The sequence below is a fragment of the Rissa tridactyla genome, chromosome 7 (assembly GCF_028500815.1).
Source record: "Rissa tridactyla isolate bRisTri1 chromosome 7, bRisTri1.patW.cur.20221130, whole genome shotgun sequence".
NCBI lineage: Eukaryota > Metazoa > Chordata > Aves > Charadriiformes > Laridae > Rissa > Rissa tridactyla.
Genome location: NC_071472.1, coordinates 54571533 through 54695168, shown reverse-complemented (window position 1 = coordinate 54695168; position 123636 = coordinate 54571533). Strand labels below are relative to the sequence as shown.

General features: G+C 45.4%; 3 protein-coding genes across 16 annotated transcripts; 2 read left to right on the top strand and 1 right to left on the bottom strand.

Moving 5' to 3' along the window:
- Window positions 1–2480: 2480 nt before the first annotated feature.
- On the top strand, window positions 2481–10498 carry RAD51D (RAD51 paralog D). Of its 3 annotated transcripts, XM_054210101.1 has the most exons (11): window positions 2481–2515; window positions 2862–2997; window positions 4061–4122; window positions 4280–4398; window positions 5127–5208; window positions 5318–5452; window positions 5881–5976; window positions 6163–6253; window positions 7120–7190; window positions 8063–8230; window positions 8918–10498. In XM_054210101.1, the coding sequence occupies exons 2-11, from the start codon at window positions 2916–2918 to the stop codon at window positions 8999–9001; spliced, it is 990 nt and encodes a 329-aa protein (XP_054066076.1). In that variant the 5' UTR covers window positions 2481–2515; window positions 2862–2915; the 3' UTR covers window positions 9002–10498. The 3 variants fall into 3 exon arrangements, with proteins under 3 accessions (XP_054066076.1, XP_054066075.1, XP_054066077.1); XM_054210100.1 differs by lacking the exon at window positions 2481–2515 and having other exon boundaries at window positions 2594–2997; XM_054210102.1 differs by lacking the exons at window positions 2481–2515; window positions 8063–8230; window positions 8918–10498 and adding an exon at window positions 7776–8047 and having other exon boundaries at window positions 2594–2997.
- A 1608-nt stretch (window positions 10499–12106) lies between these two features.
- Window positions 12107–45589, top strand: RFFL (ring finger and FYVE like domain containing E3 ubiquitin protein ligase). Of its 9 annotated transcripts, none has more exons than XM_054208402.1 (8): window positions 12107–12260; window positions 16262–16338; window positions 33021–33211; window positions 38406–38810; window positions 40707–40790; window positions 41172–41379; window positions 42582–42605; window positions 42884–45589. In XM_054208402.1, exons 3-8 carry the CDS (start codon window positions 33026–33028, stop codon window positions 43063–43065), a joined length of 1089 nt encoding a protein of 362 aa, XP_054064377.1. In that variant the 5' UTR covers window positions 12107–12260; window positions 16262–16338; window positions 33021–33025; the 3' UTR covers window positions 43066–45589. The 9 variants fall into 9 exon arrangements, with proteins under 9 accessions (XP_054064377.1, XP_054064381.1, XP_054064384.1 ...); XM_054208406.1 differs by having other exon boundaries at window positions 16262–16386; XM_054208405.1 differs by having other exon boundaries at window positions 12119–12256.
- Window positions 45590–46416: 827 nt separating this feature from the next.
- Window positions 46417–62124, bottom strand: LIG3 (DNA ligase 3). Of its 4 annotated transcripts, XM_054208398.1 has the most exons (21): window positions 61971–62123; window positions 61185–61284; window positions 60707–61088; window positions 60110–60247; window positions 58953–59150; window positions 58363–58514; window positions 57456–57622; window positions 56711–56788; window positions 56426–56594; window positions 55602–55757; window positions 55001–55132; window positions 54150–54229; window positions 53604–53691; window positions 52556–52633; window positions 52158–52281; window positions 51717–51859; window positions 50802–50876; window positions 50051–50197; window positions 48798–48972; window positions 47797–47888; window positions 46417–46971 (listed from the first exon to the last, which is right to left on the bottom strand). In XM_054208398.1, exons 2-21 carry the CDS (start codon window positions 61263–61265, stop codon window positions 46735–46737), a joined length of 2892 nt encoding a protein of 963 aa, XP_054064373.1. In that variant the 5' UTR covers window positions 61266–61284; window positions 61971–62123; the 3' UTR covers window positions 46417–46734. The 4 variants fall into 4 exon arrangements, with proteins under 4 accessions (XP_054064373.1, XP_054064374.1, XP_054064372.1 ...); XM_054208399.1 differs by lacking the exon at window positions 61185–61284 and having other exon boundaries at window positions 61971–62124; XM_054208397.1 differs by having other exon boundaries at window positions 60707–61284.
- Window positions 62125–123636: the final 61512 nt, after the last annotated feature.

The following is a 123636-nucleotide window of genomic DNA, read 5'->3' as shown; positions in this document are numbered from 1 at the left end:
ACTGCCACCTCCCCTCGCTTGTCAGCTCACCAGCACGGATGTCCGTACCGGAGCATGCTGGCCCACTGCTGTGATGAGTGTCTCGGGTCTCAATTTGAGTGACACCAGTAGACAGAGCAGCACTGAGCTCCAGAAGAGCTGAGCCTTTCAAACGCCCCTGTTTTCCAGGTGTTACAGTCAATAGGGAATTCTGCTTTGCAACTTGTCTCCCTCAAAATGCAGGCCTTGCCTTCCCGAGCGTACCTATGAGCATCCCAGCTAAAAAGCAAATGGGGGAACTGGCAGCAGGGATGGGGAAATGACCGAGGGGAGCACAGGCTGACCATTATCAGCTCACTTGCTTCGATCAGGCTTACGGCGCAGAACTGAGCTATAGAAAACAACACACTGAAGCTCTGCTGGGAAAAAAATAAAGTCTATTATCTTTAACGTTGGTGATCTGTGTTGGGGCTTGTGGATCTTATGCAGCAAGAATTGGCACAAGGCTGCACTGTTCAGGGCTCCTGTTTTATTCACCCTGCACCGACAGCAGCGCCTGGTCCCCAGGCAGGAGGTGACTGCAGAGCAGTCTGGAGGTCCCTGTGCAGCACACCACCCGCAGAGCAGTCGCAGGGAGCTCACGCACCTTCAGCTGCTCAGGGGTAGGTTCCAGGCACAAGGGCCACATCTGTGGAGGGTGTAAGAGACCATCCCTGCCTTGGATAGGCTCCGTACGGTCGCTTTTCTAGGACTCGCGGGGACTAACACACCAGAAACCCCTTAACCACATTGCTTTAAGTATAAGAGAAGGGTCTGCTTGCTTCATTTCAGCACTCACAGTATCAGCGCAGCCTTTCTCAGGTTATCCAGAACAAAGGCTTCACTTTCACAAGCAGCAGCACTGGAGGTACTTCAGGTAAATTAAGTTACGAAGTAAAATTGCGTTTGCTGCTGCTAACGTTCAAGGCAGAGCTAAGGGTGGCCTGAGCTCCCCTTGGTCTGTATTTTGGGGATCACACCGCAGGGGCAGGGAAGGGCAGCGGCTGCCCAGGACGGGCTCCTGCCCCTTTCCCTGTGCCCGCTGCAGCTGGGGCAGGGGCGCTGCGGTGGCCCCCGGCAGGGCTGGCGCTCTCAGCAGCGGGCGTGGGGGGCCCTCTTCAGGCCTCGGCTGAGAAAGCAAAGAGACCCTTTTCTTGGGGAAATTCAAGTCCCCGGCAGCCAGGGATGGGGACAGCCCTCGGCCTCCCCTGCAGCAAGCCCCCATCGGGGACAGAGCTCTCCTCGCCTGGGGGGCAGCAAAGATTTCCCCCCTTTCGCCTTCGTTTTCCACCCTGCAACCACTGGCTGATGAGTCCAGCCAAACCCAGCCCTGGGATCCCACCTTACCTCCTGGCTCCAAGCCACCTTCTAACCCAGGCCCTTCCAGAGAACCAGCAAGGACCACGGTGAAATTGCCCTCCAGAAAATTCCAGGATGAGCTCCAGCATCTCTAGAGCCACAGCAAGGCTGCAGGAGTAGCTGTGCTCAGCACCCAGTGCTTGAGCTTTTCCCCAACGCAGCATTAGAGACCTTCTCCTGGGGGTAAAGCTGCACGCGACCCCTTTTAGAGCTGCCCCCAAACCCCTAATGGAAGTTTAGGGCAGTTGAAGTGTTTGCATATAGCTCAGGCTGACCTCTGAAATAACTTCAGAAGTTATAATTAAAGTGGGTTTTTTTCCCCTACTCACATCAGCTGCTCCCTCAGTGAGCACCCAGACCCTACCAGCTCTGCAGGGGACACCAGTCTGCCCAGTCACACCAGCAGCAGGGCCCAGCTCTGAACACAAGCTGTGCTTTTAAAAGTAAAACAAGGCCCACTCAGAAACACGCAGAGCTGCGTGAGATGAGACCGGAGCAGCCTCACCTCTCTGTTCTCCTTCAGGCCATCTCAACTCCTGAGCCAGCCTGCCCAGGTCACCTCAGCAGCACCATCCACCCCAAAAACCAGCCAGCCCAGGCTCTGCTTCTGTTATTTATAGAGCCTGTGGGGGGGCTGTGGATTGCTGGCACCTGTGCTGCGGGGCATTTAAACCCAGCTGGTCGGGGTGGGGAGCTGCTATAGATAAGGGATCTTCCTTATCTCTTCTGTTTTCTTTCTATTCTGTTGCGTTACTGTCTGTTTTTGCTTCCTTTCTTTAGTTTTGCTGCAGCTCCTGGGTCGGCTCTGCTCCTCCCAGCCCCCCCCCCCGGTGTCCCCGCTGGTTGTGGGGCTGCGCTGCCCGCTGAAGCCCCCAGTGCGCTGCCAGGAGCACCCTTGGGTGCCAGCAGCACCCGGGGACCCCTCTGCTTGCAGAGCCTTTGCTGGCCCCCGCGGGGGGGGGTGGGGTGGGCTGAGGATGGAAAGCCCCGTTCGGTTCCTCTCTAGGGACCGCGGTGGCCCGGAGGGGCGAGCGGTGGCCCCGGGGCTGGAGCCCGGCAGTGCCGCCGCTAGGTGGGAGGGCGAGTACGAGCCCTGGGCGGCTCTTCCGCTGCCTGCAGGAAGCAGGAAGGGCAGCAGGCAGGGGACGGGCAGGGGGTCTCGGGGCAGCGCGGCTTTGGGGTGCCTGGGGGAGCGGGGGCGCACAGGGAGCGCAGGGCGGTGAGGATGGAGGGGGGGGACGGGACACACACACTCCTCCTGCGGCTTTCCCTGCTCACACGAAGGGCTCCGCTAAAGGATGGGGATGCCCTGCCCGCTGTGCCGCGGCTGGCTGCGGGATTTGGGGCTGTTTGGCCCAAGAAGGAGAGCGAGCGCTCGCCGCGACCGCCCATCCCGACGCAGGCCGGGTACCACCTCCCAGCCCGGGCAGCTGCGGGGGCAGGCACGGTCCAGTGCCACATCCCCTCTCCCATCTCCTCCGCAGGTCTCCTCTCCCCTCCCGGCCCCGTGGGGCTCCGTCCTGGGGGTGGCCAGGGACATGGTGGTCCTGCGGGCTGGGCTCTGCCCTGGTCTCAGCGAAGAGATGATCCAGCTTCTCAGGGCGAACGGCATCAGGACGGGTAACGGGGCAGCGGCGGGGTCTCGGCTTGGGGAACATCAATCCCCTGCATGTTTGGAGTGGCACCACGCTCTCCTCCCGTGCAGGGCCCGTCTGCCAGCCTGGGTGGTCTGGGCTGTGGGGCAGCCCCTGGAAAACATCTGCTGCCTTTGTGGTTTTATCCTTCTGGTATCCCTCCCATGTCCTCCTTGCTGGGTGTCTTCTGGGTCCCCCTGGGTGGATATGGTGACTCAGGACTCCCCCATAGGAGCAGGACATGGTAGGGGTCTCTGCAGAGGCTCTTTGAGGGATGATCAATTATGGCTTTTAGAAGGTATTTTGGGAGGGTTGTGCATTTTTTCCCCTCTGAAAATGCCCAAGCTCCTGGCACACTGCACCCTGGGCAAGGCCTGCTCTTGGAGGGGGTGGAAAAGACTTCAGGTGGATTCTTTACTTGCTCTGAGCAACTGGATTTGAGCTGAGGAAAAGACCATTTTATTCTTGTTAAATGGAGTCTGTGAAATCCTGTGGGTGCTGGAGACATGGATGTTCTAATCCTTGTTTTTCCTATAAGAACTGCTTTTTAACATGTTTGTTTGGGGTTTTTTTCCAACCAATAACATACACATCTACCTGAAAAAGTGAATCTTGGAGTAGTTCTTGGGAGCAGAGATGGGGACACTATTTCTTCTAATTTCTGTGGCTTTAGCCCTTCCTCACGTGCCCAGGGCTGGCACTTTGGGTCAGTCACTAGCCCCTGAGACTGGTACACTGGCAGAAGGGGACTCTCTTAGGTGGCCACAGCTTTCAAATGGAGCTGGGCTGTTCTTGGGGAAAACGGGGAGAATTTTTACCAGTTTCTCTCCCTGATTCATTTTGCAATGGGTGGCAGGGCCATCTCAGAGGAAAATCCTCCAGTACTCCATTTTGTGGGGCATCCTTCTTCTCCCCTTGAAGAGTTGGCAGAGGGCACAGACATTTTCCCTGTTGGTGCAGGCAGGTTTTGTCTAAGCTGGTCGTCTCTTTGGTGTTTGTGGTCTGTCTGGGTTTGGCTTCTGAATTCTTGTCCCTCACGTTATTTGCAGTGGTGGACTTTGTGTCATCAGACCTGGAGGACGTTGCCCAGAAGTGTTCCCTGTCTTACAAGGTAAAGGGTGACTCCTAAGTCCTGGTACGTTAATTGGGGAGCTCAGAGCTGCTCATCTCACAACTTGGATGGGCTTGTCTGGGGGGACCTTCTGCAGCAGACGTTGTTGGCCCTGGACTTCCTCAGTCCCGTTTCCAGACATCTCTCTGCCCACCAGGCGCTGGTTGCAGTGAGACGTGTGCTCCTGGCCCAGTTCTCTGCCTTCCCCGCCAACGGAGCAGACCTCTATGAGGAGCTCAAGAGCTCCACGGCCATCCTGCCCACTGGGAGCCCGAGGTGGGTACATCATCTGGCGAGCCAGCAGATTTCCCCAGGGGCGGGCTTGCTGTAAAAGTCCGTGGTTGCCCAGCGCAGGCTTTGAATTTCAATGTGGCGATGCCCTGAGCCGGCTCAGGGGTGTCCAAACCATCCCCAACAACTGCTTTAAAAACTTCCAGCCACGGCCTGGCTCTGCCTTTTGTGAGCAAGAGACGGTTATTCTTCACGTCCTGTGGCTGCAGAGCCAGCTGGTCGGCATCCCTTGAGGGAGTGACGTTGCCGTTGTCGTTGCGCGCCTTTTGGGAGCTGGTTGTGTGTCCCACTTCTACACTGCTACACGCTGCCTTCAGCCTTTCCCTTGAGGGCTCCAGAGAGGAGGGTTGGGGATCTGGGAGGACCGTTGAGTGATGATGATCCAAACTGTCTAGATCAGGCACGGAAATGAGTTACTGTATTGCATCTCCTTACTTCTTCTTTTCCCCCGTCTCCTCGCTGGGTTGTCACAGCGACTGTGCAGAGAGACCCCGGGTACCCAAACCTTGCTCCCAGAACCACAGCTCTTCTCCAGCTCAGGACTATCCTCTCGTATCCTCCACATTGCGGAGCTGTGGTTGCCCACAGTGCGGAGAGAGCCTGGAGCACTTGTCGGCGTATGGGAAGGGGGCTCTAGGGACTGCTGCTTCCCGATGCCTCTGCCATTCTGCCGGAAGATGTGTTGATAATCCCACTTTGTGTTCAACCTGTAGCCTGGACCAGCTGCTGGACTCTGGGCTGTACACGGGGGAGATGACGGAGCTCATGGGAGCGCCGGGCAGCGGGAAGACGCAGGTGAGTGGGATAGAGGAGGGGAGAGGACGGATGGGGTGAAGATGCCTTCAGGCGTGTGAAGCGGAGGGGCCTGGGATGGCTGGCTGATGCTCGGTCCCTGCCTCTCCAGGTGTGCATGGGCATTGTGGCCAGCGTGTCTCTCGGCCTCAAGCAGCACGTCCTGTTTCTCGACTCCACGGGGGGATTTACTGCCTCTCGTCTCTACCAGATGCTTCGAGCCCAGGCGCAGGCCGAGGAAGAGCAGGCAAGTTCCCCTGGAGCTGGCCCTGCTGCTGCTCCTCCACCCATGCTAAAACTGCCTTGGCTCTTGCCTGCGGACAACCTCCAGAGGCTGCTTTTCTCTCCAGCTCCGCCTTTGTCCCCATGGGCTTTTTTGGGTCCAAACTCTTCCTCCCATGGCTGGGTGGGTGTTGCGCTCAGGGACAGACACCGCGCTTTGTTTTTTTTCCTGGGGAGAAGGGGAGGGCTTGCTCCCTGAGCTCAGTCCGCATTGCTGCTTCCATCAGTGCCGTGGGAACAACGGTGTTCACGGGACGGAGGCAAATGGGGAAGAAATAAGGGTCCCTGTCTCCATGGCGTGATACCAGCAAAGAGCTGGTAGCAGCCAGGCAGGAGGAATATGGTGGGTCCTGGAGGGGATGAGGCTGTTGTTGATGCCACTTTGTGCCGCAGCTGGAGGCTCTGCAGCGGATCCAGGTGGTCCGTGTCTTCAACATCTATGAAATGCTGAGCGCCTTGCAGGAGCTGCGGGATCGCCTCTCCCAGCAGGTAGGAGCAAGGCTCCAGGCTTCCTTCCCTTCCCCGGAGCTGCAAGGAAGGCAGCGAGGCTTGTCTGCCTGACAACTGACACCAGATCACCCTGTCCTGGGGACATTTGAACCTCTGTGTAGCTCACGACCTCCGAAACTGCTGGATTTGTTACTCCACCCTGCACATGGTGCCTCCTCCTTTCAGGTCGTGAGCTCCACGGGACCTCTCAAGATGGTGGTGATCGACTCTGTCTCGGCCGTGATTTACCCGCTGCTGGGCGGCAAGCAGTCGGAGGGTGAGCTGCTTCGTTAGGATGTGCAGTGAGGTTCCAGACCTCTCTGCTCCTCCTGAAGAGCATCTTCCTCCCACGTGTGCTGTGCCTGGAACTGGGGCAGGACCGATGGGGGTGCGACTGCTTCCAGCTTTTCCTTTGCAGCTGGATAAAACAGGAGTCTGTTTGCGGTGTTACCGGCAAACGTCCAAGCTGGCTGGGGCTGTGCAAGCTCATGCCGGTGGTCTGAAACCCGTCCAGGGGACAGAGAAGGCACTGAACAGTTTGCTCGCAGAGTAAAACCTCTGCCTACGGTGTCAGAGACACGTGGTGGTCACTGGCACGGTTTGCAAAGCTCCCCTGAGGCTGTTTCTGCCGGAAAGGACCATAAATCAGGAGTGAGGGAGGGGCTTTCCGCTGGCTGGGATGCCAAAGAGGCCCCTCAGACACCTTCGAGAGAGGGTCTTACATGCCTGGGTGGCAGCCAGTGCTGTCACAGGAGGTTCCCCTCACAGCCACGGGCCGTAGGAATGGTGTGAGCTGCAGAGAGGGGTCCTCTACCTGCTAAATGAACCTGGCCGGCTTTGTCTGGAGCTCCTGGTGCTTTTGTAGGGGTTTTTTGGCCTCAGGGCTTCTAAGATGGGAAAGAAGGATGTTGGGACAACTCAGGGGTTGGTCTGTCCATGCCACATCCATTCGGCCGGGGTCCCCTGGAGCGTGCAGGTGCAATGGGTACATTGGGGTGCTGGTAATGGAAATGGGTTGAAGGTGCCCACGAACACCAGCACTGGCACTAAATCTAGTGTTCATGCAAATCCAGCTGTCACTTGCCTCCAAGATGGACTTGGAGGGTCGATGCGCAAACACCCAAATGCTTTGTCCTCCTCCAGGTTTGGCCATCATGATGCAGCTGGCCAGGGAGCTGAAGACACTGGCCAGGGAGTTCAGCCTTGCTGTTGTGGTGAGTGTTGCTGCACCTTGTCCTTCAGGTGCTGGCGTGTGCCGTGGCGAGGAGCCCTGGGGAGCCTTCGGATCCCCTGGGAGGGGGGACCCCATTCCCAGCTGAGCAGGAGCCCTCTGCTCCCCGATGTAGCTCTGCTTCGATGCAGCCCATGGGTGTCTTGTTCTAGTGAGCGTAGCAAGAACAGGGCTGATCTGCTCCCTGCTTTTGTTGCTGTCCCCAGCCAACGAGGCGTTCACTTGATTGAGCAAAGTAGAGTTAAGTTCCAGGCAGATTGAAAGGTTGGTTGTGTTTTTGATGTAACACCATTCTTTTAAGGGGCTTTACTAAGTACCTTCCTATTTAGTTACCTTGGAGGAACTGCAGGGCGTTGCATCGTGCGGAAGGAGCTGGGGACTGGAAGGGGCTCCGCTCTAGTCTTCCCCAGCTCTTGGCCAAGTAATTGCCTTTGCTTCAATGCGCCCAGAGGGGTGGTTGTGACCACAGTTAATGTGTTTGAATTGGGAAGGCCACCACACAAAATGGTGGTCTGCTCAAGCTGGCACTGGAAGGTGTCGAGACAGTCCTGCCCTTTGCTTTGATTAGGGATAGAGTGACAGGGATGGGGTGCCTGGAAGGATGCTTGGAGGCTCCAAGTTAAACTTCACAAGCGGCTTCAGCACCAGGAGCCACTGCAGCTTGCAGATACGAGTGAGCTCCTACCTGAGTACGTGTCTGGGATAGAGGGGATGGCACAGGTGTGCCAGGAAGGAGAAGACAAAAAACTTCACAGAAGTGGCAGGTTGGCCATTATCTCCTGGTGGTCTCTGGTGTTTCATTACACCGAGTGGCACCGCTTTTCCTGGGCACCGATAAGCCTGTTTGTGCCGCAGGTGACTAACCAGGTGACAAGGGACAGCAGCACGGGTGCACTGAAGCCAGCCCTCGGCCGCTCCTGGAGCTTTGTGCCCAGCACCCGGGTGCTGCTGGAGATCAAAGAAGCCGCCTGGGAGAAAGCCACCATGCAGCGCGTCGCTTCCTTAGCGAAGTCACCCCGGCAGGTGAGGCTCCCCGGAGCAGTCCCTCTGGGAATGGAGAAGCGGCTGTGTGACATGGCCTTGGCTTCAGAGCTCCTCCTGGGGGTAGGGCAGGATCACTGGGTGACCCGTGGCAGTGGGAGAGGAGCAAACGCAGCCTGGTTGTGTGCTGTGGAAGAGAAGAGCATCTGTTCCCAACAGCCTGAGCTTGTATTTACGGGCACATTAAGTGAGTGGCACCACTTCCAGTTCAGGTCACTGTGTTCCTCCTGCTCGTCTCCACTCTCCTGGTTGCGTATGGGCAGCGAGGGTCCCGCAGGGCTGGCTCCGACACCTGCAGAGGTGACTTTGGCTTGAATCCTGCCTTCGTTCAGGGCAGCGCTGGCTGAGCCTCCTGGCTCCGAGCCCGCTCTGCTGCCTGATCCAAATGGGACGGTGTGCCGGGCAGTGGAACGCGTCCTGGGTGTGCTAAATAACCGTGTGTCTGGGGATATCTCGGAGCAAGATATTCCTTCTTTACTAAATTGCATTCTCTGTTTGTATCTCCGTGCTCAGCAGACCCAGTCAAAATGAGGGCACCAGCAGAAGGAAACCCTCAAGGGGATGTAACTGGGGATTTTGGGCTCTGGGGCAGGTGGTGGAGGAATGTACAGGTTTGCCTGTGGAGTCCCAGCAGTGTGAGGTTAAGCTCCGCTCTGTTTCTCCTTGCAGCCGACGGGGATACAGGTGGAGCTGGATATTGGATACGGTGATGTGCAGAAGCCAAACCCAGCGACACCCCCACAGGGGCTCTGATGCGGGCGGAAAAGCAAATGTCAAGGTCCAAGAGAGCTGAAAAAAAAAAAAAAAAAAAGCAGGCAAGCACACTGAAGGTTTTACAGACCGCCTCCGAGTCCTGCAGCCCCAGGAAGCACCAACGTGAAGAAGCTCTTGCTCTTCTGCGCTGGGGAGAAAATGAGCGTGGGGTTCCCTGGAGACACCCCCTGGAGTGGGCAGCACGACAGCCGCGTCCTCTCCTCTGCTGCAGGCTTGTCTTCAGCCAGCAGCGCCAGCCCTGTCCTAAGGTGTTGGCTTGGCACCAGGGGGCACAACCCTGCACAAACCCGTGACTCCTCGTGGTGGGATTGTTCCCCGCCCCCAGAGCTCTGGTCCCGGAGCTCTGATTGTCCTTGCGCAGCCCACAGTGGTCTCGGGTTAGAAATAACAAAGAAGATGTTGCACACTGCTGTGTTTCTTCAGAGCTGGAATTCGATAATGGCGACTGCTGTTAACTTAATTAAAAGTTTGAGGTTTAGTCCCTAGCAGGACTGGGGTGGGACAGGCTGTTGATGAGAAGGGACATAATCGGATGCTTGATCTGACCTTATCCCCAGAGTAACACCAGACCCTGTAGGGAACGGCTGGTATTTTTGGGGCACTGCTGTGTCAAGAATTGCTGTTAACTGATGAAGGTTATAATCTGGCTCAGCTGGGGCAGATGAGTCTGACTGACACCAGCTGGCTCTGCCTGATGCTCAAGGACCTACTCAATTGCATGTGTTTAAATAGTTTTAAAATAATCTCTCCTTGCTCTAGTGCTTTCCAGCTGCTCTCGCTTGCTCTGGGCAACCTCCTGGGGGCTTGTGCAGTGCCGGGGAGGAGATGGGAGGCTGGGATGGAGCATGGCCTCTCCTCGTGATCCCAGATATCTCAGACACCCTCATCTTCTGCTTAATAAGAAACCTCTTGGCAGGTGAGCTGAGTTAGAGGGTTGCACCTCCGAAGCTGCTGATGTAGATTGTGGGGGCTGGGACTCATCAGGGCGTGCTCGTTAAATTAATAACACAGCAGTGCAGCTCTTGGAGCCTTCTAAGGCTGTTGCTGGGCAAAGAGGAGTCTGATTTGGCAGAGAGGCCTCTGGTTTAGCCAGAACTTGGGAGCTAATTTCTCCAGAGTAGACATAATACCGTACAGCCCTGTAAGCCTGAGCAATAGCTGCTGGAGGGAAGGGGCAGCTGAAAAGGGGTATGTGAGCACATATTTTGGTTTCTTAAGGGATGGTGCCAGGTCCTGGTACAGACTTTTGGTTTGCACATCTGTCAGAGCCGTGCTTCCTGCGAAACTGAGCTCTGGGTGCTGCCGGGGCTGTGATTTACCTCCTCCATTGCGGCCACCCAGCCCCTGCGGCCCCGGGGCTGTGGAAGGGCTGCGCTCCCAGCGGGTCCTGCCCGAGGAGGGGAACGTGCCAAAGCAACGCGAGCTGTACCATTGAACAGTTTTCAGTGGAAATAAATGTCTTTTAAAGTTGTTGTATTTCCTTGCGTTTCTGGGCTTTCCAAGCTTGGGAAGGGGAGTTTGGCCCCAGGGATTGCAGCCCGGCTGGCTGGAGCAAGGAGGAGGATGGGTTTTGCTGTCTGCCGGAGACCCATGCTGATGTGGCTGGTCCTTACAAGCAGAAAATTGAGCTTGTTACGTCTCCTGAAGCTGTGAATAAATAGCTGGTACACACAAATTTCAACCAAAACTGTGCGCTACTATTTTATCTCTCTGCCTGAGGTTCCGTAGGCAACGCGAAGCTTTTGTGGGGGCGTAGAGCAGGGGAAAGAGAAACCTCTTTTAGGTATATTTGAATCAAGGGAGGTTTCTCAGTGTCTCCTTCCCCTGGCTAGCGGGAGGGTAAGAAGGGGAACAGCCCGCTTTGAACCCTGTACCAGCCTCGGCGTGAGACCAGCCGCGCGCCCAGTGAGCATCTTCACTGTGGCCTGCAGGCAATGACAGCAGGGACTCTGCTCTGGCACTTAGTCACTGGGGAGCAGTCATGGGACGGTGATTCAACGGGGATGGTACCAGTTGGTCGGGAAGAGACCAGGGAAAGGCGGCGACGTGGGGGCTGTGCTCCTCCAAAGCTAAATGTCCCAGGCTGTCGGGCATAGCCGTGACCTGGGGGGATTTTTTGTCTTTGGCAATCAGCTAATTGCAGCTGTGGGAGTCTGATGCCCTCTTGGGAAACAGTCGGGGAGGACAGCGTGGTACGGGGCACGGCTGAGCTTTGTGGCAGCTCCTGGCTTTGCCGCCAAGGTAGGCAGCGTGCGTGCAAGGTGACGGCGACGTCCTGAATTTCTGGCTGCGTTGCCGCAGGGAAGGAGTTGCTGTGAGTGCCGGTTATTGCCTGGTGTGGGGACAGCAGAAGGGTTCAGGCTACGGGAATCTATTACCTGATCTGGAAAAACTTGCCTTACTCAAGCTGATTTGCCCTAAATTTGCATAGTAAAATTAGGCTGAAAAGAGTTTCTGACCTAAATATCCTAATTCAGCTTTTCTCCTCCGTGCTGAGACAGGCACTTCTGTGACCCTGTGAGACAGGGCCTGGCTGTGCCGGTGCGCACAGGGACGTCCCCTCTCCCCGCTCCTTCCCATCGCCTAAATCTGCTGGAAAACTGCAGGAAAGGCCCGGAGCGGGGTGATAAAACCAATCCCAGGGCAAACAGGGCCCCCCTCGCTCCGAGCAGTGGGGATGCCTTTGGTCACTGAGAGCTTATTTGCCCTTGATGGGTATAAAATACATATATAAGCGTGTGCTTATAGGTACCGTGTGTAAACATGTCTGTATGGGGATGTGTGTACGTGACTCTGTGTATATATATATATGGGTGTACCTGTACGTGTGTCTATATATATAGGTTCACCTGCATATATACATATGCTTCCCGTACAATGCATCTAAGCCCCATGCACACAGCAGGACGCCCTCTGAAGCCCACGGGACCCCTCAGTCACACCCACTCCCCCCGCTGCCCGGCCCGGGTCTCGAACCCGCGGTCTTAGGAGCCGCCGTGCCCCGCTGCCCCCTGGGCCGGCTGAGGGCGCCAGAGAGTCCGCCGGGCCGCTGGGGGCGGGCCGCTGCCGCCCAGCTGGCCGCTCTGTGGCCGCCGCTCTGGCCGCCCTCTCTGTGGCTGGCGGCCGCGGCGGTGGGCAGTTGCCATAGCGCCGCCGCCGCGCTGAGGGCGGAGGGCTGGGGCTGACCCGGTGCCCGGCCCCGCCGTCCGCTCCGGGTCGGGGCTGCCGAAAGAGGCAGGTGAGGCGGTTGGGGGGCTGCCTGCGTTTGGCGGGGGGGGGGGGGGGCTGCTGGGGCTTTGGGGGAGTGGGGCCGGGGGTGCCGGGGTTTGGGGCCGGGGGTTGAGGCCTTCGCGGGGCTGGCGTGGTTTGGTGGGGGTCAGGCCTTCGGGGGGCTGGCAGGGTTTGGGGGCGCTGTGGGGCAGTGAGGGGGCTGGCAGGGCTTGGGGGGGTTGTGGAGTAGTGAGGGGGCTGACAGGGCTTGGGGGAGCAGTCAGGGGGCTAGCAGGGTTTGGGGGGGTTTTGGGGCGGTGAGGGTGGCTGTGGGGCAGTGAGGGGGCTGGCATGGCTTGGGGGGGTGTGGGGCAGTGAGGGGGCTGGCTGGATTTGGGGGGGTGAGGGGGCTGGAAGGGCTTGGGGGTGTATAGGACAGTGAGGGGGCTGGCAGGGTTTGGGGGGTTGCAGAGCAGTGAGGGGGCTAGAAGGGTTTGGGGGGCTGTGGGGCAGTGAGGGGGCTGGCAAGGTTTGGGGGACTGTGGGGCAGTGAGGGGGCTGGCAAGGTTTGGGGGGCAGTGAGGGGGCTGGAAAGGCTTGGGGGGGTGTGGGTTAGTGAGGGGGCTGTCTGGATTTGGGGGGGCTGTGGGGCAGTGAGGGGGCTGGAAAGGCTTGGGGGGGTGTGGGTTAGTGAGGGGGCTGTCTGGATTTGGGGGGGCTGTGGGGCACTGAGGGGGCTGGCAGGGTTTGCGGGGGGGAGGCATGGGGCAGGAGGGGGCTGCCAGGGCTTGGTGGGTGCATGGGGCAAGGAGATGGGGCTGCTCGGGCCAGGGCCGGTAGGGGACAGGGGAGGGCTGGAAGGGGCCTGCGAGCACCTGGATTTTAGTTCTGGGGGGAGCGCTCGCAGGGTTTCCCTAACAGGGCGGGTGGGACTCAGATACAGCCTCTTTTCTCTGGTTTAGAAAGTGGTGTTCATAAACTCTTTCCTTTTCTGAGTTCTGCTCCCAAAGGCGCTATGAGGTTCGGTAGGTTATTATGCTGGAAATGCTACGGGAACTGAGGAATTCTGGATAAGCGCCAGCCTTCTGTACAGCTCTTTGCTTAAATTGTTGTCTCTCTGCATTTTAGCATGTCTGAGGCACTCGTTGGCTTAGTACGGTCGCAGCGTACCTGGGGTGATGCTTCCTTAGTAGCAAGGACCCAAGTTATTTTCTTAATGAGGAAGAAAATATCTTTCTGCTCAAAATCGGGGGTGTGTGGCAAAGTGAAAGCTATGAAAGTCCTTCCTTTGCCACAGGAGGTAAAAGGAGTTAAAAAAGCACTCAACTGTTCTTCAGAACAGTTTGTTCCTGTAAACTGGGCAAGGTGTTTCCGGTGGAGAAAGTGTTGACATATTGTCAAATCGATTTCTTACCGGTGTTTCAGCGTGAGATTGCAGGTTAATAAACGTAAACTCTCATCAGTGAGAACATGCACGTGGTCCGCTCTGAGCCTTCACAGAGCAGGGACTTGGCAAAACAGCTCAGGATGAATGCGCTCAATGTTATGATGACCGTATGATAAATAAGCTATTGCACTTGATAGCTGCATGTGTTTTCAAACACTGCAAGGATGGCCGGGCTTACTTAGATACTGTAGAGGTAAGTATAATATTAAAGTGTAGATAGGAATGTTTTAGTTTTATGGTTCTCTGATTCAGATAGGTACAGGGTAATGTTTAATTTGCTGAGACATAAAACGGTTTTGTTTATGTGTTTTGTTTGAGCTCACTTCCTCCTCTCTGACACAGAACGTATCTTCCATGGGTAGCACAGGAAGTCTTGGACCTTGCTTTTGGAGAACTGTTTTATGGCAGAGTAGGAACCTGTGGCAGTTTTCTGTTCTTTCTAATGTGACTGGAATTGGTAAAGAACTTACTGCGTTTACAAAATGCTTTTTTAGTTCTCCATTTCATTCGGATGGGGAATGACAGGTGCATTATAAGCTGGCATTTTCTGTGTGTTTGCATTGTAGTGGGCTGTATTTCAAAACTTTGAAGATAAATGATGGTTAAGGCAGATATGTGATTACATAAACAAACAAACAAAAAAAGTATTTACCCTTTGTGATCATTTCCACTGCTCCCTTGTTCTTCTCGAGCTGAGAAGTGGAACACAAAGCTGTGAGCTTTAAACGTTGTTTTTTATGAATTCCAGATCCTTGCATTTACCTACCACCACCCATCAAATACTGTTATCCCCGTAACACATTTTGTGTTCACAGTGATGGGGAGGGGGGATCTTGTATTCAGTCTTTGTAAACATAGTTGCTTTTGTTAGAACAATTGGGTCTAATGAAACAAAACCATTTACTTTGGCTGTTATTCCATTATGGGCAATTCTCTCAGCTCGCCTGAAGCCCGGTGCAGTTTCCCGCTGCCGCACTCTCCGGTTTGCATGTCCCCTCGGCTGGTAGCAATTGAACTTTTAATTAAAAGCTGATTGCCTTGACATTGGTGTTCATGGGTTAAGGCTTAATTGCTCAAGATTTTGCTGTATTGGATTAGTTTTAAAGCCATCATTTAAATACTGTGTTAATACTGTGTTTAATTGTAGGGTAGAAAAAGTAGGCTGACTTTCAGTGAGGCTTAGTCTTTCTCGTTGGCAGGTACATGTGATTGGGCTCTTGGGAGTCAACTGAAAATGAGAGCTGAATGCAATGCTCTGCAATGAGAGTGCAAAGCAGTGAGATATGTGAATTATATTTTGGGGTTGGTGGTCACTAGTTGCATTTATGACTGAAATCTATCTCTTTTCTCTGGGCCTTCAGTTTTCTCTTTATTGTGGTTGACTTCAGTATGGCCTTGTGTTGGTTTTAAAATTGTGTAATTTTCAGTTGTTGTTATGCAACTTTGTACCATGATTTATTGTTTATAACAACTTAGAGAGATTGTAAACTCTTCAATCAGGCTGGAGCGCAATTTGAGCTGAATCTCCAGGGCTATATATAGAAGGGTTATTAAAACTTGTGCTTTAGACTTTGAACCAGCTTTTGCATGCTGGAAGGGTGTAAGCAGATTTTCACGCGGTCGTCGCGCGTGGTGGTGCTCTGTCTGCGTGCCTGCCTCTGACTCGCCCAGACCTGCGCTGGGGGCAGGCTATAGAGCCGTGGGTCAGACCCCGTACTGCAGCTTTGGGTCCTCACATCTAGCCAGGAAAAATGCTGTCCTTATCTAGCGCTTGTTGGTTTCACTGTAATACAGGGAGGAAAAATTGTGCTTAATTAGGTTTAGGCTTCCTTCCCCATCCTTTATAGAAAGAGTGTGTTTTCAGATAGGATATCTCAGTGTCTCTTCTCTACAGCCTTTGACCAGTCCTGAGGGTCACACAGCCTGATCCAAAGATAAGAAATTACAAAGTATCTTGAGCCAAATACTTGGTGCTTAATAAAACACTTTGCTAGTGGAAGGATAATGTGAGATGCAGATAATTGTGTGCACATGTCCTTTTTTTGGCCACAAGTGTGTGTGAACTGCTGCTGACCAGGGAAAGAGGACCTTCTGGTACTTGGTAGTAAAAACCGAGGGGACTTCTCTATAGTCTGAGCTCTGACTCCAAGCGTAGCATGGCTTTAAATTACTGGAATATTGCTAGCAGTCTGGTGTGGGCTAAATACTCGAGTATTGATCTAACTTCTTGGGGAAGCGTTACGATCTGTGCTGTGGTAAGGCCTGTGCTGCTGCGATGACACTGCTATTTATCTGCTCTGCACTTAAACGTGTTCACCTGGTGCAAATGTTTCTCCAGCCCTCCCCTCACTGCCCACTTCCATTGCGCAACCCCAGCCAGTCTCCTGCTCCCCAAAGTAATTCTAGTCATTAGTCTTGATAGAACCTATCTTTGTCTCCCCATATCAAGCTTGTTTTCCTCCGCTTCCCAGGGACGGTCATTACAAGAAGCCAGAAATTAGTACTTTGAACTTAGACCAGCTGGCATTCAGGGAGCACGGAACGCTTTGCAGGGATGAATAAGTGTAATCTGTATTTCACAGGTGGGGAGAATCGCATCACTGCTGAATTGATGTCAGAAACAGAACATCTGCATGCCAAGTCTTCTAACCACCTGATGGTACGTCCCTCCAAAGTTGATTGTTCAGTCTTCAAAGAACATCTCAAGGTTCAAAAATTACAGTTTTCTTTAAGAAACTGAGTATGACTGTCAGATCAAGAATTCAAATTTTGTATTAGTTTCTTTCTGCCTTCTCAGCCAGTTTCCTGAGAACTGAGACAGCTTACTCTAACCTCTGAAAGCCCTTTGTGGCTTTTTAAATTTAATGTTCCCATAAGGGACTTTCTTTAAAAAGATTTGTTGCTTTCTGAGACACTGTTTTTTCTTCTCAGCGTCTGTAAAATCAACGAATTCTTCACATTAATTGCTTTGAGGTTTTCACTTTACTCCGAAATATTAATTAGGCTTCTTTCTCTCACGCCCTCTGGCTTCTCTGCCAAATAGTCTTGGAATAGGAATTTCCACGTTGTATTTCAGTATAGACTAAAATATTAATTTAACATCAGGGGGTTTTTTATGCTGCCACCCTTTCATTTATATTCAGAAGGTTGTAGGATATGCCTGTAAGAATATATTTAAGCAGCATATGCTTTGAATCTTTTAGTTTAGCCTCTAGACTGATGTTAAGTGAGATTTTTAAACAGGCGAATTTTAAATGCTCTCTTTTGGGAGCAGCTTGTTGCATAGTAACCTCTACTGCAGAAGGATAGTTCCTTTGGGCATTATATATTCTATATATACACATGGATAATTTCAAATCGTGTGGTCACAAGCGGCATCATTGAATCAATACCATTTGCTGTGTGCATGAGCTTATATTGGTTTGGCTTGCTCCCCAAATGAGTCAGAAACCGTAAAATTGCGTTCCCTGGAAGTCCAGACTGAAACTGATGTGACGCTGCTTTTTGTTGATGTCCAAATACCCTGCTCCGAAAGCAATTGCTACTGGCATTGGTGAGTGACTTCCACGTTTCATTCACCCAGCTACTTTGAGTTGTTAGCATCACTCAGATGAATCACTTCTCCGATGCGACTGAGGACATACTCCACCAGGTTGCATCATGCATTGATAAGTTTTCTTCCACGAACATGTTGGTGCTTCTTAGGACTTTGCTTGAGCCACAGGAAACCTGCTGAGCCGTGGCGTTCCCGGGAAGGGAGGGTCGGTGAGCAGCAAGTTAATACTCTGCTGAATTATGGTGTTAGAATAATCACAGCTGGGCTGGAACCACAACTGGCACTGCTGCGCTGTTGCAGTGAGGAATCCCTTCTCTATAGGATTGCCTTTCAATTTGTTTTGCACACATCTTAAAATGGAGCTTTTATTCATCTGGTGGAATAGGTTTCTTTATAGATACTTGGATTTAATCATTTGGAGGACAAACAGGCCCATGGTTTCCTGAACGTGTTTTAAAAATGACAAATTAATCGCTAAAAGAAGGGAAATGTTTCTCTGTTTAGATTAACAAAATAACTTACTGAATCCTTGAACCTCTTCCTATATATACCCTGTATTCTGGGCTCGCAGCAGAGAGGGATAAAATGTCAAGCTTGATAGATTGCTGGAGCTGTTTTTTGGTAGTTAAACAATAATGAAACTGTTACATGCTGCAGGGAAACACTGCTCTCTGTGTGCAGACTACGTCCTGGAGAAAGTTTCAATTGTTCCAGAGAAAGGCGATTTCTAAAATGCAGCTTCTGTGGCTGGTGGCACAGCTGTCTAAATTACTGTCTGTCTTGGGGCCATTGCACAAGCATTACAAAATAGTTTGGAAACAGTTTATTTTTCAGATTCCAAATAAAGTGTAGATTTCAAAGTCCCTTTTGACTGTATAATCAAAAAACTAGAAATTGAAACTGGTGTTTATATAGAAAGTGGTTTATGCTCTCGGAGCTCGGAACCCAGGTTTCTTCCAGTCAGAGGCTGATACTTGCATAATTCATACCTTATGTTTCTCGGATTGAGAGGCTTGTCAGTTTTTGCATGTGATCATGTATTTCCTTGTCAGCTTAGTCAAATCCAGTCTGTCGTTGTGCATCATTTTGTGCAAAGGGCTTTTGGGTAAGAGGAGTGAGACCTGTCTTTTGTGCAGAAGAGAAGCGAGAGGGAGTTGATGCAGGAATTTAATAAAAATAAAGCCAAAAGCCTCAGCCTTCTTTTTGACAAACTCCTTGTTCTTTCTATTCCTGTTGTTATTTATACTTCTTGTTGCTTGCTCCTCTGACTCGAAGACAGATCACAGACAGATTTTGTAATGGAAATAACTAAATCATGAATGTCATTCTGAGTGAAGTAAGAAATTCCTGAAAAGAATTGAAATATGTTGTTTAGCTTGCTGCTGGAGCTTCAGAAGTGAATCGCAATGCCTACAAAATGTGCATAGAGAATGCAGCTGGAATTCAAAGCACCAGTAAATGACTGCTTGTATATAGCAAAGTAACGTGCTTAAAAACAAACTACTTGCAGCATTTCTTTTTATCTGCCGATGTCTGTCTTCAGAGACATCTTAAATCTGCAAATAGCTTTATCTGATAGTCTTGAGTGGTGCTGATACCATCTCTGAACTCTTCCATGGGTGCAAACCTATTTAAAGGTTTTCAAAATGTGTATATTTTAGAGATAATAAATAGAATGTTTAATACAGTTTTACCGTTTTAGTTTGTTCACCTTTTGTGGTGTTAAATGCTGTTTGGATAGCATTTTCAAACAATGTGTTCAGCTGCATATAATGAAGCCTTTTCATACAAGAGAATGTAGGCCAAACCCGAGCCTGATTCATGAAAGGCTTTACTTTGTCTAAGTGAAGTAAGATGATCGTTCTTGGAATGAGTCCTGTCTCCTCGTCAGTGTTTTCCCAGTGGTGTTCTGCTCAAAACCTAAGTAACTTGGTAAGATATTGTTATGGAGGCCTAAGCTTGGGGATTTTTTACTTCTGGATGTGACTCTTAATAATACAAGCTAAGGCTTTTATTGCTCTGCCTGAAATAAGAGATGCAAGCTTGAAATTAAATCTGTAATATGTGGTAGTATTTCTTAAAAATTCCCCTAATAGAAACAAATGTGAAGAAAAGGATATAAATTATTACTGTCTACTGTATACTTGACTGACCAGCATTAATCCTTGATTATGGAGGAAACAGTCTAAAAATATTTATCGAACCTTCTGATCTTTTAAATAAAAAGGAATTTTTACAACATCCACAAAAGATTTGATACCTGAAATCCTAGATGGTTTTCTAAACAGCGGTTTGGTAGCGTGCTCCCTCCTTCACATGTTACTCTTGTCTCCTGTGCCAAGAATGTCTGTGTCGTCTTTTTTTTTTTTTTTTTTTTTTGGACAAGGCCACATTTGGCAGTGACACTTCTTTTTTTTAAAGTTAAAATGTCCCCTTAAGTTAAACCAAACTTTTTGTGCAATATTTTATTCTGCATGTTACCAGAATTTTCACTGTGAACTGGTAAAGAGTTAAACAAACCCCAACAAAAAAAAGACCAAAAAACTATCTGGATAGTGCATTGTCTTTTGCACTTGTGTGAAACATAAAGTTGGCCTCAAAATTGTGTTGTCTTGTCCTTTTTTTTTTTTTTTATATTGATGTGTTTTGTTCCAATGTTAAATTGTGAGGATGCTCTGCAAAAGTGCAAGGAGGTTGTTTACTATAAGGGTTTCTTCCCAGAAGTGCCTTGCTTCTGAGAGCTGTGATAGTTCTCTGAAAGTATTTAACTCCATTATGAACACAGTACTGCTCTGAAGAAACGAAATATTCACTTGATTCCACTCCCTGATGAGGTATAATCCGCATCTTTCTTACGGAAAACTGAAGCACAGAGAAAGTGGCCCAGATGCGCAGAGCGTTGGTAGCAAAGCTAGAAAATGAAACCAAAAATCCTCTGCCCCAATTGTCCCATAGCAATTTATCCCATTACTAATCTAAAAGTAATTACCCAATGGAATTTGTTGAGCTTCGGGTCTTTTTTAAAACTGGGAATAAGTGGTATGTGATTTTGTGTGTGTAATCAAAAATGGGGCAGTTTCTGCTGAACTATTGAACTGAGAAAAGCAGAACTCAAAATGGAAGAAAGTTCATGTTGATGTTATCAGGTTATTGGTGGAAAAGATTGTGTTGCAGGGAGCTTCTGAGCTGCAGGAATCATGTCTGCTTGTGCTGAAATGCCAGATAAGTTAGTTTTTGTTTGGGATCTGAGAACAGAAGTGAGGAAGTTTTGAGGTTTTATTTAAAAAATAAGTGTTCTTTGTTGTTGAAGGGCTGTGTGAAAGTACAAAACAAGGCAGCATCTGTTCCCAACTTCCATGATAGTTGGTATGTTGTTTTTTTCTTAATGCTGCAATGCCAGGATTTAGTCTAATACAAAAATCTTGTCTGTCATTTTACAAAGCAAACAAACCCAGAATGGAAAAAAAGTGCTCCTCCCAGTTATAGAGAAGCAAAATCAAAATGTGATGATGCCTCTGTACTGCAAAGATTGAGAAAAAAAGCCCAACAAACCCAAGGCAAATTAAAAAACCCCCACTAAATGAAATAGATTTATTGGTTTATAAAACCCAATGATTTCTGGAGCACTGACTCATGATGTCTGAATGCTGGGGCTTGCCAAATGCCGTGAACTGCAACGTGACCTTAGTCTGCTTGTCGGCTTGGGCCATATATGGGAAATTTCCTCTTTGTGACAAAGGTAGGGAATCCAGAAGATGCAGGTCCTTAAAGGCCATTTGAAGCTTTCATTACCTGGTATCTTCTCAGTCTTTTTTTTAAAGATGCTTTGTACAGGTATGATCCAACAATGACTTCATGTTCAGCAATCCTGACTTTCTGCTTTGATTGACATAAATTGCGGTGGGTTGAGGTGAGCCATGCCCTCAACGATGCCCTGTTATAGATATGTACAGAGACGTGACAATAGAGGAAATTTACCTTTTTTTTTTTTTGGGGGGGGGGGGTGGGGTGAGGGTGGGGTGCGTTATGGCTTTAGTTCCAAGAGACAAATGTTTACTTGTATGGTTTGTACTGATAATGTAGGTAAACTCCTGTGTGAGGTCTTGCAGAATCTCCTAGGGAGACTCAGTAACCCAAAATATGGAAGAGGGAGCTGTTGGGTTTGTTGACGTTTCAGTTCAAATAAAGCCCGGATTTCAGTTGGCATTGGTTTGGGGTTACTCGTCTGACTAAGGCTGGAAGAAGAGAGATGTGGCAATTGAACAAGGGCAGTGGTAAAGGAACCAATTTACAGTCTTTCAGCCCCGAAAACAAGTAGTGTAGAGATGGCTGGAAATGGACTTCTTCACAACATCTGTCCCATGACTGTTACAGGTAGCTCACGCTGGTCCTGGTGACAGGCACTGCATGGTAAGCCTTGAACTTTCCCTCGGTTTTCAAGCTCTTATCCAGGGCTGCATGTAAGCAATTTTTAATTTCAACCCCTTCAGTGCTAAATGGAGATTGGCACAAAAAATGGTAGTTAATATTTATGGAAATGCTTTAAGAGTGCAACTTCAAAGTCTCTCTCAAACTTTCACCTGTACTAACTTTTCAAATGAGGGTGGGGTATTTTTCCTCGTCCACAAATGAGGTGACTAAGCCATAAATAAACTGACTATTTTATTCAATATCTTTTCCTGTTGCAGTAACAAAACTAGTATTCAGGTTGGTTGCTTTTTGGTGCTGTATTAAATATCCTGGACCTTTAACTGCTGACAAACTCAGAAGTATTTCTGCAGTCTGGGAGAACAGAGCTTTCCACACATGTGATGTATGTGCTGGTCTTTGTACATGTCTGCCGAAGGAGATGATACGCAGTTGCATTTTATTCTATTTCGGCACCTAGTTTGGCTTTGAATTCAGATTAATTTGGAATAGGCATAGCTGTGAAATGAGTCTGCAGTGTTTGTACTTGTTATGATGTGCCTCAATTATATACATTCTGATCTTTTTCAGGCTAGCCAAATAAAAACGATCTTTTTTTCAGGCTACAGTTAAATAGGTTAGAGGTTGCCTACCAGTCTGCACAGAGCTTTCTTGCGTGCGGTTTTACTGCATGTGCACTTTTCCACATGTATGAATTCCATGGGGTTTAGGTTGATTTTTCTACTAACAGCTTCTGAAATAAGGGGGTGAAGATTAGGCTTTGTGTGTAGGGAATTTTGAGGCTATCTTTTGATTTCTTGGGGGACCACGGAGGAGAGAGAAAAAAATAAAATTCAGAAGTTTACTGTTTAAAAATAAACTTGAAGCTTGGCATGAAAAGTAATTTATGGGATTTCCAACTGCTGGTGTTGCTTATCAGCAAACACTCTCGATTCTGGGTGTCTGAGAGACAGCGATAGCAACGGAGTCTTTAGAGCATTAGTGCCAACTGCAATCCCAATTTCAGACAAACTTACTGTAATTCTGACTGCTGATGCTGCACCACCTCCAGCCCAAGCTCAGCTCTTGGATAAGTAACACTGCAAGACTTAAGACTGTACTTATAACTGTCTCTACTGTGGGTACAGCTGCTTTAGAGTACTTCGTCTCTCTGAATCCTTGTATACCAGGTGGGATGGGGAGTTCCTGTGCACGTCGCTGCAATTTGGGGTGAGACGCCTCCTGTTTTCCGTGTCCCTACCCTGCCTCTGTGGGTTGGGCGTAAGGGTTTTTCTAAGTTTGAGGAGCTGTGGCTGGGATAATGCTGCTATTTCTCCTCCGTTCAACTGCCCCCGTGTGCTTGTGCTTCATTCCAAAGATGAACTGTTGATGAACATGTAACTTATCCAGTTGGAGAAAAACCTGTCATAATGAAACAAGATGTGCAGCTGTCATCACAGGCCTCTTGGGCCAAGGATTTCAACAGAAATAGCTTGATCTCTTTTTATCTGAAGTGGAAACTCTAGTGATACGATGAAAATACAAACTGGCATCCTTTCTCCTCCACTTTTTGTTCCAGCTGCCTGCCTTCCCCCCGTTTAGGACAAGAGTATTGTTAAGCTATCCAGCAGTGGTTACCTTCTTCCATGGTGAAAGCTGAGGCGATTCAGAGCTGTTCCCCTCGTGTCTCTGATTACATTGTGGAGCTGCTCCTGCTTGTACTATCTGCATGCTGAAGTCATTTAGTTCATAGCAGTCTTGCAGCACAGCAGAAACTGAGTTTGAGCAACTTTCTGTTCTGGGCAATGTAAAATTTGCAAAGAGAGTGAGGCATATGTAGCGTTACGAGGAGGAAGACTCCCTGAAAAACTTATGTTGTGCCTTTGGAGACTGTTTCTGGGTTTTAGGTGGGCACAGATCCAGGTAACCTCCCCCAGGCATTGCCGCGGGGCTGTCGCAGAAGAATGGTTGAGGTGGGTTTTGAGATGAAGTCTGGAGAGCATGGGATGACAACTTTTCTTGAATAGAGCTGGTTAAGGAGGCCACACAGTTATTTAAATTTTCAGGTTGTCATTTAGCAATTTATTGCTACATATTGCAATTACAATTCTAGCAGCTACCCCCTGCTTGAAAAAAACGGCTGGCCGAAACTAAATCCAAGGTAGGCTTGTGATGATGGGAATGAACAGAGGGAAAAATTCAGAGCGTGAGCCAGCATTGACCTTTTTCCCTGTAATGAAAAGGACTGATTGAAAACGGTATGTTATAGTCTAGGATTCCTGGACTGCTCGTTGCTGAAGTTTTGACAGAGAACGTCCACTTTCGCTGCCACTTTTGTGTGTGGGACAAAGGAGAGAGAGACACCTACACCCAGGCAGGATGCTAGGAGGGTGGGAATGGTAATAAAAGAGTACTCCGGAGTCTTACTTCTCCAGACTTTTCTTTCTTCTCTTTCTGACTTGGTTCATGCCATATATTGCAGCTGACTTAATTTTGTCTTGCTGATGGATAGCGTACCAGTGTGAAAGAGTGCACTGGATTTTTTAATTGTTTTTTAGCATAGCAGGAGAGTGGAAGGGAGATATTCTATCTAGGGTCACAGCATATTACTCGGGAAGAGGTATGGGACTAAGGAATTAAGACAGACTGGGTAAGATAAATAATTTTCTAAAACTAGTCACATGATTTCATTAATCATTTTTTTTTGTTGTTTTGTGTTAACTTGCTGGAAGAACGTCACTGACTTGCAAAGGAAACAGCTGTTGTTGAATTTCCATCTTGGCAGATCTTAGAGACCTAAATTACAGACCATCTTAGAGACCAAAGTAAGACCATTTTAGAGACCTAATTACAGTTAATAGCAAGAAGAACTTTTTATCTAAATATTTTTCAATATATAAAGTGCAATTTTGGGTCAAAATAAACAGTTTCCATTGAAATAACACACCCCCCAGGTACCTGGTTCCTTTTAAAACAAAACTGGATTTCCAAGCTTCTCATGTTAAAATTGGGGAAAAATCATTTGGGTTTACTTGTGCTGCAGAGGAGAAAGTGGGTGGGTGAGTTTGCAGTTCAGGTGCAAGGCTGGGAGTCCAGTGAGAGGGTTCCTGTTTCTGCCGTTGCATTAGCTTCCTCTGCAATGCTGCATATAAATCACACAGCTTTCTAAAACCGTTTCCTCAATTTTAAACTGAAAATTGCAGCGCTCTAATTTCAAAGAGGTGCTTGAAGCTTAGATCCTTCGTGCTTGTAACAGTATTGGGGGGATTTGCTGATGGGCAAAGGCGCTTTCACCGAAGATCTACCTGTAAATCTGACAAACGGCATCAGCAAGTGTTGTGGAGAGTAAGCTTGCGAATTACTTGTAACATAGCGTGCCGATAAACACTGGTAAAGCTGCAGTATTCTTAGAATAGCCACTGTATTTTTTTCATGTATCTGAAAACTCTAATTCTTAATTTTTTTCTCTTTTGAAGCAAATTTGCAAATTTTCTAAGGGCTTACTTTGCAAATAATTTACTCCAGTGCAAACCAAGTTATAGCAGTATGAAAGGATCTCTGTCTGCCTGATGGTTTCCTCTGTACCATATAACTAGGAAGTTACTTTGGTGCTTCCTTCGGAACCAGCAATAATTTCAGGTGATAGCGTTTCATCAGAGCAGTGTGTGGCTGTCTCTGCCGAACTGCAGTGGCCCCGTTCCAGCTTTTTCCTGCGCTGCTTTACACCCTGCCCCAATGGGGAACGCTGTTTACTTTTTGCTCTGTGGTAAATGGATGTCACTTCCTTGATTAAAATGCTGGTGCGCAGCCAAATTCTCTTCCTTTGGGCTCGCATGCTGGGAGCGTGCAGCGCACCTAGTAAGCGCTCCCGTTGGTGAATCCAGTTGTGTGCCACGCTCCTTGATCTGGCTCCTGGCTGGACGCCTTGGGATGTGCTGCGTCTCCTGACTTCTGAGATGCTCAGCGCTCAGACGTAGAGGCTTTTGAAGGCATCCCCGCGGTGGAGAAGTACAGATGCGGCTGTGTCGTGCTGTATTGAAGCGGGTCTGAAGATGGATCACCAGGACACGTGAACTGATCTACCAGCCGCATACTGTCCACATGCAATGGGGAAGGTCTAGACAGCGTTCGGGCATGGAGTGCCGGTATCAGCCTGCTCTGTCCATTGAAAGCAGCCGGTGGATGTGAGTCTCGAGACAGTGTTCAGGTGCAGCTGGTAGCCCTGACGTGCCTTGTGACAGCGCAGGCACTCGAGGACACGCAGAAGCCTCACCAAGATGCCATAGAAACCAACCTGGACATGGGGTTCTGACTCCGCTCGGTGCAGATTGACCGGAATACTCTGTCCTCTGCCTTCATAGCTGGCCACTTCCTCACCTGAAACACTGTAGACTGACATCAAAGTTGCTGATCAGACTGGTGAGCAATCATGTATTTGTCTGTCTAAAGATTATTGGTATTGCATACTTAGATGGTTAGAGCTGTGAAACGTCTCCAGATGTTCTGAAGGCACAGAACAAAATGGAAAAATGTCTCCTCCCTCCAAACAAAATTTCAGTTTCTCTTCCCCCTGGATGCTTATGTTTCCAGCTATGATACAGTGCGGGTATTTATTTACTTATTTTTTCAAGATCTGCATGCTGTCACCTCGGGCACGCGTGAACTCGTACCTTTAGTCATAAACACATTTTTTTCTATCCCTAGGTAAAAATCTTATCTGTTCAATCCAGTTGTTGTATATAGCAAATTAGATTTACGTGCTTTGTGATCAGCCAGGGCTGGTCCCCACTTTTCATTTTCTCATGCTTTGTACTGGTTAAGATGCCACCTCTGCAAATGTCACGCTTGGGCTGGCGACCTGCCGCCTTCCCTTGTGCCTCCTGCGAATGGCTAATTCGCTGTCTTTTCCACCTGTCCCAACATATGGCTGCTCCCATTTATCATAATTCAGGTCTGTGTGCCTGCGACACAGGCTGATAAAAATAGTACTTCAGGCAGAAATGTCATTTGAGCAGATTATTTGATAGCTCTGTTACCAAGTAAATACTAATTTTTGACCAAGCAAGCTGTGAATTCAGTTTGTAAGTGGTAGGTTATTAGTGAAATTAAATTTTAGCAAGGCATTTCTTATCAGTGCAGGTTTACTAAAAAAAAAGTAGTACATTGTAACAATGAGCAATTGTACAATGCTATTAATGAGGAACCAAGATCGTTAACTCATTAAATATTTAAATCATTGCAAAACAGCATTCATGGAAGTGGAATCTGATGAATTTTGCAGGGGATACAGCATGGAATAATAATGCAAAAATAATAATTTTAAACGTACTTTACCAAGACATACATATTTTAAAGCCATACTGCTCTGTTCTGGCTTTCTGAATAGATTTCGGTGATCTTCAAGCTTCTAGAAATGGCAGAACCTACTACTTTTGTGCATAGCATTAATCCCAGCCTTTGTGTGTTGCCTTGAAAGTTGTGTCTTACCGATTAATGCGGTTTTGCTGTTGTGGAGGCCACACGGTGGATAACAGGTTGGATACGCGTTGGTGTATAGCATCTGTACTTGAGGCACACAGACCTTGCTGGATTCTGCAGTGTGGCAGTTACCTGGGGTTTGGCAAAGAGTGTGGGGAAAGTGGAGAGAGAAGACTGAGAGACTCTGCATTAACCTCCTGGAAACTGCTGAGAAACGGGAGAAGACGGTTCGGCGTCATAGGGTGGTTCTGAAAGGTAGGAAGCAGGTAGTCAAAAGAGCATGGCCTCTCAATGAATGAGATGGAAAGGGGAGCTTCATGGTTTAGGGAGCTGATAGAAAAGCAGCTCATTGTGGTGAACGGTTGTCTCCTAAATTAGGAGGTGTGAGGGCAGCTGATAGAGCTAATGAGCAAATTTTATTGCAGGAAAGCATGCCCTAGCAAAGCTGCTGTTTGTCTTGCATCTCCCTCCCTTTTTGGCACCCTTCTCCATTCGCAGTAGCCTCAAGGGTCATCAGCCCTGGTGTTCCAGTAGTTGAAGGTCTGTCAGGAGGAGGAGGAGGGTACTTGTTGCTGTGGCTTCTCCTCTCGTGGGAGCAAAATCAGCTGCCTGTGGGAGCTCAGTTCCTTTTGATCCCTTAACTCAAGTCTCTCATTGGTGCTACTGCATTCCAGCCTCCAAATTCCTGAGCAGTCACGAAAAGAAGCCAGACACAGTCATCAAGAGCTTTATTACACAGAGCCAAAAGCTCAATGATTCTGAGATGTTCCTTTTGCTTGTTCTAGTCCCTTACTGTTTGTACTCTTACGAAATTAAAGGGAAATTTTATACTCAAACATAAACCACTGTTTTCCTATACAGCCAAAGCCTACCCTGCGACAGAAATCCACAAAGCATGTGTAATAAATCCTCTGTGTAGGCAGTGATCTCTGATACTCCAGACAGCAAGTTTATGGCATTAATACTGCATATATAGTGAGAACCTGAGTTCAAACACGTTTTTTTAATGAAGATGGAAGGTATAAAAATCCAGGCTTGCATTATGAATGCTGTCTTCAACAGTGTATGGGAGGAAAACTTCGACATCGCTGGTGCTTCCTCCAGAATTAAATCATGCTTGCAAATTTATACAAAACTCATGGTGACGTATAGAACATGTTAATGAACAGGTGGTGAAATGAATTTCACTCTTCTGTTTTAAAATCAGTGAAGAGAGTCAGAGTTCACAGCTTCATACTGAAAAAAATCCCAGCTGTCTGTCAGAGCACGGCAGTGTGCTCGCATTGCTTTGCCCATCAACCATGGCAAGAAGATAAAACAATCCCCCCCTTCCCAAGAACGAGCCCAGCGTGATGATTGCCATGTGGGTGGATGTGTTTGCAGGTCCAAGACGGTGTGTTTAATCTTGCATCTCCACCCTTGGTGAAGCTTCTTCTCCCTTTGCTCTTGCAGATGCTCTAAGCACAACATGCAGTTAGGGTTTAGGGCAGGTACTTTTTGGCTGCCTGAAGTCATCTGTTGAGCGCCTGCCATATAGATTTTCAGTTTCCCAAAAACACGCTTGGCTGCATAGTTAAAACGGTTATTTTCTGTGGCTCCCACTGGCCAATATGAGGATCATGTCCAAGAATAACGAAGATTGCTGATAGTAGTCATGACTGTAACTTTCGTCACGCCAGTAAGTCAACATCTTTTATTCAAGAAGCTGCTTGAGAACTCCTGAAATCTACGGTGTCGCTAACTTTTCCAAACCTACATGTTAATACTAGTCAGGTTACTGTAAGTGTTTACCAAGCCCTGGAGCAGAAGCGATAAGTAGCTCTTTCTGCTGGTTAATGTTGTGGCTGGGCATTCGTTTGTCACTTCAGTGTAATTGGGGAGCTCCTTGCATGTAAAACTGCCCTTCATCTCAAAGGATTGACAGGCTTTACCCAGGGCAGTGCTTTCCAGCTGTGATGCTCAAACTCTGTCCCATCTGTACCAACAGCCCATCCATCAAAGCATTGCTTACGGAAATTATCAGTTTCTGGATGGTGCTGACGATATTCCTCTGAATGAGTAATAAAATAAACAAGGGGATAATTGCGCTGTAGAGCGCCACAGCATTGTGGAGATATCTAGGAAATTGCCACCCTGAAATTTCACCGTGAAATTCTGCTTGCTACTACCAGTCCTCACCCACCGGCAGTGCATATTTCCTCGGGTCTAAAACTGACACCGTATAGAACAAGGGAAAAATCCCTCTTGAAGCACCTGCTGAATCTTCCCTGCGTTCCTTGTTGTCTTCTTAGTGCGGCTGTAGGCAGATCCAGAGATGTTTTAGCATCTGAAGCCTCAGTCAAACCTGCTCGGTAGTATAGCTGCCAGTTAGCAAAGTTTTGCTGAACTGGTGGCAGCATTTTAAGTTCCCATGTAGCATCCACTGCACGTTCCGGGTATCAGCAGTGTAATCGTTGCTTTTCAGCCATTGTGGTCTCCTGGGGAATCCGGAAATGGTAGCAGACAGCTACAGAATTAGTTGGGGCAATGTTCACCGAGATGCAGAGCGTGATGGCCGCTGTATGGGCAGAGGTGGAAACATTCGTGAGCTCCTTTTGTTGCACTTGGAGCAGTCCGAGCCGTGGTGTGGCATCGCCCGGGTGCTGTCCCCGACCCGTACGCCCTGTGGAGGTGGTTGCTGGCTGGCAGGTACCTCTCGGTGTGCCTGGAGGAGAATCCGGCTTTGTGTAAGAGCTGAGGGTGGCACAAGGAGCGTGGGATGCCCGCTCACAGCGCAAAGTAGGTGCTCGGCAGGAACCCCGCAGCCTCCCGAAATGCTGATAGAGAAGTGAGAGCTGTTCGTTTGTGTGTGGATACCGACTATCAGCACGAAGTGGCTTTCAGTGAAGTATCTTTGTCAATGGAAACACTGCATGTAGACAAGCCCTAACTTAAACTTACACCTATGTGTGGGGGTCCTCAAGTAATTAAAATCTGACATACGCTGGCACAGGCTGAAGTAGTGCGCCTGCGTTGTAGGAATGGCTGTCGTGTTTCCACGTGCTCCTTTCTCTTAACGAGGGGAAATGTCTTTGGGAAAGCATTACAGATCAGACGACAGTCCTGGTTATCAGCCATTTGTTTATGGACGTTTCCCTTCCCTGCTTTTGTGGATGAGCAGGATTAAGGTTCTTCTAAAGCAACATCTGAGCCTTTTGCCAATCGTTTCCTGGCAATTACACAAAACTACAGCTCCAGCTGAATGCTGAGTTCTGTCTTATTTTATCCTGGTTTGTGCACTCCCTTGTGTTTTTCTTCCCAGTGTTTGACACGTTGCAATGTTCCAGAGTGAATTAGAGGGCTGTCTTTTTTAGAAAAACAAAGTTTTTGGGGCAGGCAGTAGCGTTTGTGTATTCTGTTATCGTGGGTGGCCTTCGGTTTGCAGGGGTCCTCCAAACAGGAAGAGAACCGACTACGGACGCAGTTTTCCACTGCTGTGGAGGCCGTGAATACTTGGTTCGCTGTGCAGCTTTCGTGTTGTTTAGATTTGCAATTCCTAGGAACAAATTAAACCTCCAATCAGCACGGTTTAAAATAGAAATTCAGTGTTTTTGCAATAGAAAGGATGTGTTCACTTCTGAGTGGGACCAATACCTTGAAAATTAAGGTGCAGAAAGAGAGTCAGTTTCGTTTACGTATGATATCTAAAGTATGTGTTTTGATAGCAGTGCAGAGCTAATACAAATGGATGATACGTTATTTCTGTGCATGGGGCACTTCTCTCCATGTATTTATTAAGTGATAATTACCTCTGCTTATGCAAGATGAGTACTGTGGCATGCGAAACTAATCGTTAGGCTAAGACACTGCAGTTCAGGCTTCACATCCCTGTGTGTCAGTAAGAACTTGCACTGGTTTTCATTGATTCTTGTTTATGTTCATAAATAATAACAGCGTTTAAGCTTATGGTCTTCTGACAGCAGGTTTTGAACACAGGGATGTAACATCAATCAAAGTTCTTGGTGGCCCAAAGGATCTCGTTGTCTTGCGGTGTGATGACTCTCCCGAGTGTTTTCCGTGCAGAGCACGCATGTTCCTGCCAAGGTGGTTTGGTGTCCGGGCTCCTGGGGAAGCAGAGCAGCTTGCTTTTTGTGTCTGAGAATAGCTCCAAATGGATGGTCAAGGCACCTCCAAAATCTGCTGTCAGCACTCGGTGAGAGGACTGTAGGGCATGGAGAACTCACTGACGCCGCTTTAGTGCTGTGATTGTCGGTGTTTGATAGAAGTAGCATTTGAATTCTTTGACACCACAGGCATCTGTAGTAATAGCCTTGCGCCGTGTGTCTCTCTGCCGTGCCTTTGGTCACCCCTGTCCTTTCACCCCTGTCCTTTCGTGCAATTTACACGACAGCATTGTGCACATCCGTTACGCTAAGAATTGTTTATCATGTCGTGAATCTGTAGATTTTCACTTACACATTAAAATCTGCTGAGCCTGCAGGGTAGAGTTCATTGGTAAGCCCACCATTGTGGATTTTGAAAGGCATACGTCCACTGCAGTGACAGCAGTAACTTTGACGAGCCAAATTCAGCTGGATTTTGAAAGGATTAAAGATGCCACTAAAGCTACAGATACTGGAACCGCACCAAACTACAAAAGCTTCCCAATTCAAGTACATCAACCCAAAAGATTTAACAGGGCTTAAAACAAAACAAAACCCAACAGAACAGTATGTTAGTATATCATACCAAATAACCTTTAGGACTCATACCAGCCCCCTTCCCTCGGGAATCTGGAGTCTTACAGTGGCGCTACTTACTGAGGCGGAAGAAAGGAATTGGCTGTGTAGCTGAGAGATGTTTTATTTCCAGAAGTTTATGAAGTGGAGCAGTGGCTGAACACTTATCAGTGATGCATCTGATTTTTAAGACATTAAAGAAAACATAGTCCAGGAACTACCGTGTGAACGCAGAAATGCAGAGGAGGCAATTTGTATTCTGTTTACCAGTAAGTGATGACACATGGTATATGGTCTAGAAGCTGAATGCCCAGATGAATTCCGATTTCTTTGTAAACTCCCAAAAGCAAGTTTATAGCAGCGTGTTTCTGGCATACTGCTGCATGGGTGGTCTTAGAAGGCTCTAAAACTGTGTATTTTGCACTGGACTGTTAGGATTTTCGGTAAGTGTATATATATATATCATTATTTGGCTTGCAAAAAAAAAAAAAAAGTGATTATGTGTCTCAAATGCAATTGTTTTCCCAAGTAAGTTACCAAAAGCTAGTATTTGATTTTTCGTATGTTGCTGACATTTACTCACTGTGTGATGATTTAGCCTTGTAATGCTGCAAATTCAGTTGAGAACTGGCATATAACATAAATCAGTGGCTCCACTGTCCTCGTCTTTTATTTTATCTTTTTAGATTTGTAGCTGTAAATCTGTAAAGAGATTTAGAATGAAACTGAAGAATAGCCATCTATGATCTTGCTGCTGATTTTATTTCAATAATGGATGAGACGTAATTTGAGCTTCTGTTTGCTTTTCCTGATGCACCAAAAAAATAAGTGTATTACAGTTTATGTGGAATAGAGACAGCCTGTTACGGCAAACTTGATGATGGAGTCTCATGCAGCCATAACATAAATTTTATCTTATCTTTGCTGTAATCTCTTAACTCTAAGAAATTCCAGTAATAACTATCCTGAACTTTATTTCTTCTTGCTCACAAAAGGCATACCGTGCTGGGCTGGCTTTTGCATGTGCTTTTAAGTTAGAGGAAAGACCAAAACTGACAAACACACTGTCAAAAATGAATTGCTGGTGGGAAATTTAAATATGCATTTTAGGGTTTGTTCTCACTTCAGCTCACAGATTGTTTCCCATGTCGTTTCTAATGTGTCTCTGTTTTCCACTTTCAGTGACTATGTGGGCAAGCTGTTGTAATTGGTTTTGTCTGGATGGCTCACCTGAAGAGATGCAGCCGCAGCCGCAGCAGGGAGCCGGAGCCCAGGCGTATTCCAACCCCGGGTACAGCTCCTTCCCCTCTCCCACCGCACCTGAACAGAGCTGCAAAGCCTGTGGCGTGTGCTTCGACAGCTCCTCGAGGAAGGTGAGTCGCAAAGGGCTTCTCCTGCCCCCTGGACTTAGGGCACTGTTCATCTGACTTCCGTTTAATTAGAAAAAGCCTATTTGAAGAGCAATGGGTGCCCATTAGAGGCTTCTGATTCGAGGACGTACCATATGGGAGAAGACAGCTTGCCTTTGCTTCTGTGTCTTTAGTCATTCTTTAGCAATTAGCAGACGTAGTTAAAGATGACTGGAAATGCAGTAGTTAACCTTTAGTAGACTTGGCTTTCCCAGGCACTGAAGAAGAAAGCCAAACTACTTACAATCAGTTAAAGGAGCGTTAACTCAACCATGAGTTTTAAAGTTTGTTATTTAAAAACACTAATGTCCTTTTAAAAAAAAAAAAAAAAAAAGGTTGCAGCAAGAAGTTTTGTAATCTGTTTGTGCTTTCAGTAAAGGAGATCTGCAGATCTGCATCTCTCTCTTCCAAACTGTTGTTGCTCAAACTAAAAAGCCATGGAAGTTTATTGAGGGTGGGTGTTGAATTGCTGAGGCTCGGTGCCAAAAAGAAAAAAAAAAAGAAAGACTAAATCCATTTTATCTTCTCTGTAAACTTCATTTGTGAGCATATGGATGTCTTGTTGCCGCAAGATTTTTAATTAGACAGCAAACCCTGTCTGGGGCGTTATTTGGGCATGGCGGTTCCTATAATGCTGCTTTAAAAATGTTTTAGTGAGGAAAGTTGCTGAGAGTCCAAACTCTGTGGCTTAAGTGTCTTACGTATAGCATGTTACTAAATTTGTTAATGTGAGAACTTAAAAATTAACAGTGAATTTTGGCCACACCCCTTTTAGATTACATGGGGGAATTAATAAATTCGTCTTTCTTGCACCATTTTATTCGTGCACGCTGGCACATACCTGAGAAATGGTAAGTCTTGGCAGAGCTGTTGCTTTCTACTCATGGAACAACAGGGATGTTTTTGCATTTTTGCCCTGAGAAGTGTTATTGCTCCAGAAATCACTTCAAATTTGAATTTTGGTAATATATTTTGGCGGTTGGGTATATATGCGAATATATTTTGGGTATACAAGTATGCTTAGACTTTTTCTGACAGTAGGCAGATTCTGGGTCAGGTGGGAATGGTGCAGTCACTGCACAGGACTCCGTGTAGTGTTTTCTTCAACATTGTCCTCATTAACGTGATGTATCTTTGCAAACAACTTGTGGAAAGAATTATTCAGAATCCAGTGCTTACTCTTCTGCATAGTAGCGAATAGTTGACGTAGACAATTCAGCTTTTGAAATGAAAACAATTCATGCAGTTAAGTCTGGATTAGACAGTAGCAGCGCTAGAGCCATGGTCCCGTTTTTCCTGGTATCTTCTAAAACGTATGTTCTAATATAAGCTGTCTTTAAAGCGGTCTCTTGTGTAAGAGTCACAGTACCACTCCAGATATATGAAAACATACTGAGTGATGGGGGCTAGGTGAAGCTCTGGAGTGCACATTGCAGAGGATCTGCTGAAGCAGTTTAAGGCGTTTCTGCCACCAGCAGACTTCCCTGTTTTCCTGCTGGATTTGGCTGTCAGTGTAACTGGGGCAGCAGAGTACAATGTGTGCTTGTCTCAGCTGCTCCCATTCAGCGCAGACTATCAATGAAAATGAGTTTGAGGATTCCATTTTGCATTGTGGAGGGGGGCTCCTAAACCTTCCTTCCACCTTCCTTCTGCCACCACAACTACTGAGCAGTAATCCGTGGAACCCACTTGAGCTAGGTGGTTACAGGTGGCAAGGCTTAAACAGCTGCGGGAAGGTCTGCCAGAGCTCATCCATCAGCCCTTGGTCTCCAGAAGAGAGCTGGATACATAACTTATAAAACACAGAGAGGTTTGTAAGCCACGTTAATTCTTTAATTCTGTTGATATGGACCAAGAGGTGTATGAAATCTCACTTTGCTGCAATGAGAGCGTGGAAACCTCTGCATTCTTTCCCCCAGGAGAGGCAGTACCTTTGAACTCTAGCATCCAGTTAATGTTTATGCTGAAATACAGTGGATAAAAATTAATTCCTTCCACATTGGTGACCATAAAGATAACCTAGATTGCTTTAAAAAAAAACCAAAACCAACAAACAAAGAAAAACCCAAAAAGCTGAATGATGGTATCTTAAGTACTCAATCTTTTATCATAACTGTATTTTAATTTTCATCTAACATGGCACCAACTAAAAGGATTAGGCTAGGGGACATTTGAATGGAGCATGTACTTTAAAAATGCTTTAAAGTAACTATTGGAGCATCTTTAAAGGATGTAAAATTTAATCATGGTAGCAAAAATCTCTGAGTTTTTTTGTGTTTTCCTTCTGTTATGTGGCTTTTTGATCTTGGTTTTCTGCAGCAAACTGATTCCACAAAATCTGCTAAATTTAAAACAAGCGTTCTTCATTTCCCTCTCTGCTGATAGAAGCTATGGCGGCATTCTTGGTGGATAGGTCAGATTGTTATTCCTTCCTCCCCCATTTTCTGATGTCAGTGCCTTAAGTTGGCTGACATTTTCAGGAAGATGCTTTTCTTTGCATACTTACAGAAAAAGCTCCTGGCAAGGCTGAGTGTAAGATTAAAAAAAAGAAAAAAAGCCAACCCGAACAACAGTAGCCGTAGTGAAAGCTTGAATGTTGGCATTTCTTCATTTCATCCTGCATCCAGAGAAGAGCCAAGTGTATCAAAGGCCCATCCTGGTGTCTCTGGGAGACTAGCCGTTAGAGCAAACAACCAGAACAGGTTCCATTCTGGACAGACTTCTGATTTAAAGTATTTCACTTCTGTTTGACCATCCTGTTGCCGTGCTACCGGTTAGTTAAGCATCATTCAAAAATGGTCTGCCCTCTTAGTAACAGGTTTTAATTTACAACAACATTTGAAACTAATCGTTCGGAAGAGACCGGTGTCTTGAAGCATTGCCCTTTCAGTCAGAGTTCAATGAATATACCGAAGCTGTGAAAGCTGCTTAATACTGAGGTTTGGCAAACAGCTTCTGTGCATGTTTAAATACTTGATGCTCAGATACAGGCTGGGGGATTTTTCTTTTCCCTGAAGACAAATCCTAGTGGTGAACTGATAAGCCTGAGACATGTCTGGTTTTATTTTGACTTCTCAAATGTATCATTTGATAACTAAGGCAGACTTATGTTATTAGTTGATTGCTTGCAAAAAAAAAAACCATGTTGGATAATGCAGCCCTTGTACTGTGCTTGATGTGATATCTACACACGTCAGTGCTCAAGTGGGGGGTTTCTGGCTGGAAGGTCCTTGGCCGTTCAGCGGTTGCCTTTGGAGCCGGTTTGGCAATCTGCAGAGCACGGGGGAGGCTTCCCCCCGCCAGAGTAAAGCAGGGATGATTGTTTTTTGGTGGTTGTGTTTTGGTGGTTTTTTTTTTTTTTTTTCCCTTGGTTCTTCTGGTTGCTCCCCCGTCAGAGATGGGCAATTGAGAGAGGTGAAGTGTTGTCAAAAGGGCTCTTTTCCATTACTCTGCCTTTGTGGAGTGTTTGTTCCCCAGCTCCAGACACATGCACAACCAGTAATTCCTGTCTCTGCCCTGAAAATTTCCTGAGGAACCAGATTGCTCCTGCAATCGTAGGGTCAAAAAAAGTCAGTTACATACGAATGGTTTTTATAATGACCAAGCTAAGGAAAACTTCTCAAAACTGGATGGTATGTGGAAATTGCCCTTCCTGTCTTGCTTTGTGACTGATGAAAGTCACTCGTACTTGGCAGGCCCCCAAACAGCAATTTTGAGATGAGGTTTCAAGTTTGCATGACCAGCGATTCTCTCTGTGGTAGAAATTTTCATGTCTTAAAAGGCTTAGGCAGGAAACTGGGATTCTTTCCACTAGCTGTCATTATAAGTCTATTACAGGGACTAAATGAGAAGTCTGTCGGTTCTAATTGTGAGGGTGTACATGGGGGGCTGTAAAGGGGATCAGAAGGAGCTGATGTAAGCAAGTAGTATATTTATACCTTTTAAAACATTGAGAAACGTCTGCTTTCTTTGAACTGTGAAGTGAAAAATGTTCGTTAATCACTAGAAGCAATTAATGAAACAAATTTTTTTTTTGTCTGAGTTCTCTCCAGCTCCGCGTGTGTATTTTTCCTTGTGTAGCTCTGAAGGGTCAGGATGTCAGGATTTCATAGAGATGCTTTTCTTCTCAGAGACTTGTCAATTAGCATTTTTAACCAGCACTAAAACTAGTTCTTTCTTCCCTCAGGACTTCTTAAAAGGCGCATAATGCGGCTGTTCTGCTGCTATTCCTATTGGAAAATGTAGAATTTGACTTTCCAAAGTGTTGAACAGTCAAGTTTCTGCAGAAGCCAACATGGACTGTGAGTGCTTGGAACTTCTGAAAATCGAGCCCTCAGTGACAAGATCAGAACAGTGTAAAATATAAACATTAAACAACAGAATTTAATCTATAAAGCTTTTTTAAACATCTGGGGCCTAATATTTCCAAAACTTCCAACACTTTCTGTCTAGCACCTAACTGGCACACAGTGTGCATATTATTTTCAAAATAAACTGGCTATTTTTGTTGCATAAATAAATGTTGTATTCTTTGAAGTCTGTCAGACACTGCAAGCCTTGCTGTTTCCTTTTCCTCTTATGGTGGAAAAAAGAGATTCATTTCTTAATTGCAGAAAATTGTAGGGGGAAAAAAAACAGGGGGGGAGGCCACTCTTAGCGAGTATTAAATTTATGAAATAGATAAATGTTTTTAAGTAGTTCTCTCCAATGCTTGAGCTTTCTTAATGCACAGAGCAGTATTTCGTTGTTTTACAAAGCAATGCACAGCTGTAATTAACTTGAAAGTCTGCTGCCTCATCGGTATCTCCTGATCTCATCTGTGGCTTAAACTGGACGAACAGGTCGGGAATGTGGTGCAGAAAACTCCTGTCACTTGAGGGAATTGTTTAAAAATACTGTATTTCCTTCTGAATAAATGGAGTGTAAACAGTGATTTTTAAGAACTATGAAGAATCTAATGATCTGCTCACGGGATCAGTCCTTTTCCTCATCTAGGAACAGGAGTAACATACTTGGCACTTTTTCGTAAATTAGGTTTTGTATGCTATAACAGAGGCTATCACTCACTTTGGCTTCCAGATAGTAGGGGAGCGCTGCCTGCGGTTGTTGTGGCAGGTCATGGTGCGTGGGTTTGATTCTGTTCCCTTCTCTTTACCAGCACATCTGCTTGGATTGTAAAAAGAATTTTTGTACATCCTGCTCAAACCAGCCCGAAGGCGGTCCCCTTCTCTGCCATCTATGCCAGCGTTTCCGAGCCACAGCTTTTCAGCGGGAAGAGTTGATAAAGATGAAGGTGAAGGATCTACGAGACTATTTGGCACTCCGTGAGATTTCCACAGAGTTGTGTCGTGAAAAGGAGGACTTGGTATTTCTGATTCTTGGCCAGCAGCCCGTGACTACCCAGGAAGATCAGATAAGAACAAATCCATTTAATACTAGTGCCTCTGGACAGCAAGACTTTGTGATTCTCCCACCAACCAGCATAGCATCTTCTACCTCGCATGATGCGTCTCCCGTGTCTGCAGATCCCATCTCAAGTTCACTAGCTCAGGAACATCAACAGGTACAGTCTCGAGCCAGAAGCATCTTTTGCAAACTCATTCATCTCTGGTTTTGGATTAACTACTAAGATGTTGCATGAGATTTTGCAAGTAGATAATGCACCAAAAAAAATTACATTGAAGATGCCTGCTTAAAAAGCAAGGAGGGCTTCTGTTTAGAACAGATGACAAAATACTTCAGTTGCATTTTATACGTGCTCTTCTCAGGTTTTGGAGTAAGGACCTCACACTTTCCTACAGGATAATTAGGAAAATAAGATGAGTTGTTTTACACTGCCTTGCTGCTGCACCAACTCTGACGTGCTATTTGTTTTCTGCACTAGTGGAATTTAATTTGGTGGGCAGTGCTGGGCGTACTGAACGCTCCCTCTGAGAAAAACATAACTGTTCTGAGACGTGTTTTCTCTGGTGCTCTGCCCCACGCTTGCCATTGCCACTAGATACTCCTGTGACGGGTTCCTTTGGTACCTGATGTTTGTGTTGGGGCGCAGATTTGTCTTGTGTTAATGTCGACAACTTTCTGACAGTTCTATGTAGGTGTTAGATGAAACTGTTATTATTGTTCTCTAATTCACGTGCAAGACAGCAAGCACAATTTAAAGTAATGGTGGATTTGAGGCTGCTGGGGAAGATGATTGTGAGATGGGTGAGGTTTTTGGTATCTCCTGCACCAAGGCAAATAGTAGACAAAGCCCATGTCCATTGTTAGTCTTCAGTCCACGATGAAACCTGCGGTTCTGATGAACCTTGTCGGGGGCATTTGAGCTTAATTATTTTTTATTGACGTTGCTTTGTTTGTCTTTCTGCTATCTGGTATGGGAAGTTTACTCAGCGTTTGACATCTGCTCCTAGTTCTATTACTGAGTTATTAGGTATATTTAGTTTCCTGGGGACCAGAGCTGTGAAAGTACCTTCTGCTTCCTCAGCAGATACATCTAGCACAAAAGAAGTTTTCCTGGAAAGACATTTTTTACAAATCATTAAAGGGCATTTTCATTCTCAGGTTTTCTGGATATTGCCATCCCAGTTTTTACCAGCATGTTCAGCTCTGTCATCTTCCCTTTCTGGCACATTTCAGCTTCTTGTCTTGACTTGCATGAGATCCAGCTACAGTTCAGGCTCTTTCATCATTATTGTTATTCTTTTGCTTTGTAAATATTAACAAGTCACCGCTTAGATAAGTAGGGTGGTAACATTACAGTCCCCTTTGTCAGTAGGGAAACCCCAGGAGGGAATGATAGCTGCTGAGGCCCTGTCAGCTAGAGTTACACTCCAGTTACTTTCATTTTATTAAGTGCACAAAGCACAAAGTGCCCCTTCTCATCCTCCAGCTTTGTTGCTGCCGCTCCTTCATTTAGTATCACCTATTTGTCCAGTCCAGAACCCACCTGAGGGGGTGCTTCTGTACCGTTGCGTCAAATATGGCCTGTAGCCTTTGAGCTGTGTTACAGAGGAGTCTTACACAGAGCCTTGCACTGATACCCCACGTGCCATCAGAGCTGTGATTCCACACAATGTCACACATTGCAGCCACTGCGGTGAAGGATTGCATATACATATGTGTTTGTGCATATAAATTTGGTCTCCACATGATCCAGCCTCACAAGAACATCATGTGGCATCTGTCTGTACCAGTACTCGATCAGGGTTTAAATAAAGCAGGGCTTCAAAAGGTCGGATGCTGCACCGCAGTTTCAAAAAGTTTTACCTGTTTCAAGTTTATTTGTTTTCGTAAGTGCTGCGCAGGAAATACCTTCTGCGAGTGTGCTCACTTTTACCATGTGCTGCAGATTGTCCTTCCAGTGGGCAGGGTTTGCAGTTACGCTAATTATCGAGCTTATTTCCCTTTGGACACACAGAGATAACGCTGGTGGTGAAAGCTTTATTTCCTCTTCTAGGCAAACGGTTACGTGCCTCCAAGCCAAGTCGGTACGACAGGAGTTGAGAATGCAGCAGAAGCACCAACAGAGGAGGAGACACAGGTTTGTGTGTCCTGGAATTAGATGACAAGGATTACCAGGTTTTCTAGGCTGTGTTTGCTACCAGAGTCGTGACTGCAGAGAGGTGGGTGGCTAACCAGTAGTTCAGACTGACCACTGGCAGACCCAAGCAACCCCTTTCTTTGGCATCATCTTGTCCTCCGCATACAGAAAGAACTGGTGTCACTTGGACACTATAATAATAAAAATTATTTATTTCCATCCTAGGACTTGTGTTTCTGATAGATGGAGGAATTCACGGAGTAATGGGAGTTATATGTACATCCAAACGTGAATTCCCGCTAGTGCGCATATTGAAAGTTGATTTAAATCAAAGTGCTAAGTGCTGAGGGCAAGAACTATTCCATCTGTGTTCCCTTTCAGTCTACTGACTCAGAAGACAACCTGGTGCTGGGGAGGAAGGCTTCTCTCTCTGATCTAAGAAGCATCGGAGACATCAATGCGCTCTCTGTGCGACAGCTGAAGGAAATTCTTGCTCGCAACTTTGTCAACTACAAAGGCTGCTGTGAAAAGTGGGAGCTGCTAGAGAGAGTGACTCGTCTTTATAAAGAGAAAGACCTTCAGCATCTAGGTAAGAAACTTGGCAAACGTGTGCCTGTTTTCCAGGTTTTCCCTTCTTATGGACAGTTGCAGAAGGAAATAGAACTTCTTTCACGTTTCTGTTTCTTGCAAGTGGGGAGAATAGAGGGCGTTATGCACGTTAGGGTGAAAGCGGCTAAACATTATTCACCGCTACTTGTCGTTGTCTAAGAGGAGAGCGTTGTGGAAGCTCTGGAGAGTGACTTCCTTGTAGCAGCAACAAATGAGAACTGTGCGCCTGTCATCTCGGGGTTGGGTATAGCTGTGGCGCATCACGCTGGTCACTGCATCGCCCTCAGAACAGCTGATGCGTGACTGTAGACAGATGACTGTCAGCGCTGGGGTGAGCTCTTATCTGTTGACTCATGGCAGCTGGCAAAGTGAGCAGGAAAATGCCCTGCCCTAGCAGGAAAATGCTACCAAGAAGCAGCCGGGCAATTCAGAGCGGGCACGTGCTCAGTGACAGTGGCTGCCACGGCTGGAGAGTTGTGGTTATCTGTGGTTTGACTCTGTCCTCTTGATCCCAAGAGTGTTCCTCCTGTGTGCTACCCGCTCCTGATGAGGGGACAGTGGTGTGACAGAGGTGCAGAGAGAATGTATCTGGCTTGACTTTCAGGTGCCAGTTCGCAATTCTAGATGATTAGTTTAAAAACACATATACTTGTAAATTGTTTCCTTAAACACATCTCTCTACACCTTCTCCTCTATGAATAAGAAAAGATTTAAGACAACTGCTTTGGGTTTATAATCTTCTTTCATTGTATCTTGTGCTTTTAACAGAATTTACCCTTTTTCTCTTAATTACTGTTGCCCGTGCATGTGTCTCAGCTGTGCTCAAGAGTATCAGTGAGATTGTGTAACACCAAAGAAACTGTCACAAGGGGCTACTGAAATTGTAGTTCTAGGAAGCCAAACACCGCGTACATTCCAGGACCGTCATAGAAATTGAGAAATCGCTTCAGTTCGTTGCTTATCTTTGTGAAGCGTTGACTATTGTGGAAGCTCAGTAACGGAGAGTTTCTATCCTGACCAGAGAATCAGCCTGAACCTCTGCATGGGGATCAGCAAAAAGCAGTTTTGTTTTAGTAACCTCCCTTCAGGGCTTTCATCTCCTGCTTAATAGTACCGCTCGAGTAAAATTTTTTTCCAGCTTCTCTTATTCTCACCAAATAACTTTCTTTTCTTATGTTGCAGTTTCTGACACTGACGATCAAACTGGTAAGTGACATTCTTAATGTTCCTTCAGTCGTCTCATCGCTAAGAATCTCAGTGGTATTTCTGTTTTCATGACATAGAAAATACTGTGTAAAAGCTAAAACGTTCTGCTGTTTGCCAGATGGAACAGATCTATCCACGGTAGTGTAGACAAGAGGGGAATTTTTTTCCAGACCTCCAGCGTGCTTTGGGAAGCCCTTCGATAAAGACAACTCTCAGATTGCACAAAAAGGATGTACCTTTCTTTCTCTCATGCAAACCGTGGTCTCCTTTTTGCTCAGGTGGTGCCGGGCTCCCTGGCGCGGAGGAAAACCTCTGCAAAATCTGCATGGACGCACCCATCGACTGTGTCCTGCTGGAATGCGGGCACATGGTCACTTGCACCAAGTGTGGGAAGCGGATGAGCGAATGTCCCATATGCCGGCAGTACGTGATACGGGCTGTCCACGTCTTCAAGTCCTAAGTGTGTGTGAGGAAGACTGGTGCCTTAAAGCCTCATCTGCTGTTAGAGGAACGGTCAAAATCGCTACGAATAGTTAGGTCAGAAATTAGCATACGGACCCCATTGGAAGCTGGGGAAGGATGAAGCCTGGGGAAAATTGTTCTTACTCAAGCCATGCCTGGCCGTGCTCTTCCCACTATCGTGCTTTACACCACAGTGCCTGGACTCCTCGGAGCTTACTGCCAGCAGCAGACACAGAAATCTTTAACAACCTACTGCCTAGAAGAACTGTATCCATTGGTGTGGGGGACAGATGGATGCTTGGCTTTCCACCACAAAGACCAGATCCAGAGGCTTTGTATTTTTGCCTGAATAATAATAATAATAAAAAAGTGGACTGGGGTCTCAAAAGGTGACATTTGTTTTGCTGCTTAGGCTATATACCAGGAACAACTTTCTTTTCAAAGATCACAGTTTTACTGTGCTTGTTTTTTTTTTTTTTTTTTTTTTAATTTAATGTTAAATTCTTATGCTTGCAGGACAGGCAGACTGCCTCTGATTTCCATTTGCAGAATAAGCGTAATTCTAGGCTAGTGCAATTGTGGAAAAATGTATAATTTTATTTGGAGATGGACTTCGTATTATTGAAAAATGTAAAGGGAGTGAGACTCTGAAATACAGCGCCTTACCTTGTGTGGTGGTGGTCTTCTGTTTACACGCCAGCGAGAGGGAGATTTCTAGTCTGACAGTTGTTGATTCCTTTGACTTCAAAGGCTTCCTTACAGTATATGCCAGCATCATTTTCAAACTGAACTGACTTCACTTGATTAAGGAGCTACGAATCTAAGGCTTGAGCCTTTTAAAGGGTTTAGCGTGGAAAACGAACAGCTAAAGAGTAGTAAGGATTCCATTGCTACACAATCATATTTAAGTACAGGTGACTTTTTCTTTTTAGAGGGGAGACATGAAAGAAAGCAAACTTTGTCTCCCTTGAATCAACAAGGTGAGTGACCATCACTGCAGGTGCTTCTGTGTGCTAATCAGCTTCCCTCTTATCCTCCCCTTTGCTCAGCTTCACAGTCCTGTTACGCTCCGGCTGCTTATCAAAAGCACAAAATTTATTTTGTGCTCTTTCTATGTGAGAGAGTGGATAAGAGATTCTGTGGTCTGATACATGACAATTGCAAGCCCTTACAGCTGTCCTCATTTGGAAGCCTTGTTGGAGAAAATTGTAAGGTGTATTTTTCCCTCAGTGGCCTCCTAGAATTCAGTCCGTTGGGCTGGTCAGAATCTTGATGCCTTAAGTTTGCAGCCACTGTGGGACTGTGTACTTCATTTGTAAAGCTGAGTACCTTCTGCTGCAGGTTTTTTCCTGTCTAGCTTTCCCCTTTATCAGGGGTGATGACTTAGTGGTCAAACTGAATCTCTGCACAGCTGCCAGCAGAGGAACAGCATAAAAACCCAAGTGTTCATTTACAGCTTCAGGAGTAGTGGAAGCGCAGTTACAGAAATGGACACCAAAGTCATCTGCTTTTGCAATACATGGTAATGTATGTTAACAGCAAATTAAAATTCTGTAATCTTTGACATGGAGTAGTGCGTGAGTAGCAGCTCCTCAACTGCCATGGAGGGGGGAGGCTCGTCTCTGCAAGCTGGAATGAAAAAAGCACTTAAGATGAAGAAATCTGTCAGGCAGTAGGCAGCAGAACCTCTGCACTATTGAGGTGGTCTCTCAACTCCATAAAAATGCAACAGCTGCTGAGGTTTATTGAACTAAAACTTCTGAGTTTTACCTCTTTCCCTGTTCGGGTTGTTCTCTAACGCAGCATGAGAAGAGTGCTGGTACAATTCAGTGCACCGTGTTAAATAAAAATTGCAGGTAAGCAGTAACTGTATTTACTCTTCAAGAGGTTCCCAGGGACCTCTTTAAGAGGTACAAGAATACCCATACAAAGTGTTGAACAGCCTCATTTAGTAAATTCACTGTGAAAATTCATGTTGTCATATTTTTCAATAAACTCAGGGCTGGGGGAATTTAACAGGAAGGAGATTATTCCCCTGTGGACAGATGTACTTTTACTTGTAGAGAGTAGGCTGATTTTCTACAGCAGATAAATCAGTTGCAGATCAATGCCTGAAATGTTAGGAATGAGAAGATGTACCCACCACAGGACTCAAATGTGCTTTCTGAAAGGAAGGCTCTTTTTTTCTCTTTTTTTTTTCCTCTTGACTACAGTGTTTCCCTTGCAAAAATGGATGCTCTCCTATGGATATGATTATTTTTAAAGGAAAAAATCAAAATCTGGAGGAAACTAATTAATGATCCAAAGGAATATAGTGATCTGAACTAATAAAAGAAACAAATATTTATGTGCTTTATGTACACTGTACATAATTTAAATATTTTAAAAGTTAATATTCTACTTGAAATGGCATGTTATTCTCTATTAAATCCTCTTGGTACTATAATGGTTAAAACTTACTAGTTTTGGTACAGAAGTTTGGTTTATAATTTTATAATAAAGTTGAAATGTGATTCAGTTAACCTTGTTTTCTGACTCCGTTGCCCACAGGCTCAGAGAAAGCAGAGATCCTACAGCTACTTCTGAACTTCATCCAGGAAAGGCTTGGGGTACCCAGTGCTTAAATACCATGAGAGGGTGGGGTACAAGTACAGAAGAGGTTGAAGGGAAAAAGTTAACTGAAAACACATAACGTTTTAGCAGTACAATCTTATCATTGTGGATATTACAAATTTACAATATGACTCTGTCCCCTTGAGACTAAGGGAAGCAGTAAAGCGGTCAGCTCACTTTTCATCATGTACCCATGCAGTTATTCAGCAAAACTATCTTGCAAATGCCATGTACGTAAGTTAAAACAAAGCCCTATTTCTAAAACCTATCTATCTTCCTTATTTCATTAATACTCGAGTACTTGCAATAGTTTTGAACAGCTTCAGATAATGAGGTGTCTCAACTATCCTAAAAGCTCCAGCTGGTGGAGTTCCTTTCTCAGCTTTTACTTGTTGAAACATGAACAGCAGAACACATGAGCAACGTATCCCATAAAACAAATGCTCCAAGAGGATGCTTGGATAACGCTACAGCAGTTGCTGTAATAGAAGCTTACTTGGTGTCCGAGTTTTCATGTGAAACCTCCAGCAGAGGTGTGAACTGCTGCTGGATACAGAGCTGTGCTGTATGTTAGAAGACAGGAAAGCAAAGTCAAACAGTAGGATGCGTGTCCTTCACGTAAATTGTAGCCATGCAGCAAAATTGTCCTGAAACTACAGGCAGTAGTTTCACCTATTTGGTGGTCTGGTTTCCTGCCCAGGCAAAGAATAACCTTTGGAAAATAAGTCCTGACAGCAAAGGAGAAACTGCTTCAGTTTTATTTCTTTATCTATAAAAATACCCAAACTTTAAAAACCCAAGGAGAATAAACCAGCACCTACATAAGTGCCATGGTCTACATTATGGGCAGAAAAATGGATTCAGCACTGACATTTCTTCAGAGACTTGTTTTAATTCATTCCGCATGGTTGCTATGGATCTTTCTAACTACCTCCGATGGACTTGGGATTTTATTTCTATCCATATCTCCACAGAGGAATCTCACCATTTCTCCCACCTACCTAGTTCTCTTCAGGGAATTCTTGTGTCAAGACCGGTCAGCTGCCCCATATTCCTAGCATGGGGCCACCAGTCTCCGTTTCCGGATGCATTCCCAGATCCAGTTGGGAGAAACGCGCTTAGCACCAGGATTCTCATCAATGTCCTCCCCTATAACATGCGTTGCTGAGGCTGTGTCAAACTCTGGCACAAGATCCCCATCATATGCTATAAAGTACCGCCGGATTTTGTCAAAGTCCTTCACAGAGGGCGACAGGTACAGCTTCACACCAGTGAATATGTCCAGCAGCGTCTGCATTTTGTGAAAGAGGATGAGAAGCACAGGTTGGTTAAAGACATTAGGTTGGTCTGGAAATTACACTAAATTCTTTGAGGCATGAACGAGTCCGTTCACCGTTCCCAAGGTTATCATTCTAATCCCACGCCTAATAACTGTAAATTGCTCTTTGGACCGCCATTAAATCATACACAAGAGCAACACCCATACAGTTCCTCTGGAAGCCAGATGTTACAGCTAAGCAGTGCTTCCCTAGCTAAGGGGAATTATTACCTCATTATTCCCCTTCGTGGTGATGCTGATGAGGTCCAGTAAACATGATCTTAATGTCTCTGCCTTTACAAGCTGATGCTTCTTAGGTAAAATAGAACATAACCGCCCTGGGACAGGGCTTGCTGTTTACATCAAAATAGCGACTCCAGGCTTATCAGGAAGCTATAGCTCAGTGATTCTTAATCCACTCCTACAATTTGCTGCCTAATGGGCTAGAAAGGACAGTTCTCTCCCTTTACAGCTCCCAACTCTTCCATACGCAACAGTTGGGAAGAGGAGCTGCGCAGCAATCACAGCACTTTGTGGAGCAGGACACTGGTGGTGGGTGAACGGAGTATTGGCCTTCAGCGTGACAAACCCAGTTATGTCAGCTGTGCAGACAGGCAAGAAGAGCTGCAGCCATCTGCTTCCTTTACAAGGGGGCTTGTTGCTGCTGTTTCTGCCTTTACATTTCATTTTAATTTAGGGTGCTGCTATAGGGAGATTTCAAAGGCTCTCCAGATGGAGGGTGAATGTGAACAGACAGTTGAAACTGCCTCAGCTTCCTTCCGCCCCAGCTCTCCGTACCTTTTTTCCATTGTCCTCCATCTCAGATGCTTTTCTCTTCTCCCCTCGTTTCTCCTCTGATTTTTGAGGGGATCCAACGACTGCTTTGCTCTCTAAAAACAAAAACTTGTCTCAATTTGTGCTCTCTGTCCAGATACTGGTTGTGTATTAAATTGGGGGAAACGATTGAAGATAGTAAAAGGGGAAAGTCGTTTCCCTTACCGTTTCTAGAAAACCCATGAGTTAGTAAGACAAATTTTTCTACTGCAGATGGCCCAGAGCATCTTCCTGCCTCATCTCCAGGATGTTGCTGTTCAAATTCCCTCCTTGCCGCCACCCCACTCCCTTTTTGAGACTGCTCAGAAATTTGCTTCACGTTATTCCCCAGTGACAAAGTGCTGGTGAAGCAAACTCATTTCACAGCTTTGCAATTTACTACCTGGAAATCCCCTCCATCCAGGTGCTCTATTTATATGCATGAATTTCATCCAAGTAAAATCAAATACTGGTTCATGGCCAAAAAAAGTCTAACCAAAGGGCATGTGATCTGCAGGAATGGAAGCAGCAGGTTTGCTGTTCTGACCAGTCTTGTATGTACTGCTAAGGACCTTTATCTAATAAGATTAAAAGGGATTGTAGGCCCAGAGAAATCACTCCAAAGTAGTTTTGGTAATAACAGTAACTGAGACTCTGCTAGGTTCAAGATACTTGATCTACACAGCATAAAATCTCTGAGAGCTTTTATAGTCTAAATGCCCAAGCACCAACCTAACCAGCATCATCAGCGCTGTCTCCGTCTTTTCTCAATCCCAGCACACCTCAGAGCTGTGACTGGTCAATCCATGGCCAACATAGGCCAAACAAAGAGTCTAAACAGCTTTGCCCATTAACCCTCATGTGCACATGAAAGCTGCCACGGGACCTTCGAGCATCTGATGGAAGGCAAAGATCCAAAGCTGACCTACCCCCCAAACGCAGAGGACACACCCTAAGGCTCCTCTCCCTGGAAAGCACCATCTTACCTTCTGGCTTCTGGGCTTTTGCAGGTGACTTGCTTGGGGGAGATTTAATAGCGCTGTGTGGTGTGGAAGACCTGGAGTTTCCCTCGTTCTCTCCACTGCTGCCAGCCGTGGACTCATCTTCCTCCCCAGCAGCGACGCTGAAATCAGCCTTCTCTTTGGAGAGCTGGTACAACTCCTGTCCCACCAGAAACAAAGCATTGCCTTTAGCCACAGTGAAGCTTCCAATACTAGAATGAGCTGTAATATATGGTCTGCTCTTGTTTCTCCCCTGAAGTGTTTGCTCATATGCTTTTTCTTCCTGCACCTTTTTGTAGCCATTTTCCTGTCAACTTTGATCAAGCTCTCTGCATTACACCCAGCTGCTTGGCATTAAGGGAAGCCATACAGGGAGGAAACAAAAGCCATATTTACATGATGTACTACAGAGCACGACAGACAAACTCTTCAGAGCCTGGCTCCCTGGGCTGAAAAAACGAACAATACCCATTGCTCGCTCGTGGAATAGTCTGTCTGAAGAGGGTACTTTACCTTTCTCTCCCCTACCTGCACCGGGAGCCAGAAAGGCTGCTGGACAGCAGGTGGGCTGAATCACTCCTTGCTTCGATGCCGTAACGAGCATTTACATCTGCTGCCAGTATCCCTGTAGGCAGCGTGAAGACAGCCCAAATGACAGTAACTAGACTGAGAACAGAGCTCATCAACAGCTGACTTACTGCTGGGGATGGCAGCAAGCCAACCGCTTTCTATCACTAAAGGAGGCGTAGAAACTGTGTGGGGTGGGTGCAGCCCCAGGGGTCCTGGCTGACTGCCATTTGGCCCCCGTGTCCTGGAACCGGGACAGGCTGCGCTCAGTCACTTCCCAGATGCCTCCCCTAATCTCAGCAATTAATGGGAGACCGAATGACCATAAACATTTAAGAGAACAGAGGTCACCTCTTTCAGGAAGGAAATTCCTCACCGCGAAGGCTGTTACAAGAGCTGATACAACTAGCTGCCAGCACAGACTTTCCTGAAAGTGCACAACACAACAGCTCAAGAGACTCGAGAGGCCCCACGAAAGAATAAGATTCACATCAAAATAATCCAGCAAGCAGCCTGAGCCTAGAATAAATGGAAAATGTAACATGCCATCATAGGTACCAGTCAGCGGGTATCTTCGCTACACACCCTGCGATAAGAATTTGTCTTTTTAAATACAGACTGTTGTCAGAACTTATTCTTGAACATGCTGCAGACATACTGCGTTAATTCACCTTAAGCTGCTGGAGGTTGGTGGCTGTCTTCCAGTCTTTGTCATCTCGAATGCGGGTGCAGCGAGGGAAGCGGATGGAGATCCCATCTGCAGTGTGGGCTTCGGCTTTAGAGAATTCAGCCCCTGTGATCTCCCACACTGGGGCTTTCTAAACACAGTATTGAGGAAGACACGTCACATTCCTGTCTTGTCTCAGGAACCAACTCTAATATATTTATGTTCCTCTACTTCTGCAACACCCCCCCTCCCCAGCCCAGCACACGGAGTTCCATATACACAAACTGACCTTTCTTGGTCACATTTATTAGAAAAACATCTAATTTTTACTTCAGCAAGTCAGAGATCCTCAACTAATACATAATGCCAATTTCTAAATATCACCTTTTTCTAACATATACATGGCACAAAGATACTGATAAATTTCATAAAACGATAGCAACTTCTGGGTTACAGTTGTGCTTCAGCTGTTTTAAGTCAGATTTTTCATGCCTCAAGTTTAAAGTAAGTTCACTTCTGGAAGGGATTTAATGCACAAGAATACTTCCCAGAAGTGCTGCAGGTATGATTTCTTCATGAAGCTCTTAGCCTCAAATGCACCTGCAAGATTCAGAGATAAAAACTTGTGCTTAATTTCCTGTTCCACGTATGAAAACTAACCTTGTAACAGAGACAATCTGTACACTTAAATGAAGTATAGTAGATTGCTATACCGGGGCTGGAAAACATAGTTAAATGACGATGACAGCACTTACCTTTGGATCCGGGACAATGAAGTCTGGGTAGTAGATTTTGTTAATTTTCAGCCACCTTGGAATTTTACTAGGATCCTATTAATTAAAAGCACAAAACCAAAATGATAGCCCTTGTGATCATATATGAACCTATTTCTACAAAAGAAGTTGCAGAAAGATAATCTAGAAGTAGTTTAGCTTATAGGTATTACATTGCCTTTGTATGGAATGAAACGTGCTTTAGCCTGCAGTGCAAGGTGCGCTGATCTGCAGCAGTTTCTCTTATCTAGAGGATCACAAAAATTATCTGTAGCACAGCTCTCAATTGCTGTCATTCTACATGTAAAACAATAACATCGTTGCTCCAATTGTGATTCACATAAAACTACCCGTTTTTTAAAGATTCTATAACCTTGATGCAAATGGTCTTCAGGATGTCAAGTAAATATTAAAATTCAGCTCTCTGTTTATTTGTCAAGCCTTGAAAAGTTAAGATTCCTCACCTAAACACATCACACACAAAAGGTCTTACCTCCACTACATCATGTTATCTAGCCACAAGTAAACAGTCTGAGTTGAGCATTTCTCACCCGCAGCCCCATCTAGTGACTGTCTTCACTAATCGCAGCGTGCCAGAAAAATGGTACTTGCTCTGCTCTTCCCAATAAAACTTTTGTCTTAGCAGGAAACAGATGGTGCCTGGCTTCCCACTCAGTGTCTGAGTCCAGATCTCAGGCAGTGCCTCATCTCAGGAGCTGGCTGCACCTGTATCTCATTTGCGTCAGAGCAGTTTATCTGCTTTAACTCTAATTGAGCCTCTATTCATTCCCAGTAGAGCACTTCAATTCTGCATTTAGCCACCACCTCAGCTGTAGTTCAGCAGGAAGCAGGTTCTACCAAAGCCCTTTGCTGAGCATTCCCTTGATTGCCTCTCACCTTGCTGATCTTCACCATATCCAGCTCTGTTTGCAGACGTGCCAAGGTGGCATCATCATGGCCACCAGAACACTTGGTCACAGTGCACCACTTCTCACTCTTGGGATCATAGCAACCCATGAGGAAGATGGACATCATCCCACCTGCAGGAGGGGAGAAGCAAAGTAATGAACCAAAACCCTTTTCCACCTTCAGCAATCACAGGGCTTTGGGCTTGTGATGGCTTCACAGCATCAGCTCCCACACACAGAGGCTTGCACTGCACCCCAGGCAGCTCTACACTGCCCGAGAGCCCAGCCCAAGACCTAAAGCGGGTCACTGCTACAGCCAGTCTCATTCCGGTAGGAGAACAAATGCTACAGGAGGCCAGGAACGGGGAAAAGCTTGAGTCTTCTGAACTGACAGATCTCTGACTGAAGGCAACGCCAGAGACTTACTTACCTTTACTGCCTTGTCCATAGAAAGCTCCCAGCACCACCAGGTCTGCTGTGTCAGCCATTGCACCCTCGTTTAAGTAGTCCTTTTTCACTTTCAGCCAGTGTCGTTTTCCTGGTTCATAATTACCCTGTGCAAAACAAGGCAAGAACCCCCAGTCAGAAAGGAGATCATCTGGTGGACAGCCACCCCCTCAAAAAGCCCTTGCTTTTATCCGGCTTAGTGGTACAAGAGCACAGCAGTGCTCAGATATATAAGGAGCAGTTTGGATTGGATGTCGGCATCGACAAGAACCCAGAGATGTTTGAAGGATGCTCAGCCTCGTGTGCTTCATCCGCAGACCTCTGTCTGTTGTTATTCCCCAATTCCCAGCATGCACCAGTGAAAAGTAACTGTGAACCTGCCTTTATGTCTTTCAACACCAGTCCTTCCAGTCCCTCACGGATGACTCGGGTGATCATATCTGCCAGATCTGAAGCTTTCTGAAAAGGAAAGGAATCACGGTTAGCTCAAGACTGTCGAAGGGCTGTGGTCTTCAGACTTCTATTTGTAGCAGTGATGCACCAAACCCAAAGCGACTGCAGAGAGATGAATGGTAATTTCCTAAGATAGTTTTCCAAGGAGACTACCATATTTGTTCTCTTTGCTGCACATCCTGTGACTAAACTGGGAATATGTCCCGAGAAGAGAAGGGTTTGTTTGTTAAAAAATACTCCTCAGAGATGAGGTAGCCACTCTGATTGTGTCCTGAGTATGTCCCATACGTACAAGATCAGATTTTCCTCAGCCAGCAGCGCCTGCTTACTCCTCTGTCCAACTGCTTTGGGACCTATGCCCTTTTCTTCTTCCCAAAATGTTTTTTCCGAATGTCCAAGCATTCTCCACCAAAACCAAGCTGCTACAGAAATCAGCAGCAGTGGGGAAAAGTAACAGGACACAGGGCTTGTGCATAACAATCCAAGGAAAAAACAAGTGTGCTGCTGTCTGAATGCAGTTTTTAGCACTCAGGATGTACCTGGGGCTGCGCGGCACTTCAAGTTGCCGGTTTGGGAACTGGAAGCAGTCTAGCTCCCTTCAATCACGCTTCGGTCTCCTCTACACAGCTCAGCATTACACAGACTAAGTTACACCAGGCTTTAGGCTGCTCCTAACAACGTCAAAGTTACAATGGCTACAAAGTCATTAAGAAGCCAAAAAAAAAGGATGTGCAAGTTAAGACTCTACTAAAGTGGCTGTAGCCGAGACAAGATGGGAGCAGAGGCACAGCCCTCTTGAACAACACTAGCTCAAGAAGTCTTGCACGCAGACCAGAAGGAGAATCGTTTTGACAGGCAGGGAATTGCCAGATTTGCAGCCTCAATCATAAAAAAGGCCACGCGGTAAAGGAGCACTGAAGTCTCCGGAGTGCAATCTAGGAGATCACCACGCATGCTATTTTAACGTTGAACTCACTGTGACGTGCTTCATCTCCGAGAAGAGGATGCGGTTGGGGATTTCAACCATGTTATCATGGAGAAACTTACGACGTTCACACAGAGGCCTAAACCAGGGTACGGATAATTAAGGACAAGCAAGCAATTTGAACATGAACATTGAGAAAAGCTATTTAAATAATTAAATGATTTATCCTACAGAGTTCAAGAAAGGGCAATCAATTCTTACTTTCCTCCGGGAAATAAGTTATAAAGTAGCAATTTTACATTAAGAGTGCATTTGGTTTCAGAAGATATAAGAGGATATAAGCTGGGCACTGAACAATGCTCAGTTCAGTTGAAATGCAGTTAATCCCAATATTTTGGAACTGCAGAGCAAAATGGAGCTCCATAGTGAAACTCCTTAGCACAGCAAGGATTTTCCCCGTGCTGTCTTGATTTTACAGGGGCAAATGGCCAGTCGTAACAGCCAATGTGCACTGCTCCCTCTGCTCTGGGAGCCTATTCCAGCAAGTTCATGCTGGGAAACCAGTCAGGCTACTCTCGCATTATGCCAGACACATACCTGTCCATCAGGCTGATGTCATTGAAATAGATGCAGTCAAACACAAACAAGCAAACGTTGGCGTCTTGGAAAGCAGCTTTCTGAAAGACAATGAAGACTGATTAAAAGAAATCTGCAGTCGTAGCAACCAGCGATATGGAGTTTTAGAAAAATAAAAGAAACAAAAGGATGTACTTTTATCTCCATAATATTTTAGTTATAATAAGCTTAGGCCTCTTCTAAAAGTATTCTGAGAATTAAGATTTAGACTGAATGTGTCAAAGCACAAACTAAGAAGATATAACATGTTAACTTCCAGGGAAATAACGTCACAAATATTAATGACTTCGGCCAAAGTAACATCCGCCACTACTGCTACAGCAAGCGTTCCAGAGACTTCAGATTAATGGCTACTTTAAGTTAAAGCACTTACAGGTTAATTTTCATTTTACTGTCCTCTTCCTCACCACCACTTAGTCTAGACATAAGCACTACATAATATTCATATGGACTAAATACTCTCTGCATCATTGGGGTCTTCTAGTCCACCATACATTGCTCAAGAAATGATAAGCAATAACAGAATTGCAAAATTTTCCAAGAGTTTTTTTAATATCTATCTAGAGCTGAAGTTTTCTTACTGTCCTGCTAAGCGAGATCAGGTTAATACCAAATCTACTGCACTAGGGCAGTACCTTTTCATTAATATCAGCCTTCTCGGGCTTATTTTTTCCCCAAATGCTCTAGCGAGCACCAGATCTCTTAAATTAGCCTGTTACAACAGGTCGCACACTGGTGCTTTAAAGTCAGCAGAATAACAGCTCCTCCAAGCACAACAAAGGATTTCTTAATATTTTTTTTTCTTTTTTTACCTTGTGCACACCAAGAGTCCCAAAAGGAAGTGGCTTGCCAGTTTTGTTGTCAATCAGAAGAACTTCTGAATCCAGGATCATACTTTGCCCACCAGGGAAAGCCTGGGGGATGAAGTCCTTAAAATGGGCTACCTTGGGGGGAAAAAAAAAGAAAAAAAGAAAAATACATCTACTGTCTGAAGAGAGGGACTCACTCCAATGCAGATGCTGTCTCCAGAAGCGTGTCTGAGACATGCGTAGGCATATCTGCACTAGCTTTACTTTCTGCTGTGCTACAGACAGCACATTCTACAAATAGAAAAGCGTGCCTTGAACAAATATAACTAAGTCAGTCATGCAACTGGCATCAAGCTTCACAAAAAGCAGTGCATAAAGAGAATTCTAAGGCAGGTAGCGTAACTTCAGTTTCAAGGTCTTGATGTCCACCAAAACTAATTGTTTACAATTCTAATAAGTGTTGCATTTCTAGGTTCCAGGTACCTACATAAATTAGAAAAAAGTCTACAACAGAAGGTATCTTCCCCCTGCCTACAGAAACTGTTGTGAAATTCAGTCGTGTTTATAGAGGAGCTGGCACAACAGAGAGTTTATAGGTGCTTACTTTATGTGGAAGAACAGGTTTGAGGCTTCTGCTGAAGTAGTTAAAATGATCTCCATTTTTATGGACCTGCACCCGCTCGCCATCATATTTGATCTCTGCATACATGCCATTTGGGCACTTCTTCATGGCATACTCAATGGACTTGCAGGCTTCAGCCTTAGAAAAGTGGAGAGAGGTAAGTTCCAAACACACTCAGATGAAATATTTAAAAATAAAGCTAAGCTTACCTAAGTTCATGAATGAACTATCAATTGCTTTATAGATCTTTTTGTCCAGGGTCTCTGATACCCAGTCCAAGTTTTCCTTTTCTTAATTACTCGTTTACTTACAATCATCTGCATATGTCCACATAATTACAGCTTTTCAGTGCTTATCTCCTCCAAAAACTTAAAGGTGCAAGTACTGTGCCTTTTGCAGGAATATGCTTAGCTCAGAAGTAAATATTTAACTCTGATGAGTTCAAACAAAACCCAAAACTTATTTGAATCTCTAATCCAATGGAAAGCTTATGCCATTTACAGAGAAAGGATCAGCTTCTGGAATGACAGCAAACAAGTCACTTCTGGACTGAAAGCAAGTCAAGATTTTAGCTTCTGGAGCAGCACTGATGGTGCAAGCACTGAGTACATTCAATGCTGGCCTCTTGGTAGAAAACACTTTCTAAAATGGCACTAAACATAAAAATCAGCTCTGCACACTCTATTAGCTTATACTACATGCAGTCACTTCTCTGTCTACTGATTCTTAAAGGTGAGGGTCTCTGACGGTACATATGAGAACTCTTGCTCGGCTGAAGGTTACTGCTGCAGGGGAGCCAACATTACCAGCATGGGCTGAACGGGGGTCATCAGGGAGGCCTGCACACTGAGGGTTCGCTTCAGACCTGGCATCTTCTCGGCCTCCTGCTGGTTCTTCAGGACTCGCTCTACCACATCCTGGAGGTTGCGTGATGCTTTGAACGCCTCGTAAGCATTGGGATCCAAAGCATCCAGCCTTCAACAAATTGAGGAGAGGAAGGAAACATGGATCAACCTCAAGGTCTGCTGCTCCTGGCTTATGAGGCTAACGCCCACTTCAGGTTTTGTCTCACAATGAAAGACAAGACTTACACATGCTTTGCTCCAGCGTTCATTTTCAAGTCATGCTTAATTAGCCTGATGATGCATTTCAGGTCATTGCCCGTACACCTGAAGCGCGAGAGAAGATTCAGAAATGGTAGACATTTAACTGAACTACTTTCCAGATGAAAAAAAACTGATCCAGGCCTCCAAAAAAAGGTCCTCCCCTTCTGTACGGTTTAAACTCAAATTAGGACACGTGTTACTAGTGACATCTCAGAGGCACAAGAGAATATCCAAAAGGCTTTTTAGCATCTCTATGTTTGAATGCCAATATGAATTCTGCCTCAGTGTCGATATACCTTCCAAAATTCACTTAACGCATCAAGAGTAGATGATAGTAACATCCTCAGCCTCAGATCAACAGAAACTGAGCCAGATCAAGAGTCCTCAACATTTCCAAATGGCGCACAGACTTTTCCCACCATACCCAAGAACAGTAACTTAATTAACAGCTAAGTACCATTAAGGTACTTCTGTAAGCCACTTGCTTAGTACTGACTGAAGCGTCTTGACAGGCAGGGATGAAATTCTCAGTCATGAACAAGAGCCATACATGTTCTCCATTGCTAGTCAGCAATCAAGGTGTCTTAATCAAACCACTAATAGCGGCTTACAGATGTTAAGTTTAGTCTCTGTGGCTTATGATTAGTTTTTCACCTATTCCAGCTTGTGATATATAGATAACAACTCCTAGTTTCAGGGTAAACTTTCGGAGGCCGATTGCTTTCCTTACCTGCGAGTGATATGTTGCAGCACACTTTGCTGGTCATCTTCCTTAGTCAGCTTTGATAGCTGGATTAGGAATTCATCTACCTCTTGGATGGTCAGGAGACTTTTGGCTGCTGGAGGACAAGACTTGCTCTGTTCAAAGAAGAGGCGTATGGTCTCGGAAACATCTCCCTGTCTCCAAAAACAAAATACAGGTGTGGATCAGAGCAATGGCTAGAGAATGGGGATGCCGCTGGGGATTCAACATGGTTCCAATAAGTAGGATTAAGTACAGGAACTATGCTGGGATTGCATAAAGAAATTGGAATCAAACATAAGAAAAAAGCTGCCACAAAGAATAAAGCTTCTCAGAGGGTTCATTTGCAAAAAAAGGTAAGAGTACCAATATCATCTCATTGCTCCATTTTTCACTGCTGCAGCATCACAGACCCTTTATTTCCTCAGGATGAATCCACTTGTAAATCCAAGGATCTGAAACAGTCTAGTGACATCACTAAACAGCAGTATATACCAAGGCAATAAACAGAGGTGAAAGAATTAGCTTCGTTATCTAATTCACCTGTTTGTTCCATCTTGCTATGAATCAGAAGTGTGCACTGCCAATTATCAACTCCTATGCACAGGAATTAAATGCACACATGTGAGCACCTGCCAAGTGCACAAGTTTTGCAGGTGAATTCATATCTTGCTTTCTGTTCAAACATTGTTTTCTAAAGGTTCCAGATGGCAGGAGCGCTATAAGAACTGCTAAAGTAAAAAAGAATAAAAAAATAAAAAAAAAAATCACCAACTCCCATTCTAAAAGTCAAGCTAACATTCTTTCAAATAGGAGTAAAGAAAAACAAATTTACAGAATTTCCATACCCAGGGACTGAACAGCAGAAATTAAGACAACTGCTGTCTGTGCTCACCTGCTCCAGGTCCCGGATCATTTCTTCTTGGTTGCAGTTAAAAATCCTACTAAACAGCTTTACGATCTGCTTATCGTTCAAGTTGTAAACAATTTTAATGACGCCTGGTAAGAGCAGCTTAATGGTCAGGTATACATCACCATGAAAACCATCTGGAAAAAAAAGCACAGACCATTAGAAAGTATCACAATTTATTTTCACGTACCGGCTCTGGCTGTTTGTGCCCATTAGCGCGACCCTGGGGGAAAAAAAAAAAACCCGCAGCTGGGGCTTCCTCTTTCCACCATGCTGCTCTGCTTCACATGAAGGGAGATTTCTTAGGGCAAACACCCACAATCGTCCTCCAAATCTAATCTCAACACTAAGGCTGGTGGCACCTACAAGCATTCCCCACAATCCCAGACTAAGATATTCTTACCTGAATTTGTTATTTAAATAAACAGCTCGCTTTGCAAACATTATCTCCATAGTTCAGAAATCATCACAGCACACAGCAATCACATTTTATTTCACCCTTGCTTTTGAAATACTACTTTGATGTGTTTTTGAGAGGGCTTTCATATGATGAGAATGCGAAGCAGGAATCATACCTCCTCCAGATCCCTTCTTCAGAAAATCCTGGATGATTTGCGTTTTCACGTTATAGCTGGGCTTTTCAGCAACCATGGCACAAAGCTTCCTGAACTCTCGCAGCAAGCAGTCTTTATGTTTCGGATCACATTTTTTTGCAGATAGGCTAGACTTGTGGTCAGAGTTTGCAGAGACATCTTCTGAATTCTTTGGCTTTGCTGCATCAAGGACATAAGAAATTGCTTTTTTTAACAAGTACAATATGGTGCAGCTTTTGAAGTTGACACTACTTCTGCTTGGCAAGCTGAAAAGAACAATCCCAGTATGCTGGCAAAGCTTCAGAACTGGATAATGATGTGTGCTATGCCAAAATTTGTGACTTTAAGTTTTAATTACCATTAAAAAAATTCTAAACTATTTTTTCATTAGTTTTGCTCTTTCCAGTACGGCAGAATTTTCTGGACCTTAATTCTACCAGACAAATATGATTAAACCTTGGTGAAAAGGAATTCCTGCTGGCAGATGCTTCTGTTTTATTTCTACTTTGTAGGCCTTTGCCGTTCACAGCAAGATGTTTTCCTAAGGTCATTTTTAAGATGGGGGAAAAACATCCCCATCCCCTCTTCTCTCATAACATTAACATCCCTACACATTCTCATCTCTTTGTCTGTGCATGTGCTCTGGGTGGTTCAGAGCTACAGGTCTGTGTCAGGTCAGTCAGAGCCCGCACGCTGACTGTCCTGCTGGCGGCTCTTTCTCAGGACAAGCTGATGAGGACTAACCGTTTTCCCTTCCATGAACACTGCAACCGGGAATCCCTCACTGCCAGGTTTTTTTACAGATTTTTGACCTCCACATGGGATATCGTTACTCTATACCTTCATAGTTTGATTAAAATTGGCCAATGGACTAAGGCAGTAGTAGAGCCAGCCTGACAATGTGGGTTACTGCATAAACTTTGCTTCCTCGGGAACACTAGAAACTCAAACATCACTTCTTTCAAGACCAACAGCTTAAGACAGCACTAACAGTTTTTGGCAAACCAGATTTAAAAAAAAGCAATTAAAACTAAACCATCTTCTAAAGATAAAAAAATACTGATCTGAGCCAAGTTTTGACACCTCTGATGTTGTATTAGAAGAGAAGAGTTTGCCAGAATCAGTTTCTTTAGTCCTACCTGTGAAGCCAGAGAACTTCTTTGGTGATGGAGTGATGAGAGCTAACGGATCTTTTGTAGTTAGTTGTCCTGTGGCAGTGAGTTTAGCTTGGACTATCACTTTTTTCTTCGGTGTACTTGCAGCCTTGGAATTAGCTTCTGTAAAACAGCAAGGTTCAAACCAGCAGTGAGAAATAATCACATACATTCCTCATCATATTATGTTAAGATACACTTAACAGAACTGGGGGCGGAGGAAAAAAATTAAAGAACATTTTTCAGATATCAGAAGTTAAAAGACTACATAATTTAGTAAAGATCATGGAAAAAAAGGTGAAAATGGAAAATAACTGATGCTTCCTCCTGGGATTTATCTGCCCAGGTCTGCACGTGAATTAAATCACCTAGACCTTCTCCATAATCAGTTGTGACAAATGAATTAAGAAGTGCTATTGTAGAAGTGACTACTTCTTCTCTCTCCTATAGAGCTGAGACACAGATTTGAGCAACGCTACCCACTTTGTCACTAGCTGATACTAATACATCAGTGAGGATTTCGCAGTAAAGGCATGGCTGTGTGACAATCAGAAGGGCCCCAGGTGCTGTCTTGTGTCTCACCTGAGATGTGCTTGTTGATTAAGTCTTTCTCCGCATCTTGTAGCTCTTCCCATCCTTCCAAGTCTGTGATGTCTTCGATTTTCTTGGTGGTGGCCCTGGCCTTATCTAACTTCTCAAACATGCACTTCACATGGTACCACTCCTTCATGTCCCCACCAGACTCCGTGAAAGGATTGGGAACAATCTTTCCAATGCGCACCATTCCTTTCACGATCTTCTCCTTGCACTTCTTGCAGCCTGCTGTGCCACGCTTGGCATAGTCTACGCAGTATCTCTGTTCTGCCATGTCCTCTGCAGCTGTGCAAGCTTGGCGAAGCCAAGCGTTCAAAAGCACGGAGAAGTGGAAAATCCCAGCACCACCACCTTGGTTTCCGCCTGTGGACTGGAGAGATACACGCCGTAACAGCAGCTGGTACCAGTAATTGGGGCTGGCCCCAGGGAGGCCAAGGCAGCAAAGGTAGGGTCTTGGCAAGGAGACCTGTGTATGGGGGGAGAATAGTCCTGTGCCCCTGCTGAGTGCTCGGGCAGCTTGTGACAGTGTCCTGCTGCCTGTGGGCATCTAGCCTTCTCCGTGCATGCTGCAAGCGAGAGAAGAGACACTGAGCCACCCTGGCCGCCTGTGGGCCCTGTGCTTTATGCCTGGTGTGGGATGCGGAGCCTCTCAGAGCCCTCAATCCTCACCCCTCTCTCTCAGGCCTGCCCCACAGCTGTCTCCCCATCTGAGACCCAGTTGTCATACAATCACAGAATCATCTAAATTGGAAGGAACTTTTAAGATCATCGAGTCCAACCATTAACTGACACTGCCAAAGCCACCACTACCCCGTGTCCCTCAGCACCACGTCTGCCCGTCTGTTAAATCCCTCCAGGGATGGCAACTCCACCACTGCCCTGGGCAGCCTCTTCCAATGCTCGACAACCCTTTCAGTGAAAAAATTTTTCCTAATATCCATTCTAAACCTCCCCATGTGCAACTTGAGGCGGTTTCCTCTTGTCCTATCGCTTGTTCCTTGGGAGAAGAGACCGACTCCCCCCCTCAAGGGCCTCCATCGCCCCCTGAGCCTGCCCCACAGGCCCCGATCCTCCATACGCCCCTAGCCCAGCCCTCTCCTCGTCCTCAAGCCCCCCAGCCCCTTCTCCCCTCACACAGGAGCCCCGGCCCACCTCAGCCCGCCCTAAGGCCGCTTTCCCGCCCTGCCCCCGCCGGCCCAACCGCCGTCTCCCACCGCCCCCGCCCTGCCCACCGCCGAGGGGAAGGGCTCACCGAGATCCTCAAGGCGCCGCCATCCCGCCCTCACCCCCCTCCGGCGGGCGCCACCTCCTCCAGCCCTCGCCCTAGGCCAGAGCCGCCGCCACCGCCGTGCCTGTACCGGCGGCCCCGCGGGCTTCCGTAGGGCCCTCCGCACGCGCACCGCGACGCGCCCCGCCTCTTCCGCCCGAGAGTGGCGCCCAGTTGGCCCCGCCTCCCGCGCGGCCCTCGCCGCGCCCCTCCGCCAGCAGGCCCCGCCCCGCCGCACGCGGGCGTGCGCGAGCGTTTTCCCGCCTTGCGCGCGGCTGAGGCGATGTAGCGTCACCCGCCGTCCTGGGCCGTTGTCCGGTAGCGCTGTGCCGTGCGTATCCCGGTCTGAGGGGGTGGCCTCCTCCCCGCCTCCAAAATGGGTCCTCCGAGAGCACTGCGCCGTGTGGGTACAGGTCTGAGGCAATGCCCTGCCCCTTACTTCACCACATGGGCCCTCCAAGAGTGCTGTGTCGTGTCGGTGCAGGTCTGAGGCGCTGTTGTATTGCCCGGGCCTTCAGATTGCAGTATTCGTGCAGGGCTGAGCTACTGCCCAATCCCCAGCCTCAGGAAATTGGCCTTTAAGAGTGCCAGGTCTTGAGTTCATGTAGGTTCGAGGTGCTGTGATGTAACCTAGCCTTCAAAATGGGCCCTCCAGGAGTGCTACGCTGTACCTGCACAGGCCTGAAGCGCTGTACTATCACCTCACCTGAAATGGTCCCTCCAAGACCCCTACGCTGTGTTCGTGTGGGCCTGAGGTGCTGCCCTATACTTGGCCTCCCAGCACAGGCCATCCAAGAGCACTCTCCTGTGTTTGGCAGGCCCTGAGGTGCTGCTGTATCACCCCCAGCTCGCTGAAAACAGCCCTTCATCCCAGTACACATGGGCACATGCCTGCATTCCAGCTCTTCGGTCTCTGGTGGTAGCCCCTGTCCCTGTTTCTCTGATGAAACTGCTGTTAAGCTGTGCCAGCAGGCCACTGAGGAAGCTGGAGTGGATGCTGTACATAAAAACAACAGAGTTCCTGCCTTCATTCAGGAAAAAGATGCTGTGTAGGTTGTCATGGCCTGGCTGTCTGTGCTGTGCTATACCTCAAAGGCAGAGTAGGAGGCATAGGGTACAGAATTTGCTTCACCAGAGATGTATCCGTCTTTTGCTGGCCTCCAGCTAGTTGCAAGGTGAGCTGCAGGCAGTCTTCTCAGCACACCAAACTCCAGCTACACAAACCACACTATTTGGAGCTGTGGATGAGTATAACGGCTGCGTCTGGTCACACAACTGGGATGAAGTCCATGAGATAAGCATTTCTGATCAATAGGATCTGGCTATAAAGCAGTCGGTCTGCATTACTTCGCGATACTTTACATTGCAATACTTTGCTCTCGGACAATGTGTTCAGTCTGTGATCTCAGAATAGAAACCTTCCTGTCCCTCATGGCCCAGAAGTGGTGGAAACCCCAAAACAAACGAAAGAAACAAGCTACCCCAACCAAATCCAACTGGGGTATTGAATCGCGGAAGAGGAACTGCAGAAGGATTCAGGGGGTTCACAAAGGACTTCTCGATTGCTATTGACTTTATGTGTAAGGCAGCCAGACCAGCACTATGCTCCAGTTTTAAAATGCTGAACCAAAAGGCTGTATGCATTCAGCTCCAAGACCATGCATTTGACAGACCTGGATGAAAGGTATGTGTGCGAGTTTAATGCGGTTAAATTTTCAATCATTTAAATTGCTTTGAAAAAGATGTACAATTGACAAATTATTTACAGAACCAGCAGTGACTGGTGCAACAGTTTGCATTAATGCTGACATCTTATACGGGAGTAAAATTACAAAGCTCAGGAAAAGATATGGTGGGTACGTTGTTCAGAGAGAGCACAGTGCAGTGTTCACAGCATCCTGTTTGGTGAGATCTCTCACTCATTGTGTGTTTTACCTGGTAAAAGAGATGGAAAGATAATCTCAAGGGCTGACACTCACTGCAGTACATCGTTATTGGATTTAAATAAGGCAGCTGAGCATCCTCTCAGCGGTACGATTCGCTTCCCTAACTTTTACTGTTTAGAAGTCAGCAACACGATCTAAAGTAGGCTGTGTCTATAATCAGCAGAGGGACCTGCAGAGGGCATTTCAGAGGCTTGAGTTAGGGTGAGATGAATTGTCTTCTGGCTCTTTTCAGTCTGGAGGGTGTTCAGATGGCAGCATGGACAGGTAAGTGAAGTAGGAAGGCTCCCCTCCGGAGAGTCATGCTGAGACTGGAGACTGATGACCTGACCCGTGATGAAACGCAGTATGCACAGGCAGGTGGCAGAACACTGCCGGGAGAAAGTGCGAATTTCCGATTAATTTCTTCAGCGGGAAACAGACCAACTGATGTTTGGTTGCTGTTTTTGAAAGGCCTGGGAATAACAGCAGCAAAGCTGGGGCAGTCCTAATTCCATCTCTCTTCCTCTGGAGCAATGTAGCTGAAGACTCTTCAGCCAGCAGCATTAATTTTGCTGTTATTCCACTGTGGCCCCAAAGGAATGGGTAGAAAGTTAAAACTATGTATCTTCTGAGCTTTTTGTGGCTAACAGGTCTGAAATGACAATAGGAAGTGATAGGAAAGTTTCAACTGGCATTGGCCTTGAAGGCCCCTGATTTTGGCCACGACTCTTAAGTTTTCCACATCAGCACTTTCTTCCCCTGAAGTTGCAATGTGCATCTACTGTTCTTATTCTGAGTGGGAAAGTATGTTTGCAAGGGGAGGAATAAAAATTATTTCAGATTTTACAGTCTTATTTGAATAAACTCCTCCAACTCCCACTTTGGCCAAGATGTACCTTTAAACAGCTGTGACTAAAGCAATATATCCAGTGAGCGTTTTTCCACAAAACTACAGGACGCTGAGTTCACAGAAAGCTGAGAGAAAACTAGGAGACAAATCACTGGTGTTTCTCAAAGGATCAGGGAGGAATCACTGCTGGTGTCTCTCTTAGTAGCTAATGCTGTAATTGCTGAAGTGAGCCTCTTAACATAATGCTCTCTCTGTGTAAAAGTCATCAATGATGGACTAGCAGAGATGCCCCTAGGAAAGCAGAGCTCTGTTTTAAGTAGTTTATTCCACTAATACAGGGAAGATAATGCCCCAAAAAAGTCAGATTTAAAGGTTTAAGTCTGTTCTTGCTTAAGCAAAGTGGCCATCAGGAGTCCTGTCAGGATTTAAAATATATGTAAAAGCAAAATAATGGTCTCAGGTTGTGCTTTGTGTAGTTTTTCTCAGTGTTAAGAAGTAAAAAACAATTTTAGTTTCATCTTAAACTAGTGTTGAGAATAGTTCATAAAAAAAAAAGGTTCACCTTGTCCAGGTCTTCCGGGGATACCTTAAATTGATGGGGTTTTGAACTGAAATTAAAGTTTCAATGCAAGGCTTCTTTCAGAGTTACATTCCAATGAATCCAGTCTTCTTAGTATTGAGAAAATGTCCAGAATCTCACTAAAATCAAATAAAGGGAGGGAGATGTTTAGAATTTTAATAACTGCAATGAACAAATATATCTCCCTCTGACTGCTAAAGAAGATACTGATTCTGGACATGTGGTTTATTAAAATACAAGAGATAAGAGAAATGGAGAAGATTATAGAAAACAGACATATATACATGAAATACATTTGAAAAAAAGGGAAGTGATGTCAGTTAAATAACAGATCAAGAAGCCGTGTAAGGGAGTTCTAAAGCTCAATATTACTCAGTTATTTGCATATATATTTGTTGGTAAGACTTACTTTGTTAGGGCTTTGAAAGGGAAATGGTGAAGTCAAACACAGAGTGGTAGATGGCAGTTCAGTCTGAAAGGATTCGCAGTGCTTTTGGTTTGAGAAGTGGCTTACAAGGCTTTCTGGCTTCTAAGGGTGTGAAAAGTTGAAGCTGGATATAACATGAAATCTCTGAAATAACTGAAATGGTATGAAATGGCCTACAAGCTTCTTTCTGGCCCTCAGTTTGGTGGGGAAAGGGGAGAATATAATCTACTGTCAGTTTACAAATGAGTTTGCTTTTCCGCAGTTCACTTTTTCTTCTTACGGGACAGGAAGGGTGGGAAGGGTGTTTTCTGCAACCATAATGGGACTAAATATGCTCTAAGGTGTAACGCTAAAAATCTGCATCTCAAAAGAATAGCTGTTCCCTTCTGTGGGACATGTTATCAGGCGTACAGATGGTAGTTAACCTTTCCTTTCCCTCCAAGTCAGTGCTGGCCAGGGCGGTGCTTGTGATTCAGTGCATATGACACATGTGGCCATGTCACTCCTCTGCATCCCTGTTCCCACCGCAGTGACATGCCTGCCTAGGGCGGTGACAAAAAGATGACAATGAATGTGGTATTATCCTGAAATTGCTATATACAGCCCTCTGCAGAGGAGACAGTTTTGGAATGTGGACTTTGTCCTTTAATCCAAACACAGCAAAAGTCTGTCTCTCCTCTCTCTCTTACCACATCTCAGCTGTCTTTTGGAGGGACAGTCTTGACATTTGGTACATGGACATTATGAATATCTCAGTACAGGGAAACAAATGTGAAATTTGTCATTTCTAGTGCAGGTTGCCCAAGGAGTCATTTAACAGCCACAAAAAATGTGTCAGAGATTTCTAAAGGCGTTTAGGAGATGCTCGTGCCCATTTGCTGTTAATACTAATGAGAAGTGAGTGTCCAAATCACTTGGACAGGTTTTGGAAAGTCTCAGCTAGATTCATGTCTTCCTGGAGGAAATTACATTTGACAGGAGGGTTCTGATGCAGAGAGAATAAGGGCACCGGAGGCCACTATTGGAATTCATTGTATTTCGGTTCAGAAATCTGCCAAATGTGCAATATATACAGATGCTGATATCTACACCTCTATTCTGCTGTCAGCTAATATAATATCCTTTATTTTTCTGCTTACTGCATATGCTGTTAAATTAGATAGACGTATTTGCAAGGTGAATGACAAGTGTAATTGGCTATAAATGCTCCATTTAGAGAGATTGCAAACTATGTTTAAGTTACACTCAAGTGCACCTGTACTTGGGATGCAAAGTCATTCAGCTCCCACAGCACCTTCATTATAACCATACTTCATCCTCCCACACAAATAGATTCCGAGGAAAATAATTTCTCCCCAAATGTACATCTGCTGCAAATTATACCAGCATCATTACACATGCAAGTATAGTGAACACAAATCTCATACTATATGTTAGTGCTGATTGAAAGATGATACCTACTTTTGGAAAACAAAGGAAAGCTAAAATAAAAGCTTGACAATTTTTTTTGTTTGTTTCAAAGCATTTCCCAAATTAATTTGTCGTTTCTGCATGCTTGGATAAGATTTTTTCAAAATTTTAACTGAAAAGCTTAACTTGTAATCTTTGAGAATGGGATTGAAACCACGGCTGTATTTTTTTTAATTGACCTTGTTAGGGAATCACTGTTGCTAAAACCTAGAGATCATTTGGAGACCATTCTTTGCGACATCTAAAATTAATTTCAGAAAAACACGAATATTTTCAAGATAGGCTATAAAAGTGTAAACTCTTTTGTCTTTTTTTCTTTTGGAAAGTCTTTAAGGCTTCTGATAAAAAGGCTATTTTTGAATGCAAACAGCTTTTTACTGAAACACTTCTGTCTAGTTCTCCTGCAAAGTTACACTTGTGACCAGAAAGAAAATGGTGCAATTTAATTGCTGCCTACCTTTCATTGTCCCCGTCAGATCTGCGGCTGGTTGTGTTAAAAGCATACGCATGCAAAGCACTGCTTATTATCTTAACAGCCAGGAATCTTCCAGGTTTCAAATTCCCAATTTCTCTTCTCTGTTTCTTCATTTTACTGAGTGGCAGTTGTGTACCAATACAGAACAGACAGGGCTGAGGCAGTTTTAACTTCTTTTTGTGTCTCAGGTAATCTGTGCTCTCTGCTTTAATACAAAGTAGTCCCAAGGCTGCTGCGCACTTTCCTATGTTCTTTCAAGCCACATCTGTCAAATCTGTACTCGACAGCTGGTCTGTACGGGTGTCATACATTCAAAGCAAAGACAGTTAAATGAAAGAAACTCCTAAACAAATTCAATATAGATTGTGCCCTGCTGCCTGCAGTGTGGGACTGAGGTATACCTGATTGCAGATCTAATCTCACTCTGATACCTCAGTAGCAGTAATGACAGTCGCTCCATTTTGTTCTGCACAAGGAGGCTGTGGGATATCTTTAGCTATATAAAGTACTAGCACTCTTTAGGCTTTCCACAGTCAAGTCCATGTTTCAGAAGGCAGATGGAAATTCAGGTACAAGATGACTTCTGGAGACGCCAGCTCTTGTCTGCGTTCAGCAAGCGTACAAGTAGTTGTCTTTGGGCTTTAACAGAGCCTCGGGATGCCACCTGCTAAGGAGGCATAGACAAACCTCTGCTTGGAGGGAAAATCTGCTGTTTAATGTTATGGGGAACTTCCTTACTTTACTGCTAAACTGTGTTATTTCTCTTTGAATCTTTCCCAAAGTAGTATGTGGCATTACACATTGCTGTGCTAAAGGCTCTATGTGTATTTAGTTACTTGTGTGACTCCCAAAAGCTGCAATCTCAACTTTAATCCAGCCTTCATGTTGATCACCATGCCACGTCTTTTGAAAGCATTTATGATCAGGGGACTGCAATTTTTAGAGCCAATTCCACATTGGAGCTGACTTTTATTAAGGAGACAGGATCTTAAAAAAAATCTTAAACTAGTCCTCATTAGAAAATGGAGACATAAAAGTCTCCAGAGCCAGATTGTGACTGCCACTGCAGAGCTGTTTATGCAGCTGTTTATGCAGAGAATAGCTCTCCAGGGATGGGCTATTTGCTGTTGCTTCTGCTCCAAAGACCCTGCACCTTCCAGTGCTAGAACCAGGGGTTTTGGGTTCCTGCCTGAACAGCGTGAATGGTAATGGTCGCTAAGTGCCTCATTCTCCCCTCTGGAAAGTGCGTGGGTTGTCACAATACCTCTGTCTCACTTGCAGCGCCCTGGGGCATGGGAAATGGGATAAAACAAAGCCAAAACCTCTGACCTATCTGCAAATGTTGCTTCTGGGGTACTTGTTTCTGTGTATCCTCGTTGAGGGATGCCAGTTTATTGCTTCCTGGGATATCTTATTGCTTCGCTTTCAATGAAATGTAACTCTTTTTTTTTTTTCTTTCTGAAAGGCTGTGCAAATGACTTAAGATGAGCTACACATTGACTTTGTTTCTATTAGAACCATCAGGTCCTTCTCTGCAGGGCTGCTGCCCAGAAAATCAGGTCCCAGCCTGCACTTGTGCATGGGGACTAAGCTGTCCCAGGTAGAGCGGCTTCACTGAATTCATGAGGTTCCTGTTTGCCCCTTTCCCCAGACTGTTGAGGCCCCTCAGTAAAGTCCAGGCTTGGCCTGTCCCTCTGTCTTTTCATCCCATTCCTCCAGGCTCCCAGTTTTCCCCCTTCATCGTTCCAAATCTGAGATTTCAGTGAAAAAAACATGAGTGAGTGAAAACACCTGCACATTGAAGCACACACATTTAAAACAACACTTAAAAAAAAGCTTTTCCATCTTGGTTATCATCTGTTGTTGGTATTTTGGAGAAAGACAGTCTGCTTGCAGTTACACCAGTACGTTTACACACAAGGTCACATTAACTGTCTGAGCAGATGCCGACAGAGTTGGAAACTCCCACCTGCTGCAGATGAAACCCAATTAACCAGCCTCATGCTGTTATAAAAACCCCAAGCAGCAGCTCTGCTGGTTCTTTGCCTGGGGAGAGAAGCGTGTGGGCTGTGTGCAGGCTCAGAGCTAGTTGTTTTACTATCTCTTCTGTCTTTCTGGACTCATTTCCCTTATGATAGGAGATGTTGTGCTGAATAACACTACTTGAGAACGATGCCTGTCTGATCAGTGAGTTTTCTTTAAACCATGTCTAATTGCCTTATCTAGATCAGTGTCTTTTTCTCCTTACTTTCAGGGATATTTTTAGACTAGTCAGTAAGTCTGCGGTATGACAGAACCCCTTAAAAGCTCTGGATAGCTTGGCTTGTAGAGTCTAAAAGGAAGGGGTGTAGGATTTGCCTTGTAAGGAGGCTGACAGCTATTCTTAAGGTGTTTAGATCTAATCCATACTAATGAGATAGCTTTTTATCTAACTGAACTGCAACATTTCTTACCTGCTCTCTGTCTTCTTTTGAAAACCCATGTATTAAATTACTATGAGACAATAGTTTCTAAAAGGCATTCTCCTAACCTTAGTTTCTTCACTAAATTGAATGAATCTAGTGAAGTGTCTCTTAGAAACAAATCTTTTTTAAACCTGCACTCTATTCTTCTTAACCTCTCTGCCCTAAACAATTTCTGAGACAAGATGAATACCAGCCTGTGAAGATCATAGCTACATATATTCTACTTACGCATTCACTTGGCTGATAGCCTGGAATAAGTCACTTTTGAGGGTTAAACAAGTTGTGGGGCTATAGATGGGACCTCATTATGCAACACATGAGGAGAGTTATTACTGTAAGCTGGTTGCTGAGGTAGAGTTGCTGTGTTCACTACATAGAAAGTATAGGCACTGAGGTTACCCTGGTGTCGGAATCTCTTAGCTGAAATCTGAAACAAGCAGGTTAACCTCTCTCCCATGGGAAACTACCGCACTTGTCCCTGGTTTTGCTAATTTAGGGGTCTACTATTTTGCTGCTAGAAAACCGTAGGAAAGGAAGGCTTCCACTCCCTGTAAAGATTGTGTCCTTGCTTTGAGATGCTTTGAATTGCTAATACTAGCTTAAATGTGGCCTGGGCTATTATCACTGCTGAGAAGTAGACCCAGTCATTGACAAAACTTTGAAATCAGAGGCTTCCAATTTGAATCTCACACGTCCCCAAGGCTCTTGAGCACTGAAAGATGGTATGCCTAAACACGAGGCAAATAATCCTGCCTTTGTACTTCAATGGGATAACCAGGATGACTTTTTCTCTAGAAGTGTGTTACTTAGAGTGATCTCCACCTCCCAGTGTACTCTCCCATTACCTGTTATAGTTGAATGAGTTTTGGGAATTTCCTCCTCCTTTAGGAGTACTCTGAGCTGAAACTTTGTTTGGATTCTTCTTAACAACCAAAACCCTGTGTTAACCCTGTCCAACAACCAGGACCACACAGCTGCCTGCTCACTCCCCCTCATTGGGATGGGGAACAGAATCGGAAAAGTGCTCAAGAGACTTGGGTTCAGCCATCTCCAGGAAAGCAGAGCTCCATCATGTGTAACAGTTACTTGGGGAGGGCAAAATGCCATCACTCCAAACATACCCTCCTTCCTTCTTCTTCCCCCAGCTTTATATACTGAGCATGCTGTCACATGGTGTGGAAATAGCCCTTTGGTCAGTTGGGCTCAGCTCTCCTGGCTATGTCTTCTCCCAACTTTTTGTGCCTTCCCAGTCCTTGCTGGCAGGATGCTGTGAGGAGCAGAAAAGGCCTTGACTGTTTAGCAACAACCAAAACCATCAGTGTTTTACCAACGCTATTTTAATCCCAAATTCAAACTATAGCACTATACCAGCTCTCAGAAAGTCAATTCTGTCCCAGCTGAAACCACGACACCCTGTTGCAGTCTGTCAACAAAGGCTTATTTGAAAAGGGTTGGGAAATAAGACAACAGGAAAATGAACCAAAAGCAGTTGTTTTCTTCATTGATTAAATAATCTTACAGCTTTTTTGGCCGATAGAAAATTACCTCTTAAAGGCAGATAAAAGGGGCTTTTTATCCTCAAATGGGACTGAAAGAGAAATCTGGATTGTTGGTTTGGACTTGCATAGCAAGGGGGACTTGCTTTGTCATGTTCAAAGAACCACCAAAACATTAAAGGTTCCAAACTTTCATGCTGCAACCTTAAATGTCTGTGTCCTAGAAAAATCACTAAACCAAGTAACGACTTTTTGGACCAGTCTGAAATGGTTACGTCTACAGGCTGAATTTTGAATTCCCAGTGAAATGCATAAAGTCATCTTAGATTAAGAGTTTAACTCACTTGTACTGCATGGTTAGAGTCAGATGGGATGAATAATGACATGATTCGTATCACTTTTCCCACACAACAAATGACACATTATATGTATCTGGTTGAAATTCACAGTGGAGTAGGATACCCAGCTTTGTCCTACCCTACGCGTAGCTTTTCTAGCTGAGGTTTGGCCTCCTCTGACTTGCTGCATTTCCATGTGAGCTGTGTACCTCTTCCTGAATTAATGTGACTCCCAAGTAGATCTTCAAACTGGCAGGGTTGCTGCATCCTGGGCTCGCTTTCAAATACCCACATACTTAAAAGGAGCTCGTGTTCTAGTTAATGTGATGGGACATTCCTTCCTCCTCTGCGTGGGGAATGAACACCAAAAAGTCATTGACCAAATGCTTCCAAACAATGCCACATTCTCTTAGGATTGATATCACAAAGCAGTATGTTACTATGTGCTCAGCGCCTTGCTCATAAACATGCTTAACTGTGTGTGATGGAACGCTAATTCAGTGATGGTTTGCTCACTTTCTGCATGTAAATAGTGATCTGGAGGGTGCTGACAGGACCCCTAAAGGGGTTGTGTAATGTTAGAGATCTGTTCTCTATAAATGCTCCCCCAGTGACTCTCCTACAGATGAAGTGACTGCCAGTGCTGTTCTGTACACTAAAATTGTCAAGGCTTTCTGGTTTCCAGCCTTCAGAGTGGGATCATACTGCAAGTCCTACTTAGCCTGCCCTTCCTTCAGAGCAAAAACCTTTTTGATAAAGATACCCGTAACTGTTTCAGGACACCGTACAGAGGTTGCTAGCTGCCTTCTTATCTGCCCCTGGAGTTGCTGCATAACTTAAATCATCAAGTTATTCTTGCAAACAGTTTTCCCATTTCATTTTAATACTTCAGAGAATTACTGGACCTTGTAATATTGATCTATTCACTTTCTGTCCTTTTATAGCTGCCTATATAATTTCTGATCCTTAAATCTGACAACTGTGTCCCCAAGATGACTGTTCTTAATGTTTAAATGATTGCTACCTTCCATCAAAAAATCTAGCATTAAAACAGTAAATACAGTGCAAAAGCAATAAAATAGTATGTCTATGGATTAATTTCAGACTACCCTTTAAGTATAAACCAATGTGTGGAACATAGCTTGATTTTTAGCTAAAACTGGATCAAAGTTCTCTAAGCGCTAACAAGAAATCACCTGGAAATAGTGCCAACTGCAAGTAAAAGTGTCAAATTTTGTACATTTCATGTATATGAAACTGCATAGAAAGAGTTATTTCAGTAAGAATGAGAGGTTTATGCTTTTATGTAGATATCACAAAGACATACAGGATTACGAGAATGCTAGAAACTGCAATTAATGTACTAGGTCTTTTAGTAATGCCATTTCCTCTCTGTTGAGCAATACAGTGCTTAAACTTTATTTTTTCTTTTTTAGTGGATCTGTGTTTCCACACTAAAGCACCGCATATAATTTTGGGGTATAACTTCTATAAATGCAAAAAAATTCCCTGCTACTCTCCTTCCTGCTCTGCAGACCACCAAGGAAACTACTAATGCAATTTTAATGTATAGCTCTACCTTTTTCTCAAGCTCTGGGACAAAGATTCCCTGAAGTGCTTTAGAACAGAGGTCAGATTGCATTTTTAAAACAGCTGCGAGAAGTCTCTGATCTGTAATATAAACCCCATGATATCCAGCTCTGCAGTCTAATCAAGCTTGGAAGCTGCTGATTTGGTAGGAGGGTAACCGTGCATGCAGCAGCTGTGTAGATCACGTCACATCTTCATAAAGCAGTTAGATGCTGTAGAAGGCCAAGTTTCCAGTTTTCCCTCTATTACCAACCCTTCCTTTTCCTCCAGAGCCATCCCTCAAGCATAAGAGGTGTCTTAAACAACCAATGCCAACTGCACCTGCTTACCATGATAATTAGCTTCACTAGCGCTGTGCTCCACATTGAAACTCTTACAGCCTCTCTCTGTGGATCTATTAAGAGCTGCAGCCTTGCCGAACATGCCTTCCCACAGCTGCGGGCTTTTGGCTTGACATGTTTGTCCATTTCTTTGTTAGCACACATAGCAAAGAAGCCCTTATCCAGCTTTGTCTGTTTGCTCTGGCTTTCTGATCAAAATGTCAAGTGACTTTGAGCCATCTATCTTTTAAGGGTAAAACAGGCATGAAAATCAAACGCAGCATGTTTTGAATCTGGGCAACTTCCAGAGCATGAGCTTCTAAATTTCTGTGCTGAGACAGATATTTTTTAACAGCCTTCTTGCTTATCTGATCATCAAATCTCCAGATAGTTAAGTGATGAATATGTGCCAGTCCTACATCTATCATCCAAAATATGCTTGAATTGTTTGCTGCTTGTGCAGATGGAGTGTGTTAGGTGCTTGTGTTTGGTTGGGACTGTGTTACATGGTGGGTGTCTGATGCTTATATTCTATGCAGAGGAATGAGATTTGAACAATTTGTATTCCATGGTATTTTTTTTCCCTTTCTTTCTTTTCCTTCCAATTTTCCTTCCAAGATGCATGACCTCTATATACTCCTGTTTTCCCTGTTTTCACCCCATGCCACCAAAGGTGCACCACCTGTGCAGACAAATGTTTCAAGGATGGAAAAGTGAGGTACTGTAATTCCAAATTTTAAATGTGTTTCAATTTAATGTCTGTAGAATCACCTAGCGAGTCATCTTTCTTCAGAGTAAGATGAAGCTACTTTCTAGCAAAGAGTCTGGGATATATCTGCTCTCACCTAGTGAGGCCAGGTGTTACAGTAGGACTAATATTTTTGAAATTGATGGTAGAAGTACTGAGACAGTATTGGGAATTTTTGAACTGGCAGTCACAAAAAGTGTAACTTTGTTACCAGGTCTGTTTTTTAAAACTTTACCAAAAATCTTCTCTAAGCACTTAGTGATTTGGCACCTTAAACTTACACCATCCCTCCTCTGTCGAATTTACAATCAATCTTATGATTAACCTGCCTCTTTCAGGCAAAACACTGATACGTAAAGCTGAGAAACATGCAACAGGAATATCTCATATCTAGGACTGATACTCTAAAATCTGTTGGGGCAGGCAGCCCTGTTGCAGCATAAACAGTAATAGGGTTTTCCAGAGGAGGACTAGGTGTGAATTTCTGCGATACAAAGAAGAATGAATTTTAGAGGTTCTCCCTTACAAAGAAAGGGAGTTCACTGAGATTTATCAAATGTCAGGCAAGTAATACAGCTTGGAAACGCTGGTTCAGAAGGCTGCACCTTTGAAGCAGTGAGTCAGTCTGCACAACACAACTCTGCTGAGAGATTTCAGTGAGCCTGCCTGAAACTGCAGGTAGTGGTGGCCACTGAAGTTCTGTAGGAAGCTAACTCTGCCTCCACGAGAGCTTTGCCGAGTGGCGAGGAAAGCTGACTTCATAAAAGGCCCACCACCAGCCCACTTACTTTTCTTTTCCGCTGCTACAACTTTCCTGGAAGGGTTTTCACTAGAGCAGTGTAACAGGATTGTGCACAGAGCATCACTAGCATCACAGAGCATCGTGTCTTTTCCCAGCTGCAAGCTTCTTTTCTGCACCCCCTTGTGGCATCAGGATTCACTCCGGGAGGGCAGACATTGAACCTCAGTCACGTACCTGTCTGAACTACTGAGAGCTCCTGAAAAGTAGTTCTCATTAGGGCAGACTGGCAAAATAAAGTCCTGTTTAATCTCTCAGCTGATTTATTAAATACAAGGTGGTGTTGGGGCTGCTCTGCTGTTGTCAGTCTTTTTTGAAGCAAAGCATGAAAAATGTGCTTTGCCTTGCTGCTGACGGGGTTGCTGGATAGAAGAGGGTGATTTAGCAACTCGGCTCCCTGCCTTCCATGTGTAACCTGCCACTTGAAAAGCTGCTGGTAGTGCCAGGGTGGCACTAAGCCATAGTAGGTAATTTTTCTTCCTTGTGTTGTTGGTAGGAGAAGCTTTTGCACAGAAACTGCCTCTTCGACCTTCAATTTACAAAACCAGAAATATTAGCCTTTATATATGGAGGGAAGGGAACCTGCACTTATCTTTTGATGTGAGAAATTTGCACCTCCAGCAGGCTTGTCTGGGCTCATGTAAGAAGAAAATTATTTAAATGCTGTATCATAGTTCTGGCCACTTGCTGTCCCTTCAGATTATCTTATCTTCTCCTTCCTTTTTTATTTTTTTCCTATCACTCTTTAACATATTAGAAAAGATTTTAATTTCTTTCTCAGTATGAGAATGGGGAATGGCAAACAAGAAGTTAGTTGTAGAGAGAAAAGCATGGCTGTGGTCACATCTTCCATTGGATCAGTTGCAGGTGCTGAGCAATAACGTGGTGTTAAAATACTGAGTGAGGAAGCATTAGGATGATGCATCTCAATTTGTTGCAATTCTCTGGAACCTGAAAGGAAATCCCCTACTACCTCAGATCCTATCGTAAAATAATGGCATTCCTCCTCTTCTGCCTCCCTCCCAGCTCCCCTGGGGAGAGATCAGGCAGTTGTAGATAACCCTAGTCTTCATTCATGTGGCATAATGATATTATAAGAGAGAAGATATTTAAAAACAAGCATCAAACAGGCCTGAAATCAGAGTTGATGGGAGGGAGTATATGGTTGCATTTTTGGAGAACTGCTTCCCAGGCCATTTTTGCTGCCTTCCATACTAACATCGGTTCTGTCATGGGTCATATACCCCCTGGTTCTTGGTACCAAATGCCAGCTCGGTAAGCAATGACTTTTGAATGACTGAAAAGTGGTGGAAGAGAGAGGGAAAGACAGCATGACCAGGAGACCTAACAGGCTTCCAGACATTGCAGCTGTCTGAGAGCCCAGAGCTCTGTTTCTCATTGTGACCGTGTCTTTCTGGACTTTTCTACTTGCTCACCAACCTCACTTTTCGGCATGATGAGATTCCCTTCTATCACAGGCAGTAGGTCAGCCTGTTCTCCATCCTGCTTCCCGTAAAGAGACCTGTCATCCCGTGATGTGGCCAGGCAAGGAGAAATGCGCTCTCCCGGGTTTTTCAGGATTGCAGATGAACAGTCTGTAGCCTGTAGTGCTCTGGGCAAGAACAAGTTGTTTTTGATTAGAGCTGTGGTGTATTGGTAAACCAGCAGTGTATAAGGGACAGCTTGAAATGTTCAGATCCTCCAGGACTAGATAAGCATAATTGCATATTTGGAATTAGCAAAACTGCAAGGATCAAAGCAATCTCCTGGATGGATGACTAGATCAAAGGAGAGACTTTAAAAGGAGAAAACATGGATGTTAAGTTCTCCATCTACACTCTATAAATACAAGATGCCAGCGGTAAAGAGGATATAGGAATAAAAGGAGATTTTGCACATTTCTCAGCAGGAAATAATTTAGTGTCTGACTAGTTTGATTTTAAATTATGATAAAATAACAGGCTCAAAACTTCAGCACAAACAAGGTTCTCCTTGTAAAAACTGAGTTTGAATCCTTATTAGAATATAGGATAAAATCATAACTTCTTCCATAAATTTACATGAAAGACCAGTATTGTGTTCCTCTGCTTAAAGAACACATGATACCTGACTAAACAGCAAACTGCAACATATCCAGAACTCTATCAAGAAAAGACTGTAATTGGTCTCACTTTAAATCACTCCCTGACATTCAGATAGAATCAGAGAATACAGATCTCTCTTCGAGCACAAGGGGCCCAGCAAAGTGCATGGCAGATTGGAAACATGACAGCTGCTTGTTGTGCATGCGGCTATTAAAAGCATATGGTATTCTGGATGAAAAATAGTTATGGTAATCTGCTCAGGCTTGCCTTATCTTTTGAAGGGGGAAATGCTTGCTTTTAATATTGGTCAGTCTTATCTTGAACAGCCTGCAGATGTGGTTGTCCTGCTTGCGAACTGATCGTGATACTTTGACCAGGGCGGAGGTGGCAGCCAGTGGAACTGGGGTGAGAGAGAGCTGAGCTGCGAACTCGGAACAGAAGCATTTCTAGAGTCTGGGTGTTGCGGTATGAATTGTCTTGTCATATCCTCAGGGACTGAACTCCCACGCTGACACGTGCATCCTGCTGCAAGTAACGCTAATGAACAAATATTCCTTCGGTTAAATGAGATGTTTCAGAGGGTTATAAAAGCAGCTTTCTGGGAGTCAGAAAATAAAGTGAGCAGCAGTTTATGCAAGAAGAAAGTGCAAATTGTAAATGTCTGTACACGGAGCCTGTCGCCCTTACCTCACTCCGTGTTTGTGGATCTGGAGGTATTTAAAGGATTAGGCAGACGGCTCTGAGGATCTCAGTGTTGGACTGGATTGGAGTTTGTTCACTGAAATCTGTTTGTGAATCTGACCCCTCAGGCCTATCCCATAGCTTGGCAGGGAAAATATGGAAGCCTGGAGAAAATATCTGGGTCTTAGGGATAAGACTGACTTAGTTTTTGTGAAGGGGCATTTAGAACATGGCAGCAATAATGTTACCTCTTGATACAACTGAGTTTTCTGCCTGAGGCTTTCCTTAATTACACTTTGGATGGGAGACAGGAAAGAGAAGCATCCAAAAGAACAGCCAGCACTGCTGTGCTTGGCTCCTCTTCTTTTCTGAGCAGATAAAGCTGAGAGGAAAGAAAACATCTTTCATTGTACACTGCTGTTTTTTCCAAATTCTGAGATCAGTTAACTGCCAAGCACTTTCTAATCCAACCAAATCAATTTGCAAACTTTCATTAATACTATCAGGTAATCTGCAAGCTGTTTACCCCCTGCCTTATTGGAAGGCCCATTAATACACAGGATAATGGATACCTCAGGGAAGATAGACATTAAGTTAATAATTAATGATTACAGAGGCCTTGAGGCAACTGAACACATTTACCTCTGTGAGGATATTGAAATTGTGTTACTCTAATTTCAGCTATCTCCCTGCAGTTGGTACTCAGAGCTGGGTTGGAGCCTGGCTCCAGACTAGATATTCTCACCCTGGATTGCAATGTATAAAGTGTTCTTGAGAACTGCTGGGCTTGTCTGTGCTATCCTGTTAGCTTATGCTAGCGTTGGGGGAGACGTATGGGGCTGATTCCTCCTGACAGGCTCTTATGGTACTCTGCTTGTACTGTGGGAGCCTGCTGCATGCACGTTGTGGGTGCTGAATGCAGGGTGGGTGGAACTGATGTGATGTGAAGTGCTGATGCCTTCACTATCTTCTGAGGACACTGCAGAACTGTTGTACAACCTCAGGAGGGCTCTGTGAGTGGGAGGCATGAGGCAGGGTGGGTCCTGTGACGGACATGCAACCCAAACACCAGCCCTGGCCTTCAGCTAGCCAGGGAAGTTGTATTCACTGAAGAAGCCTCTCACAGACGTGGTGACAGAAAATCCAACACAGCCTTAATCCAAAGTTTAGAATCAGGGTCCAAATCAGGATATGAATGGATCAGGGTCCATCCATAGCCTGAGAAACTGAGATTTTATTTGGGAGGTCTTGGGGTGTGGTACACGTGTTTTACCTCCGCAGTTCAGTGCTTGCACTGTCTGCATAAATTAGTGGGGTGTGTTCATTTAAGAATCTCATCTTTTTGTAGATTCTTCTCTCACGTTTCTTTCCTTCTTTCTGCACCATGCATAGTTTGATACATTACCTCCAAAGGTCCCGGCGCTAATTTGTCCTATACCCAGTGTACATTCCCCATTCTCAGCCCACATGTCTGCTGCCTCTGAAGTTTCCTTTCTGTATGCTACACTGTGTTGATTTTGTCCCTTTTCCCTCAGAGCCTGTTCTCCTGTAGCAGTGTTGCCTGTTTCAGGGCCAAACTAAGTCTGCTTGGGGTCAGTATGCTGGGCTGTGGCTGACCCTGCCTGTGCTGGGACAGTGATGGGGCATCTGGGCAGAAAGACTTCATCACAGGCATATGCAGATGTGAGGGGAACTGAGCTGGGGGTAGGACACCTATATTTGTGGCCCTTTGTTTACTTTCGCAATGCAAGAATAATAACCAGCATCCCCACCCCCATGTTTGGATGAATTTTTGCCAAGTACTCGAATGTCTAAAATAGCATTAGACAGACCATCTCCTCGATTTATAACCCTCCAGTTCTGAAGTGTGTTTAATTGTTACACCAATTGTTTTCCACTGAGAGCTTCTTCACTTTGGATGTTGAGAACAGATACTCTGAGATCCTTGTGTTTCATCTGGTCTCCTGCAGATAGGTCTTATCTGGTTCTGAGGTGTAATTTGTTTGAAGCTGTCCTTCTACTCATCAATTTCAATGATGTTAATGTGGCGCTTAAGCTAGTTCTTTTATTAAGTTTCGGGGGTTTTGTATTCCACAATCCAATTTTGCATTATTGATAACGTCTTGAGCAGGGGATTACTTGAGACATGAGCTTTCTGGTGCATTAGTCATACCTGAGTTGTATTTTTCAGAGGAAGCTGGTCTCCTGTTTAGGCCAGTTACTTGCCTGTCTGGCTGCTTCTGTTCCTCTGTAGCGCTGGGGTTACTAACTCATGGCATAATTGCAGGCTCATGTTGTCAGGGAGCAGCAAGGGAGAATGAGCATGGAGCCAAGGGTGACAGCAGGGCAAGCAGAGGCTATGGCCTTGCTGAGAAGCAGTGCAGTCCCACAGTACCCCAGCAAGAAGAGCAGAGCAGGTTCAATGACAACAACCAGGGTCAGCCACAGCTCAGAAATCACTAGCCAAGTCCATCGTGCCAAGGCAGGTCTGAGGTCAAGCTGGGAGGCTAAGCCAGCAGGTCAGAGTCTGGATCAGGAAGGTACATGGCCAGGCACAGACACTTGCTGAAGAGTGTGTGTAATGCTGTCCTTTGGGTAATCAGGTATTATGTCGTCTCGTGGCTGGCTGTGGGTCCATCATGGCATTGGGGTCAGATGTGCTCACAGCAGTCCCTCTGGCTGTCGAGCTGCTTGTCCCAGTACAGGCAGTCTTCCTGGTCTTGCAGGCAGGGGGAGGTGCTGCCAGTTCAATGCTATGTTGGGAGCAGGACATTTGTGATTGCCTGGAGAACTTCTGCAGAGAGCTCATACCTCTTCCATGGCTAAAATGAAGTGGCTTGGAGAAGGGAAAGCAGGAGTGTGTTGCAGGGCCACGAGCTGCCTCTATAGGCTGGCCATAGTCTCTGCCAGGGTTTGGAGGTCAGTCTTGAGCTATGAGGGAGTCCTGAAGGTGTGTGGGGAAGATTGCAGAGCCTGTTGATGCACTCAAGGTGCTGACATGTGGTTCCTAAATTATGCTTGTTTCCCCATGGATGAACATGCTTTGTAGCCTTGGAACCACAATGATTTTCATGTACCACTTCTAAATCTAAGAAAATGGTAAAACAGCTTCCCCCCCCCGCCCCGATTTCAGCAAGAGGATCTGAAAGACATTGAAACTAGTGACAGCCTTCCTTAATCTGTTAGCTCCCTGGTAGATGTGCATGTGTTGGTTAAAAAACAGGCTATGTGCAGCCTTCCACCTTCACAGTGGGGCAGGGTACATCCTTCCTGAATCAGCACCACACAACACCCATCTGCCATTATAGACTTGCTCACAAAATAGCAGCAACCAGAAAATGTAACCCAATTAAAGCACTTGCTGTCTTTGTTGCAAAAGGAAGGAGACATACATTTCTGCAATAAGTTTATGTCTTGGGTTTTCCATAGCTAATTTATGTATTTTTTAAAACACTGTAGAACTGACAGAAACAAGGTATTGACAAACCCCAGTGTTCAACTCAAAATAGACTTGAAACTAGTTGTGCAACGGTTCTTTCCTCTGAGAGTTTTTTAGTGTAGTTTGCAGAACTGTGCAGTGAAGTGTGACTTGTATGCAGTCTGGTTTTGCTTTCCTTGACTTGTGTATTATCACTTGGGTAGGACAGTGATGATGGAGCGATGGTACTCAAAGGATGTACTCCTGTGGATGATGTTACACGCACATTTCAGAGTAAGTGCTCCCCATCCTGTTCAGGTCCCTTATTGCATGCTCATTGCTGCAGTATCTCATTGCCTTCCAGTTGCACCATAAAGGCTAAAATCAAAATGTCCCCTCTGTTTTCCTTCAACCTTTCTCCACTTATATGAGTGGATGGGGGAAGAAGAAATAAAAAAGCCTTAAAATTGCATTCTTCTGTGAAATGTCTTGATGGCTAGGATGAAGGCACACATGGTTTCCTTTTAGAAACCACGGGGAAGTTGTGTTGGTGAGACAGGAGACCTTCACTCTCCATTCGGGTGGGTGTCTTCTGAGTTGATCCCCCAAAGTTATGCTCTATGGACTGAGAGTGTGCCCCGCACATGTGGCTCCAGTCCCCAAGTGGGCTTTCAGAGAGCTGAGAGTGGTGCCTGGTTCCATATCAGCGCCTGCTCCAGCTGCCCAGTCTGCATCCCAGCTGCTCTTCCTGTTTCCCATGAACCTCTGCACTTGAAACTGCTGCAGATCCCCTCTGAGCTTCCTCCAGCCTCTATTAGCTGAAGATTTGACAGGCTTACATTTCTGTTACAATTCACATGCTTAAAGTCCTTTAACCACCCCCACCCTAGCCTCTATTATAGAGGGCTAGTTTTATAAGCCTTATTACAGTCTCATCTTGCAAAGCTCTTGGGGGCTATTTGGCTTGATAAAACACCATATAAATTGGAGTGGCTGTTGATTTGGAGCTTTTCTTACGAGTCAATTGTGTTTCCAATTAGGGATTTCCGTCTGTTACATGCACAACATGTTTTTTTTCTTTGCTAGATGGCTTAAAATGCCTGCCATGTGCTGATAAGCTCTGTGCTATACCTTTTGTCTTCTCCTGGTGCGTGTGTACAGGACAAAATGCACAATGGAATAGTGGATACAATTGCACAAATCCATTGCCAGTCGTATAAAGGCTGATACAAGACAGTGTTCGTTCTCCCCAGCAGCTGTGGGGATGTTCAGAAAATTCAGTAATGAAGGTAGATGCTGGTTGGACACCGCCAAATGTGTAATTATTTGGTTTACACGACAGCCTCATAAGGCTAAGAAGGTAGGTTGTTAGAGCAGGAGTACTGGCAAGTGCTGATACCAGCTGGCTGTTTGTGGGCATGGCGTCTCCTTGGTAAGAGTCCTGGCCACAGGGAGGGATGCTCACGTGGGGTCCCATAGCGCCAGGTGCTCTTTCATTTGAGGAACAGGAGGCAGGGCGAGTGAGCATGGGCCATTTCAAGGTTCACAGGCCAGTGTCACCCAGGTGAGAAATAAGTGAAGAATCACAATGATGTTTCTGTTAAACCTTTCTTTACTTCTGTTTGCCTATTCAAAAGGACTTCCATCATGAATTAGACTTGATCGTATTGGGGTTGCAGATTTCCCCCCATCCCCTCACCCCAAAAGCTTACAAGAGAAATTAGAAACCCAGGCTTATTAGAGGATACTATCTATTAGGACAATATGGGTTCTGATTTGGGGCCCAAAAGTGATCTTTTATCTTTTAAAAGTTGACTAGGTAAAAACGCTTGTGAAGCAAGCCTTACTGATGCATGCAGATTTTTAAGGGTGGGGGAGAAGTGGTAATTCTATCATACTTTTTTAAGAAGAGTAGGTGATAAAATTTACTCTGGAGTCCATAACATGCTCTAGCACACTTGTCCTCTGGTAGTGGCCTGTGCTAAAAGCATATCAATAAAATTGCTGATGCTGCTGTTAAGTAACAAGGTAATTACAAAAGATGGGGAGGGGGGCATAACTAAAAATCTGAAATAGTAGATAATGCCATTCCCATTAAGTTACCAGCCTTAAATACATGGCTTCCTGCATCTCTAACTTTAGTGCTATAAAATGGTACAAATTGCAGACTTAAGAGATCATTAGAATCATACACAATGGATTTATCTTCATGAATAAAAATGATGCTACACAGAGCTTTTTCTTTTGTGGATAAGCAGTTACAAGTCAAGACAAGAAAGACTATGTTCCCAGATAGTCTTTCTTAAGAACAGCAAATCTGATTGTACTCCAAAGGTTATGCTATATGTGTGGTTAAGGCTGTGTCTTAACCTCCTTGATGTAAATAGTTCTTAAGATAAAAGATGAAGCTCTTCCGAGAATATTTTGCCATTCCCTGGTGACAAATCAAGAAAATGTTTTGTGCTGATTAAGTCACTGTCAGAAGGTCAGCCATCTCAGTGAACTGATTTAGAAGGCTCTTAAATAAATCACCTCTTCTTCTCCCCCCTGTCCATTACTCATTGAGCTCTGTACCTGCCCTGGAGATGCGGACGGGGCATTGCGTGCTGTAACCTCAGCTGTGACTCTCCCCTCACCTCTGTGGAAGCTTGAACAACAGAAACTTCATGTGTTGGTTTCTACCAGCTCCGTCGCAGAGCAGCTTCTGTTGTGCTCTGTGCCCTACAAAATGAAAAGGGAAGGCAATGTGCTTCCATAGTGAAGGTTATGTTTTGTCTGTCCTTGAGCTGGTTGTTAATTGTGGCTATTCAGGTTTAGACTGCATCCAGCTTTAAGATGCAGTGAAACTGTGCAGGTTCTCATTCCAGCATGGTTGGAAAAGTACCCTAGTTACCCCAGAGCGTCTTGTTATCCCAAGCAAGTCTAGAGGCAATGTGCCTCCCTTCTGCGAGCATGTGCCCCACTTCTGCTTAGCTAAGTTGTCTAGAGGACAAGTCTTTCAGGTTGTAATTTCACAGAGTTACGCTGGATCTGGGTACAAATAAAGCAGTTGCACAGCCAAGTCAGCAAAGTGGTACAGTAGTGACTCTGCTGACACAAGCCTTTGGCATGCTTTGGCCTGCCCTTTCACTCTGTCTTGTATCATACTGGATACCTTTGCATAGTGGGACTTCTTGGGACAGCATCTGCTGGTCCTGCCTTTTGCTTTCCCAGTCAGTTGTGACTCCCTGCGACTGTGCTCTTGGAGCGCATTGCTCTGGTGTTGTTGGTAGACCCTGGCCCTCGTGTGAGCCCTTGTCAGGGCTTCAGCCTAGCACTCCACAAGCTCCTGGTAGTAGCAGCATGGGATGGTCTGTTCTGCTGTGGTACATCATGTCATTTGGTATTGGACTGCTGCACTGTCTGCTCTCTTTTTCCCTGGAGCTCCAGCAGGACTGTCACTTGCACCCAAATCTGCTTGCGTTTGTACTATGAACTGCAGATGGTTGTGGCTCTCAGACCTTAATTGTCTTTCTGCTATCTCATGTCAGGTAAAGCGAGCATTTTTTCAAGAGTGCTAGCGGTAAAACCCCACTGGCTCATGCCAAAGGAGGCTCAGTGCTTCAGTCTTCAGGCTGAGGGGGTCATGCAGTCACATACAGTGACCTCAAACAACATCAGGAGAGAGGAGACTGCAAAAAAGGACTGTTGCAGAGGCCTGTGGGATTTTATGAGACATTAACCAAGCATAAATTCCGTTACCATCATTAACATTTTCAATACAGAGCTGAACAGATCCAGGAGCTTTAGACCAGATCAGGGCTCTGTGTCATCTAGCCATTACAGCTTTTGGTACTGAGCCAACTTCAGCCTCTCACGAATCAGAGCTTTGGCTAGCAAGAATCTGAAAAGCTTTTGCTCTTGTTTTGTAAGTGGAAGAGATGTATCACCAGTGCTCCAGCTTCCCTTTTCTCCCATTTCCTAAAACAATAAATATTTCTCATAGATGGACCTAATGGTTTAAGCACAACCTGGCAGTTCATGAAATATTTCCTTGCTTTAATCAGAATCCTGAAGCAAACAAGGGGGGAAATAAAAAGCCAATAATATGCTTGGTTGTGTGCACAAAAGTAGAATGAAATATATGAAGCTGGTAATGGCTCTGCTGTCACATCTTAAAAACATTTGGTTTGACTTGCATAAGTGTCAATTCAGCTTACGCTTGATACATTACACCATAGATAAAGCTGCTGGCTTTTAAATCAGGTCTCTTACTCAACAAACGTAGAGATACTCTAAGTAGCTGCTCTGTATTGCTGGGTAATGATGTATAGAGCAGAGAAAGCTTTTTTCTTTAAAAGCTCAACTTTTAGGCTGCAATTTTTTCTGCCATGTCTTTGTATGAGGGAAGGAGCCCAGAAGCTCAGGCACAAAGCATGATTAAAAGCAGATCTCTTTTGCCAAGGTTACACCAAGTTCAACCACTTGGCCATTTGCTGGGGAGGTGTGTTAAGCCAGGCCTCGTGCTGCGCCAGTGCAGCTTTCCAGCTTCTGGGAAGCCTTGCTGGAAAGAGAACGGAGGAGCTGGGGGGCTCTGTGTGCAGCTACCTGGAAATATTGCAAATCTCAACCTCCATTTGTTAAACCTTCTGTTCAGTTGAACATCCTCGTGGTGGTCCTCTGTGCCTACGTGTTGGGGCTTTGAACTGGATTGTGGGAGATGAGATTTCTTTGCTGCTCTTTCTCTGGTGGAAATGCATCACCTCTCTCACACTTGTGCCTGTCACAGTTACAGCATTTAGTTGGTCTTGGAAGGACTGAGACCCCAAACTCATCTAGAGCCTCTGGTATTTGCAGGCAGCAAATGCATGACAAAAACTAGGCTGTTTGATCTTATCTCCATGTCTCAAGGTCACCCTGTTATTTCTACCTTCTTTGTGTTATTGTGACACCTGAAACGCAACACCTCTGGCACCACGGAACAATCTTTTTTTTTTAGACATGTGAATCACAGGACTCCTGACAGAAGTCCACTGGTTGCCTGCCTCCAGCCTGGCCACTGCCCTTACAGGGCTGCACGCCTTCTAGTCTTTTTGATTCCTTGGCTATACTTCTCATCTTTTATCCTCTCCACCTGAACTTTTTTTTTTCCCCCAGGTTAGATCTCCTGAAAAGCAAATTTCACTCCCTGCCCCCACCCCAAGATCATGGAAATCTGTCACACTTACCCAGGAATACCTTCTAGTTTCTCCTTTTGGATTGAAAATTGACCAGCAGCCTCCTACCACCCCGAGAACTTTCTTAATTTTATCCCCAAGAGAACATTGAATCAAACAAAGTCTCCTGTCTTCATCCTCTGTTCTCTCTGTCCTTTTTACCTACTATCTTTGACATACTCCTACCTTTGCTTCTTACTTTTGTTCCTGAACATACTGCATTTAGTTTCCGTGATCAAACCTAATGGATCAATGGATCTTTTCTCATGTTGAGGTCACATCTGTCATGGAGTTGTTCATATTTTTGTCCCAGCTCTCTCTCTGTTTATCGTGACAGAGTGTGTGGTAGGCCTAAGGTCCCTGTCTAAATGCAGCAGTGGCCTTTCTCTAGCTCTGTTGCTCGTTGCCTTCGTAATTTCACTTTATTTGCCTTCCTGTTGTAAGTTGTTCCTTTATGCCTTCCTAGAAACTTGTAGTCCTCTTCCCATTTTATTCCTGCTGTATAACAAGACCTTGTCTCTGTGCTAATGCTCTTCCTCCCTTTCTGAGCTTGCAGATTTTTGCATTGCCCCTCCACTCATCTGGAGTCCCTCCCATACAAACAGTCCTCCATCCAAAACACATCCCACCGCTTAAGCATCTCTCCAGACCTTCACTCCAGCACTCATCTTTGAGCCACCTCTGCTTTCCTTCTCTCTGGGCTGGAGAAATCCCATTAATGGGCACTCGAGCGCCCACCTGTCAGGGTAGCAGTATCCACTTTGACTTGCTTAGCTCGGTGTCTTACTGGAGTATCCTGGAGAGTTGCTAGCTCTTCTGAGTAAAAACTCCAGGCAGAGAGAAATTACTTACAAGGGGCTGCAAGTTAATGCACCTTGCACAGGGCAAGACAGTTTACCTTACAACTGCTTCTCAAGACTTTACAGTGTCTAATTTTCTTGTCATACTGCCTTTACTTTATTTACTCTGGAGACAGTGGAGGAGATGGCTTTGAGTGTTTCTCAAACACTGAACAGCAAGAGCTGGATTGGGATGTGTGAATTGCTGAGAGCCTTAAGTGACAGCTGCTGTACTTGTGACTATTGGGTGAGGAAATTAGAGGCTATGAAACCTCTAGAAAGGCTTTCTGCCACTTTATTTACTTTGCCCAAAGTCCCCTAAGGCTCACTCAGAAATGTGCTTCTGAGGACCGTTTAGTGCTCACATGTTTACAATGCAATGGAGTTAAAAGCACTGGGGATTTGCCTTGCTGCTGGAGAAGCTGGGTGGGAAGCCAGGCTGCCTTGAAGGCTTTTTAAACAGGATTAAAGCTTTCCTTACTCCGAGAATAGGAATGGGAAGGCTTTTGCTACACTGTTGTTTGATCAGTGGGAAGGGAGATTCATACCTAGGATTAGCTGTTGTCCTGCTTGAGGGGCAGCCTCATGACGTGTGGGAGGATAAGCGTATCTGGACTTTTTCAATCCCCTTTTACTTTGCAGACAGTTTTAGGATTTTCAAACTGAGCCCTCTTGATTTTTTGTCCTGTTAGAGAGGGCAGAAGTCCCTAGATAAAAAAGAGGGACCTAGTTCAGAGAGGCAGTGTGCTTTAAACAGGAATTTTGTCTTCATAGTATCAGTCCTCCTCCCTCTCCAGACTTGGGAGATTGCAGCCCTCCAGGTAACCTTTCTCACTTGCCTTGTGGATGGATGGGAAGTAGGAGTGTTGCAAAAGGCCTCCACCACATACTTTGCAGAGCAGGGAGGTCCTTCCTCCATTTCTGCTTCAATATTTGGGATCTAGCTAGCCAGATCTTTTACTTCAGAGCTGGTTTTAGAAGGGGATTCACCCTCTCTTGCCCTCAGCCTGAGGATCTCAACCTCTGGAGCAATAAGCAGCATTAATATGGATCCTTATAGCCACGTTCACTCCACTGGCTAATGTGGTTCTCATTAGATATATAGCTGAGCCCCTCCATAACTCAGGAAGTGGGCGGCAGAGCGCTACATGAGAGCAATTGAACTGTCTATGGAACGCTGCTGGATCCTGTGGTGTTTTAAGGAGTCAAGGCCATGAAGAGTGATTGCAAAGGATGTGTCATATTTCTGAATCTGCACATTCTCCCTCCCCCTGCATGCTGCTCAAGTGTGTCTAAAACTTAGTTTAAAGGCAGCTTTTTCCAACTGCTGTCTCTGAAATACAGGGAGTGCAATATCCCCTTTATCACAAGGTGAACCTGGAGATGACAGTCCTTGTAGGCTTGGAACATAGTTCCCTTCCCTATCTGAAACCATGGGGAGGTTCTTCCTTTCCTTGGTGATGAGAAATGTCTTTGCACTGCTCGTCACTGGAGGTGCTGTGGGCAGTGAAACGCTGCATTCCAGTGCCTGTGCTGGCTCCCTTGGCGAGGCGCCTTCCTCAGGGAATGTGCTTGCAACTAAATTTCAGGGTCAAAGCCCTTGAACAAAAAGAATCTGGCTGCTGCCAGACCTGTAAGGCTAAAATCTGGTAGATGGAGTCTGGTTTCCTGCCTTCCAGTGACTCTGTGACCTTGGATAAGTCCTGCTTGTGATGGGGGTGGCTGAGATGAGAACTTGATGTGTTTTTGTCAACAAAAAAGTGCTTATGCAGGCATAGGAAAAATAAATAAATAATCCAGGAAATTGTGTAATTTTTTAATCTACCAGTACCTGAAAAAAAAAATATCAAGAAAACTTGGCTGGAGTCCCTGTTCACTTAATCCTTTTCTCCTTGACAAATGCTGTGAATTCACTATGCTGAAGCATATTCTTCAAGAGAAGTCTGGCTGTTAGTACATTAAGAGGCAATTTAATGTTGAATGCACACTGAAGAAGCAGAGTTCTTGACTAGAAAGCAAACAGGACCAGAAAGGGGATACAAATAAATAAAGCAAGCACCAACCTTTTCCCAAGCCTCACCTTAAATTCCCTTTAAAAAAAAAGGCAAGGCTGATACCACCATATCACTGTATAAATGCAAAACAAGCCGAGCAATAAAACAGTCCTCTGGTCATCAGTTGTGTTGCTGACAGCCCTGTGGCTGCAGGTCCTTTGCCTCTGCATGCAAGCAGTGTTGAGGGGTTTTTTTGCTGTCCTGCAAAGCCAAATGCCTCAGGCAAGTTTTACCCCACAATTTCCTGCTGCCTATTTCATACAAATAGCACACTGATAGCTGGGTGGTGTTGTTTTACTTTAGAGCATCTGTTTTCTTTGAGATGGTTTTCAAACAGATTGGGGCGAGGGAAAGCCTTTGCAGCATGGTTTGGAAGACAAATGTTAAAGCTCCATTCTCACTGTGTCACAGCTTTAAAGATAATGGAACATCTTTGCATGTTGACATCGCTGAGCTCTGCCTGTTCCACCCTGCGCCCCTTAGTTACTTGTCATATCTGCAGGTAACAGCTGGGTAAATAAAGCTCATATGCTAATGGTAGGATTACCATCTTATTATGCTCTGCTCTCAGCAACATGAATTGAAATTATAGCTGTTCCTTTTCAAGGCTGAAGATGCACCCAATTCAACAAGTAATGGAAAGCTGGAAACTTGTGATATAAAAACTTTCAGGTTGGCTGGGAAAAATTCTACATTTCAGTGCTTGTTACAGTTCTTGGTTCAGTCCTTGCAGTTGCACTAAAGCTACCCGTAAAGTTTCCTCATCTCTGCAGCAGACAGATACTGTCCTATGGTGCCCAGCACTGATGTAGATACTGTTGATTTTAGTGGAGTCTGGTTTATATGGTGGCCCCTGTCTGAGTTGTCTGGTTTACCCAAAGATGCACTCATTCGGTGGTGAAGCACACTTCACTCTCCTAGCCTCTAGCCCAGCATCTCACACCCAAGACTTACCTTTCTATCCCTTTGCAAACAGCTTTTTGCAAAACCTCTCCATATTCAGAGGCATCCAGTGCTGTTCTGACATCCTTTCTCCGTGTCTGGAGCAACTTCCCTTAAGCAGCCCCTTCACAGAGCGGGCAATCCCCTACAAATGGTTGGAGCCATGGCTTTGCCAGAGCAGTGTCTGGCCGCCTAGATGATGTCAAAACCTCTATGATTGTAACTCTGTAAGTCATTTGGGTAAAGCGTTCTTGACAAAACAATGGGATAGAAGGAACAAATGGACCTAAAACCAGGAACCAGAAACTTTAGTGGGCTGATTGCCCAAGAAACTTGGCTATACTGTATGAATCAGCTAAAGATGTGCACTTTAGGTGAACTTAATTAATCATAATATGAAAACCCCTCTTCTAGAAGTTAGGATACCCGCCTCTGCTTGTGACCCTCCACCACTGAGCTTGTGCAGTAAAATTAAGAGACACTGTACCTTTAAATGAAGATGAGGGCATTTCACACCAATCAGCTTCAAGATAAGGAATTATAAGCACCAGTAAAAAAGTTGATAAACAATGAATTTGTTAATTATGTTCATTTACAATGTATAAATGAATGACTGTTCCAATGTTGTGTGTGTTAGCTTTGCAGAAATTCCCCCTAGCACCCGATTCTGCGCAGAACTGCTAATAAATAGCTAACACCTCGACTCTGTGTGTTATTGGCTTGCACACTAGGTAAACGATCCCATGAGTTTTGGGACAACCTAGAGATCTGAAGAGGGTTCACTCTGTTACCTTTGAGCCTCTCTGAAGCGAAAGATAATTGTTCCCTGTTCTGTCCTAGGGATGTGTTTCACCACTGCAGAGTTTGAGGCTTGAGCTAAAGCAGCAGTTAATGTTATTGAGTTAGACTACATAGAGGTTTTGGCTTCTCATCCTGAGACACAGTACGACTCTGTGTCATTGCAGCCGCCTCAAGCTTTTCCATCTGTTCCCTGTCCCCCTTTATTGTAGCCCTGTAACAGAGAAATGATTAACAAGCTTGTGGAGACTGAATCAACCTCTGCTTGTGGTGGGAACAGGTAAAGAAATGGGGCTCTCAGCCCCCTCCCCTGGGCTTAGCCAGGGCAGAATCCCTTTAGTGCCAGAAAACTCCTCTGAGGACAGGGCTTTTCCCTCCTTCTTCCTGCCTGTGAGCAGATACAAATTGTCCCACCATGCTCTGTGGGTTTAACTTCATTACAAAAAGTGTCCCTGCTGAAAGCCAATGCCCTTCACAGGTGCTAAGGGAGAAAAATGTGTCTGAAATAGCCCATCTGGTACATGTATTTTGATTACTTCCCCCCTTCCATCTCACTGCCCTCATTACTAAGAAATGCCCAAATGCTGTTAACAGTCCATTCCCCTAATAACGGTGCTGCTTCATCGCATTAGAGGAGAAAGCGAAGAAGCTTTTCTCTTCTTGTGATGGGGAAGGAGGAAATCATGTTGGGAAATGTGTTTGCACCCAGAGGAGGGCAGGGAAAGGAAGAACAGCCCTAGGGCAATAGACAGTGGAGTTGCTGTTCTGTCAGCCTGATGGGCCAGCAGGTTTAGAGCAAGCAGTGCAAAAAAGCTGAGATAACACAACTGCTGAGATAACACGACTGCCTTTGGTCATTCACATGCCATCATCGGCATGTTGCACTATGCAGTAGGGAGGCAGATCAGCCCTCAATTTCCTCTGCTCTTGCAGGACTGTAAAACTCCCCAGTTCTTTTGGGGACATGCACATGATCTCTCAGTCAGAAAAATGTAGTGCTGGCCTTAAAAAAAATACAGTTATGTTTGTATCTGGAATAGTAGATGTTTGAAAGCCAGTTAGATGGGCAAGTGATTTTGAAACAAGCAGAAGAGAAGATATGACTATGAGTTAGAGCTAGCTAAATGAGGAAATTAGTTGCTTATGTAGTCAAAGCCCTGCAAAACATGTTTCTTCCTGCTTGTTCCTCATGCTTCCAGCATGACCATATCATAACCCTTTGTCTTGGCAGTTAAAAAAAACAACCTAGGTGTAGTGACCTATCATCTCTGGCCTCTGTCTTGAAACAATAAATTGCATTGTCTGGACATCTGTGCTGAGCAATAAATTTGTCTCTTGGATTAAGCAGAACTCCAGTGTAGGGGGAAAGAAACAGTGACTTTGTGAGTCGTGGGGAGATACTTCTATTTGTCTTCTCCTGATTTGCTGCTCTTCTCTACATCTCCCTGCCTGGCTTTTGGGGAGTCACTAAGACAACTTAGCCTCTTCTTCCCTGCGTGAATTACCACTAAACCAAAAGTGACTTTTTCCGGTGTCTTGATTGTCTGGGGGAGGCTGTAGCCAGCACCTGATGCTTGGGGAGGGGAAAGATGTTATGATATTTCAGTCTCTGTTTGTACTACATTTGGTACGTACCTTCCATAACCTCATGTGTGCTTTCTTTTGGCACGGAACAACAGGCTGATCACTAATTGTGAGTTTCCCACATGAAATGTGGCCCTGCAGCCTCTGTAGAAGTTAGAGTGTTTTCTTAACTGGGCACTAAGCAGATCTTTCCATGGCCTCTTCTGTTCTTACTCCACAGCAGAAGTATGCCTCTTTCAGGAGCCTTGTTTCTTTTACAGGTAAGTTATCAGAGCTTTCAGTAACACTTGCATCTAAAGGAGCCAGCAGCATGACCAATAGCATCATATCGTTAGTTGAAAAAGCAGCTTCAACATTTGATTTAATGTCTTTATGGAGGAGGCAACAGAGACAGGAGTGGTGTGGTGTGGGACCACTGGAGTCAGATTGTATTTGTCAGGTAACATGATAAATTTCTCTCCCACTGTGTCATAATTTTTTTGGTTTATTAGAAGCACTCTGAGGTGGCTCTCTCTTGCCTGGCTAGCAGGAATCCTCATGTCACCTTCTTCCTGATCCTCCCCCTTCAGCACTTAGATCTTGCTAATTCTCCATAACCTGCTTTAGGACTGCATGCCCCCTCACACTTTGGCTTCAGCGCAGACTTTTTTTTCAGCTCTAACTGCCAGAAGTGCCACATAAAGCTTGACTTCAGGTGCTGTGCTGCCTTGGAAATAGTCCCTCCAAGGCAACAGTTGCCTCTGATGGCCCTGTCATTCTTTGTTCCCTTACAGCAAAGGGATTCTCAGTTCAGCTTGGACACCCCAAGTGTGGGTGGCCACCTCCCCACCTCAGACCTCTCACTCAATTGCAATGCAACAAACCTAAGATATGTGCTTGTTTCACTCACAAACCCAGCAGGAGGCATCTTCAAAGTGTAGCTACTGCTTTGGATGCCCAGACTTTTTTGCAAGCTACCACCATCCAACACCATCTCCATCACTGTTGCTGTTGTTTCATTCACTGGGCCTGATGACTCTTCTTGCAAAAAGGCTTTTGGAGCTACCAGATTCCCCATGCATTGCAAGGCCCAGTACGCAACATAGGCAACTTCTATATGCAGGATCAGTGCCTGTTAAACAGTGCTGGAAAAAGAGCAGCTATCCAACTCAGTAAATGTCCAGCTGAGGACACAGAGCCCAGCCCTGGCACAGGCAATACCATTCTGCAGGAGACGGCTTGGTTATTGCTGCCTGTGTGCTGCTGCCAGATAATGGTTTGCCTCTACTTTCAGCCTGTGCTGTAGATTACGTGCTCTCAGGATTCCCCCAGAACGGCAAAGGCAGGTCCAAGGAGAGGTGTTTGTTGGTGCAAATGAAGAAGGAGAAGGTTGGAGGAGGAGATGCTGTGATACACTTGATAGAAACTCTATCAGCTCTTTACCCTTTCTTTAGCCTTTACATAATGGGCAGGATAAAGGTGCAGGGCCAGGAACACCGCTGACAGGTCTCTTGATACATTTGGGGACACTTTCAAGGGGATTTCCTGCACTTCTTGCAGATGGGAAACATTTCTGGCATTCTCTTCACAGGCATTGCTGGGCTGAGCCAGATGCACAGATAGCAAGAGGAAATCTCGTATTTCGAAGTGGTGTGATATCATTACACAGTGGGCAGGTCAGCAGGAGAATAATGTCTGTGGACAGCAGCCTAGACGTGCTGGAAAGGACAGGAGAGCAAATATTTGAGAAATTTGTTCCCTAACGCAGATTCTCAGGGCCAGAGCTGGCACTTACCTGGAGTACAGTGGGGTTCATCCCCAAAGAGCTTTCTAAAGCTCACTGAAATCTTTGTCATTCTGTCTTAATAATTATGTGCGCTAGTGGCATGATGGAGTGGAGGTTATTGTACAAAACAAGAATAACAGAGTTTATTCATTATCAAGATAATACGACCAAGATGAGACTAGCTGGGCCATGTAAAAATAGAAAAATTAGCCATTATCTTCTAAAGGAGCCTGTAAACTTGTTAAATGCATAGGTGCAGACAAATCTACTTCAAAATATTCTGAGATGCTTACCAGCTAAAAACCAGCAGAGCCACCAAATATCAGAGTAGAAAACTTTATCTGACTCCTGCCTTGCTTCCCACAACTCCTGCTGTCCTGTAGCCAACTAGTGGCAAAAGCAAGGTCCCAGCCTGCCTGGTGGGCTGATCTGTCTGGTGCCAAGCCAGCTCCCACAGTGAGCAGCTGAATCCACGTAACGTGGCTTGATGCCTTGGTCACCCCAAAGCAGTGCTACTCTGTGAGGGGTCAGTGGGGATGGGGGCAAGAAAGACAGCAAGAGGTGTAGAGGCAAAGGAGCTCATCTGCTTCTTAGAGTGGTGTAACTGATAGGAACCACCAGGAAGTCCCAATTCATCCAAGTTAGCTCCTGACCAGCCTTGGAGCTCTGCTCACTGCCCCTAACACTCCTCCGTTCCCCCCTGCCCTCCCCAAGCACAGCTCGGGGGTCTCATAGCACAACCTCCCTTTTTGGCGTGCTGTCACTGTGCCACTGCAGTGAAGCTGTTTCAGTTCCCTGACCTTCACCAGCCAAATCATTTACTGTCATTTCCTACTCTCCCCTCTTCCCTACCCTGGCAATAACTGTGTGTGCACATAAAAGCTTAGTGAATGCTAATCAGGATAAATGTAATGGTGTTTCTAGCCCTGTGAACACATGCTTTATGACTACTGTGGGTTTTGTGTTTTTTGGTGGGTTTTTTGTTTTGTTAAAAAAAAAAGTCCCACAGGGTTTTTGTTAACATAATTGTGTTGAGCAAATTTGAAATATTTGAAAGCTTTTAAGTGGCTGTTGTATATATATCCAAGGTTTGTCTTGGAACATGCTAGGTTGCAATAGACATTTTCCAATTAAGTGAAACAGCAGTGAGGATAATGGGTTTATGGAAATGGAAGAGCCATGCTGGAGGGAGATGGAAAGCCAAAAAGCATTAATCTTAATAGGATCCTTTTTCTTTCTCTTTTTTTTTTTTTTTCAGCTTTGCTTATCCTTTAAACTTTTTAAAAATTTCCCTATACTTGTCCCTGGTTCTGCAGTGGCATGTTCTGTATCTAGAGAATCTCTTCCTCTTTTTTTCCTCTTTTACTTCAAATTTCTCTCTCTTTTTTTTTTTCCTTCTCCTTTCTCTCCAAGAAGTCATCTACTCTATCCTTTCTACAGTGATGGAGGCTCACACACACATACAGTCATCTGTCACTTTAACTGAGTGTGCAGCGTGGGAAATAGGGAATTCACAGCCTTCTGCTCTGGAAGTCAGAGTAACTCTCCAAAGAGCCAAACCCTTCCTCCCTCCCTCTGCCTCTGGCAGAGGAAAACCTCTGGGAGAGGTCTGGGCTCTGGTCCAGTTCTGCAGCCCAGTCACCTTGGGCCAGGCTCCTCCCATCTGTTTGGTGAGTAAATATCTTTTCCAGGAGGCTTCCCAATGAAATAAACAAGATTGAGGATGGAATCAGTGCCTAGGACTGGCATCTTTTTATGCTACTATAATTTCATGTTGTGCCTTGCTGGGTCAGTATTTGGCTGGGAAGTCCCCATGGCCTGAAGCAGCCAGGTGGATAGTGAGTCTGGCCTAGGAAGGTGGTGGTGAGCTCTGCTGTGGGGGGCATCCCCTCTTTGGGAGTAGGCTGAATCATAGAATCATAGAATCATAGCATCTTCATGGTTGGAAAGGATCTTTGAGATCATCGAGTCCAACCATACACACACACACACACACACAAAACCGAACCAAAAAACCCCCACACCCCTACAATCTCGGCCACTAGAGCATGCCCTGAAGTGCCAAATCTAGACGTTTCTTAAATACCTCTAGGGATGGTGAACTCAACCACCTCCCTGGCAGGCTGTTCCAGTGCCTGACCACTCTTTCAGTAAAGTAATTCTTCCTAATATTTAATCTAAACCTCCCCTGACGCAACTTCAGCCCATTTCCTCTGGTCCTGTCATTATTCCCCTGGGAGAAGAGGCCAACACCCACCTGTCTACAACCTCCTTTCAGGTAGTTGTAGAGGGCAATGAGGTCTCCCCTCAGCCTCCTCTTCTCCAAGCTAAACATGCCCAGCTCCCTCAGCCTCTCCTCATATGACTTGGAGGTAATATCCCACTTGAAGATGGGATCGAAGCAGAATTTGATACTTATAAACAGAAACCAGGACTCTGAGTCCCTAGCCAAATTTCCTAGGAGTAACTGGAGCTTGAAAAAAGTAGGAAACTTGGGTTGCACACAACACATTATGCAGAGGGAGCACTGTGCCATCTCCCAGGAGGGATGCTGGGCTTAACCCACCGCTTTCCTCTGCCCGTCACCTCTCCTACCATTTCTAAACTGATCTGCAAAGCATTCCCCCTCCCAACTCTCACTCCTGCTTCACCTTCATTGTGTGACTACCAGCACAGATTTCTGTGAGATGCCTAATTGGGCTCCATCTCTGTAGAAAAGATCACCTTCAGTCTGGCATGGATTTTTTTAATTTCCTCCCTATCCCTGGCTGTAAAAGTGGACTATGTTTCTTTAAATCTGCTCACTCCTTTACAATTGCTGGTTTGCAGGAAACAGTGCTTAGATTTTTAATCTGAAAACAAAAGAGCTCAGACTCTCCAACTGTATTTTTCTTTGCCCAAATCAGAAGGGTTGGAGGCTTAGACACCAGGAATGTCTCCCTAGAGGTAGGTGCATTTCAATAGTGGATGAAGGGATCTATATATAACATTCAGGTTAGATAGGCTTTTGCATGGGAAGGGCCCCAAAGGTACTACATAATTCCACTCTATTGAGGTTCTAATACTGCACCTGTCACTGCGGTGTCAGTGTGATATTAGAGTGGGTCACTGGGGAGAGCATATTGATCCCATCTGTATACAGTTTACAGCATCCTCTGCCTCCTTTATGTCCAATGCATCAGTCCTTGCCCAGTTTTCCCCCCCCTCCCCTCCTCTAACAGCAAAATCTTTCATCCATGAGCCAAAGCAAAATGGCTTCACCAGCGATGATGTCCTCAGGAAATGTGCTGGGCTTCTGCCATGAGTACAGAGACTACTTCCACACCCAGAAGCTTTCAAGCAGTAAGCAGGATTAAGACACACAGCTGTAGGCTTTTCTGTGACCTTTGGATAAACAGTCTTGGCCTGGCTTCATGAATATGAGTAGACTTCTATCTGGTTTCCAACCCAGCGCTCTCCCTGCACGGAAATACTTGAAATAGCGGGTTTGACTATGTTTTGAGATGGCTTGCTTGGAAAAGTAAAAAATAACACTGTAAGCAATAATCAGACTTTATGCCTTTATTTCCCCACAATATTATGTTTCTCTCTGCTTTCAAGCCCATTCTGTTTGTGTCTTATGCTCACCCTCTGTGCACATTTTCGGAGATCTAAAATCCTGCATTTGTGTGTGTATGTAATGATTTTAAAGGCTTTCTCCAAGCCATTCTCCCACTAGAGGGTACTCCTGCTACATCAGAATTAGACATTTAGGGCTGGACTTGGTTTGCAATGTGTCCGTCTTCCTTTTGGAGCAGTCTGTTCGTTGACAGCACAACCTGGATGTGTTCAGTTGTGCTGCGTCTCTGCTTCAGCAGCCGTGGAGCTGCCTTGTTGCTGGTTGTGCAGGGGCCCAGGATGCTGTAGTGTCATTTTGGCCTCTCCTGTTTCCACCCCGTTGGCTACACCACACGCTGCTCCTCTGTGAGCTGAGGTAGTTTGTCTGAGCGACTGGCTATCAGGCTGGGGGGATGAGGTTAGTGCCAGCTCCAGGGAGCATGAGGGGAGTCCTCTATACCACACTACCAGGTTTTGGTTTGAAAATGCTCTAATGGCTACATGGTCCTGGGGAAACAGGACCACTGCTGAGCTGAGGGGTAGAGTTTGGGTGCTCTTGTTTTTGGGGCATGCTATCGGGGTCAGGAAACAGAGAGATTTTACTGGCCACCCTTTTTCAGTCAGGAGATCAGACCATGTGGTCTATTCTGGTCTTGAACTCTGTGCGTGTGCTGGCTGTTGATGGATGGGAAGCTCCCTTAAAAGCAGATTTATTTGGCTTTCATGTTGCAAGACTGCAAAAGTAGCTTTGGGTATGGCTGAACCCCCTCCTTTCTCCTCCATGCCTGAATGCCCCTATGTATTTATGGCAGGCAGGCTGCCTGTGGGCAGGCAGGCAGGATGCGGCACATGCTGTGGTTTATGCTACTCTAGGGGCTGTTCTTTCATTGCAGCATGGTTTCACCCTCTGAAATGGCACAGCTAGCAGAGGTGATTTTAGTTTTTCATCTGTCATCCAAGCAAAAGCCCCAGGTTCCTTCCCTGTGGTCCCTGGTAGCAGAACTATATTCCAGTGTCTTCCTCCCCTGCCAGCATCTCCCCTTCACACCTCCCTGCTCTGTAGAGCCTCTGGGGTTTCCACCACTGCCTGCTGCTTTCTCTTTTGAGCATGCTCGTGGCTTCTGTCTGTTCGTGCTGATTAAATGAGTAGGCAGGAATTACAGTCAACCATCCATCATCAGAGTCAATGTTCCCTTGACCCAGTCAAGATGAAAAAGGTCAAAATCTTTCTTTCCCAGGCTGTTTCTAGCCAGCTGAGGTAGCCAGCTGTGGTTTTCTGGCAGGGCAAAGACAGAACCATGCTGGGGGTGGTTCTCTTTCCTAAAATAAGCCCAAGTGGGCTCTGTCACCAGCTACACAAAGTGATATCTTTAGAGCAATGACAGTCACAACTCAGTACTGGTAGTTGGTTGAATTCTTCTATACTCAGGAGAACAAAACATCATCTTTTGCAAGAGAGGGCCTGTAGCATATGTTGGTATTTGGAGCAATAAATCCCAAATGTGGACCACAAAAGGGAATGCCACTGCCATCAAGTCTATCTTAGCCCTCTCCAGAGCTGCTTTTATTTGTATTTGTGGCCTATAGGGTCTTCTAAGTGTGTACTGTCAAACACAGGTGAGGAGATAATCCAAGACATTAAATGCTCTACTTGAGCATTTGGTCCTCTTCGGCTGAATCCATAGGTTGTAGGATCCCGCAAGAAGCCTAGTGGCGGTTGGGATGTAGTTGTTCCTGGAAGCATCAGTAGAGCTGGCTCCTCATCAGATACCTGTGTAGCTGCCAGAGGTGGGGTAAGGAATGACATCCACGAAGCTGGAGAGTAAGTTATACTGTAAAGACCAGCAAATCCTTCTCTCTTCCCCCAGAATGACAGCACTGAGGTAGCAGAAGCCATAATGGGAGGCTAGAATAGCACTCTACTCTCCAGGAGTGGAAAGGAAGTTGGGGTGACAATCAGGAAGGGGAAGAATGGGAAACAGCCTACAAAGGGGAGTAACTCACCGCTGTGACTAACAGTTCCTCTTGGGAAACCTGAAGAAAGTAATCTAGCAGCCCAGAGTTACAGTAAATTACAGACCTGGCTTAGTCTGTCGGCTGAGTGCTCTCAGCCTCTATTGATTTCAGAACCAGGCTATGAATTGCTGCCAGGCATTGAGCTGGCCGGTGGCTGAACCCTTATGTACTCCCCTGTACCTGAACCTTCTCTTTCTCCTAGTTCCTGTCAGTGGCTGTAGATGCTATCAGTCAGCTGAGTGGTGAATCTACTCCATTTTACCCTTGTGTAAATCCAGAGGAATTTCACAGATGCTATAACAGCCCTTTCAAGCTTGCATCAGTGTAATGGAGCCCCTTTTTCTTCTGAGTACATTCGATTCTTGGTCATTATCCAATACGCTCCTGAAGGCAGCAGGACATCTTGAAGCTCTGTTGGAAGAAGGAATCTCTGTTCCCTTCTACCACCCCCAGACACGCACACCAAGGGCAGCCTGCTGAGCATCCCCATGCCGTGCGCCTCTGGTTCCTTCCCAGCTGAGAGCTGATCAATCTGGGAGGTGGAGAAGAACATCTCACTCCACCTTGCACACACAGAACTGCTGAGGCCGCTCTGAAGAGCTGTTGTGCAAACAAACCTCTATTTGTTTGTTTGTGCAGCCCATAGCAATTATGACATGCTGAACTCTGTATTTTTCAAAGCAGGCGCATGCTGCTCCTGAGGACAGAGGACTGTTTGAAGCATTCTCAGCTGGGGGATATAAGTCAGCTCCATCGGACAGGCCTTGTCTGTTGGTGCTGACAGGTCTCTGACAAGCTGCTGCTTCTCAAACAAAAGGGGAGTCTATTGAGCCAGAGCTCCCTAATGGAGAGGTTGCGAGGGGGAGGATTAGATTTGCTAATCAGGAGGTGTCTGGTGCCCCGTGTTGGGACAGCTTTATTCATAACAGTGAGTCATGCATGCTCAGGTTAGCAGCCTTGGGGGTAGGCAGAGTGTAAATAGAGAGAGGACTTTCCCTTAATAAGAGCTGCAGCCCTATAATTGAGGCAGCTCAAGTCCATGAGATGTTTCCAGCCTCCAGCTGCACTTTATTCAGCTAAAAATCTGCTGGATTTGCTCTGTTCTCTGGCTTTTCTTCTCTTATTCTCCCTTGATCTTTCTCCATCATGCTGTGGCATGCAGCCCTTCCTCTCCCCTGTTCTGTGTGCCTTCACTTAATCTGTGGTGCCTATTTTCTGGTTTTTGGTGTGATGATTTCTGAGTTGGGAGGCTTGTGGCTCTGTGTGTCAAAGTTAATGATAAAATACACAGTGTGGTACAGAACAAAACTAGCAGGGAACTTTTGTGAAAGAGCTGCTCTCTTGGGTGATCAGACGGTGATGGATTCAGGATGCATTCTCCGGGGCTCACAAAAGCTTAGAGACCAGGAATGGGTGGCTGAGCTTTGATGGAGGTCTGTATGAGCTGTCTTGGAGGTCTGGAGTGGGAACAAGGCTGGTGTTATGGCTGGGGAGTGGTGATAGCAGGGAGAGATGGGAGGAGGGAGAGAGGCAGAATGAAGCTAAGCTACCGCTTAACTGAGGTTGGCCAGTGGGGCTTTGAAGGGGTGACATCAAAGAATATGTCCATGGCTAGGGGAGAGGTGTGGAAGAGCAGTGCCCTGGGGTCTAAATCTAAATCCCAGAGGATGGACCAGCATGTGAACACATCACATGGGGAAATCCTCAGCACCAGCCTAGAGCATGTGGGGGAAGGGAGACGAAACTAATGAAGATAGATGCTGTACCTGGAGGGATGTTTACTCTTGCTTCCGTCACGTACTCAGACGTATGAGAAGAGTGAATAGCCTCAAAGACCCAGAATAACCTGGGGAGCTTTATCAGGACCTGTTCCCGTGGTTGCCTCCACATGGGCTGACACAAATGCAGTGACTAATGATAGTTACCCCTGATTACCACAAAACAGCTAAAAAATTGAGCACCTCTAATGAAATGGAGCTGTGTCAAATCCTGACTCCAGCGTGTGCTGTCCGTTGCTGTGTCTGCTGAGCTGTTTGTTTGTCTGCTGAAGGGGAAGAAATAAAGTGAAGCTGCAGAGGAAACTAGGCTGAGAAAAGGGGTTTTTTTGTTGTTGTCAGTCTCAGCCTTTCCAGGCGAGTTCCAGTAGGTGCCAGTCTCACCTTGTGGAGCAGGGGAGAATGGAAACTGCTAGCAATTCTTCACAGAAATAAGAAAAAATACAGCACAAGAGGGGGTGGGAGGAAAAATGAAAGCCTATAGGAAGGACCTCTGTTCTCTGGGATGCTCACTTCATTTTTTTTTCCCTACTCAGCAAAGTTTATCTTGGGCTCGGCAGCACAGACCAATCTCCCCCCCCCCGCTCTTTAATTAGTGTGTAGTAAAGGAAGAAGATGTTGGGGGAAGGAAAGGAAAATGGGATATTGTGTTTTGATGCCCCAATGGGTAGAAAAATGCATGGTTTCCAAATATGATAGTTAATGCTTAATCTGACAGACTATCTCTTATCAACAGGCTTTGTGACACCCCATTATGTGATAATGGAATCCTATATGGAGACCGCAGGAGACCCAGTTCCATTCAATTAACTTACAAAACAGCAAACCTCTGAAAGCATCTTTGTCTTCTCTTTTCCCCACCTCTTTCTCTCCTTTTTTTTTTTACCCTGAGAAAATGAGAGAGTGAATATTTCTATTTTGTTTTGCAGAGGATTAGTACCAACTAATAGGATTAATATCCCGAGTTGTGTGGCAAATGGAACATTGTTAATAGGGTGATTATTAGAGAATTATATGGCAGGGCAAAAAAAATTAAAGGAGTTGAAAGAAAAGTATCTCTGTGTTGGAGAGACTGCCATTTCTGTGCAATACCCCAGCTGCTGGCCTGCCCGTTCTGGCTCATACGTCTTTATTTCTTAGGCTTGCTCTGCCTCTGCGATTGACTTCAGCATCAGCACAGGGCAGGAAACAATTTCAGAGGCTAGAACTGGGGAATGCAAAGAGCTGGCATCTCCTCCAGGGCTAGCTACCAGGACCCTAAAAGTAAAAGGAAGGTAAAGGATTTACAAGTACCAGATAGTCAATATCTTACCTAGCATCCTGGGGATGCCTTCCAGCTGTCAGTGGACTTCTGCTCATGATGAATAACTCCATCTCTCCCTCTTGCCTCCTTCCCCTCTGGTTGGTTTGGCTTTGCCCATGGGCTCTGACTGCAGGCAGGCAGCAGCAAGAATCATGGGGGGGGTGTGTGTGTGAGTGTGAGAATGTTAGCATTTGAACACTGGTGGCTCTGTAACACGTGCTGGAGAACTTTAGTCTATATGAGTTTGGAGGGACAAATATAGCTGGCAAAAATTTTGTATTGGTTGCGTGCCATTGCTGGCAGGTACAAGACAGGCAACTTCTGCAAACCAGTGGGTGGATAGGCCTGAAGCTCAGGTTCGCAGGTAGGAAGGCATATAGCTACATTCTGCTCAGAGCTTGCATAGTCCTTAGGAAATTAAAGGACGCTTATTTGTTTCCCAAACCCTGTATGCGTGTGTGAGTCACATTCACCTAAATGAACCTGTGTGAGTGTGAGCCCCTCAAGGAGGGACTCTTGGGAGAGAGATTTCAGCAGCAGCTTAGCACAGTTGATGCATGGAGATTTTTTCTGACATCTGTCTGAGAGAGTAACCTTATGCACTGTATACATCCTTCTGTCCCAGGCCACAAACCAAAGCCATCCACAGCAGTGGATGGTTAGTGGACAGGGGACTGGCAGCAAGGGTTTTCTGCCTGAAGGTATTTAGGCCTGCACCATTCAGAGGCGTTTGCTGTGGGAGGCTTTGTCTGAGCAACTGATAGGGATTTGTTCCCCTGAACTGGATCCCCATTACACCATGAGCCACTACTATTTGTATCAGCTGTCGATCCCTCCCAGTGGCAGCTATTTCTGGCTACCTGCCTTGTATTCAGCTGAGATTTAGCGCTTTTTTTGGTTTGTTTGTTTTAAATTGAACCTCCTTTTAATTCTTTTTCCAACATTTTTAATCTTAGTTTGTTTTTCAGCAGCTGACGAGTTGTCTGGAGTTGAGTTGCCCTCACCTGCTGCTTATTGTTCTGCTGAAAATGGGATATCCAGTGCTAATTTTCAGCAGATTCAGCTTTGTCTAAAAGAGTACTTTGCCACAGAGTAAGAGTGTCATGCCATCTAGAAATGAAAGGCTACAACAAGAAACAAAGCACTTTGCATCAAACAGGCATTTTAAACACTGCAGAACTGCATTCTAAAGCAGAAGGTTCGCTTTGTTTATGGCCCTTGTTACCCTAGGAACTCTGCAAGCAAACAGTAAATAATCCATTCTTGCAAGTAGATCAAAAAAGATCAACCCCTTTTATTAAAAAGAGAAGGGAAATAGGCCATGTGAAGGGCTATGCCTCAGCCATACTGGGGAAAGTGGTAGCAGAGCTGAGAGTCGAACCCAAATCTCCTGAGGTCCATTGGGATGCTTTGCACACAGAAAGGCTGTGCTTTCTGCTGTGGTCTGGTTTCCCTCCCTGATCTTCCTGTGCACTCAGAATTTTCAACTTACCATAATTGGTTAAACAAAACGCAGTCATTCTCCTGTCTTTTGTAAGGTCCAGGGTTTTCCTTTTTCTCCCCCACATCCCAGTCAACCAAGGGATCTTCTGCCTGCCTTGGGCTCTCCCTGTAGCAGAGCAAAGACCTAGGCTGGAAGAAGGTGTGGAGGAGCTGTGTGCACTTCCAAGAAGGAGGAGATCCTCTGGGACCTGCTGGGAGACTTCTATAGCAGAGCTGATTTTCTGTGTTGCACGAGGCAGGGGCACAGTTATTGTGGCACCTGGCCACACCTGCAGACTCAGTGTGACTGGCGAGTTACCCATTGTAGAGCTAGGTCAGTTGAGGGCAGGCACTGGTAAGACAGGAGTGTCCTGAGAGGCTCAGACTGTTGGATCGTGTACCCTGACCCTCTCGCAGAGCGGTCTGAGGAGCCACCTCTGCTTGTGTGTGAAACCAGCTGCTCTGAGGCAGGACGTGTAGGAACAGCAGGATGGTATTTTACCTTCACCTTCATGGAAGGTAAAAGTCCACGTAATTTAAAGATGAGTTCCCTTATGCCAGGCTATGAAAAGAGTCTTCAGAACACCCCCAAGGTTTCCATTTAATTACCAATTGCAGCTGATTTCACAGAGCAATTTCTAAGCCTCCAGCAAGGCCTTGTGGCAGTTCTTTCATCTCTCAGGCTTATTGGGAAAAGCTGTATTAAACGTCTTTTAATCCTGCCTTGGATGCACTACCTTTGATCACCTACAATTTCATACATCTGTGCTCAGGCTCACGTTCCTATGTACGTGCTTCCCCATCCAAAATGCTTTAAACTGTGTCCCTTGATTAGAAAGTCTCTACTGACTGATATAAAGCATCCTGCAAACTTGACTGAAATACCCTGATAGCTAATGATAATCCAGAGGGTCTGCGTGATCCAACTGTAAGTTTTGGCATTGCCAGATAGGCTGATGAATGTAATTTCCTCAGTTACGTTTTACTCCATGTTTTCTTCATAGAGAACAAGTTTCTGCAGGGGAAAAGAAAACAATAAATGTCCTTGCACAAAAAGAGAGAGCTTTAGCCAGATCTGGGACAAGACACTTTTATGTATTAATATAACTTCAGTCTCAGTTGAGTATGGGCCACAAGAAGGTGGGATGTTCCCAGAGAGGATACAGAAATCTACACCCTAAAAAGCCAAGGCTTCTCCATTCGTTGAACACAAGGTCAGTGCAAGGAGCTGGATGTCCAAGGTACAGAACACTATGTCCCTTACGATGCTTCCTATCTGTGGGGAACCTGATCTCTTTTTTGGGAGGATCATAGTGGTAACAATAAGAGATTACACTTGGGATCCAGCTGGACTCCCAGTGTTCCTGAGCAGGTGGGCCATGGGAGTTGTGCCACTTCACTGCAATTGTAAGGCTCTCCCTTTTGCACGTCATGGGGATCTCTGTGAGAACACTGTCATTTGAAAGAGTCTCAATGTCCATCAGGGAAGAAAAAGAAAAGCCAGGAAAATGGTGCATGCTGTTCTGGGGTGGATATGAGCAAAAATTCCATCACATACAGACAAGCTCCGTATCACAGCCGTGAGAGCAGCAGGAAATCCACACAGAGCACTGGTGGGATTACCTGTCTGAAAATGGCAAACAAGCCATGCCCTCAAACTGCCTGTGTATAAATGGGGACATCTGCCTACACCAACAGCTCTGTATGACCACCTGGACTTCGACTTGCATCAGTGCTGTTTGAACATATGTTTATTTCAACTACAACAAGAAAACTGAGTGCGGGGTCATGTTTTGGAGGCCTTGGGTTTGCTTACTGGAGCAGGAACAATCTTTTTCCCAGAAATTCATTATCTTGATACTCAAAAGAGAGAACTGCTGGAGAGGTTTGTGATCTAAGCAGCTGATCTGAAAATAGCTCAGCTCTGTAGGAAACGCAAGGTCAACTGCCAGATGGGTAAACTCCAACCCTTTGCTCTGCCAAGACCAGCATGTTTTGCACTCTGCAGCTTTTACATGGGATCTTCAGGATGTGACATTATCAGGCAGAGGCCCTTTAGGTACGCGCCCACTAGATCCCCAAGAGCCTGTGTCCTCAGAAGCATCATGCTTATAAAGAAAACATGATATATTTTCTTCTGCTCCTTCTTTGAGGTCTTGGGTACTGCTGCTCTCTGCTCACCTTAAAGGCTTGAAGATCTGTGTGTGACTGTGCTTTTTGTACAGTGGGAACGTCATGAGATCCTCCATAAAATCCTCTTTCTCCACAGCAGATGAATGCATCGTTTTGGCTGGGGGGGATGATCTGGGCTAATTTCCTTTCTCTTGCTCTATTAGAAAAGAGAGTGAATCCTAAAGGAGTCTGATCCAAGAGTTAGACATGAAGATCCAGCACTGGCACGCTTGCCAGGTCTGATAGAACTGTGATCTGATGTGTCAAATGCATTTTAGGGTCTCAGCTATGTGACAGCTTGCTAATGACTCTGAGCTTCAGGAAGCTTTGACTTATCCCTCTGGGAGCTGGCAGAAAAAACTGTAGGAAAACTTTTTTTTTTTTGGAAAACATTTTTGTCAAAATCAAAACATTGTCTGGAAACATGTCTCTTCCAGCATCATTTTAAACTTGAATGTGTCAAAACAAATGCTTTTATTTTGATTTGAGTGAGACACTTATAATTTTTACTGTACGTTGCAATAAGGGAACAACACATTTACCATATTTTTATTTATGTCTGCTTTTTGGATAATTTTCAGAAATGAGGAACTGCATACTTCCAAAGTGAATTCTTGGCATTTCTATTCAGAGATTTTCAATTTCTTGTTCATGATGAAAGCAGATGTGGATGTTCAGCCAAAACTACCTACAGATGGGAACTCCAGTGTTTCAGATTCTTACCTCTGACTCTAGTGTGTTTTCTTTAATTGCAATCTTATCGTGCAGACATTTGGAGGGGCCATCTTACAGTTTGCTTTAGGCTGCTCTGGGTATTTAAAGGTGGTGCAATCAAAACCAAAAGCCTAAATTCACTTTATTATAAGTGGAGAATATTTAGTAATATTTAAGTGTGTTCTGGACAACCAAATACTAAGCTGAAGGCGTAAGTGATGGTCAAAGTAAAAGGCAGAGGAGTGCACTTTTGCCTGCAAAAATGAGTCAAGCAATGACCCTGGCATCTTGGTGTAGCAGATTAATCCTCTGGTTCCAGCTCAAGCTTGTCTCTTCCCTTGAGACAGGAGGAAGACATTTTCCTTCTTTTCTGCCTGCCAGTTCTGCAAGGGCTAGGTTGAGCTGTCAAACATGGCTTCAGAAAGCAATGTTAACCTTAACCAGCACTGTTTTAATTTCTTTCTAGCCATGCAGAGCAGCTGTTGTGAAGATACTGCTGAAATGAATGTAGGATATTGGACTTTGCTGTTCCTTTTGCCACTGGTTTGCTAGATGAGTCTAGGTGGGTTGTGCCCATGGCTCTGCCTCAGTTTCCCTTTCTCTCTGGTGATCTGGGATCTCATGCTGTACTGTTGTCTCTGGCTAAAAGAGATTGCTGCCCATACAGTTTGGGACTGCAGCTCCAGCAACTGAAGTAGTTTTGGTGCAAAAGCTTGGAGTGGGGTAGACTGTACCACCTTAAGAATCTTTTCTCCCTTTTTTGTGAGCAGAAGGTGCTTAGCTGGGGCCTGAACTGGCCCAGTGGCCTCCTGTTTGAAGTGAACACCCACCCAGACTGTAGACTGTTGCTCAGGGCTGTTTGGATGGGTGGGTGATGGGGAATTGGGGCAGATCCCTTGGGAAATCTCTCTTTCCAGACTGGTCTGACAATTTTTCTGCCTACTTTGAAGTTCCTGCCTAGAGGACAAAGACCAGCAAAAGTGAAATGGTATGTGGGGAAAGCAGGAAAGAATGAAAGAAACAAAACCAATATCTTCCGTCCACCAGCTAAACAGCTTTTAGGCATAGGGGACAATCAGCATGGCGCACCCCATGTTGTTTGGATCTCTGCTGATTGAAGCAGTATCAGCTGTGAAGATCGATTCCTGTTTCTGGACTGGAGCCACACAGAAGTCCTCTTTGGGCCCTCCAAGACAAGGCTGACATGTCTGTCTTCATGAATGTCCCTTCCTGGTAGATGTATCAGGGAATTGGAGACATCCAATGAGCCTGGCAGAGGAAGGATGCCCTGCTGCTTGCCTGCTTGTTTCATGCAACCTGTTCTCTGCATTCAGTCATTTTAGGCCCCAGAATTTCAAAACCATGTAAATAAATCATGGTCCTGTCATGCATTGAACTGAAATGCCCACAATGAGCAGAGCACAGCTGAGCTTCATCAGAAAAAGCCAGTCCTTGTTTGTGTTCCTGTACGTTTAACAGCTCTGCTTTGGAAGACGCAGGCTCAGCCTGGGCTTCAAAGAGGAGGATGCTCTGGTAGCCATGCTGACCACAGGGTTGGAGGTGGCATTTCCCTCCTGTTTTTCTTGCCTGCGGGTTGAAAATGGCTTGTGCGTTTTCTTTTTCATGCGTTTGCCCCTGGGCTAATGGTGATTCTTGTCTTGTCTTAATTGCTTTTTAAAGCATGCAAAGCTCCATGTCTACCCCAGATAGCACTGAGCTCTGTGATGCGCTTATCATTTTCCCAAATACCTTTTTAATTAAATTGGAGCAGAGCGCTCCATTTTCTAAAGCTATCCGTCTTGGCAAGTTTCTCATTTCTGCTGGGCAGGCGTTATCCGGTTTATCACTGGCAAAATCTGGTGAGTTTTCTACAGGCTTTGGGATTTGCAAGGAAATTTTCCTCTGGTAGGTAGATAGCTGCTCACTCAAAGGTTGCTCAGGCTGGCTGCTGTGGGTTAAGGATGTGCTGCATCAATTCAGGGAGGGTTTGTTGCAGGGTTTAGCAAGAAAAATGTGGTGCCTGTGATATAAAGGAATGGATTTGACACTACATTAGGCCCTCTCTGCCCCTGAACTCTGCAATTCTGTACTGGACAAAAAAAAAGACTTTTTTTTCTGGCAAAGATAAGGCTTTGGAATTTGGTTAAAAAGGTAAAACCAACCCTGTGAATTCGAGAAACAGGCAGCTGTTCTGCTCCGTCGCAGGCACCTGCGATACTGGTGACCTCTTCTGCTCAACATGGAAAATTTGTTCTCTGTAGCACCTTTTGGCTTGCCAGGCCCTTTGTTGCAATGTGCCATTTCAGATCTCCCTCCTTGCTCTGGCATTCAGTGGTCGGGCATCTCTCCTGCCCCAGCACACACACCATCGCTTTAAAAACCCAAACCCAGATCACGCTGTTGGAGAGATGAAGGTCAGCAGAGTCACTGTGTAGAAATGGCCCTTTCTTCCTCTGAAAGCAAACAGCAAGCATCTGAGTCACATTTGCTTTGCTGGAGGAAAAAAATAGAGGCAGTTTTCACTATTTTTACCACTGTTATCCCTGCAGAATCAGCTCCGCTCTGGGAGAGCACAGCAGTCTTCTCTGCCTTGTGAATCAACAGAATTGTGAACTTTCCTCCAAGTGAGGGCTGTCTGCGTATCCTGATTGACTTTGTGCCTATGCCTTGAGCTACAGCCGTGCAATCCTTTTACAGGAAAGGGGTTGTGGAGGTGTCTGACATGGTCCGGGGAATCTTTTGATGGCTGGTAAAGATGACTGAGCTAAAGAGAAAATTATTTGATCTCCCCAGGTGAGTTCATGTGCATTTTCTCTTGGCAGAGGGGTATGAAGAGTCATTTTAACATGTGAATTGAGCACATTTGTTGCTGACATTGAGAAAATGGAGGTGGTGCCCCACAATGAAGCTTTGGAAATACAGCTTTTAAAAACTCCAACGTGTGACAGCTCTGAATTTTCCTCTGATGAATTAACTTCATTTGATAGAGACAATGCAGCTGTTTACTTGGCTGCGCACTCCTCACTTCTAATTGAAACGATCAGTTAGGAACTGAGAGTTAGTGCCTGGTAAGGGGTAAAACTGCTGGCATGAGAGTAGACAGGAACCCAGAGATTTAAGAGCAAATTGTACCAACACCCACAGAAGGAGCTGTAATGCCAAATCCTGAATTGGTGCAGAACAGAGAGGTCAGTGTCCAATTCCGGAGAGGGATCCAGATTCTTGTCCCCGCATTTTAAGACTGGAACCTGGAATTTCCTCAGTAAAAATGGTGAAGTTGGTGTAAGAATTGCAGTCTAGGGAAGTCTCTGCTTGGCTCTGAACACATTTGAAGGTATCTCTGGCCTCTGGGGTTCCAGTTGATTTCATTTCTCTTTTGTGGTTACCTAAGAGGAACTTACATGCTCAACCTGGATGTGTCATACTGATGTTCTGGGACTCACCCAAAGAAAGGTTTTGCATCTTTGAGACATCTCTTTTTGTCAAAGACAATTGGATCACAGATGTTCGGGTTTGTTGAGTTTTGGGTTTGACTTTTTTTTTTTTTTGTCACAACAGTTTTGTCTTGAAAAATGTCATTTTGATGAAACAGAAATTGCTCAGGAAATCTTACCGATTTTGACAATTCTGCTTGGAAGGGAGCTGGGGAGGAATATCTTGAAAGTGCTGGAACTCCCAGTTATGACATTTCCTGAATGGAAAGGAGTTTTGATTTATTTCTTTTTCTCTTTTCAAAATGATGTTTCAAAATGTAGTGTTTTGTGGGGAAAAAAAGGGTTGAGTCTGAATCAAATGCCCGAAAAAAAGGAAATAAAATATTTTGACTGATCCAAGGCAGTTCTTCTGCATTTCATTTTGCAACTTCTTTGGCTTTTCGGACAACATAGGATGATTTAAAAACTGTTGGTTGTTCAGTTCTGCTATCCATACTCACAGATGTGTTTTTAGGTTGAGCCAGTGATGTATGAACCATGCTTCTTTTTGTGGTGATAAATTACCTGGTTTCATAGCTGAAAAAAAACCTGTTTTAATCCATTAACTATAGAGAACAAAATACCCGAAGTCTCTTGATTCACGGAACCATGCAAGGATCTTCCACTATATGAATTATTCAGGAGCAGTGGTGAAAATGAAGTACCCATTACATTTACAAATATTCCACAAAGAGTTCAAGGCTGAGCAGGAAAAGATCAGACAGCATTTATTGTAAAGCCTTGCTGAGTATTACTGTAGATGTAATTTCCCGTAGTAATTAACGCAGGATCTGCAATCCAGCTTTGAAAAGGCGATTGAACCTTTCCCTGTGAATTTAGGAATCATCTGCATTATTACATGGTATAGGTGACTTGGACCGTTGAGCCTTTGTCTAAAATTAGTCCTCAGTGTGGTGGATGATTAAAGAGGGATTGTTCCTTTGGGCTACTTGGGATTGATGTTTTCTATTAAAAAATGCATTGCTAAGGATTTGTGAAATATAGAGAGCTTCTCTGGTTGTGTGTAACTTATTATGCAGATATGCTTAAGCTATCAGATAAATGATAAATGATTTCTATAAGTTGGATGGGTAGCATGACCCAAGGGTAGGGGTTTTTATTATTTTTCTTCCCCTCTACGAATCAGAGCGAGCCATTTGTCAAGTCGACCAAGTGAGGTGCCCTGAGATCGTATGTCAAAGGCTGTTCTGTCTGGAGTGGGTACAACAGGAGTTAATAATGTTGCACCTCCTCAGACCTCTTCATTTCTACTAAATTTCCCTGCCCTTTTCCTTGTTTTTTAACTATGCTTTCTTCTGGCTTCTGCTGGTGTGTCTGCCTCCGAGTGCTGCCTGCTGGGAAACCTGCCAGCAGTGCTGGAATTGAGCAAAAGCACCATCTAATGGTGTCTGAACAACCTTCCCTCTGCCCCCGTACCAAAGCTGAGCTGACAACAACCTGGAACTGGGAGGCAAAGTAATCCCTTCAACTCCCATTCCTCTCAGAGCAGTCAGTGTGTTGTTCTCGATCATCTGTCTTGCTCATATGTGTCCTAAGCACCTCTCCCACCTGAGGAAACAGCCACTTAACAGAACCCGGTTAAATAAAAGCCTCCTGAGGGCTGGCTGTTGTCCCACCCTGAGCACAAGGCCTTCCATTTCCACCTGGGAGCACCGGTTGTTTTGACTGATGGCAGAGCCTCTCCGAGGGGGGAAGCCAGAGGCGTGGAGTGGGTAGAACATGGAAAGAGCAATGTCCTGTGTGGGTCTCATACTTGTATCAGGGATGAGCAGATCTGTAGAAGATCTTTGCGATTTGCATTTAAGTTCTTTCTCAATAGCTAATGGTGCCCTTGGTCAGAACTAAGGCTGTTTGGGATGTGTTAGGTTGTGTTGTATCATTGTATGGTTTATGATTTTTTTTTTGGTACTAAGAGAGTCGTTGCCCTTGGGTTGGATAAAACTTACCCTATTGGGCTATTTTTTGAGGAATGAGAGGCAGAGTTTGTTCTTGATGGAGTTCAAACATCCCTAGCACTGTACAATTGTAAATCAGGGTTTTAAAAACCAAGACTTTGTCTAATTACTTCCAGAACATTAATTCACTGTTGGAAATCGGGATTTGTTGTGTTAAAGTCCATACATAGACTACTAGAGTCACTGGCTTGAAGAATTATCTACTTAACAAAATAGAGCAGGAGAAAAGTTATTAGAACGGCTCCCAGCTTTAAAATGTGTGAAATCTTTTAAAATCAAAATTTCAGTGGAAGAAAGTAACTCTTTTGGAAAGACAGTTTTTACCTTCCAGTTAGCTTTGACTCTTCTTATCTCATTGGTGAAAAAATTGACAAGAGATAGTGACTTCTCAAGGAATGCTGAATTTATCAATGATGAAAAAATGACAGTTCTGTTAAAATTACCCTTTTCTGTAAGAATCTATTTGACTGGACTCGTGTTGGAAAAATAATAATTAAATCACTTCCCAACAGTTTTACTCTTTGAAAATTGTTTTTCTTTTGTGAACTTGAAATATCTTAAACCCGTTCAAGGGAACGATGTAACAGTATTTCCTCAGTAATAAAATACTTTATAGGAGCTATTTGGTCCTGTCCTTTACTCTCGCTGGCTAGACCCCTCTGCAGGACTTTAAATCACAGGGCTTGCAGTCAAGCTGCATCATCAAGTCTCATCAAAGAGGATTAGAAGATCTAAGAGACGTCTTTGTCATTGAAGCAAGGGATGTCTTACTCTACATTTTTATAGCCCCAGCACAACAGGGCTGTGATTGAGGCCAGGGCACACTGATACTACTACAAAACTGCTTATTTGTGTTTTTAACCTGGTCTTGGAATTATAGTAGAGTTTGGATTTTATGTGGCTTTCCCAAGAACATTTTCTTTTCCTTAACATAATGTAAATAGCCCAGGATATGCTAAGAAGAGAAGGTCTGGGGATTTCAACAAATTGTACTGGATTTGGATAGTAGGAGATAATCCCCAGTCTGTACAAAGCACCTTTCATCTTGTTGTATTAGTTTTGTAGACAGCAATCACTTCGCTCTAGACTGAATTGTGTGTGACAGCATCTCTGTGCCTTGCTACCTACTCCAGCAAAGAGTGCGGCAGGCTTTTTAATTACTGTAATCCGCTGTGCGTGATACTGGTGTGTTACAGTGATGACTGCATCTGAAGGATAAAGCATCTTGGGAGAGGAGTGAGCAACAGGCACAGATAAGCCCTGCAGAAGTTCAGACACTGCCCACCCTGAAACAGTGTTGGCTTCGGGAGCAGTTCTTACCTCCCATCTCAGGGGGCTTCTTGGCTTTCTGTTCTCCAGGGACATCAGCTGCTTTTCTGGGCATCAGCTGCTTCAGAGCTTCGCTTGCTAATGCTGAAGGACAAGGGAGACTCTGCTGCCAGGGTTGATATAAATATGTAATAATTTGTTTTTAATCAGTATTAACAGTGCTGAGATTACAAAGTCAGATGCACTCATATCACCATCTCGGGGTAACAAGAAACGATCAGGGGCATGTTGGTTTAGTTCTTTGTAACAAAACATATAGATATTTTGTGTATAGATCATAAATGCAAAATCAAAGACAGCATGTGCAGCTTCTTTGGGAAACTCTAACATCTTTGTCAACATTGTGAGTTTAATTGTACACAAAAGTCTCTGAAGGCTCAGGGAGCCCAGCATTTCATTTGTTTGCACAGGAAACTTTGGGCTTGTGTGTGTTGAAAATTTGTTTTCCTTAAAAGAAAAAAAGCAACTAATAAAATGAAGCAATGTATTGTTTTCTTAATTCTGGCAGGTACCTATCTGATTGCACAGGTAGACTCAGTGTTGCTGTTTGTCCCTTAATATCTTCGATAGGTTTCCAAATCAAATCAGGATGGACAGGAATGCACAAATATGCCTTTTGCATTTGTCCTTCCTTCCCTGCTTCGGGCTCAGCAGTGAGGCAGGGACACTTCATGGCTGTAAGAGAGCTCCAGCCTTGCTCCTGAGCACAGATTTCCTTCATGGTTTCCAGGTGCAAATTCCTTGTCCAGAATCTTGCTGTGAGTTTAGTAGTTTGGTGCCCGTCTTCTGGCTGTAACAGCTATTTTTGACAGTGGTTGTTTCTTTTTTGCTAATTTCTTTCTTTGGTGTGGGAGGATGTGGATGGGTGGGTGAATGGGTGACCTCACTGTACATCCATTGCCAGTATCTTCTCCTTGCTGAGACCCCCCCTGAAACCTGCAGCCAAACCCTGGTGCAGCTGCTGCCTGAGTGGAGCTGGTTGACCATTTGCTGCCTAATTCCTATAGTCCAGAGCACCCGTGTACTGAAGAAGGCAGTGCTGGAATGGCAGGGGGACCTGGAACCTGCGGCCCTTCCTCCCATGCTCTCCACTCTTTGATTATCTCTACAGTTGGAGCCAGCAGGGACATGCGATTCATTGGCCCTCACAAAGATGGATCTTGCCCCAGATCACCTGAGGGCTGTTACTGAGCACACAAAGTAGGGCGATTTCAAGAAAGCCCCTTGGAGGTACCTCAAGCGCCTTTCTTCTTCCCCTGAGGCTGCTCTGTCTGTTGTTTCTCTGCAGAAGTGTGTGATGGCCGCAGCTCTCCCTGCATGCACGTCTTCCTGGTCACGCTCCGCAGCTGGGGCTCTGGCTGCACTCTTCAATAAATGGAAATAAATTAATAGTTTTGTGGGCCAGGGAGGGAGCTTGGGCTCCAAGCACTTGCCCTTTGAAAACCTTTTCTCAATGCCTGTTCCTTTATCCGCAAAACAAAAGCAAATCGGCTGAGGGATCCTGGCCAGCAGTCCCCAGAGTGCCTCTCTGCATGCCTCGCCGTTCATAGCAGTGCGGGTCAGCGCTGTGGCCCAGCCAGGTTTCTCTGCAGGTTTTGAGGCTGCTTGCTGCAAAGGGGGGCTGCAGCTGGCTTTTCCATGGTATGAGTCCCATTTTTACACCAGGACTTGCCCAGCAGACGGGAGTGACTGAAGCAGGGCTGCAGGTTCCCTGCTTGTCTCGTCTGAGAGCTTGCACCTTCCTTACTTGGTTTAGTAGCCATCTCAGGATCTGCTTTTTTAAAATTATCAGTGCTTTGAGCTGTGCAAGGGGCTGTGGTGCGCTGAGTGCGGGCTAGATCTCTGTTCTCTTCCTTCACTTTCCCTGCATTCCTTGCTACATTGAGAAACTGGTCTGTCTTTTCCTTTTTTTGCCCCAATAGTGTGGCAACTTTTCAGTTGTTTTTGCTCCAGTGGTGGGTGAACAGGAAGAGAGAAGAGGCTCTTGTGTTCAGGGGCCTCACATATTACACTGTACAAATATCCTTGTTGAAGAAATCCTGTCCTTCCACATCTGTCTACATTTTTAGAATTTCACATATTGCTTTTCTTTTTTTTTGCTACTAAATTTTGCTTGGCTTTAGCTAAGTTATTTTATTTTTTTTTTTTAAAGAATAACAGTTTTCTTCCTGGGACTTGTCTTTCTTTCCTTGGGAAAGATTCCTCATCTTCAGAAATAACCAAACAGGATTCTTTTGAAGAGCTGGGCCCACCCTGTCTCCCAGGAGCGGTGACACCATGGTGCCATGGGAAGGGCTGGCTCCAGCCACGTGGGGCTGCTGCTTCTTTAGATCACGTGTGGTCCCAGCTCTCTGTCTCCTGTTCTGGGCACCAGACTGGGCTCCTCAGAAACAGATCTGGGCCCAGCCGCTCTGATGTCTTTACTTAGTAAGTAGAAAGATGTCTCAGCAAGGCATCGAAGTCTGTGCTGCGTGTTCAGACTTCAAATCCCTGCCAATAATGCAGAGTTAAAGAAGGGGATTATACTGGTGCATAACAAATAACAAGGGTTTAAACCATCTTAAGAGCACTGTACTCAGAAAAAGAGGGATTGTTTGGATGATGAAGCCTGCAGGTATGAAGAAAAGCTTTTATTTCATGTACCTATGCACTTGGGATAATAAACTCTGCTGTGTGATATTGGTTGTTATAATGAACTTACCCTGGACTTATGTATTCCTCTTGCTCTAATGCATGTGGGTTCTGATCACTTTCTGCTTCCTTCAAAGCCATTCAGTGTTATTCAGGAGCAAAAATAAGAAGGGTAAGCAGATACTAGGGGTGAAAGGCAATGTGGAAATCTGCCCTTCCTGACTTTCTTCCCATCCTTTTCTCCTTGGTTCATGCCCCAAGCCGGGGGACCCCCAGCAGAGCTCACCTCTCCTGGTCTGCATCCCCCTCACAGCACGTGTGGACTGCTTTCCACTGAACCCATCCTGCCTCGATCAAGGTGGTAGATCCCAAGTGACCTGGTTGCGGTGAGCTGCCTCTACGCAGGTCATCAAGGCTCTTTGAAAAGTCCGGGAGCCATGCACGCTTGTGTCCCTTCATGCGGGGGAAGGCCTGACTGGTTTAAATCTCAGTGTAAAACAAGACTGTCATATGGGAGACAGAAGCGAGGGTGTCAGAACACGTTAGTGCTGCTTTGAGCGCTTGCCTACCTCATAAATCCCCCCTTCTCTCTGAAATCCCACACAGACCTTGGTTTGTACAAAGGGAACTGGCAAATGCAAATGCTTGTTTGTTTTGTGTTAAACAAAGCTGCTTTTTTCCTTCATGTTTTTGAGTAGTTGCCACACGTGGCAAGGGAAGATGGGGAGGAGGAACCTTGTCTTTGAAATATGAAAACCATCTTAAAAAACAAAAAATGAGTAGATCTGAGGCATCTGAGAGAGGTATTTATTTAAAGTATTTATTTAAGCCAGTGTGTGATTTACTTTATATTTTCCCTTTTTGCAATGTTGAAACATCTGGATTTGTCTCATTTGCCAAATTAGAATGGCAGGCAGCAGAGGTGAATGTGGTTATATACAGGTTTAAAACAGACAAGCAAAACAAACCAGTTGCCATTTCCAAGCCAAAGGTAGCCCTGCCGTGAACACCCATTACTGTGGTGCAAATTCTGATACCAGCTGTCTTCTCATGTAAAACTAGTTTTGCGCTCTTGCAGTTTCTGTGCATCTTCTTTGATGGAGCCTGACTTTTGCTTGCTGGTTTCCAAGAAAAGTGAGTTGGTTTTTTTTTTTTTGCCTCTCCTAGTATTAAATTCATTTCCTGCCAGTTGATCTCTTCCTATTTTTAGGTGTAAGTACACTGAGGTCTAGGTCAGCTCCTCTATCATACATTGCATGTGCCTGCTAGTTCTGCTGGGTTGCTGCATTATAGTGGTACCCACCCACTGGTACGCTGTAACTGTGACACTATCCCAGAGGCGACCAATTATGGATGAAAGTGGTCCAGCTGCCTGCATAGATTAGACGGAAGAAAACATGATTTGCCATCCCTGTAGATCTTCTGACACACAATGTTCACAAAGGGCAGGGTGTCGAAATGCTTTGACTTGGAATAAGAGAAGAAAAAAGCAAGAAAATGGGCCATAATGAAAAGGACTGGGGTGGAGAGGGAAAATGCATTAGAGATGCTGCAAAGTTCTGTACTGCTCTGCTGGTTATTAGCTTGTCTCATGGAAATTGGGAAGTTTCTACGCACTCTTAAATACCCAAAAGGGCAACTTTCTTGTGTAATTCTACTTCTTGAAGTGTATATATTTCCATTGAATGTGGAAATAATTTTTAGTGCCCTGCACAGAGTGACTCAGGGGAAAGTTCCCAAGCAGACGTATAGCAGAGACATTATTGGTAGCAGGACTCAAACTTGCCTTCCTAAGTCCATAACAACCTTCTACCCCAAAGAAGTGTGAAACACATCACACGCTACATATACAATGTATGCTCACGGTATAGTTGAAAAGCAGCTAAGTCTGTGAAGAAGATGGCACAATCCATTGTATGTTGAAGGTCTTCACTGAAGAAAGAGGCTGAACAAGGCACAACCCTCCCAGGGCCTACTGGGACTCTGTGTGGCAGGGAAAAATGTTCAGGGACTTGGAAAATGCTCATTTATGGCTCATAAACTCAGACACACTCAGCGTAAGGCATTTCCAAGAGTTCTTCAGATTGTGTGACCGCTTGGCCCCAAAGATGGAGATGCAGGAAGTATAGAACTGAACTATAATCAATAAAGGGCACATTGAGTACCCACCTCCTCCTTTCTCTCTGCTTTTCTCACTGTGTATAGTGCTGACAGGCTTCTCAGTAGCTTCCAGGTACTAAGATGCCAACTAAACTTGCCCAGACAAGCAGCTACAGTAGTCATTTTTGTGTGTTGCCGTTGAGTGGCCTGTGTGCTGGTCTCTAGCAGGCTATAAAGGGGAGGGGAGGAAAGACTCCCTCAGCTATTTCTCCAGCTTCTTTACTCCCAGTCTTCCTTCCTGTTTAGGCTTCTCTTTTTTCCCTAAAGCTGTCCTTTTTCTTGCAGAAAAGCCGTTCAGCTGGCAGGAGATCTCTCCAGGCATTTTGAGGATTGTCATCACTCTGTTCCACCCGGGGAGCTTTTGGCCATTGTTATCTGGATTCACAGCTCAGCTCATTTTCATCTTCATCCGAAATGGGGAGCTAAATACAGAAGTGCAGCTCCTCTATTAATATCCTCTGCGTTATGGTAGGACCAAGCTGCCAGGTGCTGTACTTTGTGCATAGGGAGGGAGACTATTGTTCCATTGAGCTTGAAGCAAAAGCACAGAGAGAAGCCAGATTACTTGGGAGAGCTGAAAAATCAGCTTTGGTTTCCTAAGCCTCAATCCAATCTTTGATCCATCAGGCTATACTGTCTGTTAGTTTGAAATTGCTCACTTCCATGAGGGCGGAATCTGCCCCCCTGCAATAAAATGCAAAGCTCTTGATGTCTGACTCCAAACTTTCACTGCCTCAGGCCTCTCCTGAGGGTGCTTTCTATTCTAGCAGCCCAGAGCCACTAGTTTTTAAAATTTTGCACACATTTTATACATGTCAAAAGAATCTACTTGACTGTCTGCTGTCAGATTCACGCTCCAAGGGCAAATATCCTAATTACTGTAGGGCGTCATGGAAGGGTAGGGCTTCATGGAAGTGTCTAAATCATAGATTTATTTGCTGATTATAGGACCAATGCTCTTCCTTACCTGTGGTGTTTGTATCTTACTGGATTGGAGTGAGTTTATATTTGGTGGCATTGTTCTGTTGCATGAAAAGGCAGCTGATAGGTAGCAAGCTCTCCCTTGGCATGAATCATGCTGGACGTGGGCCCAGTTCACTTTGGTGGTGAATGGCCACAAATTTCCTGACTAATTCCCAAAACAAAGAACCTCTTAGAGATGCACGACATGTCCATGGTGCCCTTAGCAATCTCTCTTGCTGTGCTCTTCCCACGGACTCCCAGTTTGTGGTGGTGTAGGCTGGACTATGTAATCTCACCAATTGCACTTTCCTGTTTGGAAAAGCTCATGTCCCCAAACAACACTTGGACTCTGTATTCTGATATGGTCAATGGATGCTTCAGCTGGAATGGGCTTTCTCCACTAGCAGGGACTTAGATCTGTTGACTGCAGCTCACAAAGGTGTCTGAGAAGGATTAAAGAAGGTATCACTCAGAAAACAGAGGCCAGATGTAGTCCTTTAAAGAAAGGTGAGGGTAATGTAGCCATCAGAACTGATCCTAATGGCCTGCTATCAGCTGCACAGTTTTGCTGGCTGAAAAGTTACCTTTTCCCTTGATAAGATTAGAAAAAAACTAAAAGAACACCCCAAGCATTAACAGTCATAATCCTGAATTCACTCTGAGAGCACACTTGCATTTGAACACACTGGAATAATACTAGAACATTTTTAGGTTAATAATTAATTGCATGCTTTTAATTAGAAATTGCTGTTGCATCCACATGGACTTCTAGCACATTGCATCTTATTAAAGCTGTAATTGGAATGCGTTATTTATTTGTTTCTTTTGTTAATGTTCCTATTCCTGGCTCCTCAGGTCACTAGAGCTGCAAAAGAAACTTGTTTAAAATGAAATGCAGCAAACTCCCAACAGTAAATGTTCCTGTATGATAGTAATTGTTCTTGTTCCTCCGTGTTCTGGCTTGGTACTTTGAGATGCAGGGGATATTTATGTGGTGTCTCTGCTCGTGGCTGAGTGTCTAAAATGGCGTAGATTCAGCTGCTCACTAGGTACTTCATGAGTCCGTGGTTACCCCTGGTTCTCTCCCATGGAGACAATGGGTGGGCTGTGCTGTGCTGGCTATCAGATTACAATGTAGACCTAAACTAGATGATGGATGATGTTTCCAGGATGGAAGTATTTAAAGCACTCCCAAAAGCCATTCTGATAGCAAACCTAGTCCTCTGCTGCAGCTGGGAGTGCTGCTGAATGGGTCTGAGTTCAGCCCTGTTCCCCCTTCCTGATGAGAGATGTTTAGAGTTTACTCATTCCTGTAAACCCAGTGGGAAGATTTCCTGTGCTCATCAGCTCCACTGTTCCTTCTGGCCCTTCTGCATCCTCTCCTCTTATTTCAGTTACTGGAGGCAAGCCCAGACGAAGAGCAGAGACTCATTGCTGGGAAAGCTCTGCTTCGTGTCCAGTCCAGGCAATCTGGGCAGCTCTTGTGCTGGCTGCAGGGAATTGAGCAGGCTGGGAAGAACAGCTCAAAGCAACTGCTGAGGTCAGCCCTAAATATCAGGTAGATACAGCATGACAACTATGCTAAGGAGCAAAGCTGGAGACCTCCAAAGGCTTTTTAAAACTTTAAAGGAGTAAATCAGCATAAGCATAGCTGGAGCAGTCACAGCTGAACAGAGGGGAAGAGAAAACAAAAGCACAGGTGCTTCCTAAAAATGGCACAAGTGGTCAGTACTAGACCTGGCATTACAGCCACTGCCTCCCAAGGCCACTCGGCCTTTCTGGACATCATGGGACAGGATGCAGCTCAGAAGTGAGGAAACCTCTCAGGTTTTCAGCCGCACAGCTGGAAGTCAGGTATTCCCTTGTGACCTCAGGGCAGCATATCCCAGGTACGAGTCCGTGCTGCTTGGTGCTGAGCAAAGCCGATATGACAGGCCTTCCCCAGCAGAGGTGAATTCCAGCTGGCAGGGTTTACATTCGTTTCACATGGCACCTTGGATCAGCTGCCAAGAGTGACTCAAAGTCTGAGATGGCAAAGCCCATGGCGTGTTGCCTGTCTGACTAGATTTCTTCCCTGTGGTGATTTAGTGCCCAAACGAGACTGTGGTCCTGTCTCAGGCGAGGGTAGATGTGAATAGTGTGATGGTGAGAATCCAGAGGAGGGCTCTGGGAAGGTCTCAGTGAAGGGGATTACAATCCTTCAGGGAGCGATGGGCTGGAAACTCCTTTGGGTCAGTCCAGTAAAGGCCTGTGGAAGAAAAAACAGAGATTATCGGAAAGAACAGGGGCTCTTTCAGTTGCAAACAAAATTGCATTTTGTTCCACTTGTTCCGTTTGTTTCATTATCTGCTGAGAGAATTGACTCAGAAATCCTATGTTGCGTAAGAGAGAAATGAGATAATCCAAGGACCCTTTGCAGCCTTCTAATCAAAAGTCTGCATGGAAGCTGACACCTAAAATCTGCTCTCATTAAGATGTTTGAGAGATTACCAGTTGCAGGCCACCCGATTGCCTGTAAATATTCAAGAAGTTGAAGTAAACTCCACAGATGTGAAAAGCCAGCATGTCAAAGCAACAGTAAAACCTTTGGCACATGTTCAAATAGTCTTCCAAACACCGGGATTTGGGCTGATCAGAAGAGAAAACCAAAGCAATTTTAGGAAGAGTTGGGGGGGGAGAAGGAAGTAAATTTAGACGAGAAAAAGCAATTACAGGCTTAAAAGGAATAATAAGCATCAATTAGCAGCAAGTATCTCTGCCTACAATGAAAGCATTTTCAAGTACATACACGGTGGAATAGAGAAAGAGAAAAGACGACTCCGTCAATGAATTACAGCAGGGATTCCAAGATAAAGGGGAGCAAATGCTGCAGAGATATTAAACAATTACTTAGCATCAGCCTTTTAGAAATTAAAAAGGTGGAGGTTGCCCTGAGATGAGGAGCTTTCCGAAGAGACTAGATAAGAGTGTGAATGTCAGCTGATAATGCCGTGTGGCTGATTCTCTTCCAAGAGTCTCTTGCATTTGGCCAAACACCAGCTTTCCACAAAGCGCTGCGGAGGCGGTATGGTGATAGCAGGGAGCTGAAGGCGATGGGCTACATAGGAGACGGGTAACGAAGTGCCTGCTCTGCGCTGGCGTTGTGTGGCCGCCTGTCAGGGTGTGTGCAGTTGCCTCCTGTGGAAAGGAAATGGGGGAAAGGTTTGGTTTTGTCCAT

What these genes read in the sequence shown, in the direction of transcription:
- RAD51D (XM_054210100.1), top strand. Translation starts at nt 2,676, where the DNA reads ATGGGGATGCCCTGCCCGCTGTGCCGCGGCTGGCTGCGGGATTTGGGG. An exon ending in AGTGTTCCCTGTCTTACAAG is followed by an intron (nt 4,123 to 4,279) that starts GTAAAGGGTGAC and finishes TCTGCCCACCAG; the next exon opens with GCGCTGGTTGCAGTGAGACG. An exon ending in CTGCCCACTGGGAGCCCGAG is followed by an intron (nt 4,399 to 5,126) that starts GTGGGTACATCA and finishes TTCAACCTGTAG; the next exon opens with CCTGGACCAGCTGCTGGACT.
- RFFL (XM_054208401.1), top strand. Translation starts at nt 13,821, where the DNA reads ATGTGTTTTCAAACACTGCAAGGATGGCCGGGCTTACTTAGATACTGT. An exon ending in TCGACAGCTCCTCGAGGAAG is followed by an intron (nt 33,212 to 38,405) that starts GTGAGTCGCAAA and finishes TCTCTTTACCAG; the next exon opens with CACATCTGCTTGGATTGTAA. An exon ending in TAGCTCAGGAACATCAACAG is followed by an intron (nt 38,811 to 40,706) that starts GTACAGTCTCGA and finishes TTCCTCTTCTAG; the next exon opens with GCAAACGGTTACGTGCCTCC.
- LIG3 (XM_054208397.1), bottom strand. Translation starts at nt 61,265, where the DNA reads ATGCCCACAGGCAGCAGGACACTGTCACAAGCTGCCCGAGCACTCAGC. An exon ending in GACATCAGCCTGATGGACAG is followed by an intron (nt 53,692 to 54,149) that starts GTATGTGTCTGG and finishes ACCCTGGTTTAG; the next exon opens with GCCTCTGTGTGAACGTCGTA. An exon ending in TGGAGGACAATGGAAAAAAG is followed by an intron (nt 46,972 to 47,796) that starts GTACGGAGAGCT and finishes CACAAAATGCAG; the next exon opens with ACGCTGCTGGACATATTCAC.